The sequence below is a fragment of the Corella eumyota genome, chromosome 4, assembly GCF_963082875.1.
Source record: "Corella eumyota chromosome 4, kaCorEumy4.1, whole genome shotgun sequence".
Lineage (NCBI taxonomy): Eukaryota > Metazoa > Chordata > Ascidiacea > Phlebobranchia > Corellidae > Corella > Corella eumyota.
Window position 1 is genome coordinate 3,263,762 of NC_137493.1, and position 119,964 is coordinate 3,383,725.

The 119,964-nt window shown below is 30.1% G+C and overlaps 18 protein-coding genes and 1 pseudogene across 21 annotated transcripts; 11 read left to right on the forward strand and 8 right to left on the reverse strand.

The window, feature by feature from the left end:
* The first annotated feature begins 3,726 nt into the window (after positions 1 to 3,726).
* Positions 3,727 to 6,841, forward strand: LOC145750287 (breast cancer metastasis-suppressor 1-like protein). Of its 3 annotated transcripts, none has more exons than XM_082566280.1 (8): positions 3,727 to 4,014; positions 4,471 to 4,589; positions 4,719 to 4,839; positions 4,942 to 5,028; positions 5,241 to 5,487; positions 5,589 to 5,696; positions 5,983 to 6,097; positions 6,486 to 6,841. In XM_082566280.1, exons 1-8 carry the CDS (start codon positions 3,772 to 3,774, stop codon positions 6,601 to 6,603), a joined length of 1,158 nt encoding a protein of 385 aa, XP_082422406.1. In that variant the 5' UTR covers positions 3,727 to 3,771; the 3' UTR covers positions 6,604 to 6,841. The 3 variants fall into 3 exon arrangements, with proteins under 3 accessions (XP_082422406.1, XP_082422405.1, XP_082422407.1); XM_082566279.1 differs by having other exon boundaries at positions 5,589 to 5,690; XM_082566281.1 differs by having other exon boundaries at positions 5,589 to 5,690; positions 5,983 to 6,101; positions 6,486 to 6,579.
* A 4,337-nt stretch (positions 6,842 to 11,178) lies between these two features.
* Positions 11,179 to 14,625, forward strand: LOC145749837 (solute carrier organic anion transporter family member 2A1-like). Its single transcript, XM_082565705.1, has 15 exons — positions 11,179 to 11,460; positions 11,548 to 11,678; positions 11,736 to 11,904; positions 12,066 to 12,139; positions 12,218 to 12,378; positions 12,457 to 12,540; positions 12,754 to 12,970; positions 13,029 to 13,189; positions 13,291 to 13,428; positions 13,512 to 13,681; positions 13,753 to 13,826; positions 13,895 to 14,058; positions 14,117 to 14,231; positions 14,301 to 14,425; positions 14,594 to 14,625. The coding sequence occupies exons 1-15, from the start codon at positions 11,179 to 11,181 to the stop codon at positions 14,623 to 14,625; spliced, it is 2,097 nt and encodes a 698-aa protein (XP_082421831.1).
* Positions 14,626 to 14,879: 254 nt separating this feature from the next.
* Positions 14,880 to 17,790, reverse strand: LOC145750461 (enhancer of mRNA-decapping protein 3-like). The gene is made up of 9 exons (XM_082566502.1): positions 17,584 to 17,790; positions 17,202 to 17,425; positions 16,851 to 17,010; positions 16,610 to 16,749; positions 16,177 to 16,330; positions 15,908 to 16,052; positions 15,731 to 15,803; positions 15,435 to 15,583; positions 14,880 to 15,264 (listed from the first exon to the last, which is right to left on the reverse strand). Exons 1-9 carry the CDS (start codon positions 17,745 to 17,747, stop codon positions 15,073 to 15,075), a joined length of 1,401 nt encoding a protein of 466 aa, XP_082422628.1. The 5' UTR covers positions 17,748 to 17,790; the 3' UTR covers positions 14,880 to 15,072.
* Positions 17,791 to 17,888: 98 nt separating this feature from the next.
* Positions 17,889 to 20,090, reverse strand: LOC145750137 (cysteine-rich protein 2-binding protein-like). The gene has a single exon (XM_082566087.1). The coding sequence runs from the start codon at positions 19,925 to 19,927 to the stop codon at positions 18,017 to 18,019; it is 1,911 nt and encodes a 636-aa protein (XP_082422213.1). The 5' UTR covers positions 19,928 to 20,090; the 3' UTR covers positions 17,889 to 18,016.
* A 7,955-nt stretch (positions 20,091 to 28,045) lies between these two features.
* LOC145749418 (ATP-dependent RNA helicase abstrakt-like) lies at positions 28,046 to 29,986 on the forward strand. The gene has a single exon (XM_082565179.1). The coding sequence runs from the start codon at positions 28,118 to 28,120 to the stop codon at positions 29,981 to 29,983; it is 1,866 nt and encodes a 621-aa protein (XP_082421305.1). The 5' UTR covers positions 28,046 to 28,117; the 3' UTR covers positions 29,984 to 29,986.
* A 214-nt stretch (positions 29,987 to 30,200) lies between these two features.
* Positions 30,201 to 37,819, forward strand: LOC145749417 (putative E3 ubiquitin-protein ligase HECTD2). Its single transcript, XM_082565178.1, has 19 exons — positions 30,201 to 30,334; positions 30,735 to 30,810; positions 31,003 to 31,142; positions 31,269 to 31,378; positions 31,754 to 31,864; positions 31,969 to 32,056; positions 32,132 to 32,196; positions 32,452 to 32,607; positions 32,962 to 33,110; positions 33,310 to 33,430; positions 33,511 to 33,633; positions 33,931 to 34,026; positions 34,172 to 34,277; positions 34,476 to 34,583; positions 34,995 to 35,156; positions 35,631 to 35,842; positions 35,927 to 36,071; positions 36,302 to 36,474; positions 36,924 to 37,819. Exons 1-19 carry the CDS (start codon positions 30,215 to 30,217, stop codon positions 37,042 to 37,044), a joined length of 2,382 nt encoding a protein of 793 aa, XP_082421304.1. The 5' UTR covers positions 30,201 to 30,214; the 3' UTR covers positions 37,045 to 37,819.
* An 801-nt stretch (positions 37,820 to 38,620) lies between these two features.
* On the forward strand, positions 38,621 to 42,920 carry LOC145751628 (cyclic AMP receptor-like protein A). The gene is made up of 8 exons (XM_082567814.1): positions 38,621 to 38,785; positions 39,036 to 39,088; positions 39,174 to 39,346; positions 39,918 to 40,095; positions 40,239 to 40,277; positions 40,746 to 40,955; positions 41,362 to 41,512; positions 42,242 to 42,920. The coding sequence occupies exons 1-8, from the start codon at positions 38,732 to 38,734 to the stop codon at positions 42,398 to 42,400; spliced, it is 1,017 nt and encodes a 338-aa protein (XP_082423940.1). The 5' UTR covers positions 38,621 to 38,731; the 3' UTR covers positions 42,401 to 42,920.
* Positions 42,827 to 45,366, reverse strand: LOC145751629 (GDP-D-glycero-alpha-D-manno-heptose dehydrogenase-like). The gene is made up of 6 exons (XM_082567815.1): positions 45,167 to 45,366; positions 44,557 to 44,647; positions 44,216 to 44,372; positions 43,943 to 44,088; positions 43,641 to 43,798; positions 42,827 to 43,405 (listed from the first exon to the last, which is right to left on the reverse strand). Exons 1-6 carry the CDS (start codon positions 45,310 to 45,312, stop codon positions 43,129 to 43,131), a joined length of 975 nt encoding a protein of 324 aa, XP_082423941.1. The 5' UTR covers positions 45,313 to 45,366; the 3' UTR covers positions 42,827 to 43,128.
* Positions 45,367 to 46,256: 890 nt separating this feature from the next.
* Positions 46,257 to 49,758, forward strand: LOC145751113 (mannan-binding lectin serine protease 1-like). The gene is made up of 9 exons (XM_082567196.1): positions 46,257 to 46,341; positions 46,409 to 46,649; positions 47,231 to 47,298; positions 47,370 to 47,509; positions 48,082 to 48,243; positions 48,588 to 48,688; positions 48,759 to 48,854; positions 49,081 to 49,237; positions 49,539 to 49,758. Exons 1-9 carry the CDS (start codon positions 46,319 to 46,321, stop codon positions 49,745 to 49,747), a joined length of 1,197 nt encoding a protein of 398 aa, XP_082423322.1. The 5' UTR covers positions 46,257 to 46,318; the 3' UTR covers positions 49,748 to 49,758.
* Positions 49,759 to 50,133: 375 nt separating this feature from the next.
* LOC145751621 (regulator of nonsense transcripts 2-like) lies at positions 50,134 to 77,664 on the forward strand. Its single transcript, XM_082567807.1, has 29 exons — positions 50,134 to 50,244; positions 50,537 to 50,574; positions 50,897 to 51,046; positions 51,152 to 51,232; positions 51,729 to 51,881; positions 52,094 to 52,147; positions 61,888 to 62,057; positions 62,261 to 62,303; positions 62,531 to 62,649; positions 62,928 to 63,033; positions 63,229 to 63,268; positions 63,953 to 64,107; positions 64,735 to 64,853; positions 65,513 to 65,679; positions 66,747 to 66,850; positions 68,286 to 68,486; positions 68,865 to 68,978; positions 70,125 to 70,343; positions 70,880 to 71,005; positions 71,440 to 71,601; positions 74,263 to 74,450; positions 74,960 to 75,050; positions 75,217 to 75,424; positions 75,756 to 75,943; positions 76,036 to 76,140; positions 76,330 to 76,448; positions 76,694 to 76,894; positions 77,288 to 77,383; positions 77,452 to 77,664. Exons 1-29 carry the CDS (start codon positions 50,226 to 50,228, stop codon positions 77,459 to 77,461), a joined length of 3,546 nt encoding a protein of 1,181 aa, XP_082423933.1. The 5' UTR covers positions 50,134 to 50,225; the 3' UTR covers positions 77,462 to 77,664.
* LOC145751623 (uncharacterized) lies at positions 52,531 to 61,026 on the reverse strand. 2 transcript variants are annotated; one of them, XM_082567808.1, is made up of 17 exons: positions 60,387 to 61,026; positions 59,276 to 59,401; positions 58,782 to 58,925; positions 58,580 to 58,703; positions 58,226 to 58,285; positions 57,657 to 57,740; positions 57,130 to 57,257; positions 56,200 to 56,290; positions 55,835 to 55,951; positions 55,557 to 55,658; positions 54,865 to 54,918; positions 54,459 to 54,680; positions 54,255 to 54,387; positions 53,892 to 54,047; positions 53,633 to 53,820; positions 53,431 to 53,560; positions 52,531 to 53,354 (listed from the first exon to the last, which is right to left on the reverse strand). In XM_082567808.1, the coding sequence occupies exons 1-17, from the start codon at positions 60,719 to 60,721 to the stop codon at positions 53,023 to 53,025; spliced, it is 2,526 nt and encodes an 841-aa protein (XP_082423934.1). In that variant the 5' UTR covers positions 60,722 to 61,026; the 3' UTR covers positions 52,531 to 53,022. The 2 variants fall into 2 exon arrangements, with proteins under 2 accessions (XP_082423934.1, XP_082423935.1); XM_082567809.1 differs by lacking the exons at positions 54,865 to 54,918; positions 55,557 to 55,658; positions 55,835 to 55,951.
* Positions 77,665 to 77,854: 190 nt separating the features above from the next.
* LOC145749842 (Ig-like V-type domain-containing protein FAM187A) lies at positions 77,855 to 81,471 on the reverse strand. Its single transcript, XM_082565714.1, has 7 exons — positions 81,242 to 81,471; positions 80,934 to 81,049; positions 79,964 to 80,097; positions 79,351 to 79,433; positions 79,011 to 79,156; positions 78,475 to 78,706; positions 77,855 to 78,059 (listed from the first exon to the last, which is right to left on the reverse strand). The coding sequence occupies exons 1-7, from the start codon at positions 81,469 to 81,471 to the stop codon at positions 77,855 to 77,857; spliced, it is 1,146 nt and encodes a 381-aa protein (XP_082421840.1).
* Positions 81,472 to 81,824: 353 nt separating this feature from the next.
* Positions 81,825 to 82,394, reverse strand: LOC145749843 (protein SPEC3 pseudogene; annotated as a pseudogene).
* A 2,060-nt stretch (positions 82,395 to 84,454) lies between these two features.
* LOC145750626 (uncharacterized) lies at positions 84,455 to 86,745 on the forward strand. Its single transcript, XM_082566700.1, has 6 exons — positions 84,455 to 84,688; positions 85,251 to 85,485; positions 85,561 to 85,754; positions 85,884 to 86,030; positions 86,093 to 86,334; positions 86,462 to 86,745. Exons 1-6 carry the CDS (start codon positions 84,508 to 84,510, stop codon positions 86,606 to 86,608), a joined length of 1,146 nt encoding a protein of 381 aa, XP_082422826.1. The 5' UTR covers positions 84,455 to 84,507; the 3' UTR covers positions 86,609 to 86,745.
* Positions 86,746 to 89,020: 2,275 nt separating this feature from the next.
* Positions 89,021 to 91,222, forward strand: LOC145751179 (uncharacterized). Its single transcript, XM_082567279.1, has 6 exons — positions 89,021 to 89,236; positions 89,809 to 90,043; positions 90,136 to 90,329; positions 90,453 to 90,599; positions 90,662 to 90,903; positions 91,031 to 91,222. The coding sequence occupies exons 1-6, from the start codon at positions 89,056 to 89,058 to the stop codon at positions 91,175 to 91,177; spliced, it is 1,146 nt and encodes a 381-aa protein (XP_082423405.1). The 5' UTR covers positions 89,021 to 89,055; the 3' UTR covers positions 91,178 to 91,222.
* A 642-nt stretch (positions 91,223 to 91,864) lies between these two features.
* Positions 91,865 to 93,378, reverse strand: LOC145750409 (glutamine amidotransferase-like class 1 domain-containing protein 1). The gene is made up of 5 exons (XM_082566444.1): positions 93,260 to 93,378; positions 93,103 to 93,179; positions 92,754 to 92,967; positions 92,467 to 92,655; positions 91,865 to 92,231 (listed from the first exon to the last, which is right to left on the reverse strand). The coding sequence occupies exons 1-5, from the start codon at positions 93,309 to 93,311 to the stop codon at positions 92,116 to 92,118; spliced, it is 648 nt and encodes a 215-aa protein (XP_082422570.1). The 5' UTR covers positions 93,312 to 93,378; the 3' UTR covers positions 91,865 to 92,115.
* A 434-nt stretch (positions 93,379 to 93,812) lies between these two features.
* On the forward strand, positions 93,813 to 105,486 carry LOC145749340 (structural maintenance of chromosomes protein 3-like). Its single transcript, XM_082565087.1, has 30 exons — positions 93,813 to 93,923; positions 94,397 to 94,511; positions 94,871 to 94,938; positions 95,202 to 95,273; positions 95,611 to 95,690; positions 95,784 to 95,862; positions 96,059 to 96,169; positions 96,460 to 96,642; positions 96,771 to 96,953; positions 97,280 to 97,464; positions 97,561 to 97,774; positions 97,993 to 98,121; positions 98,601 to 98,675; positions 98,921 to 99,061; positions 99,938 to 100,066; positions 100,152 to 100,240; positions 100,405 to 100,496; positions 100,983 to 101,140; positions 101,424 to 101,567; positions 101,706 to 101,855; positions 102,127 to 102,243; positions 102,398 to 102,506; positions 102,580 to 102,722; positions 102,872 to 102,976; positions 103,342 to 103,477; positions 103,608 to 103,684; positions 103,826 to 103,999; positions 104,368 to 104,531; positions 104,665 to 104,785; positions 105,143 to 105,486. The coding sequence occupies exons 1-30, from the start codon at positions 93,909 to 93,911 to the stop codon at positions 105,212 to 105,214; spliced, it is 3,630 nt and encodes a 1,209-aa protein (XP_082421213.1). The 5' UTR covers positions 93,813 to 93,908; the 3' UTR covers positions 105,215 to 105,486.
* Positions 105,487 to 107,449: 1,963 nt separating this feature from the next.
* Positions 107,450 to 109,913, forward strand: LOC145750157 (uncharacterized). The gene is made up of 8 exons (XM_082566118.1): positions 107,450 to 107,604; positions 108,365 to 108,437; positions 108,560 to 108,651; positions 108,769 to 108,829; positions 108,913 to 109,031; positions 109,119 to 109,196; positions 109,264 to 109,382; positions 109,443 to 109,913. Exons 1-8 carry the CDS (start codon positions 107,545 to 107,547, stop codon positions 109,603 to 109,605), a joined length of 765 nt encoding a protein of 254 aa, XP_082422244.1. The 5' UTR covers positions 107,450 to 107,544; the 3' UTR covers positions 109,606 to 109,913.
* LOC145750156 (metalloendopeptidase OMA1, mitochondrial-like) lies at positions 109,880 to 112,268 on the reverse strand. The gene is made up of 4 exons (XM_082566117.1): positions 111,504 to 112,268; positions 111,102 to 111,365; positions 110,743 to 110,954; positions 109,880 to 110,594 (listed from the first exon to the last, which is right to left on the reverse strand). The coding sequence occupies exons 1-4, from the start codon at positions 112,266 to 112,268 to the stop codon at positions 110,252 to 110,254; spliced, it is 1,584 nt and encodes a 527-aa protein (XP_082422243.1). The 3' UTR covers positions 109,880 to 110,251.
* Between the last annotated feature and the right edge of the window lie 7,696 nt (positions 112,269 to 119,964).

The window sequence follows — 119,964 nt, forward strand, 5'->3', positions numbered from 1 at the left end:
GAGCTTAAATAAAAATTTACGTCACAATATTTGCATGACGTCACTCTCAAGTACGGACTGATTACAGACAATTTTCTTTTGTTTGCGGAAAAGTTAATTAAGGAAATCTCGTACGTACAAAGCGATTGCTTTGTTTGAACAAAGACAAAAAGATTTTTGATAAATCAAATAATGACATCACAATCTTCTTAATAAGCATAGATTTAAAAAACGTTAGATCGTTAAATTTAATCGTATTATTTTAGGAAATTGAAAATCAAATTTATTATTAAACATTTATTAACTCTTAACATAAAATGGTCAGATGTGAAACAATAAAAGCACAAAAAAGTAACTTTTATGCTTATATAGCTAATGTCAATTTAATATTACTACTAATGCCATTAAGACAATACATCAACTAATTAACCATAGCCTATACCTGTATTAATTCAGATACTTTTAACTATCCACATGAAAACACACCTAGTCGTTTCAAATAGACACTGTTTAAAACCATATACCTTGTTGTATGCTAAAATCTAATAAAGAAACTTTTAAACATATTTTAAAACCGATTTAACTTACTGACGTTCACATGATATTCTGACAGACTGACTAACAGTAAGTTTTAAGCTCTGTATGATATTAACTGGTAAATCGTAGAAAGAGTAAAAGGAGAAAGGGGATTAACAAATAAATGCCCTCTCGACCATGAGACTAAGAAATGCGTCATAACTTGACAAAATCACCAAACTAAACAATAAATATGAACAAAAAATTTTCCACTAAAGTTAAAATGTATACGGCATTAAATAAATAATATTCAATAACTGTGAATACTAAAATCATGTTGTTAGCTAGGAGTGAAGTTACACTTCACACTATGTAAACCTGAATTAAAATTCGGTTTAGTTATTTAGAATTTTCTAAAGAGAAACAGGCAATTATATAAACCACACCACCTGCTTTGTAAACTCAACATCTTAGTTATTTTAACTTTTACTGATAAGATGTCAGCATTAGCTAAATATATCTACATTATTCCATGTAAACAGTCAAACTTCTAAATTAACTAGAAAGAAATAAATGATTAACTCCCACACTGCAGTTGAAACTTGTACAGTACTTTACAAACATGTTATTGAGTATGTGCTTAGAGGTTATTGCCCTAACCAAGCAAAAGGAACGTGTTATTGGGCAATTCAAATTCAAATAGAGCGCTTTTTGTGTGTTTTTATGTACATACAGTAACACAAAGTGAATTCGTGTGTTAGCTAATACAAATGATATTGTGCTGAGCGAGCAGATAACAGATTTAAAAACTAATAACCGATGCAAGTTTGTTGTTTTTTCTACTTCACCTAGATATTTTATTGTTTAGTTTGTTACTGTAACATATCCGTAAAACACCTGCAATAAAATTTACCCTTCACCATTTAACATGGTTTATTCTTTACGATGCTGTTCACAATGTTTGCTAAAGTAGTAAAAAACGACTTTTTAACTATCGGCCATAAACTAACACATGTCAAGTAACTTGTTTTTTAATGGGTTAGGGTCCAAATGGACAAGTAAAATATATAACTTAAGTTGTTTAAAATATAGTATATGAAACTAATTTAGCTTTCCGCGGTTAATTTGCGGTAAAAGTTAATAACTGTTGTGGGAATAATCAAATTAAATTAAGGTAATTATGACATCTGGTAACAAATTATCGCCTTACGAGCAACATTTTTCAATTTTATTAACTCCCAAACGATCAATCAACTACATAACAGGCTGTTTTAACTAAAAATTATCTCCATTTTAAAATAGGTAAACGCATATTGATTTTTAAAGTGTCTTAATAATGAGCTAGTTTGCTGGATTTTATTAGAGTTTTGCACAAATGAAGCTCAAATGAATATTTGATATAGTTATGGCCTTAAGAAACACATTTATCAAGCATTACCAAACAAAACTTTATACTTTACGTCGATTAACATTTATAGAACCTAACATAAAATCTAAAGACTAAAACTATTAAAAACATACAGTAATTTTTCAAGACCCTTGAACAAGTCACCTGCCAATAAAGGTGATTTTAAATTACATTAAGGCAATTTTATTTCTAAGCGTATTATAAAATTATTCAAATACTAAGTCTATTTCCATAGTAAAACTATCCTTCTAGTTAAACAGTGTTATTGTCCGCAAGTGGTAGTGCAAATACACGATTTTTCGGGACTTCACTAATTTGTCTTATACGACACATAAACACTATCCCTTAGAATGTTAACCAATTAAAAAAGAAAGGTAACTGTATATACAACGCTGTCGACTTATTGTCCTCGACCAGGTCGACTTCCGAGTTGAGGATTCGGTTTTAAAAGCTCCTTTGCTGATTTTAACAAGTGTAATTGAGACACTCTGTAAAAAGTTTCAAGTGTTCGGCGTTTTTATTCTAACTAGATATGTTAGTCTGCAATTGGCGACTTTTTTTTGTCTTTTTACAAGCTAATAATAAACAAATAACTAGTAATTGCTGTTTCGCTAGTAACGATTTAATTATTAACAAGTTGATATAAATGCGTTTTTAGAACGTACGACCTTTCTTAAAACTAAACTGTTTTTAAACTTATAAATAATTTAATTTAGAATAAAAGTATAAGGCATGAAAATCTTTCTTAAAATTATAGTAATTTGTCAATCAAATATTTCTTTATTTATCGTTAAATAAGATAAACGCATATTAGGTTCACTAATCTTTCTTTTATGTGTGTTGTTTAAACTTTATAGTCTGTGCTAAAAATCCACGTCTAACTTAACCTTTCCAACTACATAAGAAAACTCCGTCAGCTAAATACCAGAAACGACCGTGAAGTAAAAATTTCGCCGTGGGCTAATTATGACATAAAACGATTCAAAACATCACCACGATGAAGGTAATCGGCATAACAAACAAATAAGTTAATTTAAACTAGTTTAACCAAACAACACTTTCAATAAATTGGTCTTCCAACTTATTTCACAGCTTATTGAAACTCAATATTTATTATTTAAAGTAATAACAATTGGAACTGAAGCGAGATACAAATTTTTGAAACCCACAACAATCATCATATTTTAAACACAGATAAAAACTTAAAATTGAAACACAATTTCTGTCGAGCGTGTCAGCATCCTGTCGGGAACGATTACGTAACCGAGTTTTTTATTGTTTAAGGAGCATTTTGTTACAAACACACGGTTAAATTCGTTATTAAAGTTCGATGACACACATTTTAACTTTAGCGTAACAAAGAAATCAAAGAAATCAGTTTCTTTACTGCCAACTACTGGTCAAAGCAAGATAGGCTAAACGGTAGGAATGTTGTGAGTAACGTAGGGCCATAGCTGTGCTAGGAGGAGGATGTGGTAGGACCTAAAATTGGTTAACACATTAGAACTGCTGCTTATTACCCCTTTTTAACGTTCTTGTAGAACAGTAAATCTGCTTTCCACCTATACTCATTGCATTGCAATTTAAGTTTACTCTAAAATCACGACATTGCAATTTAAATTAACTCTAAATTAAAATGTGATATAAACTTTGTTAGTGGGTATTTGTTGCGTATGACCATTGCGCTCCTTTATAAGCACCATAAAGTAACAAACTGGTGGCGTTGTAACACTAAAACAGGGAATATTACTAAAACTATCCGCAACTACATCAAAACTCCGTTATCCGCCTATGCACTCCGCATTTTACATATCTGCGTTTAAAGTTGTTTTGTTTAATTGTAGTAAAGTAAACAAGTAATTTATAATATGGAAGAAACTAACTTAAATATAAACGATGATAGAATCGATTCAATACGTAGCAGCGCTGAAATAACTGAAGAAGTTTCTAAAATTTTATCAACGCTTCCAGAAACGGCAGCAAAATTCGACGACTCTTCTGCAAATGAATGGTCAAACATGGATATCGACAAACAGGAAAATAATCAGGATAACAACCAATGTGCATCTCCACATATGAGTTCTTCAGAATCATCATCATCAGATAATGAGGTGATTGACATTTTTCTCAGACATTTTTAAAACAACAAAAAAACATGATGATATTAAAAAAATAACAAATATTAACCAGAGTGAAATTTGTTTGTAACTTAACAGCTCAAGCAAGATATTTAAGGATATTTAGTAAAAACTTACAGTTTTTTTAATGTTTTTTACTTCAATCCTCTAAATAACGCTTCTACCCCTTTTAACTAATGTATCAGCCAAACTTTTTTGTCATTTTAACTGTTTAAATAAACACAAAAAGGTCCCTTTTTTACCGTGGTATGGCATATTTTAATGTTGTAACCCTGTTATATTTTAATGTTGTAACCCTGTTAATGGTAAATCGGGAGTTGTTTTTTTTTTGTTTTAATAATAGTGACATATCGTTCACACATATTTATTGTATATGTAGCAAATGTAAAGAATTACCTGAGATTAAAAAAACTTTTGTCATAATTGTAGGCTGATGAATCTGGAGCAGAAAGCTCAGAGCTTGATGAGGAAGATTGTAATAGAAGAAGATCACAATGCATTGATGAGATGACAACAATTGAGAAGCAATTTACAGATATTCGTGACCAGTAGATATTGTTACCCATTTAATTTTGTTTATTAAAAAGGCAATTTAAAAAATTAGCTGTTCTCTTTAAACTTGTTTTAGGTAATTAACTTTTATAACCCTTTTTTAGGCAATTTTTTTCTCTTTTCAGATTGTACAAGGAAAGACACACTCAAATATCAAGAAAACTAGAGGAAGTTAAAAATGAAACTGCCCCTGAATATTTGCAACAATTACAGTTATTAGAAGAAACAAAACAACAACGAATTCTGGTTTGAAATGTGAAATTTGTAAAAAACTTAATAGACTTAAATTGTTTATTTTAAAGAAAAATTGAATTGGTAGTGTTGTTTACAATTTTTGTATATTAATAGGTCTCATCTGCATTACGAAAGCTAAGAATTGAATCTTTACAACTTTTACTTGAAGCTGAAAAAAATGCAAACACACAACATCTTAAGGTAAGCTAAGTAAAGCAATTTTTTTAGTAAGACAGAAATCCATTTTCCCTTTTTTTAATGCCTTTACTTTTGTTATAGAAATATAAAGTTCTTTGTTTAAAATTGTTTGTAATAGTTTTTAAAAAAATATTCTATATTATTGCAATTCTATTTGAATCTAAGTTTATCTATTTTGCATTTAAATTTTTGAATATTAAATTTATTTTTTCAAGAATGAAAAAATGATGTTGATGGCACAAATTCAACTGGAGTTGGATGAAAAGATTCACATGTTGGAGGAAGATCGTGAAAATGTTGACCTCTCAACTGAACTCTGGACTGACAAAACTCTGAGTGGAAACAAATACAACAAATCTGAATCATCTACTTTAAAACGAAGAAAAGAAAGAGAAGAAACTCCGCTTTCTTTTAACACTTTTAGAAGCATTAAAAGAAAAAAGAAACCTGTCACCGTTACAGATATCCTTTTACTAAAAAAATTACCAATCTTTTAATAATGTTTTTAATTTTAATTTATTTTTAAACAAAAAACCTACAGATTTGTCCTTAACATAATTTACGTCCCTATATTATTTATATGTTAAAAGATGAAGATATTGTGGATGATTGGGCCTCAATTAAAAAAGCAATTAACATTAGTCAACGCCGATCCACTTTAAAAAGTAAGTGTCAGTACTCTTTTATTTCATTTATTAATGTTAAAACTATTTTCTGGCCTTTTTTGCTTAATTTAAATATGTAAATTGGTCTTATAAACATACATAAATATTTTAAAACAATAATTTATCAAATATTACTGAATCTTATTTAAACAAATAAGTCATTGCATCTAATATATAAACAATGTTATTGTGTTTTGTATAAAGTTAACTAAATAAAAACTTTAACTTGATTTAAATTAGCAACAGAAATGTAAAATTGCTTAAAATATTAATTAAAATACTTCTTGTTTAGGTAAACGCCATTTACATACTTGTAGTTATGAAGGAGGAAAGTTAATGTACGGTGGGAAGTCTTTTAGTGAAGGACAATCTATTGTAATTAAAAACAGGGGAGAAACAACTATATAGTAAGTTATTTCTTCCATTTTACTTAACTTTTTAAATATTTTTTCAAATATTTTATTAAAAATAGATTTTATTAGCCAGTCAAAAAGGTATAGTCAGAACACTTGTCTTCACTACATGAGGTCTTGGATTTGATCCCCAGTGCTCTCATTTTGTAGCACACTTGAGTAAGACGCTATAAACGGTACAAATTTCTGCTAAGCCAATACCTTATCAGCAGCTTATAGAATTTTAAAACAATTATAATCTATAATATTCCAAACTGGCAAAGGAAACTTGATACTGGGTAGGAGTAACTAATGTTACTCCATGTTTAGAATGTGGAGCCCACCTTTGCACATTAAAATTGTAAACAAAATATTCAACTTGTGATTTTGTTTAAATTGTTAGTGGAAAAATAACAGGACTTAATAACAAAGAAGTGTTAGTTTGCCAAAACAACGGAACTAAATCTAAACTACACATTCATCAACTACAACGTGGCAGATATACACTTCAACACATATGAAAAAAAACGTTTTTTCTTTCAAATAATAATATAGTGTCTGAAAACATTAAAACTATAAAATCTGACGCCAAGCGCGGGAGGGGCAGTGGCAGAAGGTTATCTATTTTTGCACCTTTTTCTTTTTTTTAATAACAGATAAAGATAAAAATTGGCTGATATTAACTACTCTATTTTATGATAATTAAAATAAATAACTCATGTTAAAGTTTGTTTTTATTGCTTGGTTAATGTACCGTAGTGCAACTTCTAAATATTGTAAACAATTATCAATAATAAATAAACTAAAAGCGCAAAAAACTGTTCTAGTAATTTATCATAAAAAAATAAAAATTTTCAAAAATAATTATGCAAATCAGCCGGGAATTTCCCCTGTATTAATATCGTCCGAGGTTTCCGTTGTTAAAGGAGAAACTTTGTTAACATGGTATATTCCACGACGAGCATACTAGAAACAAATTAAAATTAATTAATATGGTGACTAACTCGTTGTCTATAAATAATTAAGAAGCTGTTGAAATTAAACTATCGTAACGTGATAAAATTCCCGTATAATTGACCCTTGAATAATTTACCTGTTTTACTTGTAAGCGTTATTGCCATAAAAATATTTCGTTACCCTCAATAAGAAAATGATTACAAAAACCCTAGTCACTAAATAAAATAGAAGCAAACGTAGAAATATCTTCCTGTTTGGCCAATCAAAAATTAAAAGAGTTACTGGGTCTTTAATTATTCGGATATCTGTTTGGAAATTTTTTGTTACCATCTATTAAAAATTTCTTACATAACTTACCAGAAAGTATATTAGTCGGGCAAGTAAAAGAAGAAGGAGTATCACAGCCAAACCAATTAGAACAAAAATCCACCATTCTAATGTAATCCCTCCTCTGGCTATTGCAACTGTCGCAACGGTTACGTTATCTCCTATATTACGTTCACTTGTTATGTTCAACTTTGCAGTCGTTGGTATAGTGGTCTCTTGTTCAACTGTGGTAGTGGTTGGCATTTTAAAGGGCGACTGTAGAAAGTTGGGTTCTGTAACAGCAGATGACAACATTGAACGTTGTGGTTGATCATAGGCTACAAAACACCTTAAAGTCGTTTCTTTGTTAGTACACGCGTACTCTTTAGTCGAAAATCCAATATTTTGGCAATAAATTGTCAATCCCTCTAAATTTCCGTTTGTATTTGTAAACGGTGTAATGTTAGATGTGTTGTAGTTTCTGGATATGCACGACAACTCTAGAGCTACTGTTACTTCCCGCCCCCTTGTAACTGGGTTTCGAGCTGTGGTGGTTTCAGTCATTTCTAAACATTGAAGGAAACTTTCTTGATCAGCTGGATCAGCGATAATAAAATCCTTGCGATCAAAAGTACTTTGTATAGATGAAGTACTTGTACATTCTCCCTAAATAACATGTAACTTTGCACAACATGTAGTTTTATGATTTTATACATCAGGTAATCTTAGCAATTTAAGTATTTTTTATCCAGTTAAATTATTTACCAGTATTGTAACACTCTCGCTGATAGCGCAATTAAAACGCGGTGATTTTAAATCAACTTTGGGTAAGTTGCTACATGGATCTATTTAAACACAAAATTAAACAAATTAAAAATAGAAAAATAATCTACTTCTTTTAAATTTTTTTTTTGGAAAGAAAAGTTTTAAAATAAAGTTTTTAAAGATGGTTTCGCGATACTTGGAATGAGATGAAAATGACTTATAGGGAAAAGTAGTTACATGTTTTCTTTCTAATTAGGATTTAAATAATTCAGTACTTTACATTTCTCACTAACAGAATGTATAACAATCAGTTTACAATATTTAAATGCCAATAAGCTACGCTAATGTAGTATTTACATTTACTTACCTTCTGTTTTAGATAAAACCGTAGTTTCTTCTTTTCTAGACTGTATTCGACCTATTAACGATGGAGCCTGTGTCGGAACTACAAATATTTAAGTTAAAAAAGTTTTTTATAATCCAAAAATTTTTTAACAATATAAATAAGTCATTAAAAAAGGGTACCTATAAACTATACAGGATCAAATGGATCGAATGTATATCAAATGGTTATCGAATGGACCGAATGGATCGAATGGATCAAATGTATATCAAATGGTTATCGAATGGACCGAATGAATAGAATGTAAAAAAATATTGCATAAATTAAACCCTAACCCCGACCCTCACCCATTCAGAATAAGCATAATGCATGCGATCCATTCGGTCCATTCGATCCATTTGATCCTGTATAATTTATAGGTACCGATTAAAAAAAACACTTAATATACTTACGGGTGCAGGTACAAAAATCCGGCCCCCTCTTGTTACACAGTTCTCCAGTGCAGCATAACGCACAGACAGCAGGACAACTATGTCCGTTTTGTTGGTTTAGAGTCTGGCACGCTTGGTTTTGGTAGCAGGACTTTTTAATTGAAACTCGACCCTCGGACGTATTCCTAACCTCTGTGTAGCAGACGTTCTAATAAAATTTGAATTTTAAAATTAGGTTTATCACAACCACAACCCAAAGTTTGATATTTAATTTTAACTTATAAACATTACCTGGTCTATGGCGCAAGTGTCTATTCTTTTCGTACAGTCTTCTTCAGTCTGACCATTGTCACAATAATAACATTGTAATCCTAAATATATTTTATATTTATATTCCTGTATATTTATACATGCAGTATTTGAGTAACAATTGATTTTAGACTTACCTGTTATAACATGATACATTGTAAATAGCGTCAGACCCGAAAATATAAATCGAAGTTTCATTTTATAAATTTATTTATGATAAGTATTGAGAATAAATCTTCCACCTGTCAATCGTATACCTAACTAACAAAAATGCCTCAAGTTTTTTGGTGAAAAATCCAGCCCCTATATCGGAAAACTAACCTATAAAACACTTCCAACTTGTAATGAGAGTTTATAGCCTATTCGGTTGCATATGACTGCTGACACCACGACAATGTAACCCATACAATATTAATGAACTCTACTGATGAGTTGAAATCTGCCCTAAAACGCTTACTTTGCATTTTAAATGTACATCCAACTTTAGGTGCATAATGTATTTGTAGCAATACATTAATACACACACAGCCTACTATGTTTATGGCAAGGCAAAACAAATTACATTGTTATCACATCTGTTTCGCGCCAAACAATTTCTCATGCTGGAACTTATTAATATTGCATGAATTTATTAAAAGTTGGCAAAGTAGTTATGTCGCTTTTAACTTATTAAGAATTCAGTTTATGTTCTTCGGTAAGAAACACAACATTAATTTTTTGTCGTTTATTAAATATACTGCTTTGAAAAAAAAATATTTTGAAACCCTGCACATTAACAAAAACACAAATTTAAAAAGTTCTGACGTCACAATAAGTTAATTAAGTTCGTCATCGCTGTCATCGTCGTCACTATCAGTTTGATGTTTTCCTTTTTTAATAGCATGTTGACTTTTTTCCTTAGTCAGAATGTTTTTTTGAAGATCAAGTTGTTCTCTTATTAGTTGTACTTGTTGCAGAAGATTTTCGAAGTAGCCATGTAGTTTATTATTTTTAAAGTCTTCTAGTTGCTGATTATCATAGACAGTAGGCTTATGGCTAGCGGACTCAAAAAGAGTTGAATTCGTGTTGTTAAAATTTCTATACCCAGTTGTTACAGGTAAAATTCTTGTACTTATGTCTTGATCCTTGGCTGTGATATTAAGTTTGCTTGCTACCAGTACCTTGTATTTAATTTTTGCCACATTCAATAAAGTGTCGTAAGCTTCTTTTGAACGTTCAGCAGTTTGCATCATTAAAACATATCCGCCTACTAAGACAAGTAAGGCCAGAAATATTAAAGTAAAAATAATGCGAGTACACAATGCACACTTTAACATGACTTTCACGAACTGACTTTTAAATTAAACTGGGCAACCTTAGTGTTACCTTTTGATTTTTGTTCCTTATCAAAAATTCCTTTTTTACATGTCTCGAGACTACTTTATAAACAGTAATGTTCACAATTTTAACTACGCTGGTAGTAATTAACAAATAATCGTCTTGAAAGTTAATTAATCTCAGCACGTTGTGTTGTATCGCTTTACAATTTTTCTTTTTTATTAAAATGCTTTACAGTCCTTAAATTAACTTGTTACCATTACAGCCAATGATTCATAAAGAATGGTACCAACTGATGCCATTGCATTTACCCAAAGGCTGCTGTTAACTGTTAAATAATATTGCAAGAAAAACTATTAACTTTATTATTTTTTTTTAATGTAGTCGTAGGGGGAAATGTTTAAAAACAAATGTTTACTGTTTAGATTTAAGTTATTGTGTTCTAAATGTCGATGGCGTTGTTGATACTGACTTTACGCTGAAGTTTCATTGCCTAAGCCGCCTCAGCGTATTTCACATGCACAATGTTAGAAAACGTATTTTCCCTAAAAGGAATTTAAAAAAACAACGAGGCGCATGCCGAAATACCAACATATTAGTTCACGAAATCCTGACTTTAGTTTCTAAAGAACTATGGGCAGTTGGCAGTGCTAAACATACTAAACAAGATGTCTTTACAAGAACCAGATAAGCAAAGCCTACTTAGACCAAAAAGAAGATTTAGAAGCAGTAGATATTTGAGCATTAAAAACACACTTAGTCCTGATATCAAAAAAGATTTAATTCATATTTTATCGCCATTGCCTGTTGACAAAGAGTCAAAAAGATGGCGTTTCAAGTCGACAGAAGCTTTTAAAGAAACAGCACCATCTCAAAAGAGGATTATTCTCTTTGTCATTGCATTAATCGTTTTTCACATATTTACTGGGATGTTACTTTATGCAGTAAAGGTAAAAGCGTTTTAAAATAACACAATTTTTGGGTTTAAACAAACATTGGTTCAATGGATATATTAATAGTCATTTGCCTGTTCTTAGGCTTATGCTACAACGATTGAGCGAAGATATGGGTTTTCGTCATCTATGATTGGATTGATTGTATCTGGATGCGACATTGGGTATTTTATATCAATTGTTCCTGTTGCAATAGCCACGTCACGTATGCCAAGGTAAAAATAATTTCCAGATTTAAAGATATAGTTTTTTATTTTGCATGTTATTTGCAGGCCTCGTATCATAGCTCTTGGTGGGCTTATAATGGCAATGGGTGGCATAGTTGGATGTATACCGCAGTTTTTATGCGGAAAATACGATCAGGCCGAGTTAAGTAATTTTCGCGAACACTCACTAAGTGCATTTGTTCAAAACAGCTTAGCACCTCAACTCTGCAATATCGTAAGTACAGTTACGCGATTTGAACGACTTATATTACAATTTTGACGTAACATAGGTGTTCGTTGTAGATACTTGTTTTTTTTTCTCTTTCTAATCATTTACTAAAACAGTGACTTTGGCTATAAACAATAGGTAACAGCCAGTTTTTAATTTAAATTTAGAACAAAACTTTATCGTATACGAACGAACCACAACTAAGCTTTACCCAAGAACTCAACTTTGATAATAAAACAAGGTAGAAATATATGACTATATATTGTATATAAATTCATCACATTAAGATAATGTAAAACCAGTGTTGTTAACATTTTAGTGACGAAAACGACCTTTTTCAAATTTGCCCCAAAACACAACTTGAATTTCTTTTTATTTTATCCACACTTCTGATTGGCTTCGGTTCAGGACCGGTTGCTACTTTACATTTTTCCTACATTGACGACATCACTCCGCCCGAAAAATCTCCCTTATATTTAGGTAAAAGTTATTGCGTTGAGTTAACAGTTAAATTTTAAATTGTGATATTTTAAATGTTTTTTTTATTTTTAAAATCAGCCGCTGTTCAAACGTTTGGAGTCATCGGAGTTCTACTAAGTTATTCCTTAGCAGGATTCGTCAGCAAACTTTATGTGGATTTTGGTAAGCTTTATGATAGATTTAAAGGCTTAAGACAGTCACTACATTGTTTAACTTGCATTAAAGTTTAAAGGGTGTAATAACAAGTCGCCTAACCTTGCGTTATTTATAGTAAATGTGCCAACGATGCAAGCATTTTTTAGTTTTAGGGAGGACTACTTAACTTTAAGTGTACATGGTTTAATAACGAGTCGTTCTTCCCTTACTTATTTATAGGAAGTGTACCAACAATGCAAGTATTGATGAAACCTGGTGACGTAGGCTGGGTCGGGGCCTGGTGGTTGGGTTTTCTTATTCCATCTGCTGGTGCTATATTATCCTTCTTTCCTCTCCTATGTTTTTCCGATGACGTCAAATATACAAATGGTGACGAAGAGAACGTGAGGTCAGCTGAACAGACCAGACAAAAAAGTAAACATTGGAACTTAAACAGGTCGATAATTTGTATGTTTTTTATTTGTTGATTTTATTGTAATACTTTTAAAAGGTAGATGCAATCCATTAAAGTATATCACTGTAAACTTGGTGTTAGGATCTACGTTGTTGTGCAATGTTGGATGGAATATTCAGCCTCTTACTAGCGGGACATTTGTACTGAAATATATTCAACAAGAATTCTTACTGAGCGTGTCTTCGTCTAGTTTAGTAGTCGGTATGTTATTTATATACTGAATATTTTGATACATCTCAAAAAAAAAAAAATTAAATGTTTTTTTTTATATTTAAACAGTTTTAATTATTTTTTTTCAAAAGGTGGGATTATTTGGCTTCCCACTTGTATTGGTATTTCTTTAGGAGCATACATTCATTCAAAATTTCAATGGAACACCCATCAGATAGCAATGTACATCGCCATTCTTTTGGCGTTGTCTTCAGTTTATTATCCAGCAGGTGAAAAGTTTACCAAAAAAAGTTATCTCTTTCTTATAATTATATTATAAATAGTATTTTTTGCCTGCTTTTGTTTTTGAAAGGTTGTCCTAACCATGACATAATTGGTCTTACGAACAATAGTAATGCTGAAATCTTGTGTGCTCAAAGTTGTGGATGTGCTCGTAAGATTGTGTCGTTGCGACCTGTTTGTGGCCCTGACTTACAAACTTATGCAACTCCATGTTTTGCTGGTTGTTCCTCTATGACTTCGGTAATCTTTTATTAAAAAATTAACTCTACTTTTAAAAAAAATTGATATCATCAATTATGTTTATTTAATAGGAGAACTACGTGGATTGTAAATGTGTTCTGTCTTCATATAAAGGCAAAGTTGTTGAAGGATTCTGCAGCAACAGGTTGTATAATTAGTTATAATTTGTCTGTAATCTATTATGTGGTATTGTTAACTTGCCTAATTTCTTAGATGTAGTCCAATTCAACTGGGTGTTTTTATCGGCAACTTTATAGCAAGAATGTTACTCGTCTGCATGTCTTATATTCCTTACAACATATTTATCATGAGAATAGTAAAGCCAGGATACAAACCGATTGCAATCGCTGTAAAAGAAATCATTGGACGATTATTCGGTAAATTATTCTGTTATGCATTTCTAGTATTGCAAAAAAAAATATTTATTTTTTTAAGGTGAAATTCCAGGGAATTTGATTGCTGGAAAAATGTTTGATTTTTGTTGTTTATTTTGGTCGAAAGACGATTCTGGTGGATGTCAACTTTATGATTTAGATCGTCTGAGAATGGGGTAAGATTGTCACTTACAACAAACTGATTTCTAGTTTAAATAAGCATTTATTTTGTATTTTACATGCAGCTATTTCTGGTTAAGTATAGTGCCGTCGGTATTTTCGCTTTCTGCTTTTTTATTGGCCATTTGGTTGACTAGAAATAAAAATGACAACAACGTTATACCACAAGTTGTGGTGGAAAACTGGGATGGTAATTGTTATTAAAAATAGTGTTTTTTCTTATGTAAAAGCTGTAAAATCTGCTTTTTTGCCCCAAACTTTACAAATAACCACATCATTTCTTTTTGTATATAATAACAGTAGTGTTTTCGACCAGATAACTTTGTTTACACTTTTTTTGTTGTTTTATTTTTTTTAGATGATGTTTTTGAAGATCAAAATGCAGCCTAATTGCATTTGTTTATTGAAAACTTCTCCAAATTCTTAGTTTTATTTACTTTCAAGAAGTGAAGAATTGTCTATAAATGTTTGGTAAAATAAATCGGTTTTCTTAACTTTATACAAATGAGTTTATATTATAACATACAAAAAAGACCACAGCTACTAAAAACTTAAAGTTTTGTCTGAAAAGTTTGATTTAATATTCTTAAAAATTCCACAAAATTTACAACACAATCGTTTATTCATATACAAAAGGACATAAAATAGATAATTACAATGGAAGATCGTGCTTCTAGCTCACAGAGCTAACTTTATGTTGCTTAACACTTCATTTAACTATGGAATTAAATTCATACAGTTTTATTTTTTATACATAAACACAAAACTTGATTTAAATTTTTTTTTCATATAAAACATGAAAAAATCCAAAATATGATTGGGAATAAAATTGCCTAATTATTTCTGATTTCTATGGAGAGCAATAGCTGTTTTAGAACAAAAAGGTGATCTGTATTTAATTCCTGATTGCAAGAAAACTTTTGGCGGCAGTCCAAGGTCTAGGAGATACAGCATTCCATATGAGGGAGGTAGAGAGGGGGGTAAAACACAAGATATTGACCATTTTACTGGAAACTTGGGGGGCAAAACCTTTACAAAAACAATTTTTTGGGGTAATAAAACCTTGTGTAGACCTTAGATTTTAAATGTACACCACTCATAGCATATTTTTACCCTACATTAGGTTGATAGATTCATTCATTAGAGGTCTTAAATAATATTTATTAACAATTTATTTAAAAATTTAAATGAAGAATTACCTGATTGCTTGGACAAAAGTACATGATTGGGGCCATTGTATTTTCGCACCATCTTTCTACAGCTTCATACCAGGGTTGTATAGTAAGAAAACTGTCATGTTGGTCTCCCATAGCAACTATAACAAGATCAACAGGAGACTGGGGCAGGTCTAAAAAAAAATAATTTCAAGTTATGGCATTACCCATTTCTCTATTTTTTTTTAACAGCAACTAATACTTGTACATATACTTTGCCAAAGTGACTAAAATCTTAGGACAACACTATCAGATTAATCAGGTTAAAATTGTTTGCCTACCTTTAATATTATTAATAAATTTAGCTTTCGAAAGTTGAAATAACTTAAGCTCATCTTGAATATATCCGTCAATCTGTAAAATAATTTTAAAAATGTTAAGAAAAATATCTATTTCTAAATAAACACAATCACAGGCAAAACAACAGGCGCTAGGAAATTAAACTGTTGGAGTTTTACCTTTACAAAATCAGCCATAAAAACTTGAACTTTAACATTATGGTTAGCCATATGTCGACCTGTTGCAATTCCCCTTGCACCTATTTCGTTTGGTGCTGTAAATATAACCACATGAGGGCACTGGTGTGCATTACGAGGGTGTAACCTAAAATAAGAAAAAACAATTATAAAGTTTTGGGTGTAATTATAAATAAATTTAAAGAAATGTATAAATAATTTCCTACTAGTATTAACAATAGAAAATGTGAAGTTATTTTAAAACTGTTCACCTGTTACTTCCCCCCAGTACAGTGAGTGCCATTTGACTTGCATTTATTCCAAATGTTTCAGTTTGTCTGGTTAAATTAATGCCCATTGCTTTTGCATTCTCGTTTATGTTATAATGCATTGCTTTCGAAATACAAGGAATCACCAAACCAGTATCTTAAAAAATTGCATCAATAATTAATAATAAAATACCGAATAAGGAAATCATTATTTTTATCTAATGATTACACAAAGACTTTATTAACACAAAATCAATATCACAAGAACATTTCAAAATATATATATGTCTTGAAAATAAAAAAAAATGCAATCCGTGGTACAATTGTAAATTATGACTGCTGAATATTGGTTGATAGTTGGAGCTATTTTGCAACAACTAAAATATAGCGCACAAATTGCCTTGATTTAATAATATATAATTTTAATAATGTTTACCGGTGTAATATTCTTTTATTTCAGAATTAAGCGTCTCTTTGGTTCTAATTTGTCTGTATGCAACTGGTTTGCTTACAATCACATTTTCATCATGTCGGTATTTGGGTTCAGGTTTATTCCGACGCGATTTTAAAGGAGTTCTATGAACAAAACATTAAAAAATAAATATTATTTTTTTTAAATTCAAATCCTTTTTTTATGTTTAACTTTATCTTTTAATCTTTTTTATTAAAATGCCCACCTCACTTCACCATCACTACCAGAATAAATATCATCCAGAACCGCATGTTTATCGAAAAGTGCCAAGTTTTTCTCGAAATCGAAGTCCTGGTTAAGTTCTTTATGATCGATGTTAAAGCATTCACTGTTACCTCGATTTCCACTTCTTTTAATGGGCATACCTTTATTTTAAAATTTAGCATATTACTACACTTTAGTAGTCTACAAGTAAAATTGGTCATATTTATTAGAAAAAAAAACAATAATGTAAAAAAATCACATTTAAAAAAACTTAACAACATAGAGTTTTAATTAACATACATAAAAAATAGCTAACTTCTTTTAATAGCCACCTAATGCTTTAATGCATTACCATTATTAGTGTAATTAGATTGAGGTCTTCCATCTTTTATGTAAGGATGTCTTTGCTCTTTAAAACTGTGTGTTAGTCTTGGGGGTGACAGTTGTTGAGGGGAGGGCAGTTTAGTTGTGGATTTCTTAGATGGAGTTTTCTTGGGTCGCTGCTGAGGTTCTGGCTCAACTGTTTGTGATGTCATCATTTCATCAACAATCGTCAACTCTATTATATCTTTTGCACTGAAATATATAAAAACTTCAGTAATAAAGTAGTTTTAGTAAAATAGTCATAGCAGCACAACAAACAACATTTTAGTTATCTAAAAATATTAACAGTGCCAGTAAATATAAGATTTTCTAAAGTGTTAGTTTCGAAAAAGTTAAGTATCAATACTTACTTGAGTATTATTTCTGTAAAATCGCACTGGACACCGCTTTTAAATGGTTGTGAAAGCACAATAGACTGGATAGCTTCATCAACACTCTTGATTTTTCCTTGATAAAATCCAAATATTGGTCCACAGTCAACACTAACATGACAGCCCACAAATTGATGTGCCATTATTTTGGTTTTAATTATTCTTTAGAACAAAGTTTAAATACAAAAAATCTCCTAGTAATAGAAAATATTTAGGTTTAGTGTTATTAACATTTTAACGACAAATGCTACAACTTTTGTCTGAATATGCAAAAATAGTCTTGAATAATAACATGCAGCAAAAAAATAACATTTTGTCTAGTTATAACTGTTTTTAAAGCTATTATTGGCAATTATTATTAAGGATTGCCATGATTTAATTTTCCATTTATGACAGTTTTTAAAAATGTTTATTAGCGACGTAAACGCATAAAGAATGCATGGTTGCACTCCTGGCTGTCGGGTGGCATATACTTGTCATAAAAGTCGGCATCGAACCTTTCCGGTTTAAAACCAAATCGTTGATACAAAAGCATAGATAAATTGGAAGCAGAGACATGTAATGTTACATCTTTACCCATGCAAGTTTGAATTAGATGATATAACATAAAGGTGCCAATGGACGCACGTTGCCAGTCAGGATGTACGAATAAAAACGAAATGTAAGCTTCGTTAAACGCCATGTCGGGTACTAAAAACCCAAACCCGATCACCATTTTTTTATACAATGCAACAACACTGAAATCTGGGAATTGTAAACTTTCAGAGAGATCAATTCCAGGCCAAAAGAAATGCCTGCATAAAGCATTCACAGCAGGAATGTGACGAGGTCGAACATAAGTATAGTCAATCGGAGCCGACTTTGTAGGTTTCCAGTTTATATCCTTTTTATGATAATGTGCCACAATTTCCTGCAATAGCTTAAGCTTTAATGGCTTGTTTTCATAATCTCTACGGATAAAGGGTTTTAGGGTCCTGTGTGTATAAGGACTTATAATAGTTTGCTGCTCGTTATTATCACAACCAATAAGCTTTTGTTTAAAGGTTCGATCACTTTTGTAATCGGGGTGTAACAGAACATCTGACGAAAGAAATCGATCCAATATTTTGTGATGTCGAGAATGTTGTGATACCACTGTAGGTGCTGTGAAATGTGTGGTGTGTTCAGTATCAGTACTTGACTGATCTTCTACAACCATACCCTTCTCTTTCATGGACAACATTTTCGCAGTTTTGTCAAAGTTAAAAACAGGCACACCGAGAGATCTCTTTTGTTGACGAAGTAGTAGTTTTCGCTTTAACCTTCGTGCTTCTAAACCTGCATTTGGTGCAGAAATAATCTTTTTTAAGACCCTTCGTTCTTCATATAAGCTCATTGGTAAAATTTTCTTTTCATCTGTGTTTTCAACCTCATTTTTTGGAGAGTGACTTACATTTACTTTAGGCTTTATATCATTTTCAGGCATTTTATTAGTGTTGACCTGATTAATTTCTTCACTATCAGATTCGTCACTAATTGCAATTAGCGGAAGAGTAGCGTCCAATTTTTGTTGCTTGGGAGATTTGGGTTTTTCAATCGGTTGATTAGGAACAGAAGACAAAGAACTAGCTGGGGATGAGGATCTTGTAAGACTTAATGGCGAAGAACAATCGTTGTTTTCATCAAAAGAAACACTTTCTTGCTTTGCTCTTGAGAAGAAATACGAGCGTTTTCTAGAGTTGGAACGCGAGCCACCAAAGTATGTTCTCTTGGGTTTAACCGGAGTTCCAACAATGTTATCAGGACTTCCGGGTTGGTAAGCTGGTGATTTTGTGGGGTCCGCCAATCGCCACCACCCGGGATCTTTAAAGGTCCCATACCCACTTTGAAACCTGTGGGGATTTCCACTGGAAAGAATGCTACCCACTGAACAGGACCATTGCGGTGTTCGCTTCTTATTGTTCCCAAAAAATAAATCCCAATATTTTTCAATAAAAAGACAAATGTCCTCCTTCCATTTAAAGAAGCCGTGCTTGCCCAAACTTGATTGTGCTAAGTTGTACAAAGCCAAACTCACTACTTGCACCCAAGTCAATTTCATTCGTTTGAATGTCTCTGTTTCGTTACATGAACCACATTTAAAAACAAAGTAGTTGTCTCCAAGAACTGGAGAAGGTGGCCCACTGTGCAAACAGCTTGCATGCACCCAGCCTTTGCATATATCACAATAAAAAACTAAAACTCCATCCTTGAGACAACCACAGTAGGTACATTTGGTTATATCAGCTTTTTTATCATCAGTCACAGCTTCATTAGTAAGAACATCTAATTCCAAATCTGACATTGTTCTAAATAATTAACTCTGCAACTGTCAGACTGTAAAAAAGGTTTTGTTAAGTTAAGTAAGTGCCGATATTTATATTAAAAAAGCAACACCAAAAAGTTTTGCTTGGTTTGGCGATTAAAATATATATTTATATTTAAAATATTCGGTTTCCTAATGTTTTATGTTTGAAAAACTAAACTTATAGCAAAATAAAGACGCGAGATTTTAAAGAAAAAATCGCTCTAGGCTTTAGTTAGTTATTTTTTTAATTTTAATGTTTTTTTTTTGGCAACCCTAATTTTAAACATTCATTTTTTCCTCCCTTTTGTCACGTGATATCGTTATCAGTAAAAGGTGCAAAAGTTTCGTCGTTTTGAAATGGGTTTGGCGCTTTTACTGATAACGGCAGCAAAAATGTCCATTTTATTAGTGGATTATTGTTTTTAATAGAATTTATTACAAAAATTCATATTTACCTAAGCTTGCAAAGAAACTATAAGCCGATTAGACAAGTAACAATAAAAGTAAAATCTTTAATAAGGCAAGTAAATTTCATAAAGAAATGATAAAATATTTAAAAAAGTTTTTTTTTTTAAATTAAAACTCAAGTTGTTTTTACAAGATGAGTTTTTAAACCAGTGACATTTTTAGGGTGTTTATTTTTTTAATTATTTATATATAAACATATTATTTTATTGTCCAAAAGATCTTTAAAATATGATTGGATTATTAGGACCTAGATGGTTGATGTGCAAAAACTTTTCTTACAACTAACATATGTGCTAAGGAGTCAGTCTGGAAAGTAAAACAGCAATTGGAACAATGTTGTGTGATTGAGCAATGTTACAAACAGGTACCTAAATTTTAGAGACTGGGTAAGTACTTTTTTAAATAATTAAGAGTTGTAACTTTATGGCAAAGGTGGGTGATAAAACCGCTTGAGTTTTAATAACCAATCACCTTAAGTATCATTTTTGTATATACATTTTAAACTTTTAATTTGGCTGTAAAAACTTCTATCACATTCTTTTCTATTTATCAAAACCTGGAAGTTTTTACCAATGTGTAGGGTTAACTTTTTAATTAACTTTGCCCACCTTTGCCTATCAGGTTCATAGTAGATGTGCTTGTTATATTGAAACAAAACGTATATATATAAAATTACAAAAATGACAATTTACCTTAGCACCAATTTGTTACCTACTTATAAAAATTTGGATAAAAATACTTATATATAATTTGTCTTATGTTTGTCTTGGGACTATATGGCATTTACATCTACTATTGACCCTTTATTTGTGTTACTTGTTTTTTTAATCAGCGGATATCAGTATGGGTTTTTATGTTCTTTGTATAAAAATTAACATGTTAAGAAATTCTATATGCTATATGCCCTGTGGCATCCACTTTACTGGCTTCTTTTCAGTTGAGTAAGTAGCCATGTGGCATTTTTATAATTCTTTGTACTCTGTGCACATTCCAAGAATGTTTTTGCCTGCAAAAATGGCTAAGTTATTTTGTGGTCCGCAGGTAGCATACATGCTGCTGCGCGTTTTAAAAATAGACCTCCACATAGAAACGGCAACAGATTGTTTAAACGCTTTTGGCATGAAGTATAAAAAAAAAAAAATTAAAACCAAAAAATTGTTTCAAATTAATACTTTTATTGGATTTTTTAATGATGGGATATAATAAAACAAACAAAAACATTTAAATATGAAAAAAAAACTTTAAAAAACAACAACAAAAATGTTTATATATCTGATATAAATTTATGTCAGAAATAATTAAAAAATAATTGGTTAGTTGAACTAATAGCTATGTAATGCAATCAAGTATTTTGAAACTTAAATTTGATCTATTATTGCCTATGTTAAATTTTATCGTAAAACTTATTTTTTTTTAAAACTGAGTACAACTAAATTTAAAAAATAAGAATTTTTTTTCTTAAACAACATTTATATATATATTCACTAAAAAAAGATTAAAAATTTAAATAAAAACTAAAATGCATTATCTTAATTTATTATAAAAACAAAAAAGATGTTAAGCCTGACTTTAAATTGTTTTGTTATCAACAATAAATCAAAATATAAAGAGTTATATGGTTAAACCCATTACTGAAAAAGTTTCACTATTTTTTTATATAGTTTGGTCGTTCCTGGAGTACCAACTACATTACAATTTTTAAAAAAAACTTCAAAAAATGTAAATATATATAAAATTTTCTTCGATATTAAAGTGTGGTCGTTCCTGGAGTACCCACTTTAGTATAACACAATTTTTTTTCAAACACAAAAAACACATTGAATATTGCAAAATATGAAACTGAAATCAACTGTAATTGAAATGTTGAACTGTAAAACAAACTTTCTTGAAAGCATTACTGTTAAAAAATCAAAATGTTGTAGAATGGACAACAAACCAAAAAACAGTATTTTAGTGCTGATCGTCTTGCTGATACATTAAAAAGATGAAAAGTGGTTATAATTCTACTGATGAATTAAGAAACAGAAAAAAAATTAAATGTGTTTTGCTGGTGAATCAAGAGGAAAAAACATGCATCAAAAAACCACTAAAGCTACTTTTACGTAAACAACAAGTAAAGTGGTAATGAAACGAACATTTAAAAATGAGAGCAAAACTAAAAAACTGTAAAGGCATTATGCGAATTCCACTTAAATAAATGTACGAATAACAAAAATGCTGCTATGGTACATTAAAAATGTATTGAAAAGATACAAAAGCTTTGAAAACCAAAACTGAGTAAGAAATTATACACACGACATACTGCAGTATAAAAAACTTGGACATCGTTTCTTATCAAGATTTGAGGTTCAGTTTTGCTGTTGTTATGCTCTAACATAAATGGAACTTACTCAGGAAAAATATTAAAAACACTTATAGAAAGAGAAACTGCTGATAAAAACATGGCAAACTACAATGCCAATCAATGTATTTAAAGAAAATCTTTCGAAAAAATAAAATTGAAGAATTTCCAAGTAAAATCAACCAAGCAGCTAATTATTGAATCGCTCATTTTTCAAGCACAAAAAGTAACCATGCATGAAAAATTCCAAGCGCAAACATTGAAAAAAAACTATTGTTAAGCTCCAAAAAATATTTTGCAAAAACAGACAATTAACAATATGTGATTATGTTGGTTTATTCCTGGCAAACTTAACATTACACATGCAATACATATATAACACAATTTATAAGTAAATCAAACCTTTTATTTTTTTTAATTACAATGTGTTTATTTCTTGTAAAATCATTATATTTAAAATCTTTTTAAAAAACCTAGTATATGCTAAAAAAAAAGCATTAAAAAAAAGCAAAAATGGAAAAAATTAAATTCATATTTTGATATTTATTGTTGAGAAATCCCTTAACATCTTTTGTCCAAATTTTAATAGAACTATTCCAAATTTTTACAAAATTTCCAAATTTAAAAAAAAAACTATTTGAATATGTAAAATGTTGTAGGCAAAAAAAATTCTTATTCAAAAAAAGAAGTTTGGTTAATTTTTATGTTCTTATTAAACGATTTTTAAAAAATTATTTTGTAAACAACACTAATTTTAAATTTGCAACAGGCTCATTTTTTATTCAGAAACTTGATTATACATAGCTAAATGCACTACCAATTTATCTAAATTATCTAACCAAAAATATCGCAGCATTAATTAAAATGACTCTGTGTCAAAAGTTTTTAAACAATCTAAATCGTTTCACTGGGTCTATTTTTAGAAATTGTACGCAGAATTATGCTACAGGCGTGTCACAGAATAGCTTACTCATTTTTACTTGGTAACATTCTGGCATGTGTGTATGGTATAAAGATTATAAATGATGCTATTATGGTTACGATACTTAGCAAAAAAGAAGACAGTAAATGTGCATGTCATTAGGAATATGGTGTATATTTATAACTATTTATTATAATTTACGTGACACATAAAAACATAAAATCTCATGTTGTTATCTGAATGTTTTTTTAAATAAATAAATGTTATTTTGTACGACATACACTAATTTTAATTTAAACATTAATTACTATTTTGTTGCATTTTGTGGTAAGATATAAATTAACCTTTTTTAATTTTTAGGTTGCAAAGCTGTTTTTAAGCTATTGTTTATTTAGATCACTAGTACTTTATGGTTCTTAAACAACTCTCCTACTCTACAGTCCTCGCTTATTTTCTCGAGGACACTGCAAATTACAGTGCTCCATTCATTTTAACAAGCTGTTGTTTTTATTTAGGTTTATATACATAATGCCTCTATACGAGTTTTATTATCATTCCTAGCAAAAACATTTTTTGACAGCAGCAATTATACTAAAAAAGAAGATTTAAAGAATTCCATTCAATCCTAAAATGAAATATTACTAACTAACGAGTATGGTAAGCCTAATAAATAAGTTTATATATTTTAAAGCTAATCTATTTTAAATGTTGCATTTTGCAATAATATGTTTAATTCTACTTAATTTGTTAAGGTTGTAACACTGCTTTTACTTAGCTAGGACTTATAGTTGTGTTTCTTTTCATTTAAACTTTTATGCAAAATTTTTGAGGTGGTAAATGATTTTTGTTTTTAGCTAATTTCTTAGTTCGACAAATTAGTTATGAATCACTGAACTCAAAGAAAAACAAATCAAGATTTCTGCAACCCGAAAAATTTTCTACTTGTGTGCACCAAAGTAAGATCTTTTATATGAAAGGCATTTTCATGTATGTTATTTTTTTTTGTTTTATTAAAACCAGCCACCTCTTTTACCAGGAGAATAAATTTGACAATATTTTTTTTTAAGGAAAAAAAATCATGACAATATTTGTATTTTACCTAAAAAATGCAATCTAGATAAAGGTTATAAAAGACTTCCATAAAACTATAGTAATATTTTTTTTAAATAATTTAATACTTTTAATTAAATAATTTTACATTAGTTGCCTAGACAAAAAAAAATGATAATAAAGTTTTATTTTTGCTATTTTATTTAGTTGCGACTTATCAACCTCTCAATAAGCCAGTTTTTGATTCATTTCTTTATTTATATGAACAAGAACCAAGAAACTTGTGTGCACTCATGTTAGTACTTTAACCCAGTTTTTGCAATATAAAAATAATATAACAATTTAAAATATTTAATAAACAATTTGAATACTTAGATTACTCTATTCAAAATCTATCAACTTTCAAGAAAGTAAAGTAACTGACCTAAAAGACAACCTAAACCCAATAAAAAAGAACTGAATGATGTTTGCTGTGTGTGCACCAAATGTAAGTCATATTTTACTTTACAAAAGTTATGTTTTTTAATTTAAACCTTCGTTTTTAACATATTAAACTTTCATTTATCCAGCTGTAAAGTTTAAAGAAGAAAAAAACTCCCAAATTGATAAGAAACTGAACTAAAAAATTTGATGACCTATGGGTATCACTAGATTAAAGAAACAGTCCCAAAAATTGGATCCGACTTACATTGTGCCGAAAGACTTTAATAAACTTACATAAAGGTTAAAGTAAAACTAAAATATTGGGTATATTTGCCAACCCTACAATTTAAGATTGGGTTGACACACAAATCTCACCTTACATCTGTATTGGCCCCCCAACTATTTGGTGGTAGAACCCTTTTTCAAATTAACTTTATGTGATATATATTCAAGTGCTGATTAATTACTCAATCATTTCGAATACTTTTATTTTGCTGTGCTTGTTTTTATTTGTCATATTTAGGCTGTATTTACTTTTTTTGTATCTTTTATTTTGGTTATGTGTTTGCTCGTCGTTTCGGCATTGTGTTGATTTTGTGTTTTGCTAGTTTAGATGCAGAAACTTTAAGTAGGCACTTTACCTATAGTTTCGTAGTAGGCACTTTAACCTTAACTTTGTAGTAGGCACTTTAACCATAACTTTGTAGTAGGCACTTTACCCATATTTTTGTAGTAGGTACTTTACCTAAAACTCTGTGGTAGGCACTTTACCTATAACTTTGTAGTAGGCACTTTACCCGTAGTTTTGTAGCAGGCACTTTACCCTTAACTTTGTGGTAGGCACTTTACCCATAACTCTGTAGTAGGCACTTTACCCTTAACTTTATAGTAGGTACTTTACCCATAACTTTGTAGTAGGCAATTTACCCTTAACTTTGTAGTAGGCACTTTACCTATAGTTACGTAGCAGGCACTTTACCTATAACTTTGTAGGAGAAACTTTACGTATCACTTTGTAGTAGGTACTTTACCCATAACTTTGTAGTAGGCACTTTACCCATAACATTGTAGTAGGAACTTTACCTATAGTTTCATAGTAGGCACTTCACCTATAGTTTTGTAGTAGGCACTTTACCTATAACTTTGTAGTAAGCACTTTACGTATCACTTTGTAGTAGGAACTTTACCCATAACTTTGTAGCAGGCACTTTACCCATAACTTTGCAGTAGGCATTTCACCCATAACTTTGTAGTAGGCACTTTACCTAAAACTCTGTGGTAGGCACTTCACCTATAGTTTTGTAATAGGCACTTAACCCATAACTTTGTAGTAGGCACTTTACCCATAACTTTGTAGTAGGCACTTTACCTAAAACTCTGTGGTAGGCGCTTTACCCATAGTTTTGTAGTAGGCACTTTACCTATAACTTTGTAGTAGGCACTTTACCTATAGTTTCGTAGTAGGCACTTTACCCATAACTTTGAAGTAGGCACTTTACCCATAAGTTTGTAGTAGGCACTTTACCCTTAACTTTGTAGTAGGCACTTTACCTATAGTTTTGTAGTAGGCACTTTACCTATAACCTTGTAGAAGGCACTTTACCTACAACTTTGTAGTAGGCACTTTACCTAAAACTCTGTGGTAGGCACTTTACCTATAGTTTTGTAGTAGGCACTTTACCCATAACTTTGTAACAGGCACTTTACCTACAACTTTGTAGTAGGCACTTTACCCATAACTTTGTAGTAGGCACTTTACCTATAGTTTTGTAGTAGGCACTTTACCCATAACTTTGTAACAGGCACTTTACCTATAGTTTTGTGGTAGGCACTTTACCTATAGTTTTGTAGTAGGCACTTTACCCATAACTTTGTAACAGGCACTTTACCTATAGTTTTGTGGTAGGGACTTTACCAATAGTTTCATAGTGGGCACTTGACTTCGAATTAGGCTTTGAAGTAGGCACGTTACATATAACTTTGAGGTAGAAACTTGTACCTATATCTTTAAAGTAGGCATTTTACCCATAACTTTAAGGTAGGCACTTTTACTCTCAACTCAGAATTAGCCACTTTTACCTCTAACTTTAAAGTAGGCAATTTATCTTTAACTTAGAAGTAAGCAGTTGTACCAATATCTTTAAGGTAGGCCATTGTACTAAAAGCTATATGGCTACTGACTAGTTTGTGACGTCATTATTGGAACAAAAAGCAATAAGCTTTGTAATAGGGGCAGATAAAACTATAGTAAAGTTCCACTATAATATGTTACAAAAATTACTTTAATTGCGTTAGAAATATTTTTCAATAATTAAAAGTATACAGTACATAAAGTAAAAAAATTATAAAGTAATTTGGCAACTTAGGGAATAAATATGATATCTATAGTCAGTCAATACATTTTTTCTCTATTGTTTTGTTTTTGGAAAATGGTCGCAAGCTTGTGCAAAACGTTACACTGCGTGCATGTGTTGTATATTGACTGTCTGAAGAATGCAGTATACTAAAATTATTTAAATTATAACCAGTATAAAATAGTTTTGTAGTGTTTGTTTAAAAAAAAGAAATTTACTCCTTTAAGGCTAGGTGTTATTTTTCTATGGTGACGAAATTATTTTTCAATTTTATCAGTTTGTGTAGAAGCGTAAACCGAAAAACAAAAAAAGCGGTTGTAGCTACCATTTTTTAAATATTGTTGGTGATATTACCTAAATATTGTACAGATTGTTGTTTGGGCTTGTTAGAAGTAAGTTATATAACAACCTTTAGGATAAAACAATTATTAGCTTGTTATAATATGGTCACAACAAATAGTAGTCTGCATTTTTTGTTATAAAGACATGAATAATAAATTAAACATATTGTTTTAATACTTTATTTAATATATAACATCTTTGTGTTTTTAGTTTTTATAAAGACAACTTTTTATTAACAATAGAAAAACTATTTTGGTAAAGCTTGGCTATTTTACTGTAAAAAGAAAATGAGTGATAAAAGACCACTTGATGATGAAAACGATGGTTCATCAAATGACGAAGATGATTACGTTCCTTACATTCCTATTAAACATAGAAGAAAAGAAAAACTTTCAAATATTAAAAGTTTTCTAAAAAGTCGAGGAATCGGAACTCTTTCTCAAGTAAATGATCCAGCAAGTGGAACCGAAACACCAGAGGAAAAGGAAATTGATCCATCATCTTCCACACAGCCTGATGTTGTCCAAATGAACACAGAGGTTAGTTTGCTGGATCAACACAGCACTCTTAAAAAACAAGCTGAAGTGGTCAAGGAAACAGCAAAGGATGCTCAGCTCAAGGAAGAGATCAAAATTTTGGAGTCGGTTTCAGAAGCAAGGGCATTACAATCGGTTCAGGATTTAGCTCAAGGGGTAAAATATGATAAACCTATTAAAACTTCTTGGCGACCCCCTGGGTTTATTCGAAATAGAGAAGAGACCATGAATGATAAAATTCGGTTTAAACTTCGAATAGATGTTGACGGAGATAATGTTCCTGCTCCTATTCGCTCATTTAAAGATATGAAATTTCCAAAATGTATTATAACTGCATTAAAAAAGAAAGGTATTAAATCTCCAACTCCAATTCAAGTTCAGGGTATTCCAGTGGTACTAAGTGGGAGAGACATGATAGGAATTGCATTTACAGGAAGTGGAAAAACTTTAGTATTTACTCTGCCACTTCTAATGTTTTGCTTGGAACAAGAAAAAAAGCTGCAATTTGTTCCAAACGAAGGACCATATGGACTCATTGTTTGCCCATCTCGGGAATTAGCTCGCCAAACACACCAAGTTATGACTTATTTCAGTAAGTTTGCTGAAGCTGGAGGGCTGCCTGCTCTCAGAATTGCTCTTTGTATGGGAGGTTTGCCAATAAAGGAGACCACAGATGTTTTTAAAAGGGGTTGCCACTGTATGATTGCTACACCTGGCCGCCTTATGGACATGCTAAATAAAAAGATCTTTAACTTAGATGTATGTCGATACTTATGTCTCGACGAAGCTGATCGTATGATTGATATGGGGTTTGAGGAAGATGTGAGAACGATATTTTCTTACATTAAAGGACAGCGCCAGACTTTGCTTTTTAGTGCAACTATGCCTAAAAAAATTCAAAACTTTGCTCGTTCTGCTTTGGTCTGTCCAATTACTGTCAATGTTGGGCGTGCTGGTGCTGCTAGCTTAAACATTAAACAAGATGTAGAGTATGTAAAAGACGAAGCAAAGGTTGTCCATTTGTTGGAATGTTTACAAAAAACAGCTCCACCAGTTCTAGTGTTTGCCCAAAAAAAGAACGATGTTGATGACATTCATGAATATTTGTTGTTGAAGGGAGTGGAAGGCGTGGCTGTTCATGGTGGAAAGGACCAAGAAGAAAGAAGTAGAGCAATAGACTTGTTTAGAAAGCGAGAAAAAGACGTGCTTGTCGCCACTGACATTGCCTCTAAAGGTCTTGATTTTGACGAAATCAAACACGTGATTAACTATGACATGCCAGACGATATTGAAAACTATGTTCATAGAATTGGTCGTACAGGAAGATCAGGCAAAAAAGGCATAGCCACTACATTTATAAATAACTCTTGCGAACAATCAATTTTGCTTGACCTTAAGGCTTTATTACTAGAGGCCAGTCAGGTTATACCTCCATTCTTGTTTGATATAGGACCAAACCAAGAAACTATCGAACTGGGTGGGGAACGAGGTTGTTCATACTGTGGTGGTTTGGGTCATAGAATTACAGAATGTCCGAAACTTGAAGCTGTCAGAACTAAACAAATTACTAATATTGGTCGTCAAGATTATTTGGCAAATAATGCTGCAGATTATTAAATCTTTTAAGTGTTACTAAAAACAAAATCTTATTATTTTAAAATGTTTCACCCATTTAATTTAACTAAAGGGGCAATGTATAATAGGCACTGTATAAGAGACCAACATAAACTTTGTGAATTTTCTGAATTCCTTTCTGAATCTGAATTCCTTTTTCTTTTTTATCACAAATAGATTACACTTTTAATTTTATTAAATAGCTAGGTTCACTAACAATGTAATGGAACTGTGATGTCCACTAACTCTCATTCTTCCCTTGCATTAAATGTGGAACCGACAGTGCGATTAAGTCTCACCCACATCGATGGGAATCCCCCGGATCGATTTCCACCCATCGATAAACTAAATCAGGTAAGTTTTATTTGATCTTAAATTTGGGCAATTTTCGGGAAAAGTTTATTTTTATTAGGATATTTATTTTTACTTTAGTTTATTTGAAGTCTGATATTTTATTGTTGTTTGTTTTTGGTTACCGTCGCTGGATTAAAAAATATTTAATGCTCGAAAACACCATTTTGTTGACATTGAGTTACATTCTATTAATCCCAGCTTACCCTAATTCTCCTCAAAAAATGTCCTTTAACTTAAGAAAAAATGTTGACTTGAATTTCAGTAAAGTGTGGTTTTCGAATTTTAATTTTTCCGCAAATGTTTATTTGGTCAAATGACTTTTGGGCATATGGTTAAATACTGTTTTTTTTTAGCGTTTATAAAAAAATCTGAAATATTTAAAATGAAATTTTTTTTGCAGGTACCTCGCACTGTGGGAAGTTTAAAAGTGTTTCCAGATAAAATTAAAGATATGGGGTCAACTTCTACTTCGAAAGGTTTGAAATTTTTCAATCTTAAAAAACATTTTAAAAATCATTAATCTTTAGTTATTCTAATTACATTTTTGATTGTTACAAGATCTGCAAATTTAGGATTTATCTTTGTTTTAAGTAGCTTATACAAATTTAAAGTGCTTAAGAATATTAACATAGTTACAAAGAATATATTTTATTGCATATATTTTTCAGACTGTACAAGTCTACCATCTGTTTCCAAACCCTTGAAATCCACTTCAACGAGTGCTAAACTAACCTCAACAAATCATGCTAATTCTCCCACTAAGGAAGCTTTAAAAGTCGATCATAAGATTTTAAATAAAACTAATTCGGTAAGTAATTTTTTTCTTACAATTTTTTGTAAAATAAAATTACTTTTATTTAAAATTCAACCAGAAAAAAATTATCTGTATATACGTTTTTTTTTCTTAAAAAAGTTTTTTTTTTCTTATTTTAAGGAAAGTGATTTAAAAATTAAACCACAAAATGATTCTGGCAAAAGGGTGACCTCCAGTGGAAGACGTTGTACTAGTTCTTCAAAATCCTACCTAACATTTAAACAATTTCGGTATGTAAAATATTGTTTTTAGTGGTAGTCATTTTTCAATCAAATTTTTGTAGAAAACTTTATAGTAAAAATTGTATGGCAATTCATTTACACATAGTAAATATTTTTAAATAGTTTTTTTCGTTTTTTTGTGTCTAACTTGTTAACTTTAAAATATTTTTTAAATGTTCTTTACTTTAATGGATAGATTTATGGAAAACATATTTTATTTTTTGCTCAAATTCAAGTACTTGCTGGTCTCAAAATGACTAAATTAGTGCAATTAAATAATCCATCATTATTGAGAATTTGCACAAGTGGGATACTGACTACGTGGCTATCATATATCATAACATATATAGTCTATAATATGGGATTTTTGTTTTTTATTTTTAGTGGAGAAGTTGAAAAATGGAACAAAACCAAAAAAATTTCAAGTTTACAAGAATTTTACCGAACAACCTTTGACAACTTTAAAACATTAAACGAAATTTTCAAGAAACCAAGGTTTTTATTTATTCTTTTTAAAAAATTTATAAAATATTTCCTAATATTTTAAACTACGTCAGACTTTTCATTACTGTTATGTTAATAATTACCTTTTTTCCTAGAACAAAATCAGCTTCAAGCAATTTAAACCAAGAACCGAATATACAACAAAAATATGTTGGAGCTGTATACGAAAATTTAATGACATTGGTAGGTGTTATGTTTGTTATTTGGTTTTATAAACTTTTTCCATTAAAATTATTTTTAAATATGCTTTTTTTTTAGAACCAAGAAACTCAGAAACTTGTTCTAAAAGGAGTTATTAATTGTCTTTTAAATGAATGGAAGGGGTGAGTTGTATAACATATTTATTTTTGGAGTAGCTTATTTTTAAGTGTAATTTTTTAATACTCTAGCATGTAATTTACACATTATTTTAATATGACTAATACTATAAACAAAGCTAATTTACATTAAAAGATCATTTTATAAAATATATATATACATCAACCTAATCAGCAGACAATAAATTTTCCCTTTATTAATATTTAATGTCTGTATCAAGAATCGGTCTAAAACCAATTGTTTTAAAAATAAATTCAAAGAATTAAAAGTGAAGGGGATCTACGTGCCTATTTCATCCTTCTACAAAATCCAATGTTCAGTCAAGTAGACACTTATGTGGCTTATGCTCATCTCTTAAGGCAACTTGCTACATTAAGGGAGAACGATCAAAACACTCTGATCCACTGGTTCAGAAGGCAAGTATTTAAACTTAATCTTTAAATTTGCTACATTTAATACTTTCAAGTCTTTGGGTATTTATGTAATTGCATATAGGATTTATTTTTTTTCTTTGTTTTAAATAAGATTAAAGATATTTAATTTATTGTGTTATGGTCTTCATTTTTTTTATTGTCACAACTTTCAAGTAATACAAAATAATTTACCCACGCAACCCAGATAGCAGTTTTATATATTTTATAAGTCTATGAATTGGACATTAGTAATATTTAAATCTGTATAATGTTTACCAAGCTTTAATATGTTTAAATACTTATTGCTGGACAAAATTAAAATGAGTTTTGTCTCTAATTTATATTCAAATTTTTTAGACTTTCAACTCCTCGTTTTCGTCCTTTAATTGAGCGAATTCATCAATTTGTTACTTGCCGTTTATTCCCCGGTCAGTCTAGTAGTTTACCACCAATGTCAAACTGTGGTTGGTGGATTCCATCGGCTGTGAAAGTTTTAGATATTCTAAGTAAGTCTTTTGGTATCCTGTTTTATAAATACCTTTTTTTAAACTCTCTTTTTATACTAATGTTAAAAATATTTAGTTTTGAATGGACTAGTTAAAACCAGTGTCACAATTTTTTTTTTTAGATAAAGATGTAAATTTAGATGTATGGTTCACTAATTTTTAAATAAATAACTTAATCATAAAACATTTTTTATTTAAGATAAGTCAAATAATTTGATGATGCCAAGATTAGTTTCATTTCGTGAGTTTTACAACAGCACATTGGACCACATTGATGTGATGGCAGAGTATAGGCAATGGGAAAATCCTGCACATTCAGGGTAACATAGGACATTTCAATTTACTGTTTGAATATCTATAAATAATATTTTTTTGTATAATTTAAATTGTTTTTTTTTAGATTTAATTTTTGTCAATTTCCCTTTATCTGGAGTTTGATTGCGAAGCGCAAAATATTAAGACAAGATCAGGAAAGACAAATGGTTAGATGTGCTCGTAGTGAGTTGGTTGCATCCATTCAAAGGTAAAATTAGTGAAAAAAAATCTACTACATGACTTCTATTTAACAATTACACACAAAACTTGTTAAAATTGTGAAATTTATTAATTTCTTTTGTTGATTGCCTGCCTTACAGGCTGTGTTTTAATTGTCATAACATGATCTCATTTTGCATTTAATATATTCATGCCCATATTAATATACCTATGCACCACAAACATTAGTTTTTTTATTGCCAAGGTCTATAAATTGGACATATATATACCACGAACCTTTATTTTATATAAAATGCATGTTTATAATTTAAAATTATTTGTCTAGACGCCCTGCAAGAGCACCCAGTGTAAATCAACTTTTTCTCAACATCACAGTTCGTCGACAACATCTCCTACAAGACTCTCTAGAACAAATATACGGGTTCGCTTTCAATAAATATTTATTATTAGTTTTTCTGCCAGGATGTGGGCCAATTTTATATAAATTATTCAATTTTTAACAATTCATTTTAATTTAGTTTATGAATTATTCATCAGTTTTGTTTGATAATAAAAATTTTTTACAGGAATCGTACGCAACTTAAAAAGAAATTACGGGTTGAATTTGTAGGGGAACCAGGTTATGATATGGGAGGACTTACTAAAGAATGGTTTATTCTTTTATTAAGAAAGGTAATTGAACAACACTGTAGTATTTAAATTGTTATTTGTTGTTTCCACAAGACTGATTATATTTCATAACAGCCCTTGTTGATGTGCTTTTTTAAAAAAATTTTCTAAAAATACTTATTTGTAATTAAAAAATTTTAAAAAATATATAGCCTGTAGTATTTAAAAAAAAATAAACTTACAAATAATTTATTTTTTAAGGTGCTATCCCCTGACTACAATACTTTCACCTACAACCAAACATCTCACTGTTATTGGTTTGCTGAAAGCACCACAGAAGATTCTTCAGATTTGTTTCTGGTTGGAGTCGTATCCTTTACTTTATTAAATTTAAGCATCTCTTAGTGTATAGTCAACTGTTTTAAAATTAATTTCAGTTATACAAGCAGGTATTATAAACAGCCCTCAGTCAACATTTTATTTGTCGTAATATGGTCACAACTCTTGACTAAAATTTGCCTGAAGTAGTTTTTACCCCTGTTCACCAAACGACAGTTTTATTTATTTTGTTGGCCTATAAATTGGACACACTTATACATTTATTTTTCCTTCTTTAAGCTTTTTAACATGTGTAAATTGTTTGTAAAAATGTAACTATATGTCAAGAAAAATTGCATTTTTATTTTTAATTAGTTTTATATAGTAAGTAAAATAATTATCAAATTTTTTTTAATTTTTAAAAAAGTTGTTGCCCTTGACTTGCATTTTTTCTAAATAAAGCTTATGGGCTTAGCTGTGTACAACTGTATTACACTGGATATAAGGCTTCCAATGGTTTGCTACAGAAAATTACTCTCATGTTCGCCCGGCAATTCAAAAGCATCTTCCCCACCTGTTGGAGTGATTTCAGTTACATTGGAGGATTATAGAAACGTGGATCCTGTAAGTATTGCATTAAACCAAACTTTTAATAACTTAGACTTTACTTTGATATGTATACTCAAATTCTGCAATTTTATTGTATTATAATACGTAGATTGCCCGTCCTACAGACTGTATTGTAATTGTCATAATATGGTTGCAACTCACAACTAATATTTACCTATGATAAATTACACATGCATCAATATTAGCATTTTTTTCATTTTAAAGCGCTTAAATTAGACATATCATATGCTAAGCTACATTAAATACAGATAATTGTTAATAGTATGGTAGAACTGTCAAGGCATCAGACTTTGGGCCGAAAGGTTTTAGGTTATAGCCTCACCGAAGCTAAAGTATTCGCTCTTAAACCTGGATTTTATGAATAGCTTCAAAACATGTCACAACTTTACACCCTTTCCCCCCAAAAAAAACTATAAGGAGGGCTATAGAGAAAGTTTTAAAAAAATTAATCCTCAAATTAATATTTAGGAAATGACTCATGGTTTGGAGGAACTATTAAATTATGAGGGTAACGTGGAAGAAGACATGGATCTCACTTTTGACCTTCAGCAAGAAGACTTTGGAGTTCTCCGAAGCATCTTGTTAAAGTCTGGAGGAGACAAGATTCCCGTAACTAACGCCAACAGAAAGGAATATGTGCAAGCTGTGATCAACTATAAACTTAATAAAGGAGTTTATAGGTAGGTTCATTTAGGTTTTAATTTTAATTTTTTCGTTTTTAAATTATTATTATTTTATCTCACTTGAATTTTATTGTGTTCTAGGCAATTTCTGGCATTCTACCATGGTTTTTACACTGTATGTTGTTCAAATGCATTAACCTTTTTATGTCCCGAAGAACTTGAAACTCTGGTTTGTGGGAACTCAGGTTTTGATATAAGAAATTTGAAGAAGTACACAACTTACCAGGTTAGCATTTGGTTTAGAATAATAAAGATTTGTTAATTTATTTGAAGGGTAAATGGTATGGAGTACATTAAACTGCGCCTAAAAGAAAATAAAAAGATAAAAGGGGCAATATCTGTTTCTTAATACTTCAACTAGTACATTTCTCAGGAAATTGTTTTTTGTAGATAAAGGATTTATCATAAATTTAATATCAATGGGTTTTAATACATGAACCTATATGTTTTATTCAGGGATATGTCAACAATGATCCAACAATCTTACATTTTTGGGACACCCTTCTTTCCTTGTCCCGAGATCTTCAGAAGCGGTTTCTTCACTTTTGTACGGGTAGTGATAGAGTACCAGTGGGGGGTATGCAGGAGCTCAACTTTAAAGTGATAAGAGCTCCGGTACCTCAAAACATGTAAGTGAAAAGATCAATAAAGATCTGCAAAGTTGCAAAATAAACAAAGTTAAAAAATTGTTAAAAAAATTCTTCCATTTATTAAAAATTTTCTACTGTACACTTTTTTATATATATCTTTTTTCTCGATGTAAGAAGGTCAACTTTACGACCTGCATAAAAGTAACATCAGTTACCCCGACTCAATTTCGAGTTGCTTTTGGCAGTTTGGGATATTATAGATGAATATTGCCTATTAATTAAACTGCTGATTTAGGGTCGGCTCAGCAGGAGTTCACATCGTTCATACGCCTTACTCAAGGGCACTACAGCATGGCAGCTTTGGGAATCGAACTAAGGACCTCGTGTGGTGTAGAAAGTGTTCTGAACACTACACCACGCTGCCGGTAACTTTAACTAACAGTCATTATTTTTTTGTGAGTATTAACATTTATCTCCTGATGTTTCAGGTTACCTATGGCCCATACATGTTTTAATCAACTCATGCTGCCCCCTTATGGCAGTCGCCAACAACTTGAAAGCAAATTAGTTATCGCGATAAGTAATGCAGAGGGGTTTGGATTGGAGTAATTTGATAAAAATTTATTTTTGTTGTCACTGTTCATAAAAAAACTCTTTTTTTTATTCCTATTTTATTTGGGGTACATACCATTTGTTTAAAACAACTTTTAGTCATAAAACTTGGTGCTGTGATATATTTTTTGTACTATTTCTGTAATTTTTTTATGTGACAAGTGCGTATTTTTTGTTACGCGTGCAATTTTTTAGTTTTTATATTGTAAATATTTAGGTTTGCACCATCAATATTAAATTTATTCATAACTTGTTCATTTCACCATGAAACTAAATACGCTATACATTTTAAACTAAATATCCTGTTTTATTTTTTGTAACCACATTTTGGGTAAATTTGGTGTTTTATATTAAAGTTTTGTATATTGGTGCATTTTTATTTTTGTTTTAAATTTTAATTAACTTGGCATCAGAAACTAATTCATTTTGCACTATTTGTATGCAAAATTTCCCCTTTTTTAGTTTTTAAATAAAGAAAAAGAAAATACACTGTAGGCTTTTAATTACGTACTCCCAATTTCTCAATTTATATAATTACTGGGCTGTAGAATTTTGTGCACTTTTAACCTGTTATAATTGTTGTCTCTTATTTTTTATTTGTTTATAGTATTAATGGGTGCTAGATTTGTATAGAACTTTAACGCTAATTTTCATGAAGTGCTTATCTAGATATACGATATGGCAATTGATAATCTTATTACCTAAACTCTATGTTGTTTATTATATTTCAATTTCTTGTACTTTTTGTTATAAGCCAGAACATTCCCTTTGTAAAGAAAATAAATTTTGTGTGCAACATTGTTTGTGCTTATCAAACACTTTGTATTTTGTACAAAAATATAATTTTCTAAATTTAACACATCAAATAAAACAGGCCTAACTCTAAAACTAGGTTTATTTAACTTAGGCCTATTTAAAACTCAAAACATTTATTGTACAAAAACAAGATTAAAAATTTTAATATTAATGTATTTAATACATAAACATAATGTTAAAAAGTTACCGTAAGTCCTACAAAAACACTTCTGTTAAAAGACAGTACAATTGGTGTCCCTAAAATGTATATTACTCTAATAGGCCTATTACACTCCTGCTTGTCCTAGCTTTACATGGTTATACTATTTTTTTCATTTCCCTTTAAGGGGATAGGTTTTTGATATTTTTGTTGGATAAGGGTGTGCGATTGCCGGTTGAAACGTGTTTGAGCTATCTGTAAACTCTTGGCCTAAGGGCAGATAGAATGACATTGGTGAGGCTCAAACCTAAAACTTTTCTGCTCGTGGTTCGTCGCGACGCCACTCTACCTGACTGGGGTCATCCTATTTGCCTTGAATTAGAGTATTAGCGGTCAAGTAGGATCAGTGGTGGTATTTGGTAATGATGGTAATGATGGTAATAGCTATATTAACATGCTTTAAAATGTAAATCATTAAATTTATTTTGCAATCCTATTCTACTATTAAATTTTTTTAACGGCATTAATGCGTAACCAACCTATACAAAAAAATTATGACGAAATGTTATGACTATTTCTCACGTGATAAATGACGTCATTAAGTTATGTTGTGATTGTTTATAGTTAGGCTATTGGTTGAATTTGACTAAGTTTGTAAAGTAAATTAGTTTGTAAAAGTAAAAAGTAAGAAAATTGTGAGTAAATATACCTGGATAGTCGTACATTAAGATGAGTAACAATTCAGAAGATTGTACCTTATTTAAGGGGGATGCCCATAAATGTGTAAGTTCAATTTATTTTCAAAATTTAACATAACACTTTTACTATTTTTGGTGTCAGTTGTTCACAATTAGGCAGTTATTTTATAGGTGTTTGTGCCAGAATATCTGGTACACAATAAAATAAAATTTTATTTTGTCAACAATACAAAATACAGCATAAAACATAAGTTAAACTTGTCACTAAAGACAGTATAGTTAAATATCTGTTTGACAGACTAAACGCCTAAATAGTTAACCATTTTTTTGTTTAGAATGTTATTGTATCCTTAAAAAGAGCGACAGCAACATTTTCATTAGTTGGTTGGTAAGTATAATGTATAATAAGTCGTAGAATACCATAACTGTTTAATATATTTATATGATTAAAAAATTAATTCTATTTTTTACAGCGTTTTCATGATATTGACAATATGGCTTTTTCGGAAATACAACGTTTTGGCACAAAGATTGATCTTGTATCTAAGTATTGCTGCCATGTTTGATGCAATTGGTTATTTAATGGGAAAAATGTTAAAAGATGGACCAGTCTGTGATTTTGAAGCATGGTGGCTGACATTTTTTGGTAAGTACTTTTTTAGTAGTATTATCTGATTATTGACCTGTGGATAAAAAATACAGTTTAAGCCAAAAGTTTAAATCATAGTGATCTATTTGCCTATTAGCTTTAAAGTTTTAACGGTAATTTTAAAGTCTACTATATGGAATTTAAACTGGCAGTGTGGTGTAACTGCAAAAATGCTTGGTTCCCCTAAATGTCTACATGAGGTCCTGTGTCTGATCCTTATGCTTCTGCTTCTATGTTGTAACACTCTCAAATAAGGCATCCAATAAAGACTGAATCCCTGTCGAGCTTAAAACCAATTAGTAGGTTAATTTTGGAAAAATTGTGATCAAAAATATCCTAAACTGCTTAAGCCAACTTAAGACTGGGTCGGGATAACAAGTTTTACACCATGTTTAGACCATTAAGGCAGCCTTTTACATAAGGAATAAAGCAATTAAAAATATTGTATAAAATAATCGTTAAACATGCTTTTTGCAAAAAAAGTAAAATAATTCAATATTTTAAATTTTTTAGTGCCTTTAATTTTTTACTTTGCTCAGTGTTCAATAAATAATTAAATATGTTTTAGACTGGACTGTGTTAATGTGGGTAGCCTGTATCACATACAACTTATATCAGAATGTGATAAGGCAAAGAAGAACTGAATCAAAAGAGAAATATTTTCATATTGTTTGTTGGTTTTTTCCTCTCGTTGTTAGTTTACTTCCATTGATTGGGGATAACTATGGCCCAGCTGGTGCTTGGTGGTAAGTGAAATTTATTTACAATTAATTTATTTTTAATTTGTACTGTTAGCATCTTAAATCTGATGTTTAAAATATTTTAACGCATTTTTTTTGTACCACAATTTTCAAAATGATTTGTTTTTAATTTTTTGTTTTATTTGTAGTTGGATTAAACACTCTTCAACAGCGTGGAGATTTGTAATGTAAGTTTAATTTTTTCTTTTAGTTTAACAATTTTTATATATAGAAAAAATTTGCTATCATTTAGTTGGTTCCTTGGGTAAGTTGCTATGAATGATATAAGCTACTGCTAAGGCTAAACCAAACAGGTTAGAGTGGTCTAAACACTTGGCCTCACAACGTAAGACCCTGTGTTCAATTTTCACCACCTTTATGCTGTAGCGCCCTTAAATAAGGCGCTTTTAAAGGGCTGAGCCAGCATTTATTCAGAAATTTCGATGGCAATTTAGAATATCCTAAACTTCCAAAGGCAACTCAAGACTGGGTCTGGGTAACTGATGCTACTTAATGTTTAGTTTATAAAGTCTACCTTTTTACTTTAATGACAAATAAATACAAAAAAAACTTGCAATAGCACATTAAATTTTTTTTGTATTTGTTATTTTATGATTTTGTGTATTTATTTTTTTAAATTTTGTTTTACTTTACAGCTGGTATGTTCCGCTGTTTATCATTATTATCGGAATGTTCGGGGTTTATGCCTATATTATTTACTTCTTGAAAAAAAAGATGGCATCCTGGCAGGGAAATTACGACCCAGACGCTGAACATACGAACAAATCCATTAAAGACGATATTAAAATTTTACAAGCATATCCTTTCGTATATTTGGTTCTTTCCATATTTCCACTTATTTTAAGGTTAAAAGGTTTAAACTTATTTTTTTAATAAACCTTATTTTTTTGTTTATTTTCAATAATCCACAGCATGGTGTAGTGGGCAGTACACTTGTCTTTACTATATGGTGTCCTTGGTTTAATGCCCTTGTGCTGTAGTGCCCTAGAGTAAGGTGCTTTAAACGATATAAACTTCTACTAATCCAACACTTAATCAGCAGCTTATAACTAGCTGGCAAAAAAATCTCAAACTGCCAAAGGCAACTCGAGACTGGGTCAGGGTAACTGACGTTACTTAACGTTTAGTCGTGAAGTTGACCTTCCAACATCGAGGATAATTTAAAATAAAAAATAACAAAGTTTAGTATAGTAAAATAAACCAAATTTTGTATTTTGATTTTTTTTACTAATTCCAAATCTTGATTTTCAGGATACACAATGCATTTACTGATGAGGGTGATGATGTTTATGCTTTATGGATATTAACGGTTCTCACTGCTCCTTTACAAGGTGCAGTAAATGCAGTTATTTTTGGACTTGATCCTGAAACCAGAAGTAAACTGTCATGGACTCAAATACAGGTAATTATCTATGCAGACAATTTCATTTTTATTTTGTATGATAATGATAAGAGCAAGTAAGTACATGATAAAATGAAGTTCAAGCTTGTTTTTTCAGGGATAAATAAATATAGAAAATAACAATTAGGTTTTTAAATTTTTTTGTAATTTTTTTACTTTCCTATTCAAAGTTTCAATTAAATATTAATCATTAGAGTTAACATTATTTATGAGTCATATACTTGTTACACCTACCTCCAATCAGTTACTTTAATTTAAATGACATAATTTATATAAGATGCTCAGCGGAAATGTAATCAATTATTATTACTAGATAGATTACTTGGCTCAGTTGTAAAAAATGTTCTTATATATAATGCTACCTTTAATTTAAAATACTCTATTTCTAAAATACGTATAACTGCTATTATTTTTTTTATTGCTTCACACATTTTTTGCTATTGTCACTACCCTTGTTTGCCCCAACTGTATAAAAGCGTGACCTATTATTACGTTACCTCACTCTGTAATAGTGAAAAATGGTAATATCGGAATTTGGGATGTATCACGTAGATTGGCACATATATATTTTGCAGTTTTTTGAATGCTTTCTGCTAAAATTTATCAATTATGTAACTTAACTGGATTGTGTAACAATCAATGCAGTATTTTGAAACTTATACAGCTTTTTGCTTGACTGTCAAGTCTATCTTGTCTGGAAGATAAAAAATATTTTTGTATTCTTTAAAGTTGGCTTGGGCAAGTCGCTCGGAGTCTTCCGCCATTCGAGAATACCCGACAGTTTCTGGTGGCGAAAATTTCAGCCACACTAACACAATGGACTCCGATGTCAGCAGACGACATTCTTCAACTAACGAACGACCTTACGGGTCTTTTAACCTTGATTAACAAAACGAAGCTCAATAAATTTGCACTAGCTCTGTAATAAGCTTACTTATACTCAAGGGTTGACATTTTTTGTTGTATTGTAATATAAGATCTTGAATATTTTTCAGTATTTCACATTTAATATTAATTAATAGGAATATCAATGTAGCACCATGCGAAATGGGCCGGTGTGAAGTGTTAAAATTCTGTTAAGCGTTTGATTAATAATTCGTTTAAAATATCAAATATCGAATTTTTTAAGTTCACGTAATTAACAAATAATATTTATTGCGCTTTATTCAAAAAAAAATTACTGAAATTAAATTATTATATTTTTCTAATTTGCAATGTTTCCAAATATTATTGCTATTATTAAATAGCCGCTGCAATTGACTAACAAACAAAAATGCAAACTTTTAATAAAACACTTTTTCTTTAATGTTTTATTTAAATTTTATTATATATATGTATTTTTATGTGTTTATTTAAAAATCAATATATAAGACTTTTAATACTATGTAGAGAAATTATGTATACATTATGTATTATAAATAAATGCAATATATAAAGTTGTTTTAACAGTCAAGTATATATATTTAAATAAGCATGTATTCTTAAGCTAGACGCGTAGAGAACAAATGTTTAATTATTTTATATTAAAGTTAACTATGTGACAATAGAAATCCAGGTATCTATACAAATATGCAAATTCACTAAGGCAAGTTGTGGTTTTTACAATATTTCCAGTTTTATACATTCTTGCATTTTGCAATATCTTCTTTTCGTAGATTCGGTATAACCTTCATTAACTCGTTGATACCTTCTGCCATAGAAATCTCGGATTTGTAGCCAAGCGAACGGATTTTCTGGTAAGAAACAGCGTAATCTCGTTTGTCCATATCAGTACCACTGTTTGATTCTGTGATATGACAACCTTCTACGTTGGATTCAATCATTTTTGCAACTTGAATTTTAGTCATATTCATTGATTCGTCTCCAACGTTGTAAGCCTGGCCACTCATTGAGCTAAATACAAGAAGTAAGTTAAGCTAAAAAAATTTTAGAAAAAGCTTTAGAATTTAAACTGTATAAACAGTTTGATATTATCATAAAAAAGACGTTAGTTTAATTTGGATTACCTTTATTTAGTGAACAGATTTTCCTATTTTAAAAGTGATTTTAAAATGTTATAATCAGACTTAATCCAGATTAAAGTTTGGAATTTTGAGTTCCTGTTTTTCAAGAGTGTTAATTATCTTACTTGTAGTGCTGTAGGGCAAATATAAATGCCTTTGCCGCGTCACGAACGTGTAAAAATGTTCGTCGAAATCCGCCTTCGTACAAGTCAAAAGTTTTCATCGAAACAGCTTTGGAAGTTAAGTCGTTCACCAACAAATCGAGACGAAGTCGTGGCGAAACCTGTTTTTAAGTAAACCAAGTTGTATTACAGGCTTCATAACTCTATATAACACGTACTTGAATGAATAACTACAACTTTTTCTATTGAATTACATTTAGGCATCAGAGATTTTAGTATAAAAAATTATATAAAAGATCACTTACGCCAAACACAGTAGCTAGCCTTAGGCCGACGCCACCCTTTTCTCTAACAATCTTCTCACCCAGTGCTTTTGTTTCTCCATAGAGAGTGATTGGACTTATGGGCGTTTCTTCGGTACAAGTCCCACTAACCGCACCATAGCACGACCCTATATTTAGAAATATAAACGTAAGGTTAGGCAATCACAAATGTTAAAATACCAGTATTTAAAATTTACGTGGGCGTTATGACGTCACATAATTGTATCACCTTTTCCGTTTAAGCCTGTTACTTACCGGTCGAAGCATAAATAATGCGCTGGTTACTGGTAGCGTCAACCACGTTTCTAGTTCCTTCTACGTTTACGGATTTTGCCATTTCGGGGTCTTTAGTACAGGCTGGATAGCCGACAATTGCTGCAAGATGTATTACCGCATCGCAATCTTTCATGGCCTATTAGAAAGAAATTAATATCATGCACTCAGCATTGTAATTGCTTTAATTTTTGGAAAGCTAAACTCAAATTATTGAAAACATAAGAATTCTTTGTTTATGTCTAATTTAACCTGTTGCTTAAATTTTTTTGCCTTTGATATTAATTCGTTTAATTACAAATAAAATATTGTTTATAACTAACCGCATTAAGATTTTTTTGGTCCAAAACATCTCCATTGATCAAAGTTAGGTTTGGGTTGTGTACTACAGAGTTAAGTGGAAAGACACCCCAACTAAATAAAAAAATATTTTTAACATTAAAATAAGTGTAATTAATTGTTATACCTTTTTACTTAATATCATAAAGTCAATATTGCTTTTAAAATGTAGTTAGTTTGGGTAATGTAACAATATTGGACTGTCGTTATCTATTGTTTAAATAGTGTTCTTATAAAACGTTATAGTTTCATTCCGCGGTTAGTTCGGGGCGTTTTTCTTATCAACCCTGTCACCTTGCCTGGCTTACTTCGTATAACTTTTCAGTGTTTAGCTAGATGTTTTGTTTAAGTGTGTTTTATTAGATTAATTGTTTTTTGTAAATAACTTGTACTTATATTTTGATTCTATTTGAATAAGATTACTGTAATATTAGTTAAAACCATTAATAAAAACTTGGATTGTAAACAACCATTTGTTACAGTAACAATGACATGATTTAAACCACCAGTTTTTTTCTAGTTGCCCATTTCTATCAAAATATTGTTTATATGTTCGGTCCAATAAAACTTAGATATGAGTAAAAATCAACTTACTTGAAAAGGTCGTAGACTACGACTTTGTAACCTTCATGTAAAAGCATTGGCACTATTGTTGAACCCAAATACCCGGCTCCACCGGTCACCAAAACTTTTTTGATGTTTTCGTCATCTCTGTGTATTTGTTGAATTCCTGGATTCATTATGTCTGGTTTTTAAAGGCAACTTAAATAAATTAAAAACTTATAAATATCTTATAATCTATTACACGTAACGAATTAAGGTTAATATTGTACAAGTGAAAACCCTCGATTTTTTTAAACTTTTTTGATCATTATTTTATTTAAAATTTTTAGTTAAACTAATTAAGGTATAAAGATTAACAAATATTCTCCCACAAACGTTTAAACAAAACCTAATGCCTTTAACGTTTTTTAAATTATCATAACTACTAAAATTTGATATTGTCGTTGCTATCTGCGTATAACGAAAAATAATGAGCTTGAATTTGTCCTTTTTAAGGTTTTTGTCGTTTCATTGCCGAAGGCCTTATTGCCACATGCCACGTCTTTATAGTTATAACATGCGTATACTGTGTATTTTATAACAGGTTATGCAACTTTTGGAACGAAGTTCGAGTAATGTCGTTTAGGTTCTTTTTCAATAACCAATTAGAATTATTCAACGTTGTATTAGTTAAAGGGCGAGGGTTGGTTTAAACGTTGGTTGACCAAACCTACATACAATGTTCGTTGTAATTTGAGCAACTAAAATACACCTTTTACAATATTTAAAAATTGAATTTTTTAACAGGTTCTTTTTTTAATTAAAACACATTTTTGTCCACGAAAAAGACAAATTATAATACTTGGTTTATTCTTGCCATTACTGTTGTTAGTTTTTTTATTCAGTTTTGTATTACAATGTCACATATTTTTGTATATTAAAATATAGTAAAATAAATCTGTTTTCCCGCCAATCGTTGTTACATAATAGAATATATATTTGGCATAGTTAACTTCAGTTTAAGCATATTCAGCAGGATTTGAATAATATTTATTGTTATTCGGCCAAAATGTGTTTGCCCGTTTTTGTTTGCCATTTGTATTTACTTTTTATCAAAATTGGCCTGATTAGTTTCTTCAATAATTAACTGGGTCTTGGTTTTAATTTCATTTTATACTTTTTGCATTGATTGTAAACAGCTGAATGATGGATACTTTACAGATTTGGTAAGTTAAATATCTCTGTTATATAACATAAAAAGTAAGTGTCGATAACCTATTGTTTTATTGATAGTTGCGTCTTGTTGATGTTTATTACAAATCAACATTATGTTCATGGAAAGTTTTTTAACTTGGAAGCACCAGAACATACATTTACTTCGGTTGGATTTGATCATACCAAAAGTTATTCAAACTTTATAAATGATAACTGGAAGTTGACAGTGAAATCAGGTTTTAGAGTAGTCTTGTACTTTACTGAATTCGATATTGAAGATTCGTTTTTGGTGGTGCCATGTGCATTGGACTATGTTGAAGTAAGTTATCTATTCAAAATGTTCAGGTTTGGTAACTGAAATGATTTGTTATAACAAACATTTAAATATTTGTTTGTAAATTGTCTTTCTGCTTATTTCAAAAAAGTGAAGTAACGTTTTTTTTTAAATTGTTTAAGGTATAAAAAAAATGTTAACCTTTAAGAATCGCTGACTTCAGTCACTGCATGTTATAAATGTTTGTTGGCGCTGGTTTAATTATTGCTAGAGGCAGGAACACGTCGAATACATTCGTTGTATTCGTCATATATTATACACGTAGAAACTAATAAAAGAAAACTGTAATACACATAAATATGCATGTGTAAGAACACAAATATGTCGAGTATTTTAAACTTTGTTTACAGGTATTTTCACAAAGTCGCTTTGGAATTTTTAAATTTAAATAATTTTTATAATATAAACTTTTTCAAATTACTTCTTTAATATTGTTTTGTTAATATTTTTTATTTTTGTTGGGTAAGTTTATGTCTTTTTAAGTAAAATAAACTTTTCTTAAAACTTTACGTTCAACTTTTTAAAATTTAGAACACTTGTTTACCAAATACTTTATTTGTTTATAGATTATTGACGGGGAACATACAAGTAACGCGACGTTTGGTCGATTTTGCGGAAACCCAAAGTTATACAGGTAAAGTACTTCGTATTTAATGTTATTATGTCAACATTTGAAATAAATATCACAACTATATTCTGCTTTAGTGAAGATGCCCCTCGCTTGGTCCACCAAAAATTTAAATCGACTGGCAGTGTAATGACTGTAATCATGAAATCTGATTACTCTAATGATACACCAGACCAACCACAACCCGTCGGGTTCCGAGCACATTTTCATGCAGAAGGTAAAACAGTTTTTTGTATTATAACATGCATTTTGTTTTTTACTATTGAAGTGCTCTATTGGAGAATTTTGCAATTTTGCAAGTGATGTATATAGCACTTTAGTATAATTGACACTGCATCACAAAAGGCCTTTAGAACCTCTAAAAATGTTCGTGGTACTTACGATTTAAATTTTAAAAATATTAGAAAATATTGAACACAAAACCAGGTTACCATATTTTTTGTGTGACGTAGAAAGTACTAAGTAGCGTAGTGAATGTATACAAGCTAGTACTTTCTACGTCATCATAAACAGGACTTCCCCTTTTTCCTAATTAATTTTTTTTTAAATAGTACAACTTAAAAAGTAAGTCAAATTATTTGAAGTTAAAACTATTTTTGTGTTCAGTGACACCAACTTTATCAAGTTTCGGCTAAAAATCAATCGCCAATATAGGACTTTAAATGTGTTCAGTATGTTTGATAATAACTGACTACTGTGCTTCTTGAATGTACTTTATTTTCACCCTGTCAATCCGAAGTTAGATTAAATCTATATTTTTAAGTACAACTGGTTAGTTTTTTATTGCAGATATTAATGAATGCGATATACCAATACCTTCCAATCTTGAGTTTGGTCAACAGTATGAATACAGCGGAAGATGTGAGCATTTTTGCAATAACATTCTTGGTAGTTATTATTGCTCTTGTAAATCTGGATATAGACTTGCGGATGACGGATTTAATTGTATAGGTAAACAAAAAATCTGAGATGTGTGAATAACATTCATTATAACGAATCATCGCTTGCACCAGACTTGTTGGCAAACATTATATTTGCCAATAAGTCTGATAATAAAGGTTGAAGTATAGGTGTTTTAATATATACCGTTCTGGTAAAAACAAAAAACGTTATATAAGACAAATTTGAAAGGTATTATTACTTAAAATCCAAAAAATCAAGAAGTCAAAACTTATTTTCTTAAGAAAGCAAATAAAATCTGTCTTCAAATGGCAAATAATAAGTATTTAAATATGATTTTTTAAACAATTTATAAAGTTAAAAACCACACCCTTTTATTAACTCTACTCTTGTAGGAATTTGTGGTGACACGATTACTGCTCCACACGGAGCAATTACAACGCCTGGCTACCCAGATCATTACCCTCGTTTAACAGATTGCACTTGGAGTATATCGGTACAACATTAGAACAAATACGACTTAAGTTTAATTATACAATTGTAAAACATAATCATTAAAAATTTAGACTGACCCAGGAAAAACTGTTTCAATTCACTTTGAAGAAGAATTCGCGATCGAGGAATATCTGAATACTGGGAGATGTGCATATGACTGGATAAAGGTACAGCATAAGTAAGATAGGCAACACTAAAATGTTACTTGAATTATACAAGGTGATCCCACACAATATCAAACAGGGTGAATTAAATAAACAGTTATTAGAATAAAGTTAGTACAAAACAATATTGCTTTTTAGTTCATACAATATTGTTACACAATATGCGAAAAAATGCGACCTCATTGGGGAACAACTTTAGCTTTTTCCACAAATTTTTAATAATATTTAGATTCGAGATAGTAGTGGTGAGTTGGGAACGTATTGTGGAAATAGTTTACCTGAAGACGGCTTAATAATTAGCTCAGCCACAAACTGGATTGAAATCGATTTTCACTCTGACTACCTTACTGAAAAAAATGGATTTAAACTCGTATACCAGTCAAAGGGTATAATAATAATTTTTATAGCTTAAATTACTTTGTTGAATACTTTCGTTACTTTTAATAATGATTTGGTGATGCCATCGTATTTTTATTAACTCAGCGGATGTTTTTGATGATATCGTAGCGTCTTACCTAGAGCGCTACAACATGGGAGCTATGGGGATCAAATCAAGACCTTTATGTAATAGATCTTAGTCTAGTAATCTAACCACAACATCACACCTCTATTGCAATGGATAAATACATTTTTCTTGCACATTACATATTTTAAAACATAAAAATATATTTGCTTCTGTGTTTTTAGGAATTCAATGTTTAATTCCTGATCCGCCAAGTTTTGGGTATGTCAAGCCTTCGGATATTGTAAAATTAAATGGGAATTCATATGTTCCATTTGGGGGCTTTCTTAAATTTGGCTGTGAGTCAGGTTTTCGTCTTCGAGGTGCGAAAACGGCGGCTTGTTTAAAAGACGGGACAATTAGTGACCACACTCCAATATGCGAAGCTTTTTAATTAAATCTACTTCTATGATTATTACGTACTTTTTAATTGGTTTAATTGACATGTATAAAATATTGCTTTTAAGTAATTTGATGAAATTTGCAGTGTTTAAACATTAAAAATTAATTTTTTTAAATAAACTAAAAAGTAGTTCTACGTTGTCTTTTTACTTAAATCTTTATAGGAGGGCATAATTAGATTGTAAAGTTAACTTCCTTATGTTAAGGATAAAATTTATTTCTAAATATTGATGAAGTTTTGAAGTACATTTTTTTAAAAGTAATTAAACTATACGTGAAAAAATCAATCAAAGACATGTTTTAAATTTCTGTTATCTTTTTTGTGCAAAGCTCGTGGGCGCATTTGTGTCACAACCGTCCCACAGTTTGTTTACAAAATAGTGTTGTCTGATTTTGCACGAAGAATTTTTTCTTGAAGTTGCATGTAAAAAAGAATTTAAACTAGGGTTTTAACATAAGTCAAGGGTGTAATGATTGAAGAAAAATCAGGTATACCTATCTATCTTAATAAATTATAAGGTAAAGTTAAGTATTAAGAATAAGGTTACTTTGCTTTATTATTTCAAAACAATTTGCTAAAAGAAATAAAAGAATCAGTTTTACCTAAAAATTAACATAAAAAAACATTTTCCATATTAAACAAATGAAAGGCTATTTTCCCCTTTTTAGCACTGTTAACTTGTCATGATTTAAAAAGTTTAATAAATTTACAGTTTATTTCAAATATAGTTTACAGTTTAATCGAATTTAAAAAAAAAAACTTATTAATTAAAATTTTTAGATTTAACGAATGTAGAAGATGACGATGAAAAGGAGAAGGTTAAAAAATATTTCCGGTTTAATTTAAACTATATACAATACACAATTTTATAATCTTATTTAACATTACCTTTTTCTTACTATCTTACTAGGTTTATATTTAAAAATATAATTTTCTTAATTAATTAGTAGGTATAGTTAAGTTATTTTGTTTTATTAACAAAGAAAAAGTAATTGTTAGGTTATTTAAGTTAGCAAATTTATTATTTTTTTTTAAAGTCGTTGTTAGATTTTAATACTTTTTGGCATAGCGGTTTATTTTTATTTAAATAAATTCTTAAAATTAAAATGATATTAACTAGATTTTGTTTAACTGGAACAGGCTTTACTTCTACTAAAAGAACTAAAAGATAAACTTGAGAAAAAGGCAAGTGCTCGGAAGTTAAATCAAAATGTTAGCAGACCCGACGAACAATATTTCAAAAAACTTGACACAACCTTAAAGAAGAACACTGCCTTTGTTAAAAAACTGGTAAATTAAAAAAAAAATTTCCAAAAGATTCTTTTTTACTATTACAAATTTATTATTTCAGAAAATTTTAATAATAGTTTAGTTTAAAATTGTTACACTTTGCAGGGTAAATTGACAGAACAACAAAGGACTTCACTTAGCAATGAGTTTCAATCACTTAACCTTACAAGATACATTCAAGAAGTAGTAAGTTAAAATGTTATTCTCTTACTTGTTTCACTTGTTGATTGGTTGTTTAGCAACTTTTTAAATAGCCTATACTTAAACTGGTAAAACAATTTTTTTGCTTTTATTGAATCATTTGTTATAATATTAAGATGGCAGTATTGCTTTTCAGTAATGTAGATATTTTGTCAAGATTTAGTAAAAAATAGCATATCTAGCAGCGTGATGGAGTGGTCAACACTTTTAGCTTTAGTACATATGGCCCTGGGTTCGATTTCCACTGCTATTATGCTGTAGGCCCTTGAGCACACGGCTATAACTGGTATAAACTCTTGCTGAGCCAACATTTAATCAGCAGCTTATAATTTGCAAGCAATTATAAAAAATAGTGTCTTAAGCTGACAAAGCTATTGGGAAACTGGGTCTGGGTAAATGATGTTACTCTATGTTTAAGTCATAAAATCGACCTTCCCACATTGAGGATAAATAATTGTAAAAAAATATATTCATAATACAGGTTTCAACATTACTTGAAGCTAAATTAAGGATGAGTGATATACCTTGTGCTGTTCACATCTGCTCTCTTATGCATAACAGATATGTTGATTTTACTCCTCATTTGTTTCAAGCCTGCAAACGACTTACACAAGCTCGCATTGATGATAAATCAGTAAGAATCACATTTTTTATTCTTTGTACATTACAAGGATTATTTTTACTAAATAAAAAATAAATAAACAAGCAGTTTCTCTAGGTGCTCCTTGTTTATGCAATGATTAAATTTATTTAATTTTAATGCTATCTGTTCAATAAAAAGTAGCAGTGGCTATCAAAATTTGGTAATCTTTTTTTTTAGTTATGTAATATTTTTTGTTTTTACAGAATTTTGTGAGCTCTGCTGGAAAGTTGAGAACGGATTTAAGATTTATATCAGAGGTATGCTCATATTTCCATATATCTAAAGTTAATTTATTTTATATATTCTAAAAATTTATGTTTAGTTAATAAGAATGTATTAGATCATACTATTCTTAACAGTTTTAATTAAGACCCTAACTAACTAAACATTTAGGGCCATTGGCCCTAAGCACTAAAATATAATTTAAAAAAAAAAATTTTAAATTTTTTAATTTTTATACAACCTTTGAATTTAGTAGCATTATTGTTTGGGAAAATAAGTTACATATTGTACATGTGCGTTTAAAATTGGGGCTGAAATTGCCAAAATCGACTACTTTTACACCGATTTAACTAACAAAAGTAAAATAAAGAACATACACATTTTTAAGCACGCTTTTTATTATCACTTTTAAGTTCAAGTGTGGTAACACAGAACAGCATGGGTGTGTATAATATAAAATCGTATGTGGCTAGATGAAACAATCTTCGTATGCAAACTTGAGAGAGATTTTTTGCCATATAAGCTACATCTGATCCCTTGTTTATAACTAATACAAACACACCTTTGTTTTTTATTTTATAATATATTTTTTCTGGTAGTGATTAAATACTGCTTATCTGAATATTTTAATATCAAACGAGTAAACGTTATAGTAAAAGTTTAAGACCTGAGGGGTAAACCATTTTTTTTTGTAATAATAAAGATAAGGCCTATTATTTTTAAATTGGTAAACTATTGCATAGAAGTAGTAGCAAATTGGGTTGTGTTTTTCTGTGGTAAGCTGAGTATAAAACATAGCACAGTGTCCGTTGGGTTTTAAACTTCTGCTCCTTGATGCAAGGAAACCTTTTCTCTTCATATACCTTGCATCACTGGGCGTCTTCCAACCCTTGTTTTATTGTTCTTGGACTCATTTTGATCCCTGGATGCTGATCTGCCTGTAGTTGTACTCTTCTCCTCTTTCATAATTTGCATCGAGATACTCATCATCTGTATCTTCGTCTGCGTCTTCCGGACTTGGTTCAACCACCTCCTGGGTTTTCTCCTTCAAATTCCTCTCGACTAGAACCTCCTGCGGCATAACCTGCATCGATATCCTCTTAAGCGGGGATCGTTTTCCTTTCCATGACATCCAATAAACCGACAAGTATCTTGGAGTGGGAGCCTCGAATTTATCAGAACGGGAGACCGGGTAAGGCCCATTAGGGTTCGCGACCCCACAATTTCTTGCAAACCACCATCCTTTAATTTAACATTGTTGTATATTACATTTTTGTCAAATATTATCCTTGAAATATTTTTTTTTATATATTCTTACCTGCTCTCCGTGTTTCTGGGCAGTCGGAATACCTTGTAATTGATTGTTCCCGACTGCTTGTTCGTACTTTAAAAGGTCGTCCGTTAGATGCCGCAAGAGTGTCGCCTGAGTCTCCGGTATATCCCTTCACCTAGAAAAATTTCACAGTTCGTTATGCTGGTTGGGCATATAATTTATATTACGAATGAGTGACAATACTAACGGAAAGTATGTATTTTTGCCCGTATACGACGAACTGTTCGTAAGTTGCTTGGGTAATTTTTCCCGACCAGTCTTCCATAAGAATTTTGAGCGTGTACATTCTACTATGAGTTAACTTCCGTATCGCGTCGAGGCCCAGCCAAAATTCTCCATAAATGTTCCCAAAACCATTGATATAATCCTTCCATTCTTGAAGATAACGATTTATATGTTTAAAATTCTTATAATTAAACGTTACTTATCTTGAAAAGTCGACGTACCTAAGTCGAAGTCTTGAGTGCCGTCTGACCGCTGTTGCAGAATTGTCCAACCACCGTTTGCGGTCATGTTACAGTTTACAAGAAAAGTGTTCATGTTCCGTACAATGGTGTATACACCACTTTTCATGTGCCCGCTATTCCACAAATCATGGCAATCTACATAAAAGTTTAATTCAGTAAATGAAGACTAAAGACCTCTTCACACGACAAGGTATACAGTAGCGCTGCGTTGCGTTACGTATCTTTACGAGTTCTAGGGACGGGCCCTAAGTCTTTATAGCACTTTACATTTTTAGATAATTCAGTCTATCTAGCACCTACTAAAACTTGTAAGGAACTATATATATTTCTAAATTTAAATACCTTTGTAATCTGGTATAGGATGGCGCACAAATTGGCCCAAGTTGGTAACAATTGTCATAAGTTTCATGATCGTGTCCTGCTGGTAGGCCATGTCCCCTGCCATATTTCGAATAACTTGTTCGTGGTCCAATACCTAACAACCGAAGTGAAAAAGTAATCTCTGTGGGTAACCAAGCCTTTACTAACACCTGTTGTTGCTATTACCTTGTCAGTGAGTTCCACGATGGTCTCGTTTTGCCGCTGGATTTGTTTTGCCTGATTGTTGATGATGTTAAAGTAATTTGAAGTGGTGATAGACAGCGAGCTGACGTCATCAGTAATACTATCTATCAAAGATGTGACGTTGTGAAGCTTGGTGCTATGGTAACGAAGAGACCTCGACATACGATCAAGGCGGTCGTCGAATCCCGTTCCTTGCAATCGTTTCTAAAAATAAAAAAAAATTATTTTGGGTATAAGTTGCTTCGGGTAAGCAATACTACAACACATAAGGACTTTTAATATAATGCTAATGCCGCAAAATTTTAAAAGCTGCTTTAAGGGAAACATGGATATTAAGTTAGCGGTTAGTTTTGCGGACCAAGCCCATATACAAAGCATTAGAGCCTACCCACAAATCACGTGTGCCCGTCAGACCTTGAAATCTGCTGCGCTGGTGATGTAGCTGCAAACAAAAAAACAAGTCATAAAAATTAATCCCTACAAAAATCTATATTTAGGGTCATTTAAAAAAAGCAACATGCTAACTTATTTCACAATTTTGCTGGCAAGCTGTTTTAAACTTGCTTATTAACGTGAACTGGTTTCCCAAATTAGGTTTACTGTCGCTAAAACACAAAATTCTTTGAGGTTAATAATTGCTGTCAATTAAAATGTCAAGACAACAGTAATTGGTTTGATAACCTTATAATATTCAAAGTGACAAGATACTCGATATTTGTCCAAAAGATGGCTTCCCCTTGAACTAATATGGACGAACATTGGTAAAAGACACTTAATAAGCTAAAGTTGCTTTGCAAATTATTGACAGGGAACGAGTATTATGTTGTTTTTTTTAACCCAAATTCCTTATATTAAGACATTAATTATCTGATATCTATGCGGTGATCCTTAAGATACACATTACACATGCTTATCATCATTGACGCCTGTTTGTTTTGTCATAATGGAGACATTGTTCTTCCAGCAGTACATTGTCTAGTCACTGGTATATCTTATATGCGCGTGGTTTTGTAATTGTGTACTCGGGTGACGAGATAATATCTATATATCCACAAGTGATATGTTTGTGAAAACTATTACCGCGTGTGCAGAACTGCTACTGGTTGTATTGTAAGTGACGTCACTTGAATTGATTGTTTCTTCTTGGTGTTGGATCACAGCGTCGTTTAAATCAAGTATATGCTGCAATTATAAAAAATGTATTAAAATTGAAGCAATGACCATATTTGTGTGAAATATTAAGCTATTGTGACGTGTAAATACTAAGGTGTGGGCGGTATGGGGATTATATACCCTTTTAGGTTTGCGTATACTTACCCCAGCCCTGTTCGGTATTAGGTTTAATCCTGATCAATTACCTGATGATTTTCCAAGATTTTCGAGTCCTGCTCAATATTCTTTACCCAGTTGTGTTCTACGGCCACAGTCAAGTTACCCGGGCTTTCTCTTACGTTCGTAGTATCGGGTGACCCTGTCTAAATCAATATTAAGCAAGTAAAAGCACACGTCTACCGCCAGGGTATACCTTATATCAATAACAATTTTTGATGAATTTCGATTTCCCGAGAGAGATCAACTTAGAGGTTGATACGTGATGATAAATCGATTTATAAGCGACCTTTTACACCGTCAAATGGCCACCCATATTGGCTATGACGTATTAGTTTTATATCATGCAAAATCTACGTAAGCAAAAATAGGTAAACTTAAAAAAAGTAAAAACCTGTCGAATGTTGAGTTGCTGGCCTAGAAACCAGTCGTCGTTATTATTCGTTGTCGCAATTTCCTTGAGCCGTTCCAACTTCTGAGTGTGCCTGTGCCAATAAATAAAGAATATCCCCAAATGAATTAACCGCTGAAGCTATATTTAAAAGTGCTGTCAAGACAGTTAGGCCTACGACAATTATAGTTACGCAATTGGGTTTTTGGTTAGCTTAAATCTTCTGCGCGTGTGAAAATGCCAATGACATCAACACAATTGCTTGTAATCGAAGTTAACGACACTTGTATATGTCTTCGCGTATTTTGTTTAACGTTAACCTAAAGGTAAACCCACGAGCATTAAATGAACCCAAATGTACGGGCCACTTAAGCATCGTGTTACGTCATACAGCATGGAAACGCCAATTTTAGCAAAGCAAACAAATTTAATTTATTCATTTTTAAAAATTAGGCATTCTTCCTTATGTTAATATGGTATTTGTTTGTGGGGCCGGGTAACATAAAAATGCATTAAAATTTACGTAATTACCGAGACATTTATTGTCCCAAAAAGCCTAAAACCGGGCAAAGGCGGTCGTTTTCAACTTAAAATAAATGTTGTTGTTTACTATAAGGTTTAGCAAATACCAGTTACCAAAGCCGCCATTGTGTTTCAATCTCGCATTACAGACACTTGCCGCAAAGCGGTAGATTTGTAAGCAATCATTTATTTACTAGAGCTTGGAGGCGCCCGCAAATTACTACTCGTATTTTGCTAGATATGGCTTGAAGTTATCGTAATGCCGCAAACTTGGGTTCACAATTATTTTTAGCTACAAAATGATATCATCTGATGGGTTCTATTTGTGTAAAACAAAACGCAAACTTAACTGAAGCAAAATCTTTGAATTCGTTTTTGGTATTCCATTAGAACATATAAGTTAGAACTTACATGTTTAATGCAGCCTGTATATTGTTTATTGCTCTAGTTTGTTGAACTATCCTTAGTTCAAATCTGTCGAGTCTTCCAGATTGGGCCTGTCCCCTTCTAATGGTTTCCAGTTCATTTTCAAAGTTTTCCTGCAATAAATCAAATACAAAAATGCAAGTTTTTTGAAAAAATATTAGCTCTGAATTTCGAAATTTTTTTTGCCAAAAAAGGTTGTTTTTACAATACACTTAGGTTGCTCGAACTTAACCAATACATTGACAGATTACATCAAAACACGAGGCATTAAATAAATTCCATCAAAAACCACTAAAGTGATGATAATAAATGATCTGTATGTGTGGCAAAATTGTATATTGCATATTTTTCCTATTTTCACTTAACATGGCAAGGATTTTTTTAAAGTTAAATCATGTGGATTGTCGTTTGCGAAAAAAGTTTCTCGGTAGTCTCGTAATAAAAAAAACGGGAGTAAACTCAGCTTTTTAGTTTAATCTAATCACGTATTAAATTAAGCCAAAACCACCCACCATGAATACAGATTGTTCATTTTCTTGGTTGTTCAACTCGACCTTCAAATGCTTTATTTCCCTTCTTGCTTTCTGGTCAACAACCTAAATTGAAAAATTGAATTTTTATCATTGTTTTATCGCGTGTGGTTACCCGACCTGGGTCAAGTTAATTTTCTTGCTCTGTTTTATATCCAAGCCTGTTTAAAGTGCTCGCTCTGTTTGCCACGAATGTAAACAAGTTTAAGAGCACGTTAGATTGCCAATACACTTGAGCTTATTTAAATAGGAAACCGCCAAATATGTTCTATTTAAATATACGATCATATCTACTACTACCACTGCATAGTAATAACATATTCCTCACTATAGCTTTACACAAACATGTGTTTAAAAATTTGTGGCTTTAAATAGGAATTTTGTGATATTTGCGGTCTTATAGTCAGTACTGTTTGTAAAACCACCAATTTTAAATGTAATCTGTGGTAACAAGTGCTTAAAATTCCAAGTTGTGTTTGAAAGTCATTTTTTGTTGGGTTTTTGATTTTTCAAATAAAAACAACAATATCGAGAAATTAAATAACAAGTACCTCATCCTTGTCTTCGCTGCCCACGATGTCGAATATTTCTCGAAGCAATTCGGTCGACGACTAAAAAACAGTAAACACAATTATTTATTGGTCCGGTACGTCCATTTTATTATTGCATCCATGCAGTAAAGCATATCCAAAACGCCCCGTCTGACCTGGCTTGCCAAAACTTTGTGCAAGTGACGCATATAGAACAAGAAAAAACATTGTTCGCGCTGATGTAATAGATACGATGTAGCTTATTTAAAAAACCTTTTCTCGTGTAATTTTGAGCGCCTATTTTGTCTAGTTCGTGCATTTGTTATTCGCTATACCCAGCGTAGTGTTGTTGTGTCCTTATATGAGAATATTTACCTTCAGTTGCGAAATATCTGCCGAGTTATTTGTCGCCAGTTCGGCAACCTCAAAGTGCCGAAGATCTTGTGTTTTTTGGTGACTTTCAATATGAGCCGTTTTATTGATTGCCTCTCTTCGGTAACTGTACATTAAACAAAAAAAATTGGTGTTAACTAAAAACTTGGGGTTTTTATGTTACCACCTTTCCTATGACACTTACTTTTTATATTCCATGTTAAGGCGGGTTATTTTCCTTGCATTTAAGTTGATATTATTCGAATAAGATTCGCACATTGAGTTGGTTTCACGCAGTCTGCTTTGAATGGAAAATATATCTTTGAAAATCCGCAAAAATTGGAGCTTACTGAAATAAAAAACAAATATATTTTAAATTGAAGTGACATAGTATTTAAAGATGGGATGTTTAATACGGTTTTGGATATAGTGCTTTATAGCCTACATGAATAGTTTTTACATATTGACACATAGCGCTTTTTTTAAGAAAAGTAACGACTTTGAAGACTTTAACAAACTTGACATTTATTCAACTCCACTTAACATTTACAAACAGGTAACCACTTTATAAGTTAAACAGTTACAAGTTTGTACGGCAAAAAATAATCGACCTCACCTTTAAAAAATACCGTACCAACAACATTATTATTTTTATAATCAATTAACTGAATGCCTGTTTTAGTTGATTTAGTATTTTACCTTCTCTTGTTGTTTTTACTAATTTGGCTACGCATCGAGTTGACTGATTCTTGCAACGAAGGGGCATAGTGGAAAACTCTTTCCAACTTTCGTATCACATCAGTTACATTTCCAGTTTTTTCAAACCTAAAAATAAATAATATAAAGTTTAGTACATAATTTTAGTTGTTACATTACATTCTTTTATTGGACCGTTTTTTTAACTTTTTTACGTAACCCTGGCCAAGTCTAAATTGTGTCAAGTTTAAAAACATATATATTTGAAGTATATATACAAGTTAGGAGGGATTACACAGTGTTAAAAGGATACAGTGTGATAAAGTAGACTTTGAATTTGCCTTTGGGCAATTACTAATGAAGCTTTCACGATAACACGTGCAATCGACAAGTTTTACTAAACAAACTCTTACGATATCGATCTAGATTTATGACAGTTTACCCTTCTACCCAGTCTTTAATTGTATATGGGTATTGGACATTAGCAAATATATTAATAGACACCAAATGAAATTTACAAATTTTACGCTATATAAAACCATATTTAAATAGTTTAAATTCGATGTGCTAGCCCAGTTTTCCCAAATTGAACTTAGCTAACAATGATTCATTTTTCTTGGAACTCATTTTCCTTGTCGTATTAAACTACATGGGAATGCCTCCTAGTAAATATAACACACTCATTCAAAAATGTATTTTAAACAGTTTACGTAACCCCCGCTCCTAAATGTGAACAATTGTCTATTGTCGTTCAGAGGCCGTCGCATACTACGCTCCCACTATAATCGGTGTGTGAAAGCTAGTATTACTTTAAAGGGTCAGAACATTCCACAAATCCGCGCATAATGGTTTGGGAATAATCCCTTTTTAGAAGTATTTAGGTAAAGATTGCCTTTCTAGCATTTAATGCGATAAACTATTGTAGATGGATTGGCATTATAGAGCGTTATCGCGGTCGAATCGCTTTATTCGATCGCTTTTCTCAACGACTTAAAAACCAAAAAACTTCCGTAATACGTAAAATAGGCACCTGTTTGGAATAATCAAACTCTGTGATTTAAGCGCGTGCTTGGCCTTGGAAGCCAAGCTAATTTACATCTACAAATTGACCTACTTTCGAAAGGTGTTGTATAAAAGTCTCCTTTTTGAGGAGCGGCTTCCAGAACCGGACGAAGATCCACCCCGTTGCTTCGAAGCAATTCGGCTCACCACGTTTTTTTGGTGCTGGGTGGGTGTCACCGGGTGATTTGTCGGTGTTCTGCGCGTCTCAAGCGAAGCTCGCCTCGGCGTGACATAACTCTGATGTCTAGTGTTAAAATATCGCGGGTTTCCTGCATATATAATTGGTGCAACATACTGGCGCGCCGTGTAATCGCGGGAAGCGGACGCTGCCAGGGTTGCCAGAAAAACCAGCACCAAAAAAGAAGTTCTCCAAATGTTTATATCCATTGTTGAGGTTTTTGCGTTAAAATGTTGTTGTTAACAGCCTTGACGATCATTAAATTTTGTCACCGCATGGTTTTGTATACTCTAATGTATGTAATGGTATTTATATTCCTGTGTATTAAAATTTCAGTTACAATCTGTGAGCTTTACCCTTGGAGAACAATGGTTTAAACAGCCTTAGCAATATTTGCTAATCTTTTGTTATTTACTTTCACGCCTGTCGATTTTTAGAACAGGGAATAAAACGGAATTAGTCACTGTCAGTGTTGGGCCTAACAGTTTAATTTACACAAGCGAGCCTTAAAAATCTGTAAAAAATGTCCGTAAGTTTAATATGTGCTCTGCGGTTTTGTATCATCGCTAGGCACACAAAGTGGCGATAGGAAGTATCATTATTATTACAATCACAAGAAAATTTTCTTATCTCTATCGAGATTTGGTCTCATGTAATCGCTTTCATCTATTGATTACAACGTAGCCATTGTTTCCCAAACTGTCAGAAGGCAAATAAAACACGCCAACAACGTGACCACTAGAATAATATTCTCTTAATTTTAACCTAAGATAACCTGCCTACGTATTTACTTAAGTCCTGATTTACAATCAGCTGTATTCTCAAAACTATAATTGTATTAAACCGATCTTATACCGGGTTTGAAAGTAAATCTAACCGTTTGCTAAAAATAGTTCTTTGAATGGACTTATTTTTGTTCTAATATACACCATTAGCCAATACTATTTCCTGTCTATCAATAGTTTTCCTTAACCAACGTTTAAATAAATTAATTCCTTATAACGAGCTCTATAAGTGGTTAGCCTGAATAAGCACAACACACCTCAACACACGAGTGCGATCTGATCTGACGACACAAATCGGGATTGGAGAGTGCCAATTATTTTGCCTTTTTTCCAAAACTTAAAGACTGTTTTAATAGCGGTTCTACTGCTAGATAGTCAAAACACAATACACTATTTTTATGTATTGCCTAATACGCAATGTGTTTAAACAAATGTATAAAAATTGCACGACTGGAAAATTTAAAACCTAAAAACAAGTGTAAGACGTTTATTGCCAAGACATGCTAAGGAGTTGATATACATCTTAATAGGCTTTAATTAGTTGATAACATTCTAGACATTGAAAGTAATAGGTTTGTGTGTTGTTGCAGTTGACCATTGCTGGAATATTGAGCGATAAAGAAGGACTGACGTTAGTTCATAACTTGTTATGCGCGTTGTCTGCGCTGGACCACGAAAAGCACGAACTTCTGTCAGTTGTGATCAGCTTTTGCAAACATAACGGTGAAGACTTAGCTGGGTTGGTGCCAAGGAAAAACAGGTGAGGCGTTAGTTTGTGTTATTTTACTACCAAAGTCACCACTGTTAGAGCTTTCAACCTAACGAACTGCTAGTTTAAAATTCAAGTTGTGAATACCCAAAATAGGTTATGGATGATATTTTATTGTTTTTACGTTTCAATTAACAAATATGGACCTCTGTGATCAATCAAATTAAAAACAACACAATGTGCTTATTTTTCAGACTTCTGGCTGACAAGTATAGCATTGAACTTCCAAAAAGCGATGTAAGTTATTACCTCAGTAAGGAAATATTAATTAGCTCTTAAATTACATGCTAGACCGGCGTTAAACACAACTATATGTCTTCATTATTATGAACTAATCAATCACTTAGCATAGGTGGTTATGCGAGTAAACATAGTTGACGGCTCTAATTTTTTTGGGTATTTGATAGATATGCATTGCTCTACAGCTGTGTTTTGCTTTGTATAAATTATTATTTATTTTTCAGGTTTTTACAAAGGAAAAGCAGAATATATTCTACAACACCCTGCTTGAGTACTGGACCTCAGCAAGAGATCACTTAATGGCGGTTCACAAAGATTTACAGGCGACTGACCGCCGTAACAGGTTAGTTATTATTCGCATGTGGTCGTTTTGGTTTGAAATTTCAAAGTAATTTCGGCCGAGCCTTGTTCTAGAGATTAGGCGAAGTGTTCGGTCGACCTTGACGCATGCGTAGATCAAGGCTAAACGGGTTAACTGTACTTTAAGGTCATTATTTATACAAAGCCCAACAAAAGCCTTGTTGTTTTAGATACCAACCGCTACTTAGTTTATTTTTTTAATTATTTCCACGTGAAGTTCAAATGAACACAAACTCTTTTATTTTTGGTTGAATTTTGCAGGCAAATCTTGCAAAACAAAGGTGAACTTCACGAGGAACGAAGCAAGGAGTATGCTGATAAACAAGTGGCTTACCAAAAGCTGCTGCTGAACTGTAACACCCTGGCGGTAAGCAAAGTGAAAGTAGATTTTTTCGTAAAAACACAAAACAAATTAACTTTTTCAGAAAGTACCTTTACGTCATTGCCTTTAAAAACCCACCAAAAAATTCCATTTCAATTTTGGGAGATATTTTTTTTATTATATGCACTTTTAACTTGGCACTTTTAAGGTATTTTCTCACGCATTTGTATTACATTACAGGGGTTGATGGACGTAGAAACTCCTGACCTCCCAGAAACCGGTGAGTTGCTTAAAACAACAAACGTTATTACTGCAACAATTTGTTAACATTTCCGTGATAATGATTGATTTTTATGCAGGTTTTAAAAATGGACACATTGTTTAAAATAAACACAACACAACACAATATAATTACCGTCATATGGGTTGACTTGAAAAATTTTATTAAAAAATTACTTTAAAGACGGTTTTAGCAGTATACACTCACTAGCAAACCACTTAACCTTTACGCTATTAATTCTTCTTCACGCTGGGTCGTTTTAGTGGTCGGTCAACTTACAAGTTAACGATGTGTGTATATACTTGTTAACTACCTTGTAGACTGTGTTAAGACCACATAGCATACTTGCTCGTGTTTGTACAGTATGTCGGAAGGTCTTTTGGTGTACTGTCTGGTAACTGATTAATGTGATTGGATTAGCTGGCGGGCTAACCTTTATAAAATATGCTTTTTTTTTGGATTACGATTTTTGAGTTATGGCTTTTATGGTTTTATTGTAAAATATGACAAATAATCAATTATTAAGATTATGTTATGTGTATTTTTCTGGTTCATTTTTGTTGTTATTTAAACTTTAAAATTATTTTCTGACAATTTAAAATATTTTTTTTATAAAAGAACTATTTAAATTTCTTTTTTAAATTAATTTGTTATCTTAACACTTTTTGTGACTTAAATTTTCAGAGCAAGAAATGGGAGAAGGAGAAATCGGGATGAGCATCTTCGGTCCAACCTCCACATCTGCGATGGAGCTCGTAGATGAAGTCTCTATCTGGGAGGATGAGGATCAAAGATCATTTTACACAAATCTTCTGGACCTTAAAGCCATCATACCAGCAGTTAGTGAAAAAAATTTTTTTTTGTAGATTTTTAGACAATTTATTTAATAATTAGTTTTTAAGAAAATTTTGATTGCTTACAATTTTATTCATTGATAAACGAACAGATATTAACATTTTTTAGTTAAAAAATTCTTTATTTTAGGTGTTAAAATGTTATTAGGCAATAAAAACCCACCCTTTTTCTTTTTTTAGTCTTTTGTAAATGTTAGCATTTTATTACTTTTATCACAGCACGCTATATTTGCAAATTTAATTATTGTCTTGTGCAAGTATGTGTGTAACATTAAATTCGTGTGAATATCGACTTGGGGCCAATAATAATATTTTGTAATACTTCTGTTTTCATTCATCTGTGAATATATATAAGAATATAATTGAATTTTTATTAAATAAGGCTTCTTAAAGTACGTGAGATGCTTGTTTGTTTTATTGACCTTTTTATTGTGGGGTCACTTCTTTGAAGTAGACGTTATTATCTTTGTGTATTGAATTTTTAATATACGGTTTATTTGCGTTAAGGGCCACTTCAAATCTACTCCTAACATCATAAATCTATTATAAAAACTCTATTATCTTACATATGTCATATTATTCTTAAAGTTTTTTTTATGATTTTTTTTTTAGATTTTATTTAAAGACGCATCAAAATCGGGAAAAGGTGGCGACCAGCAAGGAAAGGGCAAATCAAAAGGAAAATTAAATATTTCTGCCAGACCAACTGGTCCCAGAGTTTCTGGCAAAGGGTTGGTTATTATTTTATATTAACTAGTTGATTGTCCGTCTTGGATTGTATTTTACTTGGCCTGTTATTAACTAAAAAACGCAATTCACAATATATTCACAGTAAACATTTTTTTGTCACAATTTGTCTGCGCACCACAAGAAAAATTGAAAACACAAAATAATTTGTTTTTTAAGTATTTTTTTTTTAAATATTGAATTTGCCAAAAAATGTTTATTAATTTTAGTTATTGGGTATATTCTTTTCTTCCTATAAAAACAACACTTTATTATGCCGCGCAAAATGGCTTAAAGTTCGTTATGGTTATGCTTATAAGTCTGTTATGTTAAGCCTAGTGAACTCTTCATATTTGCGCAACTGTATATCCGACACCTTTAATGCACAAATAGGCTTTAAGTTTATACGGGAAAAAGGGGGGAGATGTCACGGGGATTAGTCGTCGATTAAACGTGAAAGTTTTCCGATCTTACACGTGATTTTGTTTATCATGTGGCTTATATCTTAGATCAAGAAACTTCCCTCTTTTTTTCTAAATTTAATTGCTTTTAAAGTCAAAAATTTTAGTTTTTTTTGTGTTTAAACTTTTTTTGCAATATTTTTTTTTTTAATTTTATTTTTGCCTTAAAAATTATAAAATTCTCTATTTATGACGTCACAAAGGGATCTCGCTGCGGAAGAGATGGAAGAAGACATCCTTGATCTGGAGATCGGAGAATTGGAGTCATCTGTATTGGATGCTGTCCAGGAAGCTGCGGACGCAAGAGCAAATCTCGGGATCAAGGCGGAGGATTCGGAGGATGATAAGGATCTTGTAAGCATGGAGGAAGGTAGGAAGACTTTTTTAAAGATTATTAAATTTTATATTTTTTTTATTAAAACATTTTTAAATTATTTTTTTTTTGTAAGATTATTATTTTGCAATTATTCATATTTTACATATTTAAAAAAATGCATTTATTGTTTTTTTTTGAGGGGAGATTTTTTGTTATTTTTTTAGGGGTGGGATTTTTTTTTGTTTTTTGGGGAGGAGAATTTTTGTTATTTTTTTAGGGGGAGATTATTTTATAAATTCATTGTATGATTTTTTTTTAAATTTTAAAATTTAAGTAATTACATAAACTTTTACAGCTAAGTATATATTATAGTATTCGTTTTAAGCTAAATGTTAGCAAACTTCTTGTCTAAACTTATTACTTCTTACAAAAAAAACAAATCTTTTACACCTAAATTGTAAAGCCACTGTATAAAAGTTAATTATTTAAAAATCAAAGACAAGATTTTTTATAACCAATTTTTTTTTATTTATTATTGTAATGACGCAAGCGAAAAAAATTTCTGGCTTACATGAATCAGAGCAATTTGTTTAAAATAAGAAATTTCAATCTGACAATTGCTACTATTTTGTTGTCTCTCGCTACAACCTGCCAATAATGAAATTAAATTACATTCTACTTTGTTATCACGTTGGTTATATTATATAGATTGAAAGGTTATGTATTGTAACAAATTATGGATATTATTTTAAACATTATAATCATTTTAAGGCGCGTTTTTATTGAATATTTTTAAAAAATGATTTTTTTAAAATTAAAAAAAAAATTAGTAGTGTTATTGTACTTTTTATTTTTGTTGTTTTTGTATTGTTTTTATAATCATTTTAAACTTTATTTTACAAGTAGTTGTTGTTAAAATTTTTGTTGTTAAATTTCTTGTTGTTACAGAGTCTAAAGAGGTTTTTATTCAATATTTAAAACAAAATAATTAAAAAAAAATTTGTAATGGTATTATACTTTTTGTTTTTGTTGTTTTTGTTTCGTTTTTATAATCATTTTAAACTTAATTTTTTAAGTTATTGTTGTTAGAATTCTCGTTGTTAAATTTCTTGTTGTTACAGAGTCTGAAGAAGAGGAAACGGTCAGTGGAACAAACATGAAAGTTGTTCTCGAAAATTATCTGGTTTCCCTCAAAAACTGCGTAAACCGAGATTTAATAGATAAGGTAACTAGAATTTTGTGTTTATTATTCTTAAGTTAGCGAACCATCAATTTCAAAATTCTAAATTTTAAATAAGTTTTACGACAATTTCAAAAATATAAAATAACTTCAGTGATAAAATATTCAATACATACAAAAAAAAAGCCTTATTATAGCTGGTTTTCTGTGTTTTTTGTAGCCTTTAAGTTAGTTGTGTTAAAAAAGCGGTCTAAAGTCCAACGGTTTTCTCATTTAGTTTCAGTTTGCCATTGTTTATTTGTTTACAATAAATATATAATTATTTTAAGTAACAACACTGCGCCATTGACCAGGTTAAATTAGGACAAAAATAATTAGATACATAAAAAAAATGACTACGGAATGGCCAGAATCTTTTACGTTGTGTTTTTTAACGAACTGTTGGTGTTGCATATTTACAAAATGATTTAGTAAATTAAATGTATATGCGTTATTACTATAGCTCATTTGTTCTTGTGTATAGAACCTTCTTTTCAGTTCATTATCTTACATTAAAATATTATCACAAGCAAACGAAGAGTGTAAAAACTTAAGTAGCTACCCGATTTTAAATGATTATCGTAATTCAAATTACCCCCCAAAAAAAATCTGCGCAAAAACAAAGCTTGTAGTATTTATTTCCAAGTAGCTTTAAAACCACTTTTAACCTAAAAAACACTATGTATTTATTGTACATAATTTACATAATTTCTTTAAAATTTTCTGATTGACGTTTGGTATTGTTAGAAATAAGTTAAATCGTTGTGGCTTTTAACCACTTAAAATTACTTAAGTTCGCTTCTCGACAACTCGCAAATAATGTTTTAATATCTAAATAAACAACTTTGTTTCACTTAATATATTTTGAGTGCCTCTCACGCCTTCTTTCGTATACGTTAACCAATACTAACAAAGTTATAATAGACTTGCGGCCTATGTTTCCCAATTTTCACTTCAAAAAATATTATATCTTTATACCGATAATTTAAGAACTTGAAAGTATTAAAGGGTTTTAACCTATTTTTAACCACTTTTAAAATGTATAGCATTTTTGTGTCTATTTTTAATTTTTTAAACATGTTTTCTGTTTTTAAAACGTTTTATGCATTTTTAACCGTAAGCGTGGTATAGTAGCCAGAACGCTTACTACACTAAATAAGGTCCTGGGTTTGATCCCCACTGCCCCCATGCTGTAGCGTCAGACGCTTTAAACGGTATAAACTCCTGCTAAGCCAGCACTTAATCAGCAGCCTTATTATCGGGTAATTATAATCTATAATACCCCAAACTGCCACAGACAACTCGAGGCTGGGTCGGGGTAACTGATGTTACTCTATGTTTAGGTCCTAAAGTCGACCTTTCCACATTGAGGATAAAATTATATAAAAAATACAGTTAATGTACATTTACTTAACTATTCTATTTTTGTTACTTTACCCAGGCCGCCCAGGAATTCTGCATGAGTATGAACACTAGGACCAATCGTAGAAGACTGGCACGTGCTTTATTTAACGTTCATCGTTCCCGCCTCGACCTTATTCCATTCTACGCAAGGTTAGCTGCCACCTTACACCCTTGTAACTCGACCACTGCAGTTTCTGATCATCTATCGGTCATGTTGTTAAGGGACTTTCGATTCCACGTAAAAAAAATTTTATGTTTTTTTTTTATATGTTTTTTTTTGTTTTCTTACAAATTAGTTCTTCCTGAAATAGTGAATTTAAAAACACCAATTCGACCTTAGTTAGACTTACTCTATTTTTATTTCGACTAAATTGTTAGGGTTACTAGAAGTCGGTTGTTTTTATTATTAAATCATTTTTATCGAATTTAAAATTGTGCAATTGCTTTACAATCACTTCTCTTTTTATAAGTGATAAAGCTGCCAATATTTTGTATTTGTTTACTCTTGATTGTTTGGCAATTATAGCATTATTATTATCGACTTAACTGTAGGATTTGTTTTGGCTGCTAATTTACAATATATGGAAGTGTATTAATTCTTAATGTTAATTCATAGGTTCGTAAAAAGGATCAAATTCACATCGAGAGCAAGGTGAAAACGGTTCGATTCATTGGTGAAATGTGCAAGTTTGAGATGATATCACATACCGATACTCTAAACTGTCTTAAGGTAACGTAAAAATACAATATATTAAATTATTAATTTAAGAAAAATGTCAATGTGTTTAAAGGTATCGAATTGAAATTACTTTGGAAACGGAATCACCTTTATTTTAATTAGTTGGACTGGCGCCCTAACGGCTGCATTTTAACGTGTTTGGCCGATTACCATTAAATTGCTTGTTGTAATATGGTCCCAACATTTGCCTGTGTATATTGGGGACATGTATATTAAAAAATTTAACAATATTATTTAAAATTATTTTTTTTATATAAAAATATATTCTGAAGATTTATTTAAAAATCACTTTTTAAAAATGGGGCTGGCTATATTATTTTTAAAGCTTTGCTTTTTATACTGATATCGCATTTTTAAAGTTTCGTTATTTTTTTTATGTACATTTAAATTACGTGATAAGTTAAATAACTAAGCTTTGTTAACTTTTTTAACTTTTCAACTTGTGATTGACGGATACTTAATATTTATTTAATACGCGCTCATTTTTCCCGAGAATGCCAGCCAGGAAGTATTTAAAATATTATGGAAATGTATTGCAACAAAAATAAACTTTTAAACCGAAATATGCGTTCGCAAGTTTATTTAAAACACAATTTCCAATACAACGCGTTGTTTAAATAAAAAAGCAATAACTATATTTAATTGGCATTGGGGAGTAAAAAATAACATTTTTTTTTGATTCGCCATTCTTAAGTGTGTAACTTATGTTGGTTATAAACTCTTCTCGGCCAATTTTTTGAACGAATTCAAAGTTTAGGAATAGGTCACTGGGTTATAAAAATGTGAAAAGTTTATTAGAAGGATATGTTATTAACATTTTGGTATAGTTTTAATACTAAATAATACAATGTAAGCATTATATACTCATAAATTAAACAACTCGTTGAATTAATTTTTTTTTTTGAATTTCAAACACTAAATCACTAATTTCGTTTTTGGATTTTATTTTTACAAAAACTTTAATGCAAACTTTTTTTTTGTAAAATTTAATTTGATTTTTAGAATATTCTTAAAATTATTTTTTTTTTTTATATAAAAATTTAAACTATATATAACCTAAACGATGCAAAAATCTCGAAAATTTAACAAAAAATTAAGTAAATTTTCTTATTTTTTTAAACTAAAATATTTTTCCAGGTTTTAGTTCTAGAATTCTCTCCTCATGCGATCGAGATGGCTTGTGCTCTTCTAGAAACATGTGGCCGCTTCCTTCTTCGCTCCCCAGCCTCCCACCTCCGAGCAAGAGTCCTCCTGGAGCAGCTGGTAAGGAAAAGGATGGCAAAGGTGCTGGATCAAAGATATTCAACGATGATTGATAATGCGAAGTACACTTGTGATCCTCCCAAAATTGAAAGTGTGAGTGAAAAAATAAAAATTCATGAAATATCAAAAAAAAAAAAAAAATAATTGTGGTGTTAGCTAATATTTCTATTTACATAAACTATGTATGTCCAATTTATCAATATGTTTGTCCAATTTATAAGCCTACAAAAATTAACTTATATGTAATGAAAATTGTCGGACAATATAAATGTGTGTAATTCAAAGGCCTACAAAATTATTAAAACCTTTAGTTGTAATATTTTTTCAAAGTTAAAATGCTAACCGTAGAGCGGGCTATGGACTGGTTAAAATAATCAAAAAATTATCATTGTATAATTAACAGTTGGTTGAACACCCCTAATACTAATATTCAACATTATAAATAATATTTTTATCAAAAGTGATAACGTAACGTAAAATAGCCCAGAATTTGTAAATAAAATGTCAATCTTTATATTAAGTATAAAAATAATTTCAGTATTGATTAAAAGTTTTCCATTCTATATTCTATTCCAAATCTTCGAATTAAAATCGTGTACTAATTTTGTTACCAACTTTTTAATATTTAGATGGTGTTTAAACCCAGGCCACCAATGCATCAATACATAAGAAAATTATTGTTCCGAGATTTAAGTAAAAGTTCGGTTGAGAAGGTTTTAAGACAAATGAGAAAACTACCTTGGAATAATAAAGAGGTAAGAAATGTGTTTATTAATGCCTTCTGTTTATATCAGAGTTACTTTAATTTCCAAAGCATATTTGTGTTTTTTGAAGCACGATTATGTTAATAAATGTAAATATATAAGGTGTTGTGTTTGACCACTTGCTTTTACTACATGAGGTCCTGGGTTTGATCCCTACTACTCTTATGATGTAGCGCCTTTAATTAAGGCGCTATAAACGGTATTAACTTCTGCTGAGCCAGCACTTAATCAGCAACTTATGATTACCAGGCAATTGTAATTTATAATATCCCAAACTGCAAAGGGCAACTCGAGACTGGGTCGGAGTAACTGATGTTACCCTATGTTTAGGTTGTGAAGTCGACCTTTCCACATTGAGGATAAATAAATGTGAAAAATAATATATATATATATATATATCCATACAATATATTTTACGTCCACAGATGCATTCTTATATTGTTAAATGTTTATCTCAATCCTGGAGTGTCAAGTTCAACAACGTGCACTGCCTCTCAAGTCTTATTGCCGGCTTGGCGACGTATCGTGATGACGTAAGCCACAACGTAGTTGATGACGTATTGGAAGAGATAAGAATAGGAATGGAGGTAAGCTGTGAGCTTTTTATAATTGTGTAATAAAATTAGATAAATTTGAAACATTTTTTTGTGTATGAGATTTTGTTATTATATAGTTGTGCTACCAGTGCGTTTTAAAAGCAAGTAAATAAAAAAATATGAAGAAAGATAACTAGAACGATTTAAGGGTTTTTCTAAAAGAAAGTTTATAAGTGTGGTTATAACAGTGATCTTTACAACATTAGTTTTTTGGTTTAAATCCCACTGCTTTTATATCGTAGTACACCGCTGGTCAATGTAAACAAAACAACAGCCAAGCTAAAAAAAAACCTGCAAGTTAATTATTAGGCAATATAAATAATGTTAGAAATCGTTGGTCAAAACACAAAACTTGCAGTAACAAAGTTTATTCTATATTGAGGATGTAGGCCAATTTCTACATAACGGGTTGATGAGTGTAAAAAACATAGCGAATATATATGTTAGCAATATTTGTTTTTTTACTGCTGAATAAAATGTTTGAAGGAGACAGATTTAAAGGCAAAAAAACATATGAAAAAAGTACGTGTAAGAGAACTTGATTTTAGCAATTTTAAAAAGTATTCACGTTTTTCAACTGTTAAATAAAATTGTCAGACATTTATTTTCTTATAGAAAAACATTTTTAAAAAGAAAAATGAAATCTAAAAACAAAAAAACAAAATTTACAATAAAAAATTTAAATTTTTCATTCACCCTGCTGGCTGTCTATTACGTCACAGTGAAACGTCACAATCAAAAAGTTAAGAAAAATTTTGCCGAATTTTTGGAAACAAATTATTCTCTCTTGTATACTGACCAGTCAACTCCGTTAATTTTCACGGGAAAAAATTTTAATTTTCGACCAAAAAAATGTCGATGACTTCTCTCTTACGAAGAATAATTAATCTCGAAGATCTTTACATCGAGTTAAAGCAAGATGTGGAAGCTTTTCCCCAATTTATGGATGTTTTGAAAACATTTTTAGTTAGGTAGGTCGTTTTTCTTATTTTTTAAAAATTTTTTTAACTTTAACTTTTATTTATAATATGTAAGTATTTATTAAAATTAAATTTATTATTTATCTTACAGAATTGATGCTCATAGATCAAATTATGATGCGATTCTATGCAATAAAAACCTATCAGAAATATTAAAGGTATTTTTTTAATACTTCTGCTTACTAGTTTTTTTAAATAATCATTATGCAGTCAAATTTTATTAAATTTAAAATACTTCTATTATAAAAAACTAAATTTTAATAATTTTTATTTATTTAGGCATTGGACGGTGATCGAACACCAAAAGGTCCGCATGGCGATGCTTTAATCATAAATAAAGTTAACCCTGTTTTAAACTGTAAGGAAACACAAACAACTGAGATATCTGATACCAACAACCAAGACTCTGATGTAGAAGTCAGTCCAGTAGAACCTACCATATCTTTGGAACAAGAAACTCCAGTTCTGGCTAGCATAGAACCTCGACTTTCCCTTATTCCACCGTCGAGTAAGCCATACTTTAGTGGTATCACTACATCGGAATCTCCAACGAAAATACCAAGGCCGCGAAATATTAGGTCTTTTAGAAAAATGGCCAAGATGTATTCCGCCACGCTTTTTAGCGAGCCACAAATTTTGAGTACTCCAAAGAAAATAGCATCAGCCAGTATGCATTCAGTTAGGCCGAAAGGGGCTAATGTGGCAAATAAAGACAAAAAGCAGCTGATTAAACCCACGACCAATAAGGTTGCAGTTGCAGTTGATGATATAACAAAGATAAAAGTGGGAGCCTGTGACGTCACAACCTCTGGTACGTCACTTTCCGAGGAGGATGAATACTGGCTTGCTAAATATTCCGAGCAAGTAGAACGTCGGGGGAGACGCAAGAGTTATCAGCCGAAAAACATGGATATATCCAGCGTTTTGTCCTCCTTGAAGTTTAAAGATCAATCTTCACCTACTAAAAACCCAATGGAGGCAAAGTGGAAGAAGCTTTACTGCAAAGAAAAGGGGATTCAGTTCCACGAAGTTTCAGCCCCAAAATCAAAGGGGTTTAGTCCGTACAGTCAGATCAGATACGGTCAGAGGGTAGTTTCTGTAGCTTAGATATAGCTTGCAGATGCACCACAGACATTTAGACCGAAAGACATTAAGTATACGAGACACTTTGTGCACGTATTAGTTTGCAGCATTCCTATTTAATGCTGCTACGAGACTATTCAGAACATTTTCTGAATGATAAAGTCAGTAACTAGGCAGAGAAATTAAGCAGCCTGTGTTACAGTGTACTAGTTATTAAGCTTTCAAGTGCTTTTGTGCTTGACTAGTTAGGGATATGTTCAACTTATTTGCGTATTTTTCTGTGATTTTTTATTGCAGATACTGTGTTTAATTTTCCTTTTGCAATTTTTTATTTTTATGAATAAATATTTTTTTGAAAACAACTTTTACTCGTGTTGATTTACCATATAGGATTATAGGTATAACTTAAATTAGGAATAATTTAATAAAATTGTCGATTTTAGGTATTTCGTTGCGTTAAAAACTATACCTATTTTGATCATAGAAAATTTAAACGATGTTTTTAAATTTAAGTATAAATGTTTTTATTTTTAGTTTAATTAAAAAAAAAACAAAGATAAAGAATATTTAAAATTAATTACTTTTTAAGATAAACCATCCACGATATAACCAACGGCGAGTTAGTAGTGTCAAATTTTTGGGCGAACTCTACAACTACCGTATGCTCGAATCTACAGTTATATTTAACATCTTGTATTCGTTTATTACATTTGGTGTAAGTTATGACCCAGCCAGACCTTCTGATTTGGATCACCCCGAGCAGTTATTCCGAATAAGGTGATACAACTTTTTTTTTGAGAAACTTTTTGTCGTTTTACTTAAATATATGCTACAACAAAATAGTTGCCAAAAATTTTTAAAATATCTGTTTTATTTGTAAAATTGATAAGGTAACAGCTATTACCACTGGCAGCGTGGTGTAGTAGTAAGAACACTTGCTACACCACATGAGGTCGTGGGTTCAATCCCGACAGTTCTCATGCTGTAGCGCCCTTGAGTAAGGCGTTATAAACGGTATGAACTCCTGCTAGTCAAGCAATTAATCAGAAGCATAATTATCGGGCAATTATAATCCATAATATCCCAAACTGCTACAGGCAACTCGAGGCTGGGTCAGGGTAACAGTTGTCACTTTATGTTTAGGTCGCGCATTCGACTTTCCCACAAGATACATACAAAAAAAAAACTGAAAGCACTGACTACTAATTTATTTATGTTTAATTTTCATCTCTATTTCTATTTTTAATAAAAAAAAATTATATTTGAATTTATGTTAAATTTTAAAGATTGGTTTGCGTGTTGTTGGAAACTTGTGGACAATATTTCGATCGAGGTTCGAGCAAGAAAAAGTTGGATTACTTTCTTGCTTATTTTCAGGTACATTTAAGCATCATATCACAAGTGAATTTTTCGTGATTGGAATTTTCTTTTAAATTAAAAAGTTTATAACTAACTGTATTAATAGCATACTTACTTATTTGAAATTATATTTAAAAAAAGGTTATAAATTACATGAATTAAAAAAAAATTGCATTTTTTGCAGAGATATATGTGGTTTAAAAAATCTTTGGATTGCTGGTTCGGACCACCAGGACCAGATGGTGAGATGACGTCACGATTTCCAACAGAGATCGATTATTTAGTACAAGATACGATCGAACCTTTACGACCAAAACTTACGTTAACTACTTCGTACGAAGAAGCGATCGCTGCTGTTACTCAAGTTGAAAAAGAAATATTTGCAAAATTGGGTAAAAATAAATTATTTGTCTGCTAACAGTAATTAATAATTGGTAATCTATAGTTAATGTTTAGTTAAACTATATATAATAAAGCTTAGTGGGCGGGTCCAATTGATTGGCCTACAAAATAAATAAAGTAAATTATTGCGGGAAAATATTAGTTGAAAGTTGCAACCGTATCACGACAAAAAATCGTCGACTGTAGAGCAGGCTATCGAGTATTTGTTTTAAATAAGAATTTGTATATTTTGTCAATAATTAATAATTTAAAAATATATTCAAAAAAACCTTAACCAATACTTCATCGTAACCTAAACTTTTAACAAATCACTTTATTTAGCTAAAGTAGTTCCTCAAGATGCTATTCACGGTCTCGGTAAAATGCCTGAAAATAACCCCACACAAGGCCTGGCCTCCATACCAGAAGATCCACCAATTACAGGCGAGGAGATTATGTACAGCAGCCAATCAGATAACGAGAGTGATGATGACGAAAACGAGGAAAGAGAGAAGATAAAAGTTGACACGGTTTGTGTATATTTAATTTACTTTTTATTTTTTTATGTTTTTGGTAATAAGAAGTTTAAATTGATGTGCTTTGTTTTTTCCTTGCACACCAGCAGGAAAATAATAATGGGGAAGGTTTGGATGATGGTGTTGCACCTTCACGTCATTTTCCTTCTGCAGAAGATGACCATTTTCAAAAACAATTTGAATCTATGCTGGTGAGACATTAGACACTATTTTTGGCTAGTTTTGTATTGTATTTAAAATCAGACTTTATTTTTTCTTGGCAATTTTATCTAAAATATTTTTTTCATTTAAATATATTTTATTTTTATGCTACCAAAAACTGTGTTTCTTTTTTCTTGTTAACTTTTAATAAATGTTGCACAACATTTTTATTGTTGTAGGCTGAGAGCATACAGGCTCGTCAACAAACACAAGTTGTGCAACAAGATATGACCGTTCCGATCAATGTTCGGAAATCGATTCAACTCGAACAATCTAAACAACAAGACGAGTCAATCAAGTAATTTAAACTTTTTTTTTTATTTTGGCAAAGTATAATTACGTTAATAAATTAGATTTAACAACTAATTACTGTATAATTAAGGTTAATATATTTGGTTTAATAGTAAGAAAATTGTCCAATAAATAGGCTAATAGTATTAAAAATTATTTAAATACTATCGTTACAAGTTTTAGTTGTAAAGTTTGCCTATTTTTAAGTAATTCCTTAAGAGATTTTTATTTTTTTTTTAACTTTTTTTGCAGGTTTGTTCTACTTACTAGGAAAGGAAATAAGCCGACATTGAAACCACTCCGGATTCCGGTCTCGGAGCAAGTGGCTGCAGGGCTGAGGAACAGGAGTCAAGCGGAGGAGAGAAGGAAGCAGGAGATGAAGCAGATCACGCTCTCGATCAACGAAAGACAAGTGGAAGAGGAGCAACATCAGATTGATGCATCTTACTCCAGGTAAAATTTACAAATGATAAAAATTTTATTTATGTATAAATTTTAACTGTTAAATATAATTATTCTAAAAAATAAACAAAAATCAACTTCTTTTAAGTAGTTTTTCAAAACACAGAGTAATTTAAAAAAAAATAATTAAACGATATTGCCAAGCGCTATTTAAAAAGGTGGTACTTATAAAAAATCGCATGACTTTGGTGCGACTCGAACTCTAGACCTTTTGAACGTAAAGATTAAAACTCACGCCATATGATATTTGCCCTAATGACAAAATAAACCTTTGCTCGAAAACCAAAATTTTGAAAGCGACATACTGAACAAAAAATGTTTCATTAAATGGCGTTTTTTGGTATTAGGGTTTTGGTCAAAATTAAAAGATTTGATTTATTTAAGAGCACCACCAGCTAATATGAACAGGGAACGTAGAAGCAAATATCAACCTCCAAAAGGAGCTCCGAACGCCGATCTTATATTCAACTCTGGTGGAAGGTAAGTTGGTATGTTCACATATCTAGTTTAATTATAAATTTAATAAATACTTCATGCTTTATTTTTAGGCGCAAGTAAATGTTTAACGATTGAATTCTGTTGCTTGTATGGTCAGCAATTTGATCAAAAAAAAATTGTGCTATGTGTAAAGTGGAAAAAAAAGTTTTTTTGTTGGGGTAATGTTGTTTATCGTTAGTTTTTGTATTGGAAACTACGTGAATAATAATTGTCAAGAAAAATATTAAAAATGCTTAAATAAATAAAAATTGTTACATTTATTTATTGCAAACACTCCCAAAAATTTACACAAAAAACGACTTATTTTTCTTGAGTTAACTTAGAATCTCGTAATAATTAATAACACTTATTAAAAGTTGATGTCCGGCCGATGATCTACTGAAAGTCGTCCAACAAATGTGATTTAAACAACACTTAGATTTACATTTTCTTCCAAGCATGTACATATCAGGTTTAAATGTCTACAGTGATTTGGTCACGCACGCTTTTGTATGCTGTTATTGTTGCCATTATTACTATAAAACCCGTGGCTTGCAAAGAGCTTGTGAGTCCAATCCAGTAAAGATGTTCAATAAAACTTGTAACTCCAACCACCACGACAGGTTCAACTGCAATATCGAAATCCATTCGCCTTGAACGGTCAATAACACATGACACTCTGGTAAAATAATATAAAAAACTTGTATGTAGTAGAGATATGTTTACTAATTAATTAGCACAAGTTGATTTTCCAACACTTAACTGCCAAAATTAAAATGTTATTTTTTTCCCGGTAGTCTGGCGAACCGGTCATGGCGTTGGACTACGAGCCGAAAGGTTTCGAATTCGAGTCGCACCAACGTCACACTATTCGCCCTTGAGCCCGACGTTTACGGATAGCTCAAACACACCATAAGGTTTGGGGTTCGAACCGCACCAATGTCATATTATTTGCCCTTGAGCCCGACATTTACGGATATCTCAAACAGGTTCTTATTAACACAACCTTATTCGATAAAAATATCAAATAACCCATCCCTCATCGGGCATATGGAAAACAATGGTAAATTTTTAAATAAAATCCCTTTTTTTACTTTATTATTCCACCTTCTGGCTTGTCGATATCATGGATCCATAAGCTGTTGTTTTTTGCCACGTAATAAGCTTGGACACTGTACAAACCCATGCTAACATCAGTTCGTTTCAAGACTTCGAAACCTCTCATCCACCTTACTGTTGAATACGGGTGAATTTTCTCACCGCAATAAAGTTTCAAGTTTGCGCCGTTCGTGACTTCAACTCGCTCATTTTGAATAAATACTGGGGCTGTCAACAATTTTTATCACATAATTCTGCGTGATTACTAAAACAGGCAAACTAAAAACGGCTGTAGGTCATTGTTAAAAACCGTTTGGCATCACTAGTCAATACTGGGTTCGATTCAAACGGATTTTACCTTGTAAGAGGCCTAAACAAAACTTTTTTTTGAGAATAATTAGTTGGGTTTTATCACTAGATCAATAATATTCAAGATTGTTAAAGCCACTTTACGTCTAAGCTGTAACGTCGGCTTTTTTCAGGCAGGGATAACTAAAAAAAATAAAATAATGGTATTAGCATTTGCACTTACTTTCTTCTTCTTCGCATTGATCATAACAAACTTCCACAACGATTTCTTCCCTTCTTCCACGAGCAACCGGTTTAAGTAATGAGGGAACTTGTTTAGATTGACATTGTTCTTTACCAAGTGACCACGTGACATAACAAAAACCAAACCTGGCAAAAAAAAAAAAAAAAGTCGATAAAAAAACAAAACTTGGCAAAAAAGTCAATACAAAATTAATTATTTGCAGATTTTTATTGTTTTTTTTAATAATAAGGTCTATGCTGCTCTTTATTTTATATAGTTTCTATTTGGGAACTTTAAAATAATATGGGTTTAATTAGCTTGATATTTTTTAACGTTTTACTTTCGCCTTTCTCCAAGACCGCCACATCCATCACACGCTGTCCAATTTGACCACTGCATACCGACTTTAAACTCGTCAACTTCCTAGTAAAACATAAATGTTAAAATGATTAATATAAACAAAATGTATACCATAGAACAGTATCATACCGGCAGCGTGGTGTAGTGGTAGGAACACTTGCTACACCACACATGAGGTTGTAGGTTCAATCCCCACTGATCACATGCTGTAGCCCTTGAGTAAGGCGCTATAAACGGTATGAACTCCTGCTAAGCCAGCACTTAATCAGCAGCATAATTATTGGGCAATTATAATCTATGATATCCCAAACTGCCACAGGCAACTCGAGACTGGGTCGGAGTAACTAATGTTACTCTATGTTTAAATCGCGCATTCGACTTTCCCACATCGAGGATAAAGACATATACAAAAAAAAAATTAAAAAATGTAGTATGAAATGCTACCGTAATGTATCTATGCGCTTGCATACAAATTTTAACACCGTTTAGCATTCACTAAAGTCGTTTCTACGGAAAATTCAGTTTAAACTGTTTTGTTAAAGCCATTTATTTCTGCTTTGTAGTATATCAAAAAAAATGCAAATAAAGGTTACCGTGTCTTCGTATGTCGTCTGGCCGCGACCTAACAGCACATAATGCATGGTGTCAACATCATGTACTTGGATCTTCCAAGACCCGATCGCATGTTTATGTTTGTGGTTAATCTTTTTAGTGCAGTCGTATCGTCCTTTTAAAACAAGGAACAAATTAGTTTTATAATTAAAAAAAAATTTACAAATTTATTGGAATGTTTAAATATTACTGTGTAAAACATAGCCTACTAAAAAATTTTTTTTTTACATAACCTAAATAACTTATTCCATATAAAAATTAATAAAATCAATTTCTATTATTTAGTTTAGCCTATTAAGCCACTCAAAGCCTTTTGAGGAAAATATGAGGAACAGTGAATGAAAGTTGTTGTTTTATATCACGTTTTTGTAATACTACCGGTCGTTCGTTCTTGTTTACTATTTATATACATGTTATTTTACGGTTTTAAGATAGCTTGTAAAAGATTGTCTTATTTAGCTTAAGTTTGTGTTATGTATTATAAACAATTAACTTAGGAAAGTAGAAAGCACAAATTTCGCAAAAGAGTAGTCAGATCGTACGAAAAACGTTTTTTAAAGGCAGTCGTTTTGCAAAGATGAGTAAGAAAAAAAATAAACAAATAAGACAGGCCAAATAGTTTTACTTCGTATTTTGCAGCTAATTTTAAAAGCTAAAAAGATATATAATGTCTTGTTTAATATTTTGTATTTTCGGTAAACCCTTACGTATTGCTAGATAGGTATAGTTATTAACTGCTGGTTTAAAATCGTTGTTTTTTGGCCCTAATTCAAATGTGTTGTATACGATATTCCGATGTTTTTTTAAAGAATGTACACGTTATAGCTGTACATGTCGCTGTGCAACTGAATGGGTAAATAACTAGCAGATAGGATTAGATTTTTTAAATAGCAGTACCTATGTAGGTCCTATTAAGGTCTACCAATAACAAAATTTTTTAGGCCTTTTTACCTGAATGAGCTACTGTTAAATAGGGAATATGTAGTTTGATTATATGTGGACTATCTTCTATAATAATGTCGCTCATAATTGCAGTTGAGTTGTATTTTGTGCTCTTTCCTTTATTACTATTAGAAAAAAGTTAAAAATCTGTATTTATATAACATGTTAATGTGTTTTTTAACCATTTATTTAAAGCATTTGATAGGGTTGTAACGACCAAAATTTAAATGGCTGCTGCTACAAAGCTATAGAAGCTTACAAATTTGTACAAACTGTTATTTTCTGCCTGCGTATTTTTTACAAACTGACAAACTTACTTATAAAACACCCAGTGTAAATCAGTTTCATCTTTAGTATTATTACCAGGAATTAGGGTTCTTCTTGAAACACATTTTATTGACAATTTGTCACCAATAAAAAAGTCTTTATAAGTTGCTGTTACATTACTTGAATCCAACAGCCCTAGAAAACTTTTAAGAGAACACTCTGACTTATTCACCAATACTGATATTACTAACAGTTTAATTGCAGCTTCAATATATAACATCTTTATAATCTTATAAAATAAAACTAGTTTTAACATACTTAACGCCATTCTCGTACTCGTACTTATTCTTTTAACTTTATGTAGCTGGCATATTTTGTACTTTTAAGTCTGATGCCCTGTAGAAAAAATGTCCTGTAGAAAGCAAATAGCCTTTGTTACATCATTTAAAAAGGTTTAATGACGAATTTATACTTATAAAATGTCAACAGAACGAATGTTAAATAAAAGAATACAAATAAATTCATAATTAATAACATTTACACTTTTAGTTATACAACTTTACTTTAAAATTATTTACAAAGATTTAAAACATATTATTGGATTTAAAACACTTATTAGATCCGTTTAAATATTTATGGAACATTATAGCCCGGGTTGGAATGTGAATGAGGTACGTTTACTGTTTGGCTTGGAGCGTACACTGAAATTAATTTCGAGTTTCTTTTTGCTGTAAAAACAGAAAGTATATTGCATTGATACCTTTTAAATTATTGTAATTCTTATATGTTTACCACAATATACTTCAAATAAAGGAAATATCATGTTTATTTTAACATTTGCTTACCTGCCAATCTCACAAAATGAACCCCCCAATATATTGCCCAGACCCAACCGAACAGAAAGAAAAAGACAGTTATCATTTGTAGCCACCCAATGTAAAAGTTGACGCAAAATGATTTCACAACCTTGCCAGCACCTTTAGTTCTGCTATTACAGCAGCCTACAGTAAAGGCAGACATTACTGTACCTGCAAATTAACAAGTTGCAATGATGTATAGGAAATAGATATTTTAATTCACAACTAAACCAAAAGAATTATGTGAACACATGCTTGTTTGTCACATACTTGTTAAGTAAAACTCACCCAGTCCTGGAAAAAGACAGTTGACGATTAAGAGAGTGATGGCACACCACATAGGCATGGCCGGTATTTTCCCAACTACACAATCTACTTCTTCCACTTCTTCTTCATCCATATCTGCCTGGTTAGGTGTAAAGCTAGGATGGGGGTAATTTACCTGACAAGTACATGGTGGTTGTGCTGCCTAAAATATACTAATTTTATAGATTTGTTTCTTGTTAATTAATTCTTTTCTTAGTAGTTAGAATTAAAATCCGCCTCTTTGCTTATTTAAAAATAAACGAAAATGACCTAAGCAATTTAATGGTTTTAACTTAGGTTTAGTGGTATTATTATTAAGAAATTTATTTATCTTTTTAATTAAGAAAGCAGTAATTATTATTTACATATTAAAATATGAATATTTAAGAGTTGAAATGTGGCTTAGTCGTTTAAGCGCAAATTGCCAATTTTTTTAATGGAATTATATTCATTTGTTTACCATATCAATGCTAGACTAAATGTCAGCGTAGCCGAACTATCTAAGTTCAGTAATTTTTATTCAGTTCATGGTTTTATTTTGGACAAATTTATAAAAAGAGTTTTTGTCTTTTTAGTTGAATGTTTGCTCTACTTACGTTTTCAGGAATATGCCGCGGATAATTTCTTTCTTGAGCTGCTATCTCATACTTCGGTAGTATGTGTTGGTTATCTACATTCATTTTGTTTTGCAGTTTATTCTATCTTTTGGTACAATAACAATCTCAAAGTTGATATTCCTATATCTTAAAATAATGTTGTTCGCCCGATTTTATATGTTTGCTTTTTTGGATCGCTTACAGTTTTTATTAAACGAATTTAATAATTTACAGAGCGCGTGAGTGCAGGAAAAGTTACATCACGAGTGCTTTTATTGACTTTTGAACATATATCTGTTCATAACAAACTTTTGAATGATCTAATAACTAAATTTAAAATTTAGTTTGTGGTATTTTAATCTAACATCTTGATAAAGCATATTAAATGATAATTTTTATTATTTTGTCAGTTTTCATAAATTGTTTTTTTCACGTACGTCACTATGACGTAATTGATTGTTTTTTTTTGTCGTTAATGTTCTGGCGAATGTTTAAACTACAAGCACCAGATTAAAAAACAAAAATAAATATCACGAGTTTAACGTATTGACATTCTGAGTTTACTCCTAAGGGTATATGGGAATTTACAGACTTTATCAAACCTAACCAAAAACACGAAACTGTAATTTCAAGTTTAAAATCGTGTGATTAAGGTTTCAATGTTGATCGGAAAATGTATATTAATTTTTTTCTAGTTTCGTAATGATGTAAATGTGAAACCCCAAAAAAAGCTTTCTAAAACGTATTAGGTTTAAAGTAACTTTGTGTTATAATGTTTTAAGTGCGACAATTCAATTTATGTTAGTTTTAAAATTGCAAATATTAAAGTTTCTGCAAAACAATCTTTTTGCACTTCCAAAAAACAAAAAGAAATACTAATAAGATTTAATCATTATATATAATCATGCTTTGATAAAACAAAGGAATTCTTTATATTGCAGTTTAATAAACATTGTTTTTTTTGGGAAGATTTAACCAACAAGTAAACACAAATAAAACTTTAATGTTGTACAACCCGTTTGACAAGCGTAAGGTATAACCCAAGGTCTAATTTTTTCATTATTAATCATTTTACGCCGCCAGGCAGATTAATTACAATGTTATATCGTTTAAAAATAATATTAGATTTTTTGAGATTTGCGCTCAATGGAACGACCGTAATGCTAATCTAGCCCTTCGGCGTTGCGTTGGCAAGTTATATTGCGCTGCAATGGTTTATTTTCAGTGATTTTTCCGCCAACATATTACCAGACAGACACAAACTTATAACAATTTAAGTATATATACAGGGACAGTTTAAAATGTTGACAACAGTTGCTTTAGAAAGCTATCGTTATACAGTTTAGATATATTTGAATGTATTAAAAAAGCAGGATTACTTTAAAGAAGTATTAAGCTAACTAATAGTTTAAAACTCTTCCTTTTTTAAAAAAATGTTATTGCAAACACGTTACTCGACATATTATTAAAAATAGCTAAAAGTTATTATTTTTAAACCAAGATTGCTTCGTTTGAAGAATTCTTATTTGAAAATATTTTGGGAGAAAAAATTTAAATATGAAGTCTGTGTTGATTTTTTCAACTTTATTAATTGGTGCGTTAGTTAGTGGTTATCCAAGTGGCCCACCAACGAGTGTATGTACTTCTATGCGACCAAGCCATGGAGTTCCTCCAAGAAGTTTAGGCTTTGGGATTCAGGCGGACGTAACAACATTCAGCCCCGGTGATACGTTAATAAGTGAGTTTAATTTATTTTGAAATCACAAAAAAGTTTTTTGTATATATCTTTACCCTCGATGAAAAATGGTCGAATGTGCGACCTTAACATAAAGTAACATCAGTTTCCCCGACCCAGCCTCGAGTTGTCTGTGGCAGTTTGGGGTATTATATATTATAATTACCCGATAATAAGGCTGCTGATTAAGTGCTGGCTTAGCAGGAGTTCATACCGTTTGTGGCTTCTTACTAAAGGGAGCCACAGCATGATATTACTGGGGATCGAACCAAGGACCTAATGTAGTGTAGGAAGTGCTCCGACCACCATACCACGATAACGATTATTTAAATAATATTTTAATAATAAATAGAACTCAACAGTAAAGAGACTTGTCGTTACTACCAATTGCTTTTAACAACTTGTGCAATCTTTGCTTTAATAAAACGGCATTTTAATTGTTTTCGTAATAGTTTACCAGTTATTAAAAAAACTGTTTTTAGATTTAAACCAAAATTCTGCCATTTTATTATTTGTTCAAGGTAAAGAGGTTCCTTGCAATTTATTTATTATTGTCTTTATTTAGTCACCGTTACTGGTGCCAGAGACTACAGAGGGTTGTTTATTCAAGTACGAGAAATGGGTTCGACTGCTGCCACTGGACAATTCGTAGCAGTGGACAGCGGTTTTCAAACACTCAATTGTGCTAATGGTAATGAGAACGCTTTAGCCCACAGCAATCGAGCTGACAAAAGTCCAGGAGCTAATATATTTTTGTGGACTGCGCCATCAAGTTGTGGATCCTCTAATTATGTTCTAAGGTAAGTTAATTTAGAGACTTTCCTATTCTACACTATTATTATGTATTTTTTAAATGTAGATTTTCTTTTTTTAAGGGCGACGATAGTCGAACTTTTTGCCGATATACAAGTAGGTACTACTCAAGATTTAACCTGCGTTGAGTCGAGTCCAGACCCACCAGCAGTAACTCCAGAAGAAGAAGAGGAAGAAATAGAAATGGAGATTGAGGAAGAAACAGAAACTGAAAATACAACGGCACCGGAATGCGTTTTTCCAACAGTTCTTCAAGGTATTTTTTGTTAATAAAACATATCTTATTAGTTGTAAAAATGAACTTATACTCAGTTTATTAAACTTAATAAACACGCACATTTATGTATATTTTTTATGTTTTAAATCACTTATAAATGCTATAAAGATGGAACTTACAATAGTACGACTTTTGTAATGGACGCAAACGAACTTGGTGGCTGGACAAACGTAGCAGGCTCACTTTGGACACATAACACTGGGATTACTCCTTCGTTTGGAACCGGCCCTAACGATGGTTTTGAAGGAGCTGGGAGTAAGTATTTGTTTACAAATACTTTAGTTTACAAACACTTTTAATCAACTACTTTAAATCAGGTTATTATCTCTACTTTGAAACATCGTCTCCGAAGACGACGGGCGACACTGCCATCTTAGAAACGAACCAAGACATCGTAGGCTGCTTTTGTTTTAGTTTTGCTTACCATTTCCGTGTAACCACCGCTCAAAATCACCGACTTCAAGTCGTAGCTGGTGACACAACTCTTCTTGACGTTACGGAGTCAAATCCAGAATGGGAAACTGTTACGAGTACTATCGAAACCGACGAACCAATCAAGGTAAAAACAACTGGTTATATACCCTTTCTTTAGCAAAAATTTACCTGTTTTGTCAGTCGAGATAGCTAGAAAGTTTGGGTTCGTTGTTATATCCACCAAGCGTGTTAATGAGTAATATTTTTTATAGATTTCATTTATTGGGACTCGAGGTTTAGGCTTCAGAGGAGACATGGCGATAGACAACATCGTTTTCACCGAGGGTAGATGCGAGGATGATGACGAGAACTCGGATGAAGAAGAGGAATCCGATGGGGAAGATACTGATGAAAAATAAAAATAAACGTATAAATAATGATTAAAAAAATAAATTAGGCAAGTAGGCTAAGCAATATATATATATCTAAGTTGTACCCAATAAAAAAATTTCGGTGTTTAAAACTGATTTATTAATATACCATTATGTAGAACACATCACAGATAAAATTTTAGTAAGGCAAACTTTCTGCAATATAAATATAATTGAAATCACGTAGTTTAAGATTAGTAATGATGTAAATGTGAAACACCAAAAAAGCTTTCTAAAACGTATTAGGTTTAAAGTAAGTTTGTGTTATAATGTTTTTAAGTGTGATAATTTAATTTCTGGCTCTTTTAAAAAATTGCAAATATTAGTTACCACAAAACATTCTTTTTGCATTTTTAGAAAAAATTGCTGTTTTATAACTTAACCATTATATATAATCATGCTTTGATAATTTAAAAGGATTTCCTAAAGAGATGGTTCGGTCGCAGAGTTTACTTTTTAATTATGTTGGAATTTTTCCAACTTGCACGAGGATACCATTATTTTAAAAATTGGTCAAGTAGTTTTTGAGATATCGTAATTTGAAGGTAAATATTGTAAATAGAGAAAATCCCTACGCTCGCGAGTCACGTGACTTTCCTGGCAGACATAAAAAATAACCTTATTTTGCCCTCTCTGAGCCGTTTGTTGTACTTTTTTTTTAAATTTTTTTGCAAAAAACAAACTTAGCATGAAAAGCAAAATTTATCCATATCATAAAAGACAGTTGTTACTTTTTAAGTATTTTTAATTGGGTAGGCCGTATTTAAAAAATTTTAACAAGTTATGGCTATGCTGTTAATTTTGAAAATTTACCAGCCAAAAATGCTTACAAACTCTTGCAAGAAAAGGACAGGTCAACTAAGTCTTATTTGAGCAAAGTTTACCGTTAACACAGTCTTAGTTTTGTTTAAAATAAAATCACTTCATTGTTGTTAACTAATATATTGTCAAGTTGTTCAAATTAGCGTATATTGACGATATACTTTTATTTTGGTTATACTACAACAATTATTCTAGTTATACTTTTACAAGTGTTAAACACAAACTAAAGGTAAGAAAGGGAGCAAACACTTATATTTGTTGCCAGGGGTACAAGTACTTACGTATATTGTACGTTATATTAAAAATTGTTTGGAAATTTTAATTAAAAAACTACATAAAAGATGTTTACCAGAATATTTAGTTTATAGTTTATTGATGTATTATATACTTTATGTGTCTTAACCCATGTGACGTTTTGTGATCAGAACTATTTTTATATGATACCCAACAAAATTGTCGGATATATTAAGTTTTAAGCAAAACTTACTGTTCCAACAGGTAAACTTTGCTTCAGTAACACTCAGTTGACCTGTCTGTTTATTGTAAGTGTTTGTCAGCCAATTTTGGCCGTTTCTGGCTTGTAAATTTCCAAAATTAACAACATAACCTTAATTTGTTAGAATTTTTCAAATACAGCTTACCTAATTAAAAATACTTTAAAAGTAAAAAATGTCTTATATGGCTAAATATTGTTTTTTATGTTAAGTTTGTTTTCTGCGAAAAAAATTTAAAAAAAGTACAACAAACGGGTCAGAGAGGACAAAATGAGGTCATTTTCCTATGTCTGCCAGCATACGATCTTACAACGATGACGTCGTGGGTCACGTGACTCGCGAGCGTTGGGACTTTCCCTATTTACAATATTTACCTTCAAATCCCGATATCTTACAAACTACTTGATCAATTTTTAAAATAATGGTATCCTCGTGCAAGTTGGAAAAATTTCAACATAATTAAAAAAGATACTCTACGACCGAACTATCTCTTTAATATTGCAGTTTTGTTAACTTTGTTTTTTTTTGGGGATAATTTAACCAACAACTAAACACAAATAAAACTTTAATGTTTAACAACCCGTCTGACAAGCGTAAGGTATAACCTTAGGTCTAATTTTTCCATTATTAATCATCTTACGCCGCTAGGCAGATTAATTCCAATGTTATATCGTTTAAAAATAATCTTAGATTTTTTAAGAGTATAGCGCTTAACGGAACGACCGTAATGCTAACCTAGCCCTTCGGCATCGCGTTGCCAAGTTATATTGCCCTGCAATTGTTTATTGTCAGTGATTTTTCCGTCAACACATTGGCAGATAAACAAAAACTTATAACAATTTGAGTTTATATACAGAGGCAGTTTAAAATGTTGACAACAGTTGCTTTAGAAAGCTATCGTTGAACAGTTTAGATTTATTTAAATATATTAAGCAAGAGTACTTTAAAGAAGTATTAAGCTAACCAAAAGTTTAAAACTCCCCTTTTTTAAAAAATTGTTATTGCAAACACGTTACTCGACATATCTTTAAAAATAGGTTAAAATTATTATTTTAAAACCAAGATTACTTCATTTAAAGAATTCTTATTTGAAAATATTTTGGGAGTAACAATTTAAATATGAAGTCTGTGTTGATTTTTTCAACTTTATTGATTGGTGCGTTGGTTAGTGGTTATCCAGATGGCCCACCAACGAGTACATGTACTTCTATGCATCCAGATCATGGAGTTGCTTCAAGAAATTTAGGCTTTGGGATTCAAGCGGACGTAACAACATTCAGCCCCGGTGATACGTTAATGAGTAAGTTTAATTTATTTTGAAATCGTGCGTTTTTTGTATATATTTTTATCCTCGATGAAAAATGGTCGAATGTGCGACCTTAACATAAAGTAACATCAGTTTCCCCGACCCAGCCTCGAGTTCTGTGGCAGTTTGGGGTATTATAGATTATAATTACCCGATAGTAAGGCTGCTGATTAAGTGCTGGCTTAGCAGGAGTTCATACCGTTTGTGGCTTCTTACTAAAGGGCGCCACAGCATGAGATTACTGGGCATCGAACTCAGGACGAAATGTAGTGCAGGAAGTGTTGTAGGAAGTGACCACTACACCACGGTGCTGGTTATTTAAATAATGTTCTGATAATAAATAGAACTCAACGGTAAAGAAAATTTTTCTTTTGTCTTTACTACCAATTGCTTTTAACGACTTGTGCAATCTTTGCTTTAACAAAACGGCATTTTAATTGTTTTCGTAATAGTTTACCAGTTATTAAAAAACCTGTTTTAGATTTAAACCAAAATTTTGCCATTTTATTATTTGTTTAATGTAAAGAGGTTTCCTTGCAATTTATTTATTATTGTTTTTTATTAAGTCACCGTTACTGGTAGCACAAGCTACAGGGGATTGTTTATTCAAGTAAGAGAAATTAGTTCGATTGCTGCCACTGGACAATTCGTAGCAGTTGAAAACGGTTTTCGAACACTCAATTGTGCTAATGGTAGTGAGAACGCTTTAGCCCACAGCGATGATCGTCATAAATTTCCAGGAGCTAATATATTTTTGTGGACGGCACCATCAAGTTGTGGATCTTCTAATTATGTTCTAAGGTAAGTTTATTTAAAGACTTTCCTATTCTACACTATTATTATTATATATTTTTGATATATATTCTTTAAATGTAGATTGTATTTTTTTTAAGGGCGACCATAGTCGAACGTTTGGCCGATATACAAGAAAATATTACTCAAGATTTAACCTGCGTTGAGCCGAGTCCAGACCCACCAGCAGTAACTCCAGAAGAAGAAGAGGAAAAAATAGAAATGGAGGTTGAGGAGGAAACAGAAACTGAAAATACAACGGCACCAGAATGCGTTTTTCCAACAGTTCTTCAAGGTATTTTTTGTTAATAAAATTTATATTATTAGTTGTAAAAATGAACTCAGTTTATTAAACTTAATAAACAAGCACATTTTTGTATATTTTTTATGTTTTAAATCACTTATAAATGCTATAAAGATGGAACTTACAATAGTACGACTTTTGTAATGGACCCAAACGAACTTGGTGGCTGGACTAATGTAGCAGGCTCACTTTGGACACATAACACTGGGATTACTTCCTCGTATGGAACCGGCCCTAACGATGGTTTCGAAGGAGCTGGGAGTAAGTATTTGTTTACAAATACTTTAGTTTACAAACACTTTTAATCAACTACTTTAAATCAGGTTATTATCTCTACTTTGAAACATCGTTTCCGAAGAGGACAGGCGACACCGCTATCTTAGAAACAAACCAAGACATCGTAGGCTGCTTTTGTTTTAGTTTTGCTTACCATTTCCGTGTAACCACCGCTCAAAATCACCGACTTCAAGTCGTAGCTGGTGACACAACTCTTCTTGACGTTACGGAGTCAAATCCAGAATGGGAAACTGTTACGAGTACTATCGAAACCGACGAACCAATCAAGGTAAAAACAACTGGTTATATACCCTTTCTTTAGCAAAAATTTACCTGTTTTGTCAGTCGAGATAGCTAGAAAGTTTGGGTTCGTTGTTATATCCACCAAGCGTGTTAATGAGTAATATTTTTTATAGATTTCATTTATTGGGACTCGAGGTTTAGGCTTCAGAGGAGACATGGCGATAGACAACATCGTTTTCACCGAGGGTAGATGCGAGGATGATGACGAGGACTCGGATGAAGAAGAGGAATCCGATGGGGAAGATACTGATGAAGAATAAAAATAAACGTATAATTATTCGTTAAAAATAAATTAGGCAAGTAGGCTAAGCAATATATATATATATCTAAGTTGTACCCAATAAAAAAATTCGGTGTTTAAACCTGATTCATTAATATACCATTATGTAGAACATAATATCACAGATAAAATTTTAGTAAGGCAAACTTTCTGCAATATAAATATAATTGAAATCACGTAGTTTAGGAATAGTAAACTATCTTTTATATAAATTTTTTAAGTTGAGCAAGAACATTTTAAATGTTGACACTTTGATTAACAATAGTTAGTAGCTATTAGTAAAAACTGCTGATACATTTTTGCACCTAAAACATGTTAAAATTAATAGATGAGTTGATTTACTTAATTTAAAACTTAAGCTGTAGTCAAACTAGTTTAATAACAACCAATTGACTTAACCCAGATTCAATTTACTATGCGTCTAATTAAATTCTAACAGGTATTGTCTGCAAATTGCTATTATTTTCAAAACAAAGTCATTTGGTATCTTATGTGTATTTTATTTTATTCAACTAACTTAAACAAGAGCTAATACTAATAAGAGTTGAAAAACAGACAATTTAAACTAACAAAAAATGAGGTCATATGTTTTATTTAATGTTCAAGTATCACATTCTTGATATATAATAATATCATTTTCATTACAACTAAACACAGTAGTGTCAGGATAACATACAAATAGCTGAAATTATGATTTCGTTACATTGCACAAATGATATAGGGGATTAGATATAAGGTGATTAAAAAGGTCATTACATATGAAAAAAAAACTTATTGTTATAATTTTGTTTAAGATATTCTGTAATTTTAAAAATTAGTTTAATAAGACAGCCCAATATAAATAACATAGGCCTATCACATTTAAAAGCATTTTAAATGTATTACTCAGAAATTGGGTTAAATTTACTAATAAATGGGTTATCCATTATTAGATACAAGAATAAGATTTTGAACAGCTGTTAGGGTTGATTGTGAATTTTGCCCAGTTATAAGATGTCGATCAATAACAACATGAATCTTGTCCAGTTCGCTTGCTAAAAACAAATGTTAACCATATTTAATTTAAATAAAACTTGTTTTTGGGTCCTACATATTATTAAACAGAACTTAAATTTCGGATTACTTATCCCTTAGATAATATTTAACCTTGCTCAAACTTTGTATTTTAACTAGTAAACTAAAGCCTCAATTTTGTAGGTTTTTAGCTGTTAATGGTCAAATTTTTTTCATTTGAAAAAAGCTTAATTTGTTAAATTAAAAATGTCTTGCCTGTATAAGATGCTAAATGATCTTTTGCAAAATCTTCAAAAATAACTGGCATCGTTTTAAAATCCTTTCTTTGGACCATTTTACGGACACTGGGTCCTGTTAAGCTGTACCCTTTAAAACACCAATCATTGTTTTGAAACATACCAGAGTTTAAGGCGACCGCTCCAAATCCAACTGCACAGATTGGTTCTAAACAAAAAGGTTAAAATAGCATTGTTAATTACTTAAATGACTAACAGCAAAAAAACAAATTTTAAATACAGTTTTAATAAAAATTAATTTTTTACTTTGTTTTATTGTAAAATCTCTTAAAATGTGCATTAACGAATCGTGCTTTGCAAGGTCATAAAGTGCACCAGGGCAACTTGGTATTAACAAAGCATTGTATCTGGATGAATCAACTGATTCTAATTTAAGTGGTGGCGATTGACTATGTGCCCGAAAATCTGAAATCCACTGACGACTCTTACCATCACTGTCCATAAAATCCACGGGAACGCCCTATTTACAAAGAAGACATATAGAAATATCAAGTTTACAAGTTAAACAATTTTGGAATATTTGATATGTTTTTGTACAAAAATTAATTAAAATTTATTACCTAAACATAGTAAAATTCTAAAACGTTTGGTTTACCTTTGGCGTTGCAATTGAAACTGTAAAAGCAGAATTCGTTAGTGTAAATGCATGAATAAAAGATTGAACACATACACCTGTAATATAAGTACAATGGTCAAAGTATTAATGCGTTTTTTGTAGGTTAATTGAAGTAAATCAATTGTAAAAAGTTTACCTTCAGTGTGACTGCTGCATATTATAAGACATGTTGGTTTTCGACCTTCCATATTAAGATATTATTTAGTTCTTTAGAAAAAATTAAAATTTAGTAAAGTTGTTTATACTAAATTATTCTTCGGATTGGGAATTACCCATTGCAAAAGTAAATCAATAATATTTAATTATTAATTTTACATTCGGTTTAATTAAATAATTTAAGTAAATATATTTATTTCTTTTTAATTTTTAATGAATTAAAACTTAACTCAATATATTAAAAGTCGTTGTTTTTTATTATTATTTTTTTGTTGTGCAGATTTAATTTTTGCGCGTCAACACTGTATTTATATGGTTGCCCGCCAAATAATTTTTTTCTAAAATTTCTGAAATTTTTGCATTGTTGTTCGACTTATGTTTAATAAAAAAGAAGATAACAAATGTAAATGTATAACGTTTGCAGGCTTAGGCTTGTACTATTAGATAAATGTTTTTATAAAGTGTATAAACATTTTGTCATTATCCAGTTTCTTTCTTTAACAAAACAAATAAATTTATTCTGCGTTAATTTCAAGCTTAAGAATCTAGGTTAAATAGTAACTCATAGGTTTACGCAGATACGAATGTTTTAACAGACAGAAAATAACTTACTTGTACTGCTGACCAATATGCATATTAAAAGGGTAAGAATGTTTCAAGTAATTAATTTACTTTGTTTTGCAAATTTTTTAATCCAATTTGCCTAATAAGAATTGTATTTCTGGCTAAATTATAAATTACTTTACAATGTACAAATGTATGACTGTTCATTAGTAAAATATAACGATTATACAATAAACCCAAAAATTTCAATATATTTTTATTTAAGTTTTAGTTTTTGGCTTGAACAACACATGACAGCATGAGGTTGTGGTTTAAATTCCCACTGCCCTCATGCTGTAGCGCCCTTGAGTAAGGCGCTATAAACAGTATGAACTTCTGCTGAGATCAACAGCATAATTATCGGGCAATTATAATTTTTAATATCCTAAACTGCCACAGGCAACTCGAGACTGGGTCGGAGTAACTGACGTTACTTTATGTTTAAGTCACGCATTCGACTTTTCCACATCGAGGATAAAGATATATATAAAACCTATTTTTTTTTTGGTTTAAGGTAAGCATACAAGGATTTCGGAGTTATCGAGATTCCACTGAAATTGAGCCATTCAGTCCGAAGCACAACATTATTGTCGGTCGAAATGGATCTGGAAAAAGCAATTTCTTCAGTGGTTTGTAGATTAAACTTTAATATAAACTTGTTTTTTAAATATTTATTTATCCTCGATGTGGGAAAGTCAACTTCAAGACCTAAACAAAGAGTAACATCAGTTACCCTGACCATCTCGAGTTGTCTTTGGAAGTTTAGGATATTATTAATTATAAATTTTCGGTAATTATAAGTTGCTAACTAAGTATTGGCTAAGCAGGAGTTTATACTGTTTTAGTGCCATACTTAAGGCCCTACAACATGAACAGCGGGGGTCAAACCATACATATATAGGCCTACTATAAATTAAAATTAAGTATTTAGTCATTTTTTTAAAAAGTGATAATTTTTATTTATTGTGTTAATATTTTTTAATTTTAGCGATACAGTTTGTACTGAGTGATGAATATAACAATTTGAGAGCTGAGCAAAGGCAACAACTACTTCATGTAAGGATTATTGAAATAATAAAAATTAAGTTTTTTAGATTATATATATTTTATTAAGTTAACTTACATTTAAACTAAATAATAGTCAAATTATATTAGTTTTAATTTTATAAAAAATTGTGTATATATTTAAATAAATTTTGATTAAAATTATTTAAAAAAAATTTTTAAAACCCCTAATATCTTAAGATGACTTTTTTTTTTTTTAAATGTATATATATTTAATAAAAAATGTAACTATCTTGTATGTTTTGTTTAATTAGGAAGGTACTGGAGCCAGGGTTATATCAGCGTGTGTTGAAATTGTATTTGACAACAGTGACACTAGATTGCCGGTTCGTACTTATATGATAAAAAGGCTAATTTACATTTTTAAACATTTAAAACCTTTTTTCCCATATGTAAAATAATATATGTACTTTTTCCATAAATAAGGGAACTGTAAAAATAAAGAAGTCAAAATTTATAAAAATAAAAGTAATAAAAAATTTGGTCAGGACCATAAAGATGATAAGTTAAATTGCAAATTATTAGGTACACAAGATCTAAATTAAAAAATAACATAAAATGATGTTTAATTAACAGAATAATTAAGTTAATTTTAATAACAGATTATCCTGGTAAAGTATGTATCAACGAATGGGGAAATTATTTTGTTTTTTTATATTTTAGATTGAAAAAGATGAGGTGACTTTGAGAAGAGTAATTGGTTCAAAAAAAGATCAGTATTTTCTTGACAAAAAAATGGTTACGTAAGTTAAATTTAAATAAAAAGATTATTAAAAAATACAAAATAATACATTAAATTAAAAAAAAAAATTTGTAAAAACATTGAATTTTTGTAGGAAAACCGATGTGGTTAACATGTTAGAGTCTGCTGGTTTTTCGAGAAGCAATCCTTACTACATAGTTAAGCAGGGAAAGGTATTTATTAATCCTTAGATCAATAACAAAATAAAATAAGACATTTAAAAAACTAAATTATATTTAACATAATTGGATGGGACAAATTACAAAATTACTGCTTGAATATTATCACAAAAATGTTTTAACCAATTTGTTTTACCAGATATTACCTTTGTTATTATCTTAACAACAGTTTTACTTTTTTTTATTATAGATTAACCAAATGGCCACTGCTCCAGATAGTCAGAGGTTGCATTTACTCAGGGAAGTTGCTGGAACCCGAGTCTTTGATGAAAAGAAGACCCACAGTGAACAACTGATGGCTGTAACTAAAAATTTTATTTGTTGTCACTGGATCTTGTTAACTTTGTATTTTCAAATTAGCAAAAAAAAATTTTTGTTTATATATTATTGTCATTGTAGCAAAAACTATATTGCCAAATGCCATATTACCAAAAACAGCTTGGCTAAAAAACATTTAATAATTCTATTACCGAAGGGAACATGTTATCGAAAGGGGCCTGTTTTAAATCGCTTTTTAGATGACTACAAGAGGGTTAGAAATTATTATCTTTTAAAAAAACAATGTTCTAATTTTTAAATTTTTTTTATAAGGAAGTGGACGGTAAGCGTTCCAAGATTGTCGAGGTTCTGGAACTGATCGAGGGCAGGTTATCGACATTACAAGAAGAAAAAGAGGAATTGTCACAATATCAAAACTGGGACAAAACAAGGAGAGCATTGGAGTATACTATTCACAACCAGGAACTTAACGAAACCAAAAACAAGCTAGACATGGTATGTATAACTATAACATATTTTATTAAACAGGCACAAACAGACAACAATACAAAAAAAAATTTAAAAATTTGTGATTTAAAATTTTTTTTTCTAAATTATTTTATTTAATTTTGTTTTTATTTTAGCTCGTCAATAAGCGTGAGAACAACTCGCATCAAACCAAACATCTTCGGACTCAACAGGAGGACTCTCAGATTAAAACCAAGGATTTTCAGAAGCAACTTTCGCGAGTAAATGCGAGAGTCAGTCAACTCACTGAGGAAAAAGATCAGTGCTCTACTGACCGACAGGAACTATTTAAAAACAAGGTTTGTTAAAAAAACAAAAAAATTTTAAATAGAATTGATTATATTTTAAGTTATATATTTTTAACGATTATTTACAAATAAGGGATTTTTGTGTATGCTTTATATATGGGTTTGGTGACCATGCTGTATACTATACTACAAAATCTTTATGTAAACATTACCATTTATGGCATGTTTTAAATCATGAAATTGATTTTTGTCAATTTTTTCCATTGCATCAATGTATATAATTTATCGTAAATTTTTTTATTATTTTTATTAAAGCTTAAAAACCTAAATAAAAAAAAGTGTTTTTTTCAGATTTTCGTTACTTTTTACTTTTTTAGGCTCATCTTGAGTTAACATGTGTGGATCTGGAAGAGGAATTACAACAGGATCAACAATCTGTTAATCAGATGCAGAGTGAACTGGAGGGGTTACAAGATAAAATCCAAGTTAAAACTGATGAGAAAGATCGGATTATTCCACTTTTTGAGGAGATGGTTACAAAAGAAAAGGACACAGAACGAAAGTAAAATTAATTTAAAAAAAAAAAAAAAAATTAAAAAAAATTTTTTTTATAAAGAAATTTTTTTTCTATTTAAAAAAAAAAATTCGATTTTTTTAGACTCAAAATGTCAGAGCAACGTCGCAAAGAGCTGTATGCCAAGCAAGGAAGGAATATTCAGTTCAGAAACAGAGAAGACAGAGACAGTTGGATTCTCACTGAGCTGAAGACTCTTCAGCGGGGGATTAAAGACAAGGAAACGCAAATCACAAATCTACAAGAGGAAATTGCGATCACCAAAACCAATCATCAAAACTTGGAAGCTTCAATCTCGGTAGAAAAAAAAAAGTTTTTAAAAAAAAAATTGAGTTTAAAATTAACTTTTATTTAAGTACCATATCGAAAGTAAAATTAATTGGGGATTTTAATATTTTTGTTTTATTAATTTTGCTATAAAAAATAACAAAGTAGCCTTTATTTTATAATTTTAGGCTCTCGTTTATTTTTTATTTTATTTACATTGTTGTACTCAGATTGTATTTTTCCTAACAGGATAAAACAGTTGGAATCCAAGAGCATAAAACGAAAATGGATTCACTTAATCGTGAGGCAATGAATCTGAAAAGGCACAAAGATGAACTTCAGAACCAAAGACAAAAATTATGGAAGACTGAATCAGTTGTAAGTATAAGCTATAAAGTCCATTCATTTTTTTTTAAATGCCAAACTTTTTTTAAATGAAATTTTTATTTTGTAATTTTTTGTAAATGTATTAGGGATCATTTTTATGCAATTTTTTTTTGTATATATCTTTATCCTCGATGTGGGAAAGTAGAATGCGCGACTTAAACATAGAGTAACATCAGTTACTCCAACCCAGTCTCAAGTTGCCTGTGGCAGTTTGGCATATTATAGATTATAATTGCCTAATAATTATGCTGCTGATTAAGTGCTGGCTCAGCAGGAGTTCATACCGTTTATAGCACCTTACTCAAGGGCGCTACAGCATGATATTTATGGGGATTGAACTCACGACCTCATGGTGGTGTAGCAAGTATTCTTACCACTACACCACGCTGCTGGTCTAATTTGCCGTTGCTTATTAAATTTGGATTTTTTGAAAACCTCAACTTAAAATTTGTTCGGATTTTTGTTTTTAGATCCAGCAAGAGATTGACAGCATTTCTGCTGAAATAAAGTCGAAGGAACATACTTTCAATTCTCTTATAGGAAAGGTAAAACTATCTTTTAATTTGCAGATTGTCCCATAAACTTAATTTTGACTATTTTTAATTTTACAGCCACATTATCAGTGTTTTAAAAAAAACTTTGTGTTTATGGTCTTGGTCATATGTGTTATACAATGTTGATTTCAAACAGTTTGTAATGCCAAAAAAATGCGTTTGCCCTAGGAATTAAAATTTAGTTAAAATAAAAAAAAGGTTTGTTTGTTAAAATTTATTTTTTTGTAATTTTGTAGGCAACTTATAATGGAATTGAGAGTTTAAAGAAAGTGAGAGAATTGTTTCGACAGAGAGGAAGGATGGATTTAGTTGATGGATATAAAGGGATGCTGATCGAAAATTTCCGATGCTCGAGGAACTTTTTTACATGTGTAGAGGTGTAGTAATATTTTCAATTTTTCATTAGCCTCTGTATAAAATATTTGGATCACGTATGTTGTCCGGTTCTAGACAAATTATAATTACATCACAGCTCTTCTAAATTCTCTCGTCTGGATAACGGTGCAAGAGAATTATCATCTATGAATTACGGATTCTTTTCTATGGTAAACTGTACGTTGTTTTGTTTAAAGCCAGACAACGTACGTGACTCAAATATAAAACTTAAATTAGGTGTTAATATAACTACTGCATCTGATATTGTTAGATCATAATGTTCTGTTTTAAAAAGGGCCTAAATGTCATTAAGTTGTAATATTTTTTTTGTTCTTTATTTGCATTACAAAAACTAGCCATTACGGTCAGGATTTCAATTATCGTAATATATTCAGAACTTTTAACTGATATATATTTGTTTGTTATAATTCACACACACACCACAAACAGCTTTTTTTTATTTATTTAGTAGGCATACAAATTAGACATACATACATAATTGTTCACTAAGCTCCCTTATTTTTTTTTTTTATGTATAGCCTATATCTTTATTAGATGTTGAAAAGTCGAATGCGCAACTTAAACATAGAGTAACAACTGTTACTTCGACCCAGTCTCGAGTTGCCTTTAGCAGTTTGGGATATTATATATTACAATTGCCCGGTAATTATGCTGCTGATTAAGTGCTGGCTCAGCAGGAGTTCATATCGTTTATAGCGCTTTACTCAAGGGCGCTACAGCATGAGAGCAGTGGGGATTAAACCCACGACCTCATGGTGGTGTAGCAAGTGTTCTTACCACTACACCACGCTGCCGGTTTTTATAAGTATATATGTGTTATGTTAGATTTTTAAATTTTTTGGACTTTTTTTATTAAGGTTACCGCAGGTGGAAAATTGTACAATCACATTGTAACAACTGATAAGATTGGAACCATTTACTTAAATGAGATGAACAAGCAAAAACTGCCTGGAGAAGTTACGTTTCTTCCAATTAGCAAACTAGAGGTAAAATAAATAAAACTTGACAACCATTTTAAAATAATAAAATCTTTAAATTTTGGGTTTTTGAAAATTAATTATTTTTTTTTAGACTCGTCCAATTGATTACCCGAAAACTGACGATGCTATTGCTATGATAAGTAAAATGGAGTATGGAGAAAATTATGAAGTGGCTATGAAGTAAGTACAATTAATTTAATGTTTTTTTGTACTTGACCCTCATTTAAAAAGTCTTAAATTTTGTTAACATTTTGACCTTGCTATTATTACATTTTCAGTGTTTTCTGCTTTGGGATACTTTTTATTTTAAGTTCTGTTTAACTAATTTAGCATTCAATTTACAGATATGTTTTTGGTAAAACACTGATATGCAGATCTATGGAGGTTTCTACACAATTAGCAAGAGCTCATCAGCTTGATTGTGTAACATTAGAAGGTCAGTTTGTATTTGTTAATATTGTATATCATTTTTATATCTTTATCCTCAATGTGGAAAGGGTGATTGCGCGATCTAAACATAGAGTAACATCAATTACTCCGACCCAGTCTCGAGTTGCCTTTTTTGGGAGATATTATATAGATTATAATTGCCCGGTATTTATGCTGCTGATCGAGTGCTGGCTCAGCAGAAGTTCATATTGTTTATAGTGACTTACTCAAGGGCGGTACAGCATGAGAGCAGTGGGGATTAAACCCACGATCTCATAGTGGTGTAGCAAGTGTTTTTACCACTACATTACGCTGCCGGTGTCACTACACCACGCTGCCGGTGCCACTACACCACGCTGCCCATAATGGAGCTCAGTAAATAATATTATCTTAAATATTTATATATTTCAAATTTACATGACTTAAAAAAGGTATGCATATTATCACAGACAAATATTTCAGAAATTTAAATTTTTTTTTCTTTTTAATTTAGGTGACCAAGTATCGCGTAGAGGTGCACTAACAGGTGGTTATGTTGATAACAGAAAGTCAAGACTCGATCTTTATATCGGAAAACAAGATCTTGATACTCAATATATGGAGAAACAAAATGAGTTGGCCAAAAACAAGAAAGAGCAGGAACAATTGGAGGTTTTTAAAATAACATTTAAGCATAATTTAATAATATACTAGTTAATTGCCTGGATTTTTACCCATAAGAATTTTGTCATTAAATTGATTGTTGTTATATGGTTGCAATAATCATTTGCTTATACATAAATTTGTCTAAAAATTTTCAAATTTTTTGATAAAATTATTTTGGTTGCCCTTTTTTATTTTACTATTTCTTAAATTTTGTGTTTAATATTCATATAAATCACTGTATATATAGTTTTTTAGTAAAGGTCATAAATCTAATATTTTTTGTTCACAGGCTGAAAGTACTATTGTTATGGACAACTTACAAAAACAAGAGACCAGAAACAAACAAAACAAAGATGTTTATGACAAATTAAAGGGGGATTTGAGAATCTTAAAGGAACAGTTGCAGGCATTGCAGAGAGCTTTAGAGCCCAAGGTAAACCAGTTATATTACAAATATTTTTCAAGATAAAAAACAGAAACTAAGTTTACCTTAAATTCAAAGTTTTTTTTTTTTTTTAAATCATGATTTTGTTGCCCTTATTTTTAAGTAAATTTTTTTTTGGAATTTCAGGAGAAATCTCTAGCGAGTTTGCAGAGTCATTGTGAGGAGCTAACATCTACGAAAAGCTCCCTGGAAGAGGAAATGGGAACAGATTTGTTGGCTCAACTTTCAAGTGATGATCAGCATGAAGTTGATCGACTTAACGATGAAATTAAACAAGTAAATATATGGAGTCACTTAACCTCCGAAAAATTATTTAAAAAAACAATTTTTCAGTTGATAATTAAACATTTTTAAGTTAAAAATGAAAAAAAAAATAAATATTATTTTTAAGCTAATATTTTGTGTTTTTTTAAAGGATTGTTTTATTTTTTTTTAGGAAAAAGGTGCAAACTATTTTAATTAACATTTTTAACTTCATTTTTCATTAAAGTTTTTTTGCATAAAATTTTCAAAAAAAAAAAAAAACTCAAATTCATGTTTTTTGTAGTTAACCACGACCCACAAGGAGGCTGTACAACAACGAGTTAGATTGGAAAGTAAGAAAACGATGTTGGAAACTCAACTAACGGACAATTTGATCCGAAGACGTGAACAGTTACAACAGGTAATAGATACATTATGTTGTGGATCCGTTTTATTAAAATTTTTAAAGTATGTAGCTCACATTTATGGCAAATCTTTTAAAATGATAAAGTTTTTTAGTATGTTAAACTTACTAATAAAACATCAAATATAAAAGTTTAAATTTTGTGTTTCAGGAAATGCAGGAGTTATCAGTGGATACGCGTAAACAAAAGTTAGAACAAAGTAAAAGTGATTACAAAATAAAAGAAGAACAACTGCTAATTACTGACAGCAGATTAAATGGTAAAACAAAACTTGTTGTTTTATTAGAATGTTATAGGCAATTTAAAAAAAATTTTTTGACAAATGTTAATAGAGTTGGAACAAGAGTTAATGCGTCTTGAGAAGGACCAACAAAGCCTTGCTTCAAAGGTGGAAGAATATCGAGCAAAGGAGAGAGAATGGAGAGAAAAAATTTCTGACGATGCGAGAGAATTGGAAAAAACAACAAACAAACAGGTAAACAATTTTTAAAAATTAATAAAATAATATTAAAAAAACATTTTAAACATTTAAAAAATAAGGTAACTAAATTATGAAATGGTGTTGTAACTTAAAATATTTTTTTAATTTTTTTTGTTTTTATTAATTTTTTTATGTTTTTACAGAGTATGTTGATCAAGAAAAAGGAGGAAAGTTTAAAGAAGATCCGAGATCTTGGTTCACTTCCAACAGATGCTTTTGATAAATATCAAGGACTCAGTCATCGCCAGGTTAATTTTTATTCAAGATTTGTCATTTTTTACTAAAGCCCCTCATAATACTTTGCTTCACTACCTATTACTTATTTTTGGATCACTTGCACTTTGCGGTATTCGAACGGCACTTGTACCTCATCGTTCTTGCCAGTTCTCTTTCCTACTTTACAATCCTTGCTAAATCCCTTTTTTAATCATTCTTGCGCAAGGGGCTTTCCTATTCTCTATTGTAGTTTCAGTGCAAAATTTTTCAAAGAACTATAAAGTACAATCGATTCATATTTTTAATTTGGATCTCAAAAAAGAAACTTTAGACAGCATTTAAATAAAGGGAATTTTTTTTTTTTTGTTAAAATTTTAAACTTTGATTTCTTAAACAGCTTATGAAAAGATTGGATGAATGCAATCACGAACTCAAGAAATATTCTCACGTTAACAAAAAAGCTTTGGATCAATTTATCTCCTTCTCTGAACAAAAAGGAACCTTGTTAGGAAGAAAGGCTGAGATTGACAGAGGTTAGTTTTCAGCAATATTCTGTGAAAGAAAATTCAAATTCTTTTTTTTACCGACCCACAAAAAATTGTTGCCATTTATGTATATTTTAAAAATTGTTGGGCTCCTTTTAATTTATTTTTTTAAATTTAGCAAAGGAAGCTATTTTTCATCTGATTGAACATCTAGAACATGAAAAAAATGAAGCCATACAACTTACATTTCAACAGGTTAAACAATGTTGTTTTAAAATTGATTAAATATTAAAACAATATATGATTTTAATCTTTCTTTTTGTATTCCAAAAGTTTTATTTATTGACGTTTTTTTAGTGATGGCATTTTTTATTAATTTTTATTTATTTTTTTAAGGTGTCAAAAAATTTTAGCGAAGTTTTTTTGAAACTGGTGCCAGGAGGCAAAGCCACTCTTGTGATGAAAAGAGCGGACACTGATAAATATGTTGCCGGTGATTCTGAATCAACACAATCTAGTGATCTTACTTCACTGACTGGTATTAGCCAGTTTGTTGGCATTGGAATTAAGGTAAAGTTAAGGTTTTATGGTTGGCAAGACATATTGTTACCGTTTTGCCTTATTAATCCATTTTACATTTATACATCAAAAAATATTTTAAAAGTCAAATTTAATTTAAAAAACACGTTAAAAACAAAAGTAACAAATGGACAGTAAAACTTTTTTTACATAGAGTGAACTAGTGAATAGTTGCACAGTTAGTATTTTATCCCTACAGTTAGTATTTTATTTATAGTAATATGGCCACAACTTTTTTTCTATCCCATGTTGCAACTAATACTTGTCCTAGTCCATGTTGTCCACTAAGCTTCATTGTATTTACATGATGTACAACGTGTTACATATTTTATCTTTAATAACTGTGTTTTGGTTTTTAGGTTTCCTTTTCTGGCAAAGCTGCAGAAACAAGAGAAATGCAGCAGCTGTCTGGGGGTCAGAAGTCCCTAGTAGCTCTTGCTCTTATATTTGCAATTCAGAAATGTGACCCTGCTCCATTTTATTTGTTTGATGAAATCGACCAAGCACTAGACCCTGATCACAGGTAAATATATATTTAAAATAGGCATGCTTTTGTAATGGAAAGGTAATATTTTTTGTGGTATATTACGTATTGTACTACATCTACTAGTTAAATGTTTTTTAGCATAACTAACAACTTAATTTAACATTTCCAGGACTTCAGTTGCAAACATGTTGAAGGAATTGAGTAACACAACTCAATTTATCACGACAACTTTTCGTCCTGAACTGCTCCAAGCTGCTGACAAATTTTATGGAGTCATTTACAGAAACAAGGTAAACTTAAAAATTTATTTATACTTGATGTAGGAAGGTCGAATTAATGACCTAAACATAGAGCAACACTCCTGACCAAGTCTTGAGTTGCCTTTAGTAGTTTAAGATATTATAGATTACAATTGCTTTAAAATTAAAATGCTGATTAAGTGTTGTCTAATCAGGAGTTCTTACTGTTTATAGCACCTTACACTAGGGCATCCAGGACTTTATGTATAAAACAAGGTGTTTTGACCACTACACCACGCTGCCAGTTATATTTAAATATCACAAAAAACATTTTTAAATTTTGTATCACAAAAAACATGAGATCTATAACATCAAGTAGAAAATAAATATTTGATTTTTTGCACTTAGGTGTCCATGGTTCGAACTATCACGATTACAGAAGCCAAGGGTTTTGTAGATGACGACCAAGTTCGAAGATAAATTTAATATTTTTAAGGATAAATTGCTGCCCGCAATATATATATATATTTATAAGATTCAAAATCGCGTATAATTTACTTTAACCATTACCCACTTCACTGCCAAAGTTAAAATTTAATTTTCTACTTAAAATGAAAAGGTTAAAGTTAAATGTTAGGTTGTACATTTAAAAAAAATTTTGTTGTTGCATTGTTAATAACAGTTGTTAATTAGTTATGTAGTTTTTCAATCGTTTGTTATAAAAAAATTTTTTAATAAAAGAGGATTTTGGATTGTAAATATTATCATTTAATATACCAAAGCTTGTAAAATAAACAAACAGCAAAAAATAAAAAACTGTTGAAATAATTAAATTCAACTTGTTCACTATTAAAATTTTGACCTCATTTAAAGAAAAACTATTGTTAGTTATTTACTCTAATTTTAAGTTTTTAAAAAAATAACAAAAAGGTTTTGGTTGAACTATTTTAAACATCAACACAAGTTGCAAATCATTTTCCTCACAAGCACGTGTACACTTTCCAACTTTACGAGTTTATTTATTTGATCAGCCATTTTGAAACTTTGTTTGGCTAGCTCAGTGCTGGGCAGTACAACATCACGAAATCTACTTCAAAGAATGAAAATTTAGTTCTTTAAAGGTAAGAAAGTTTGTTTTAAAAAGTTGCTCCGTCAGTTCGTTATTTTAATTTACAAATTTTGTAAATATAATATGTCAAAAACGGAGTAAGCATTTAAGCAATTGTCAGGGTTGTTAAGCATTATTTTGTTAGATTAAAATAAATGTGATTTTTTATGCTTTTTAATGTAATTAGCCCAAATTCAATCATTTTTAGTTCTACATCTCTGCTGTAATAATGGATGGGATCTGCAAATGGTTTGCTCCTTAACTTTACTATTCAAACAATTTCTGGTAAGCCAAATGTTTTCAAAAATTTTTATTTCTTTATTTTTAAACAAGAATTTTTTTTTATCAAAAAAATTTTGTTTTTAAGGGTTAAAAATTATACTATTCTTAAAAATGTGGTTGTATAATAATCTTAATTAATAAGCTTAATGTTTAAGTTTTGTCAAAGAATATTATTTTATAAATATTTAGTTATTTATGAACCAATGAATAAATATATTTTATTTTATGGTTTCAAATTTTAGCGGCTAAAAATACTTTTTTAAGTAACTTTTTTGGTAAAAGCTGTATGTATATTTTTTATTACTCTTATTTAAATTTAGTATGTTGTTAGGAATATATTTACTTTTTATTGCAATTGGAATTTAATAATTATTTTTAATTAGTTAATTAACAACATGGGTTTAATTGTTTATTAAGTTACATGGCAAACAAAACAGTATTTCGACATCTTTAGTATGTTTATTTAATAGAAGCACTTGTTTATTCACCAATATATGATTGATTTTGTTGTCATAAGATTCTTGTGTCATCAAACATTAACTTTAGTCAATAGAGTTAAAGTGTACGTAACTGTGTTCCAGGAATTAGAACCGTAATTTACTTGTTTAAGGACTTTATTTAATTGTTAGCAGTGTAATATTGAATACGCAAACAGTTTTATACAAAATAAATGTTCGACAATTTATTTGGAGTTTATATAAAGTTGTAATATGTAAATTTGAATTTGTTTTAATGCCTTAATTATTAGGTGTATTACATATAAGGATTATAATTTTAATTGCTTGAGGCAGGTAGCTTAAATTGAAAGTGTACACAAATAATAACAATTTTAGACTTCAAATTTTAAATTAGTAAGAAATAAAAAAAAAACTTTAAAAATTTGGTAGACTACTATTTTTACCATAATATGAGATTGTGAGAATCAGCAGATGTCATATAAGGGTGTGAGTAGTATGCTTAAGTGACATTGAAATATTTTAAAAGGTTTGTTTACTTTAATCTTATTATTTTGTGGTTGTTGATAGATGCCAGGCAATGTACTTAGAAAGATAAGACCCGATAAAGTTATGATAAATTTTCACACAGTTATGTTATGTGGTCATTCATATACACCAGAACAGTTATCCAGATTATTGTACAGTTACATTTTTGGCTATTAAAAGTTCAAAGGGATTATAGTGTACACAGTTTATTATAAGTCATGTGCTCAGTAATGTTTAAATGGACAGGATTAAATGGCACAAAACCAACATAGCTATCCATTAGTCTTGTTTATAAATAAGTTGTTTCACAATAATTTTTAAGTCATAATTTTAGATATTTAGTTGAGCACTATATGATTTTTAAAACTTTTTATGAGACCTAAGGATATACTGGTATGTAAATAAAGTTTCGGTTTTTACATTTGAACAACTTAGTGATGTCTTGCTGCCCAAAATGTAGAAACATTTTCGTTTGTTTACGTCGAAAAAATAAAAAGGTAAATATCAAATTGTTTTGTAGTCAATGAAATTTTAATTTTTTTGGTGATTTCCCACTGTGTTTTCTAGCAAAAAAGTTTTTTTTTAATTTGATTTATTTCGATTTATCAAAACTAAAATGGGATTACTTTTGATACCTTCTTCATTCATAATTCAGATGGGTCTTTGTTACGTCACGGGTATAATCAATACCCTTATTGTGATGTCATAGAAAGTAACGCATACCTAAGTAAACATAAGAATTTTAACAAAGATTAGAAAAGTGTGTTTAAGAAACTTCTTTGAATTGCGTTTCTATTTGCTTTAATCTGTTTTGAGATATAAATATTATTAAAGATTATAATCATTGTAGTAGTAATAGTTACTTATAAAACAATCTTTAAATTTTTTTGCAATTCGTTAGCAATTGTTTAATTGTATTTTAATCCAGTAAAAGTTGTTGACATTTTTTGTTGATAAAAACTGGTATGACTTTTCAAATTCAATGTTGGGTTATTTTGAGTTAAGTGATATATTTCAACTGATTTTAACATGCCTAATTGCATTAGGATTATATTGTTCTATAGAGTTTTTTTCTGATCAGGTACGTTTAGTGTTAGACAGCTGGGATAAATAGCAAAAAAAGAAGTTAATAAATAAAAAGCTGGCAATAGTTTTAGTATTGCTGCAAATTTGTTAAACTTTAATTACACATTGTTATACTATGGTTTAAGTGACTTTTAAAATATATTTTCACTATAATTGTTTTTATTTTTTTAGTTGGACAAAAATTCTGATCGGAGGTTATCAGAAGAAAAACAACAGTTAGAATGTTTAGTTGATGAAAAAACAAGTAAATGCAATTAAATTGTATATATATATATATATATATTTGGTTTTTCTATAAAAATAAGAATGGATTTATTTGTTTTAACTTTTTTTTATAGGTTAATATAAAACTTTATTTTATATTAGGTAGCATTCAAGCTATTGTTGAAGAAAAAACAAATTTTATTCAAAATTTGCAAGAACAAATAAAGATTGCAAACGATAGTTTGCTGCAAGAGGTACCTGCTATACTAAATTATTTGCACTTTTATATAATTGTTAACTTCATGGAATATATTTCCAAAAAAATTAATGTTAGTGATTTTGGTTTATGTAAGTTATTTCTTTTTTTTTAGAAAGAAAGCCATGAAAAAAGCTTGGATTTGGTAAAAGAAAAACATGATTCAAAAATTGAAGGTAATAACTTGTAACAAATGTAAACCAAATCGTTTTGGCGTTTCAAATAAGATTTGTTCATGGCGTATACATTTTATTTTTAGAACAAACCAATCAAAATAAAAAAAATATTGAAGAGTTAACTAGTAAGTGCACCGAACTAAATAAAGAAATAGATCGGTTAAAATCCAATCAGGAAGAAGAAATTAATAAAGCTATTCAGGTATAATTTGCAATTAGTTAAATTATTAAACACTCGGTAATTTACAATAGTTTTGTTTAATTTTCAAATATTTAATTTTATATCAAGGCGCAGAAGAATGAACTGGAAAGTTTCCAAAATGTTTTAGAAATGAGAAAAAATGAAATTCATGATCTCAATCAAATAGTATGGACTTTTTTTATAAATTGAGCAGATGTTTGCCCTAATTTAAAATAATATCTTTACCTTTTAGATTGCTGAAAACCAGTTCCAAATGAATAATGTTAGAACATTAAAAGACATTAATATTACACAAAGCCAAAAAATTGAAGATCTACGCTCACAATTACATGAAAAAAGCCTAGAGAATCGGTAAGTATTGTATAAATATAATTACCAACAGCACTTTTTTGATCTTTTTTTTTACAACAGAAACTTATATTTGGAAAACCTAAAAATGCGTCAATCGTTAGACAAACATCGTCACTTGTCAACCAATCAAGAACAAAAAATTGAAGAACTGACTTACAGACTTAAATGTAACACGCCATCTCCTAATACACCTTTTAACCCTGTATTCACCCCTTCACCTTAACTGGTAGGTTATGGCAATTTTTGTTGGCCGAGTTAAATTTTACATATTTCTGGTTATTATTATTATGCAGTAGTAGTTAGATTGCTTGTCTTTAACATAGCCAAACAGCCTAAAAAATCCTACCACAATTTAATTATTACAAGTTCCTGCAAGTTTTAATAGACAAACTTATTTACTTGTTTACACACCTTTCTACTTAGTTGGGATTTTAAAAATGTTTAATAAGTGCAACCAATCATTAAATTAATTAGCTTATTCTTTATGCATTGTGCTATTTTACTATCGTAGTTAAGAAATTACAATTTATTATGAATGAAATTGGGTTTTAAACAAATTAGTTAGTGATCACATTTTAAACTTGCATATTAATAATATTAAAGCACTTAACACAGTAGATTATACATTTAAAATTAAGAAAAATTATTGGATTAGATTTAACTATAAATTAAAAGAATATATTACAAAATAAAATGAAAAATCAATACCCCCATTAAAACAATAAACCTAATAATAATATTGATTAAACTTAACAAACAGCCGAAATACTTTACGTCAGTGTTTTATTATTTTTATTAAAAAACTAGGTATTTTTACTTAAACAAACCATTTATAAACAGTGTTAATTAATTGAGTGCCAATTGCAGATTTAGTCTTCAAAATTATAATAATCATGCTGTCTTTGTTTCACATGCCTTATGTTCGTATTGTTACACTGGCTGTTATTTTCTGATAAAACAGATTTGTGAAATTTATTTTTAACAGTTGACCAAACGTCGGAATAAAACTTATTGCTCGACGAATAAACTTTGGTTTCTTGTAGTGGAATCTCGTCCAGAAGTTTTGCTAGTTTTAAAAACTCTTTTTCGAGTTCGACAATATGTTTTAAAATTAAGTCATTTTCCACAATTGTTTTAGGTATTTCTTTCTCGGTTAAATTTTTCTTTTTTGTTTCCAAATCTTCTATTTCTTTTGATAGTTTGGCTCGCTCTCTAAACATAAATAAAGTAAATTAGAGTATAAAACTTTACAAGAACCTCAATAATTTTGTTATTAGTAGCATAGATTTAAAGGTTATCATTATCTCTATTACTCTAGTACTCTAATTAAATCACTAAAAAGGTTTTAAAAAAAGCATACTTGAGATTTTCTGCAATTTTTCTCATAATGTGTGCCTTTTTAAGGGGGTCCACAGTTTTTGACACAGCAGGACAATTGCATTTTTTTCTTGTTTCCATTGCGACTGGTATTCTTTCTTCTAATAATAACGCTCTTCTTTCATGGCTGGGATGAGTAGATATATATTCCACGACTTTTTCATCTTCTTCATTTACAGTTCCCGAACTAAGTTGCTATAATTTAAATGAGATAAAAACAAAATTAGTTTAGAATGGCAGAAACCTTATGGAATGGAATTTATTTAAAAAAAAATTTAATCCAACTTTTAATTTAAGATACAATAAACTTATTTCAACAGTTTAATAATTGTAACAACTTACCCTAACTGCCATTTTATCCCATAACAAAACACTCCATCTTGGATCCACACAAGCTTTAGAAGCTAACATCAATCCAACTTCATCTGCTTCTGTTTCAAGCAATCTACTAAAGGGCAAATTAAATCCTAACTCGAATATGATTGGGTAAAGATAATCTTGCAGTGCATAAGTTAAGAAGGCAACAATATCATCGAACAAAAACCAAATGAAGCATATGAGAGGAACTAATAGAAGTTGACTGAACGAAAGAAAACTTTGTTGCTCCTGTAAAAAACAAAAAAATATTTAAAGGTTAATATTTTAAGCTGTTAAAAAATTTTGTTTTTTGTTACAAAATCAAAGTTAAGACTTAGGGGCACCAAAATTTGATGTATGATAAACCAAGTCACCATTGAAACTTACTTGAGTGTGACCAAGAATGGCATGTGACATTTCATGGCCAAGGACTATTGAAAGTTCTTCCCAGTCATTCATTAACATAATCATTCCAGTGAACAAATATATGTGGCCATTGGGGAGAACAAATGCATTGCAAATGTCAGGATTATTTACAACATGTAGCTTCCATTCTGTGTCTTTAACAAACTGGATATCACCATTATGTCTTATTAAACTATCGACCAAACCATAACATTTCTTATACAAAACGCTATCTTCATTTAAAAATTTGTTTCCGTACAGTGATTGCAAATGGTCCTTGTCTTTATTAGCAAGAATTGTTATTTGTTCCTTCGTAAATGATATCCAGCGTTTTCTTCCAGTTATAGGTACAGTCGTATAGTGGACATATGAATAATAAAATATATATGTAAGAAATACGCTTAAAATACCAGCTGAGACTTTATATCGGGAAATTTTTTCCTGGATATGTTTTGGAAGTTTGTCGTGATATTTACGAAAAACTCGTCCAAAAATTAAAGACAGTCCTTTGAATGCTTTAATTCCTTTAGTTTTGAGTAAAACTGCAAGAACTGGGTGTATTTTTCTTTGGTCAGTTAAACGAAAAGTTCGTTTTTGAAAAATTTGAAGAGAATTTGAATAAATTTTTGTTTTTCTTGAACTAAATCGAACCAGGTCATTTTTAGGAAAACGATATATTTTTTGGCTCCTGCAAATTGTTAGCAAAATTCCTGCATTTCTGTAGTTTTGCAATGAAATCCGCCACATCCTATAAACACCACTGTCTTATACCTTAAATAATGATTTTTCTTTTTACCTTTTCTAGTAACTCGGTCGAGTGCACTGTATTTTGCTTCATTGGCTACAACGGATTATCAGCCTTTATGAGTTAGTATACTACTACGCAATTTATTTGACGTAGGCTGTGTTTATGTTTCTATGCTCTATAACAGACCCATTATAGCAGTAATAAGTAAATTATTTTAAATTTTTTTAATTAACCAAATATAAATCTATCGTTTGCTAATGTTTATCATTTTTTTATTATTATTTTATAGATATGAAATACTTTTATTAGATATTTTTTATTAAAATTTAAAAAAAAATCCCTAGAACTCGTAAAGTTACGTAACGCAACGCAGCGCAACGCAACGTTACCTTGTCGTGTGAACAGGCCTTAAATTTTAAACATGTTTTAAATAATGTGGCTTGAAGGTTTAAATTTACACTAACCTTCATCGTCATGTTTTTAAAACATCTCAATACTTTAATGGTTCTTTGAAATATATGTGTATTCGCTTCACATTTTTTTTACCTCAATCTCTATCTGCATTGTGTAAGGATAACAATCGCTGATTAAATTTCCAAGTATTAAAAAAAATGTTTAAATGCTAAAAATGTTTAAATGCTGGTAAATTAAAATATAAACAGAAAAAAATTACAACTAGATTTATTTGATAAATAAAATATGGTTCGAAATTATTTGATTATTTTTAACATATAATTTTATAAATAAAAAATATATGCATAAACATTAACTAAGAATATTGCATACCTTTGGTTTTTAATTAACAAACCAGCATTTAATATAACAAACAAACAAGAATTATTTTTTAATTATCTTGAAATTATAAATATAATAAGATATAACCGACCAAAATTTAAAAACCTAATACCAATCTTTAAATTTGAATAAACAAACACCCATTAATTAGTAATTAGTGATAAAAAATTAAAATTTTATTTCATTTTTGAGTTACCGATATCATGATATACAAATGGCCAAGATTTAAAAAATAAATAACAAACTTTAAATTGTAATAAATAAACACTTATTTATTAGTAATTAGTGATAATTAAATGTTGTTAATAGGAGAATGAAAATATAATCTGATAATAAACAACATACTAAAATTTCAGATTTTTAAATTCTAAGGAACTAAAGATATCTTCTTTCAAAATTGGGACTAAAAAGAATAAAAACAATAATAATAATGAAAACTAGATTTATTTGATAAATAAAATATGGTTCGAAATTATTTGATTATGTTTAGCATAAATTTTTATAAATAAAAAAATATGCTTACACCTTAACTAGGAATTTTACATATCTTTGATTTTTAATAAACAAACAAGCATTTATATATATTATACAAATAAAATTAATTTTTTAACCCAGTTCTATGTTGCTAATATCAAGATATACATTTTACTAAATTTTAAATTCCCAAAATTGATTTTTGATTTTTAATAAATAAACAAGCATTTAAATAAAATAAACAAACAAAAATTATTTTTTAAACATGTATTTTAATTACTAATATCATAAAATACATTATATTAAATTTTAAATGCTTAATATCAAACTTTAATTTTTAATAAACAAACAAGAATTTAAATATAATAAACAAACAAAAATTAAATTTTTAATCCATTTTCGAGTTATTAATATTATGATATATAACTGACCAAAATTTGAAAACTTAATAACAATCTCTAAATTTTAATAAACAAACACCTATTAATTACTAATTAATAATATTTAAATTATCAAAATAGGAGGATTGAAACACAATATGATAAAAAACAACATACTAAAATTTTAAAAATTAATATACACAAAATCAAAAGTTATTCGATTTCAAAATTCGGATTAGTAAGAATAAAAATAAAAACTAGATTTATTTGATAAATAAAAGATGGTTCGAAATTATTTGATTATGTTTAGCATAAATTTTTATAAATAAAAAAATATGCTTACACCTTAACTAAGAATTTTACATATCTTTGATTTTTAATAAACAAACAAGCATTTATATACATTATACAAATAAAATTAATTTTTTAACCCAGTTCTATGTTGTTAATATCAAGATATACATTTTACTAAATTTTAAATTCCCAAAATTGATTTTTGATTTTTAATAAATAAACAAGCATTTAAATAAAATAAACAACCAAAAATTATTTTTTAAACATGTATTTTAATTACAAATATTATAAAATACATTATATTAAATTTTAAATGCCTAATATCAAACTTTTATTTTTAATGAACAAACAAGAATTTAAATATATTAAACAAACAAAAATTAAATTTTTATTCCATTTTCGAGTTATTAATATTATGATATATAATTGACCAAAATTTGAAAACTTAATAACGATCTCTAAATTTTAATAAACAAACACCTATTAATTATTAATTAATAATACTTAAATTATCAAAATAGGAGGATTGAAACACAATATGATAATAAACAACATACTAAAATTTTAAAAATTTATATATACAAAATCAAAAGTTATTCGATTTCAAAATTTGGATTAGTAAGAATAAAAATAATAACTAGATTTATTTGATAAATAAAATATGGTTCGAAATTGTTTGATTCTTTTTTATAAATATAATTTATTTAGTAGGTTTATTAATTAAATTATAAATTTAAATATGAACTTTTTTATATTTAAACCTAATTTTAACAAGCGAACACGCACTCATTGATATTGTAATATAAAAGTAAACTAAATTTAAAAGCAAAATACCGATCTTAATTTTTTAGTAATCAAACAAGTATTAAAATAAATAATAACAAAACAGTTAAAAAAAAAATTTTTACACATTTTTGACTTATACTTTAACATTTTACTTAAATTTTCAACGAATATTTTTTACTTTAATAGACAGCGAAAAGGACGATTTTTGACGGCGACCAGAACGCTATTAAATTATTCAAGCGTTAAACTCACACTGATTCGTTATTTTATAAAAAAACTAAAATAATGATTAAACGATATTTAGCTAGAGTTAAATCTTCATTTTAAATAGCAACATACAAAATAATAATACCAACAACATATTAAAATTTCAGAAAATTTAATCTTTTAATTTTAATAATAAAATATATTAATTAGTAATTAGTGACATTTAAATGTCGTAAATAGGAGGTTTGCGATTCGTTGGGATAATAACAAACATACTAAAAATTTAGAACTTTTAGTTTTAAAGAACAAAAGTTATCGTCTTTCAAAATTCGTCAAATAAGAATAAAAACAATAATAATAAATATAATGACAATAACAATATGTTTCGAAATCTAAGATTTCGAACCATAATAAATATACGGACAATAACAATATGTTTCGAAATCTAAGATTTCGAACCATAATAATAAATATACGGACAATAACAATATGTTTCGAAATCTAAGATTTCGAACCATAATAATAATAGAAAGTATAATGACAATAACAATATGTTTTGAAATCTAAGATTTCGAACCATAATAAATACACTGACAATAACAATATGTTTCGAAATCTAAGATTTCGAACTATAATAAGGGTTCAATAGTAAATTAAAATAAAAAAATAATTAAATTAAAAAATTGTTTTACAGTTAAATTAAAAAAAATGATTCAAAACAAATTTAAGTTTTAAAAACTATTTTTTTGTTATCTTAAAGTTAACTGAATTTTTAACATTCAGTTAAATACATAATTTAGCATTTTTTTAAAAACTAAAAAAGTTAAAAATTAAATAGATATTTATTTTTAAATTTAAGAAATTTAAATGATTGTTTGATGTGTTCGATAGTGTATCAAGTTTAAGAGCTTTAAAGTATTTGATTTAGTATGGGAATCTAAATAAATACATCCCAAAAAATAAATAATTATGTAGTAATAACAATATATCAAAGTTGGTTAACTAATGATAATTTTTGTAAATTTTTAAGAAAACTTGAAATATTTAACTGTATTTAAATTTTTTGATTAAGACAAAAAAATAATAACTTATTAAGAACAAAAATTTGTTACATACATTGTGATTTAATTTATATTTAAAAATGTAAAATATTAATTAACATGAAATATTATATAATCGAGGATAAAGCAATTTACATCTAAAACCATCCGAGCGTGGTAAATAAAGTTCCCCGAAGCGTCTTGAAAAAAATTGTAATTTTTTTTTCTTTTTTATTAGGTTTTTCTCGCTTTCACGTAACTAGTTGGAAGGTTAACAAAAGAAGTTCATCAAGTGCAACCTAAAAATGACGAAGTTAAATTCATAGTTTTAACATGTTATTAATATTAACTGTTTACAAAAGTATTTCTTCGTGCCAAAGTGTCTTGTTATATCTCTAATATTGTTATATCTCTACTGACGATCACAAAACTTCATTTCTGCGTTTATCAAGTTTAAATAAATTTAATTTGTTGATTACTTTTAGGTTTTAGGCTCGTTTGCTTTAACTTTTAAAATGTGTTTGGCTTAAACAATCATAATAAAATTTTATTTTTAAAGTACTTCAAAATAGTTGGATGTCGTTACTTTTACTTGAGATTATATTTATGTTAAAACACTCAAAAGAACACCTAAGATAAAAAAAAATTCAAAAAATATTGAACAGAACAAAAATTACATCATTTTTATATTACGTATACAGTTTATATTCATATATCGCGAGTAATTTAAGTTTTCAAATTACGATATGTAATATTTTATTAAATATATTTTTTGTTTTACAGGCAGTATTGATCATTACAACACATAACAACATCGGTTGTTCAACTTTATAAAATCATATTTGTTTAATAAAAATGATCATAATATTTTTTTATTATCGAAAATTGCAAACATGTGTATATAAATAAGTAACGCTTATATAAGTAGCAAAGTCTAAGGTTCGAAACCCAGCTTCCCCATTGAAAATAAGTTTTTTTTCATTTTTTTTTCACGCATAGCTATAGTCACGACCTGTAATATAAAAAAAATTTATGTTATGAATACGCAAAGAAAAAAGTGCTCAAATTTTTGTTCTTTTGACTTTTTGAAAAACTTTCTTTATCTTGAATCTTAGTATCGTCATTACAATTCTAATTAACCATAAAATTTTAAGTTTTGCGACAAAAAATTTTTTTGGTCGAGCCAATGATCATACTACCCTTGTATCCCTTATATAAGTCGAGCTAAGCATACAGTTTAGATAGGCCAAAGGGTCACGCGAACGATTCTATGTACGTGAAATAAAAAAATGCTCTTATTTTTGTTTTTTTAATTGTTTTCGAAAACTTCTTGGGTTTAATTAGGTCACGTGATATTTTTGGCCAATAATATTGCATACAAATTAAAAAAAAAAAACTTTTAAATCAAAAAATAATTGTACTGTTAGAACCGTAGGTCTTATTATAATGTATACATAATATTTTTCGAAAATATTAATATTCATGAAAGTTATGACTCTTTTATTAAAAATTGACAAAATCTCAAAACTTAAAATTTTATATTTAATTAGACGCGCATTGGCCTAACTAACATTCAAGATCAAACATTTTGCAAAAATTTTCAGTAAAACAAAAGTTTGAGGTAATTTTTATTTTGGGTTTAATTAGGTCACGTGATATTTTTGGCCAATGATATTGCATACAAATTTAAAAAAAAAAATTAAAAATTTTAAATCAAAAAATAATTGTTGTGTTAGAACCGCACAGGTCCAATTACCGTGTTTACAAAATAATTTTCAAAAATATTAATATTCATAAAAATTATGAAACTTTTATTAAAAATTTATGAAATCTCAAAACCTAAAATTTTGTATTTTATTAGACGCGCATTAACCTAACTAACATTCAAGATAAAACATTTCGCGAAAATTTTCAGTAAAACAAAAGTTTGAGGTAATTTTTATTTTGGTTTTCATTAGGTCACGTGATATTTTTGGCCAATTATATTGCATACAATTTTTTTAAAAAAATTAAAAATTTTAAATCGAAAAATAATCGTTGTGTTAGAACCGCACAGGTCCGATTACCGTGTTTAAATAATATTTTTCGAAAATATTAATATTCGTAAAAGTTATGATACTTTTATTAAAAATTTATGAAATCTCAAAACCTAAAATTTTGTATTTTATTAGACGCGCATTGGCCTAACTAACATTCAAAATAAAACATTTCGCGAAAATTTTTAGTAAAACAAAAGTTTGAGGTAATTTTTATTTTGGGTTTATTAGGTCACGTGATATTTTTGGCCAATGATATTGCATACAAATTTTTTTAAAAAAAATTTAAAATTTTAAATCGAAAAATATTTGTTGTGTTAGAACCACACAGGTTCAATTACCGTGTTTACAAAATATTTTTCGAAAATATTAATATTCATAAAAGTTATGAAACTTTTATTAAAAATTTATGAAATCTCAAAACCTAAAATTTTGTATTTTATTACACGCACATTGGCCTAACTAACATTCAAGATAAAACATTTCGCGAAAATTTTCAGTAAAACAAAAGTTTGAGGTAATTTTTATTTTGGTTTTTATTAGGTCACGTGATATTTTTTGCCAATAATATTGCATACAAATTTAAAAAAAAAAAATTAAAAATTTTAAATCAAAAAATAATTGTTGTGTTAGAACCGCACAGGTTCAATTACCGTAATTACAAAATAATTTTCAAAAATATTAATATTCATAAAAATTATGAAACTTTTATTAAAAATTTATGAAATCTCAAAACCTAAAATTTTGTATTTTATTAGACGCGCATTAACCTAACTAACATTCAAGATAAAACATTTCGCGAAAATTTTCAGTAAAACAAAAGTTTGAGGTAATTTTTATTTTGGGTTTAACTAGGTCACGTGATATTTTTGGCCAATAATATTGCATAAAGATTTTTTGAAAAAAAATAAAAAATTTTAAATCGAAAAATAATTGTTGTGTTAGAACCGCACAGGTCCGATTACCGTGTTTACATAATATTTTTCCAAAATATTAATATTCATAAAAGCTATGATACTTTTATTAAAAATTTATGAAATCTCAAAACCTAAAATTTTGTATTTTATTAGACGCGCATTGGCCTAACTAACATTCAAAATAAAACATTTCGCGAAAATTTTTAGTAAAACAAAAGTTTGAGGTAATTTTTATTTTGGGTTTAATTAGGTCACGTGATATTTTTGGCCAATGATATTGCATACAAATTTTTTTTAAAAAAATTTTAAATTTTAAATCGAAAAATAATTGTTGTGTTAGAACCACACAGGTTCAATTACCGTGTTTACAAAATATTTTTCGAAAATATTAATATTCATAAAAGTTATGAAACTTTTATTAAAAATTTATGAAATCTCAAAACCTAAAATTTTGTATTTTATTACACGCACATTGGCCTAACTAACATTCAAGATAAAACATTTTGCGAAAATTTTCAGTAAAACAAAAGTTTGAGGTAATTTTTATTTTGGTTTTTATTAGGTCACGTGATATTTTTGGCCAATGATATTGCATACAAATTTAAAAAAAAAAAATAAAAATTTTAAATCAAAAAATAATTGTTGTGTTAGAACCGCACAGGTCCAATTACCGTGTTTACAAAATAATTTTCAAAAATATTAATATTCACAAAAATTATGAAACTTTTATTAAAAATTTATGAAATCTCAAAACCTAAAATTTTGT

Bases quoted from the DNA above. Each gene is read 5' to 3' on its own strand.
- LOC145750287 (XM_082566280.1), top strand. From the start codon at position 3,772: ATGGAAGAAACTAACTTAAATATAAACGATGATAGAATCGATTCAATA. The intron at 5,697-5,982 runs GTCAGTACTCTT...CTTCTTGTTTAG, and splicing joins ATCCACTTTAAAAAGTAAGT to GTAAACGCCATTTACATACT. The intron at 6,098-6,485 runs GTAAGTTATTTC...TTAAATTGTTAG, and splicing joins AGGGGAGAAACAACTATATA to TGGAAAAATAACAGGACTTA.
- LOC145749837 (XM_082565705.1), top strand. From the start codon at position 11,179: ATGTCTTTACAAGAACCAGATAAGCAAAGCCTACTTAGACCAAAAAGA. The intron at 13,190-13,290 runs GTATGTTATTTA...TTTTTTCAAAAG, and splicing joins TTCGTCTAGTTTAGTAGTCG to GTGGGATTATTTGGCTTCCC. The intron at 14,426-14,593 runs GTAATTGTTATT...TATTTTTTTTAG, and splicing joins TGTGGTGGAAAACTGGGATG to ATGATGTTTTTGAAGATCAA.
- LOC145750461 (XM_082566502.1), bottom strand. From the start codon at position 17,747: ATGGCACATCAATTTGTGGGCTGTCATGTTAGTGTTGACTGTGGACCA. The intron at 15,804-15,907 runs GTAAAACTCCAA...ATTATTTTACAG, and splicing joins TTATGGCTGATTTTGTAAAG to ATTGACGGATATATTCAAGA. The intron at 15,584-15,730 runs GTAGGCAAACAA...ATTTTTTTTTAG, and splicing joins ATTTATTAATAATATTAAAG to ACCTGCCCCAGTCTCCTGTT.
- LOC145750137 (XM_082566087.1), bottom strand. From the start codon at position 19,927: ATGTCAGATTTGGAATTAGATGTTCTTACTAATGAAGCTGTGACTGAT.
- LOC145749418 (XM_082565179.1), top strand. From the start codon at position 28,118: ATGAGTGATAAAAGACCACTTGATGATGAAAACGATGGTTCATCAAAT.
- LOC145749417 (XM_082565178.1), top strand. From the start codon at position 30,215: ATGTCCACTAACTCTCATTCTTCCCTTGCATTAAATGTGGAACCGACA. The intron at 32,608-32,961 runs GCAAGTATTTAA...CAAATTTTTTAG, and splicing joins CTGATCCACTGGTTCAGAAG to ACTTTCAACTCCTCGTTTTC. The intron at 33,634-33,930 runs GTAAAATTAGTG...TTATTTGTCTAG, and splicing joins TTGGTTGCATCCATTCAAAG to ACGCCCTGCAAGAGCACCCA.
- LOC145751628 (XM_082567814.1), top strand. From the start codon at position 38,732: ATGAGTAACAATTCAGAAGATTGTACCTTATTTAAGGGGGATGCCCAT. The intron at 40,278-40,745 runs GTAAGTTTAATT...TTTACTTTACAG, and splicing joins ACAGCGTGGAGATTTGTAAT to CTGGTATGTTCCGCTGTTTA. The intron at 40,956-41,361 runs GTTAAAAGGTTT...CTTGATTTTCAG, and splicing joins ATATTTCCACTTATTTTAAG to GATACACAATGCATTTACTG.
- LOC145751629 (XM_082567815.1), bottom strand. From the start codon at position 45,312: ATGAATCCAGGAATTCAACAAATACACAGAGATGACGAAAACATCAAA. The intron at 44,648-45,166 runs GTAAGTTGATTT...TTTTTTATTTAG, and splicing joins GTAGTCTACGACCTTTTCAA to TTGGGGTGTCTTTCCACTTA. The intron at 44,089-44,215 runs GTAAGTAACAGG...TTCTAAATATAG, and splicing joins CATTATTTATGCTTCGACCG to GGTCGTGCTATGGTGCGGTT.
- LOC145751113 (XM_082567196.1), top strand. From the start codon at position 46,319: ATGATGGATACTTTACAGATTTG. The intron at 46,342-46,408 runs GTAAGTTAAATA...TTTTATTGATAG, and splicing joins ATGGATACTTTACAGATTTG to TTGCGTCTTGTTGATGTTTA. The intron at 46,650-47,230 runs GTAAGTTATCTA...ATTTGTTTATAG, and splicing joins GTGCATTGGACTATGTTGAA to ATTATTGACGGGGAACATAC.
- LOC145751621 (XM_082567807.1), top strand. The intron at 52,148-61,887 runs GTATGCTCATAT...GTGTTGTTGCAG, and splicing joins ATTTAAGATTTATATCAGAG to TTGACCATTGCTGGAATATT. The intron at 76,141-76,329 runs GTGAGACATTAG...TTATTGTTGTAG, and splicing joins AACAATTTGAATCTATGCTG to GCTGAGAGCATACAGGCTCG.
- LOC145751623 (XM_082567808.1), bottom strand. From the start codon at position 60,721: ATGGATATAAACATTTGGAGAACTTCTTTTTTGGTGCTGGTTTTTCTG. The intron at 58,926-59,275 runs GTAAAATACTAA...TTTTTATTTCAG, and splicing joins AGTAAAAACAACAAGAGAAG to TAAGCTCCAATTTTTGCGGA. The intron at 54,048-54,254 runs GTATTTAAATTT...ACTTTTATGTAG, and splicing joins TCCTATACCAGATTACAAAG to ATTGCCATGATTTGTGGAAT.
- LOC145749842 (XM_082565714.1), bottom strand. From the start codon at position 81,471: ATGTTATATATTGAAGCTGCAATTAAACTGTTAGTAATATCAGTATTG. The intron at 79,434-79,963 runs GTAACCTTTATT...ATGTTTTACTAG, and splicing joins AGACGACATACGAAGACACG to GAAGTTGACGAGTTTAAAGT. The intron at 79,157-79,350 runs GTAAAACGTTAA...TTTTTTTGCCAG, and splicing joins GGTCTTGGAGAAAGGCGAAA to GTTTGGTTTTTGTTATGTCA.
- LOC145750626 (XM_082566700.1), top strand. From the start codon at position 84,508: ATGAAGTCTGTGTTGATTTTTTCAACTTTATTAATTGGTGCGTTAGTT. The intron at 85,755-85,883 runs GTATTTTTTGTT...AATGCTATAAAG, and splicing joins TTTTCCAACAGTTCTTCAAG to ATGGAACTTACAATAGTACG. The intron at 86,031-86,092 runs GTAAGTATTTGT...ACTTTAAATCAG, and splicing joins TGGTTTTGAAGGAGCTGGGA to GTTATTATCTCTACTTTGAA.
- LOC145751179 (XM_082567279.1), top strand. From the start codon at position 89,056: ATGAAGTCTGTGTTGATTTTTTCAACTTTATTGATTGGTGCGTTGGTT. The intron at 90,330-90,452 runs GTATTTTTTGTT...AATGCTATAAAG, and splicing joins TTTTCCAACAGTTCTTCAAG to ATGGAACTTACAATAGTACG. The intron at 90,600-90,661 runs GTAAGTATTTGT...ACTTTAAATCAG, and splicing joins TGGTTTCGAAGGAGCTGGGA to GTTATTATCTCTACTTTGAA.
- LOC145750409 (XM_082566444.1), bottom strand. From the start codon at position 93,311: ATGGAAGGTCGAAAACCAACATGTCTTATAATATGCAGCAGTCACACT. The intron at 92,968-93,102 runs GTAAACCAAACG...CTTTGTAAATAG, and splicing joins TTTCAATTGCAACGCCAAAG to GGCGTTCCCGTGGATTTTAT. The intron at 92,656-92,753 runs GTAAAAAATTAA...CTTTTTGTTTAG, and splicing joins AGATTTTACAATAAAACAAA to AACCAATCTGTGCAGTTGGA.
- LOC145749340 (XM_082565087.1), top strand. The intron at 94,939-95,201 runs GTAAGGATTATT...TTGTTTAATTAG, and splicing joins AAAGGCAACAACTACTTCAT to GAAGGTACTGGAGCCAGGGT. The intron at 100,497-100,982 runs GTCAGTTTGTAT...TTTTTAATTTAG, and splicing joins TGATTGTGTAACATTAGAAG to GTGACCAAGTATCGCGTAGA.
- LOC145750157 (XM_082566118.1), top strand. From the start codon at position 107,545: ATGTCTTGCTGCCCAAAATGTAGAAACATTTTCGTTTGTTTACGTCGA. The intron at 108,438-108,559 runs GTAAATGCAATT...ATTTTATATTAG, and splicing joins TTTAGTTGATGAAAAAACAA to GTAGCATTCAAGCTATTGTT. The intron at 108,830-108,912 runs GTAATAACTTGT...TTTTATTTTTAG, and splicing joins ACATGATTCAAAAATTGAAG to AACAAACCAATCAAAATAAA.
- LOC145750156 (XM_082566117.1), bottom strand. From the start codon at position 112,268: ATGTGGCGGATTTCATTGCAAAACTACAGAAATGCAGGAATTTTGCTA. The intron at 110,955-111,101 runs GTAAGTTGTTAC...TTTAAATTATAG, and splicing joins GGGATAAAATGGCAGTTAGG to CAACTTAGTTCGGGAACTGT. The intron at 110,595-110,742 runs GTATGCTTTTTT...ATTTATGTTTAG, and splicing joins AAAATTGCAGAAAATCTCAA to AGAGCGAGCCAAACTATCAA.